Raw genomic sequence first — 144,179 nt, 5'->3', positions numbered from 1 at the left:
ACATATAACCTTGCACCGCTCGCAGAGCCACTAGACGAATGGAGGAGAAAATGAAGACATAACTCGCTGCATTTCTACGATAATTTAGAAATTCATGATGACGCTTGACAATTCACCATGGCACAGCCTAGTTTTTAATCTATTTATGCAGGAGAATGCTGATAGTCTGTGTAATCCCAGCTGAACTCTTGCGGTGAAAGAAGATGCGGGCCTTACAGCAGCTTAATGCCATGATGATGTGTTCCGCTGCTGATGAGAGAAGGCTAAGCAGTTTCTGTATGGATGGTGGAAATGTTGGGGTTCCCTGCTTGGAGGGATGGGGAGGGGTCACAGGATGACATGTGCTGCAGAATTCATACTGTTCTTAATGTTCTCACCATAGAAAATAAAGGATGTGAAAAAAGAAAAGACAAAGTAATTCAGGTCTCTTTTGTATAAAATCCTCCCAAGAGCTACTCAGTCCATGATTTCATTATCAGTCCGACTTACACTAATCCTCTCAGAGTGGAGTTGTCCCTTGTTAGATGTCTATACGTGGGTATCAAAAAAACTCTGGGTGTCAATGGGTAAAAGGGACAGGAGCATCCAATATCCCCAAAGTTTACTTGTGTATGCATGTGTCTGTGAGGCTGTGCAACTGTGCATGTTGACAAATGAGCGTAGACGTGTTCGCTTGCGTTTGTGTGTGTGTGTGCGTGCATGCGGGGGAATGCTGAATGCTTTAGATCACCCCCAGACGCTCAAGACGTGTTTTGATTTCCCACTTCATGGAGGACGTGAGAGTAATCCCCTCAGGATTCCCCCTCTAGAGGTCTTTAGCTGCCATAAGCCACTATTCAACAGGCAAAACCCAACATGGGCTCTATACAGCCTGCTGGCGTTACTGGATGGTTGGGGAGGGGAAAAGGCTTAATCTGCCCTTGTGGCTAACCTGTTGCTGAAAAGAAACCTGCGGGGAAGGCAGCCATGAGACTGGATTTGCAGACAAAGAATATTGTTCATCTTCTGGCTGAATTGAAGGAAATCTAGGAAGGATTTGTAAGCCGGGGACTGAAGGATAGATGTTAAAGTTGATATCTTATCAATCACCCCAATTGCTTTTGAAATGTTTTTATTCATATGTTAAGCTTCTCACAAAAAATGATGCACCTGCAAGAAGGCAGTCATGGTGATTCCCAGCTTTAAATCCCAGTAAACAATTAACATACTTTGCATTCTTTTCATTTTACATGCTAAAGGACACAGCCAGTATGACTGTATTTATTTGTCTTGGGCAAACACTGCATGCTTTAGCAGATCTTTTCTCACATGTTACTTAAAGCTATTAGCATTACATAATACATTATTTTAACCTTCTCTAGCATGTAAGAAGTATTGAAAAATGTAATAATTATATTAATGTAAAATTAGCCGAATCATCTGTGACAATACACAGTTTTCCTTAACTTTCCAAATAAAGCAATTTCATGCTTATGTGGCAGTAGGATAGCAACCAGTAGTTTGCAACCAAAGAAAGAATATAAGTAAAAATAATGTAATCGCAATACCTTTAACGATATACTCAGTTTCCCGAAAGGTCTTTGATGACATTTTGCCACATCTTCAATCTTTGTGATACACGGCTCTTGAATTCTACAATTTATTCATATTCATATCTTGCATGTCTTCCTCCCACCTCCCGAAGACATGCAGTTAGTGGGGATAGATTAACTGTAACTCTAAATTGCCCATAGGTGTGAATGTGAATGGTTGTCTGTCTCTATGTGTTAGCCCTGGAAACCTGTCAGGGACCAAGGTGTACCGTGCCTCTTGCCTTAAGACAGCTGGGATAGCCTCCAGCCCCCCTGCATCCCTGACAAGGATAAGTGGAGGAGAATGGATATCTGGATAATATTCATATAAGTATTGGTGACCGATCAGATCTTCCTGTGTTCTCTCCGTAAACATTTTGGATACCTGACAGATACATAATCTTGCATACTGTTGGATCATTCCAGATAGGACCTTGTTGTCCAAAGACAACTTTTGAAAATGTCACTATTTAAGAAAACGTAAAATTAGATTACAGTAAATAGTCATCATTAAATATTCATATATTAGTTATAAATGATAAACATGGGGGCTGAAGTTAACGTTGATTGCATTATTCAAATTACTTTTTGTTAAAAGTTGGGTGTTGAATCACCAACAACCCACTTTTCTTTCAAGGCTTTGTCTACATTCTTCTGGTTGTTCATTTACATGGATCACAAACTATATAAAAGATGGACACGGCCATTGTGATGGCATTCACTGGTTTGTATGGTGCTTCAACATTAGCAGTTTTTGTGCAAAAAACCTCCCAAAACAACAACAACAACAACAAAAAACTGCAAACAAAGCCCATTCTTCTTGGTCTGTTCTTACAGGTAACTGCACGGTGAGACAAAATTCTTGTCAAATGACTTCTTTCAACAAAAGAAAACAAAAGAAAACCCTCCAAGGTCAAGAAATCCAGTTTGATGACTCGAAGCTGCTCGTGTTGGCATGTGGCTGTTGGTCAAAGTGTACACACCCTTCACTTTAAGCCCTAAAAGGGTGTGTTAAAAAAAATATCATCCCATGTCCACGTGAGTCTGTGGGGATTGGCTCGTGTTTGGGCCTCACCTCAAGTGACCTCACAAGAAACTGCAGATATTTTCAATCCTGCACTGATTTAATTTTTAAGCCCCAAATTTTCTTTTCTTTTTTGCTTTACAGGGGGGGGGGATCTAAACTATGGTCCTATGTGGGATTTAAACTCCAGTCTCTTGGGTGAAAGTCTATGGTGGCCCTGAAAGGTGAAATGGTCTGCAACTTAAGAGGACACCAACAAATAGAAAAATGCTGCAAAAGCTAAAAAAGACAAACAACCAAAAAACACTTTCATTTTCTTTGATTTGTTTCTTTAACTTTTTGTGGCATTTTTTTTTTCTATTTCTGATGTGTTTTGTCTGATTTTGTGGCATTTTTCTGTTTGTTCATGTTTTTCTTTTTAAGTTTCAGTCCATTTGACCCTTCAACGCCACTATAAAGTTCATCCTAAGGTGGACTATACCTTGAAAGAATAAACAGTCATAAAGAGGTGCTGTTCTTGCATAAGTCTTTTTGTCACCAAGGACTTGGTTATATAGTATCCGCATATTTCCTGTTCACAATCCTCTAAGATGCCATGCTTAGCTGTGGATAAAGTCTGTTCCCTGCATAAGTGCATTTAGGTATAAGTGAGTCACACAGAGCCGAAGTGATTATGGATCAACTTGCTTTTTATCGGAGCATATATGATGTAACGGACGCCAAAATTAAGAGAAAGACTTTAAGATAAAATGATTTCTTCAGTTGTATCTGGCGCGTTTGCCAAATTCTCCTGCCATTCAAGTAAATCCAGATGATACACTAATGCCCTTTTAAGTGCTTGATCTGAAGGCAAGTATTGTTAAGAATAATAACATGGATGTGGGATGGATAACACTGACAAGGAATTAGGTGACCTGAATGTGATGCAGTAGCATGCCCTCCTTTCCAGCCAAAAGATTCATGTCACATTGCACATATTGGCGGATTACTGGCTAGTTTAAAGAGCTTAAGATGAGTTCCTCTGGTGTGTGATCACGTCTGAGCAGTGTGCCCTATAATGCTCCACCGAGACAAAAAAAAGGTCCTGTTGCACTGGCTCTCTGGCCGTCTTACTCTTAAGGCCTCTCCTCAATTGGCTGTCTAAATGGCTTTGTGTGACAGCTACGCAGCGCTGATTGCAGCCAAGTCACATGATGTTACCATGGAAATGGCAATCAGGTTACACCATTTGTGCTACACTTATACCTGCAATAAATGCATGCATTCATAGCTGCAGGTTTAATAGAAAATGGCCATGCTATTCAAAGGAAAAGGTCAGTGCACTCAGATTACAAAAATGCACATTTTTTTTACTTACTCTTAGCTAGTTCTAATGATGTGGACGGTTTGGGCTTAATTTATTCAGGATTTGAGAAAAGCAGTGGTGATACTGTGATTATTACAGTTAAAGTGTTCAAATTAACATTTTTTTTCTACCTTGTAGCCATGTTGTCTGGGTTAAACCACAAAATACACCTTCTTCATGGGGCAACTAGTTATTTTTCACAGTTTAAAAACATCCATCTATTCATCCATTTTCTTTTGTTTATCCAGTTCAGGGATGCGGTGAGGTTGGAGCCCAGAGTATACCTGCTGACAGGTCTCACCAGTCTGTCACTGGGCTGAAAAAACTCCAATACATGTTTTTAAGGAGACCTTTTCCTTTACTTTCCAATATCCAGCTGATTCAGTTCCAAAATGGTCTTTATTTATCCTAAAGTGGGCCTGGTGTAGTCCCTTGGTTCATCCACTATCTGTAACAAACTACTGCTACAGTTGTTACTGTGGGCTGTATGCCTAACATGACCTATCAATCTCCATACTCAGTGACATCATGCAGATCCAAGAGGACATCTCAGGCTATTCGTCGTCTGTTTTCTAAAAGGACAGGAACCTCTACAGATTGTACTTCTTTGCAATAAAAGCCAGGTAGGAAAAAAAAGAAGGTGTTTTTCAGTAGGCTCATATGCAGCATTTTGTTGGTGTGAATCAGTTGCAATCATACTGCGCTGTATGAGGCCAATGAACTAAAATAAGTGTAACTGTGCAGATTTTCCCTTTAGGGGTCGCCACAGCAGATCTTCTTCCTCCATCTCACCCTATCCCTTGCATCCTCCTCTGTCACACCAACCCTCTGCAAGTGTCCTCTGGCAGCTCTCTTCTTCAACATCCTTTGTCCAACACATCCTCTGCACATTGCAAATCACCTCAACCTCTCAGCAAGCCTCTCTAACTTCAAACTGCTGAACCTGCGCTGTCCCTCTGATATACTACACTATGATGCTATGATATGCTATGTGCAGATATTGCGTGGAATACAAATGAGATGCACTTTAAAGACGAATGCTCTGCAGACACATTCTGGATTAATTTATCATATTTAGCAGATGTGCTTTTAAAATATTACCTTATGATGTTATTAAAATAGGTGTTACCTGATGAGAGCCTGGTTCATTTTATACATGTTCAAAAATCTTGTTCTACATCCCATTTAATCTTATTGTTTGGACGGCCTAAAACACAATTCCCTAGTAAGCCACTGACATATTGGAGTATGTATAATTCTTTATGTATTTGCTTTGGTGTCCCAGCTCAAAGAAAAACACTGTGCACGCATACTCACCTTGTTACGGCACATTTAAGGCATGAGTATAATCATTTGCTTGACTTTTTATCCAGAGGGAACCAACTTTAATAACTTATTGACTTCAATCTGTCAAATGACGAGTTAAGGTTACGGCATCATTGAATATTTGCATTCCAGACCATGTGAATATTTATTTCAGTGCATCATCAGGACTCAGCAAAGCCTCGCCAATCTTCTGAGAAGTCATCACTGCTGTGCTCAAGACAGGCTGGAATTGGCAGCGGTTTATTTGAGGTTGTCTGTGGGAGAAGGACAATTATCTTGTATGTCCTCAAGAGGTCTGGTATTGTAGAGAAAGGCTGAGTAAAAGAGATCAGAGAAGTACACACAGAAGTACATCTGAGGGCTTTGTAGATCCCAGGTATTACCAACTGTCTGAATTAACAGGATACACATACTTCACTAGACAGTCAACATGTCACGTCTTAACAGCGTTTGGCTTCACCTATGAGCCAAAATTCTTACATGAAGCCCCATGAGCTCCTCGCTGTTTCACAAGCTTAGATGAGGTCTTAAGCCTCAACAGAAGATGAATGCAGAGTGCTAAATTAATTTGAGGCATTTTCTTTTGTGCACTGACAAAAGCGACCAAGTTGATGCTGGTTTCCATAGCTGATGACAGATCACTGGGCTGCAGTGTTTGCCCAGGTGTCAGGCCTCCCGCTGCAGACAGCAGAGGGTTTGTCCAGGTCTCCGAACTTTGCATTGCTGAAGCTTCTGTGCCTTAATTGTACAAATCGCCTCATTCAGCATAGTCATGAAAGAAACTCCTAAAATAATTGTGACAAAATACCAGTGTGACTCGTTGAAAGGTTGAAACATGCCCTGCATTCAAGACGTTTCAGGCTGCGAAAAAACAGGAAAAGACTTTTTCAAAACACTTTTCAAAGTAGTGTTTTAAAAAGTGTTTACACAAAAACTTCCAACCTTTAAAGTCTCACGAACTAACATTTGTTTAATATCCAGCTTTGTGTTGTGTATGCAGTTCTTTTAAGAACTGTACTTACACTCTTTCCAAACAACATTAATCAAGACTGTATTATAATTACTGTGCATTGTATAATACTGCAATAATATGTTTTAATTGCTCAGCTGTGTATAAATAGTCATGCCCGGAAGCATTTGGCAGATCACCAAATGCACGAATTGCTTGATGTATAAATACATACACACATATATATATATGTGTGTATATAAAAATATGGGCAAGTATTAATAAGATTTGATCTCTGTGTCAATGGAGTTTGAAGTGTTTGGTTAAGGGTAAAGTTTTGGATGCCAGTTCAAACTTTGCCTCCTGTCATTCAGAGATGTCTGGATTTAGTGGGCTGGGCGGAGTAAGCACTGCACAGCTGGGAGGTACAGTGTCTGGATCTATAAATTTTCCTTGGCAGCCATGCATGACATCCCTCACCTTTACCCAACCCCATCCTGTTAGATCTTCAACAGGTAACAATCCTAAATACATATTTTGTAATCACAGGAAAATGCCTTTTGCTAATCCGCTGCTTGACACCATTAAAATACTGATATATGTTGCACATGTGTAGCTGTTTTCATTTTCAACCTGTTACAGGCTTTCGAAGCACAGCGTGCTCACTTTTCTTGCCCGTTTGGAGGGAGTGTCATTTGCACTTTTCCTGCAGTCAGGTTTCTTGTGTGATGTGTTCAACCTTTTGAAAACACTCACCCTGGACGTGATCGTGTGCTCACACGCTCCTCCTGCAAGTTTATATTTGTCCCTCTTTTCACTTTTAGCAGTTGATATAAGAGGAAAAAAACCCAGCAAGAATTTCATGACAAACTTTTAAAAAAAAAGAGCACGAGTTCCTCTACATTGCTACGGCTTACTGGACAAAAGAGCAAGGGGATTCATTTTTCCGCGGGGTGAGCAGAGAAGAATTAGAAGCCTCTGCCACTTAATTTGGCGGCTGAGACTTACCCTGCAAAGTTTTGTTTTTTTAAGCCTTCAACATAACAGAGTGTGCCTTGCCGTCAGCACCTTAAGCAAGTAAAAGCGCTTCTTTTATGAACTAAACCTGCCAGATATTTGCTTTGCGAAGCCCGGTGAGAAGAAAAGAGGTGGGTTTGCAGTGAATAACTTTTAAAACACTGTGTACGAAATGAAAAAAGCAGCAGGAGACATGAAAGAGCAGGAGAAATGAATTGAATGTTTTTTTACCTATGAAAAAGGAGGGCGATGGGATCTGAAGGCCTCTTTTCCAAAAGCCTTAGCCAGGTGATTCATCACAGCGCTCTGTCAAAAGAGCTTTCCACAACATGACATGAACAATGACACTGTGATTGCAAAGACAGGAGAGCGCTTGATTGAAAGATATCAGCTATAGGTTCAGCAGAGAGAAGGGGGCCAAATGCAATAGCTGGGTGGAGGGGCAGGACGGAGGGAACGCGACTGGCTGATGAAAATCAAAAATCGTAACCCTTCGACATGGGTGTCAAGAGAGCTTTTTAGGGAGAGCTGCGTAACGAGAGCCTTCAGATATAAATTAACCAAAACAATTTAACAGCTGCTTAACTGTGAACAGAGGAGCTGCCAGGCAGATTGATTGGAAATGTAGCAAAGGAGAGCATCTTTCAGAATGCCTTTTGCTTTTCTGTAACGGTAAGTCCTCAGCTGTGGAGCGATGCTGAACAGATTGTGGACCACTGCCAGATCTTTAGATCAGCTGAAGCGTATTCAGCAGAAATGCTGCACACTTAATTTGTAATGATTTAGTTTCCCTGGAGTCTTAGAAACTACTTGTTGTATTTTGTGTTTATATTATTCTTTATAAATGTTATATATTTGAATGTTTTTAGTTGTCACAGACTTCTTCAGACCTGGACTTGGCTCTCTCAGTACTAGGTGTATCTGTGGAATTCATATGAATCAACGTAATATGTGTCTTTTGTGCACGTAAAGCACTTTGGTCTACATTTATAGTGTTTTCCAAGGTATTATCCTTAAACTGCATGTATAATAATAATGGAAACAATCATAAAATATTTAACAAAAACATCATATATAAGACACACAACTAATATGTCAATTTCAACAACACAAATACTGACAAAAATTCAGTTACTTTACATGGCCTGACACATAGACAGTGGAGACATGTGGTGTAAATACAATACACAATACAAGTGAAGCACCTAAAAATAATCTAAGCTTATTTCGGATTAAACGTAAACTCATCATACTACAAGAATTATTTTTAAAAATCTGCCGATTTGACATGGCTATTTTTTTTAAGTAATTGCCATATAAGTTTTAAAATACATCGCTAAATACAAAGTTTTACATATAAAACTTACAATGTTCTCTGGAAGCTTACAGTCATACCATAGTCACATTTCCCATACTTTGGGGAGCATCTGTGAGTCACTGCAGCCATTGCTGTTGTTATGGTACTTATATGTTCTTTATTCACACACAAGTCAACCAATCTTGACCTTTACATACTGTGAGTGTCAGCATCTACATGGTTTATAGAAATATTTATATAAATCCCACAATATACCCCCAAACGGCTGCCCTTTCCTGAGCCTCAGGTTTCTTCCTGTTAAAATGGAGTTTTTCCTTCCCACTGTCACTAGGTGCTTCCACAGGGTGTTGTTTGGTTGTTGGGGCTTTCTCTCTATTATTGTAAGATCATTACCTCACAGTACAAAATAATTTGAGGCAACTGCTGTTGTGATTTGGTGCTATATCAGTTGGTGGAATATGAATTTAATAATCAGTAATATTTTAAATTTCATAGTTCAGTTGAGCACCAAACTGCGACAGCATTTACGTACGCACAGTTGTTGACATTTAGTGTTTGTTTTTTTTACGTTTGTCACAACACGTATTTTAACGGTTAGCACAAATTTTTTAATCTTTCCGGTGCAGGTGTGAAGATTACTGATCAAGTTATCGACATAAATCTCCATAAAAATGCTTAAATTTTAGAAAACAGAGCAACAGAGCAAAATGGTGATAAATGATGAAGTTTTGGTGCGCATCATCATGATATTGCATTGTGAAGCAATCCATTGAGTATTAAATTTGCTATATATATATTGCTATATTGCTATGTAGATTATGATTTTCCCAACAGTAATTGTTTACTTACCTAACAACAAAGCAAACACACGGGGGAATTTGCAAGTATCATAAAATCTGGTCACCAGGTCATGTTTCCCACTGTGTTGCATTAGCTCTTCTTTTAACATCATTTATTAATATGTGTAAGGTCTGGATTGCAGGCAGCCCACTTCGTTGTAATGCACTGAGAATGTGCTTTGACATCTGCGTGGCAGCATATGTTGCTCCAAAACCTGCATTTACAGTACATCGTCCAGCATTAAGGGTAGCTTCCTAACCTTCCCGGATTTGCAGTTTGCTTCTGTCCATGTTAAATGAGCAAAGATCAAGAGAAGGTAACTGCGTCTCTGGATGTTGTTTGTATACAGTATATTAACAAAACTATTGGGCCACACATCTGAATCTCTGCGTTTTCAGGGTCATCAGGTGTATGTATTGTGAAAGAATGGGTTGATCTAAGGAGCTCAGTGAATATAATGCATCAAGTCTCCATAATTTTGTCTCTCCTTTATATTCCATGATTGTACTGCTAGCATTGCAGGGTTGTAGAACGCTGCACATAGTACAAAATTCGCCCACAGTCTGCTGACTGAGTAACTATGGAGGTATACATCTCCTCTGGCATTAACATCGGCACAAAAACTGTGCACCGGGAGCTTCGCTGCATGGCTCTCCATGGCCAAACAACTAATGTGGCCTAGTAATTTTATCCACAGTGTACATTTTCTTTTTTGCATAATAGTTTACAGTTGTTTTCATAGACAGGGCTTTGAAGACATGTTCCTAACCCCAGTCAGTTTGAACTTTGATGCCGTGCTGATGGCCCGAAGATCACAGACAATATTTTAATTTAAACAAAAGCTTAGTGTCTCCCTTGTGTACTGTGATTTATCCAGAGTCTGTTACTCTTTTAATGACATCACGCACCATACATGAAGAAATCCTTAAATTCTTAGTTATTTGGTTAATCGACATTGTTGAGCTGTTTGCTCACGAGGTTTTTCACAGGTGCCTTTTTTTAAACTAGTCGTGTTACTAATTAACATGTGACTAGTTTTTATTGAAACATCACAGAACTTTTCCTGTTTTCTTTTTTTGTCTTTGTGCTATTTTAAATAAATATGTTCAATGATGCACAAATGGATGCATTACTTACATTTTAGACAGCATCCCAACTTTTACAACTAAATTTATATTTAGGCGTACTTACACAGGAATACATTTTCCCAACTTAGGCTCTAGTCTACCTTGATTAGGTGTATTTATGCTTAATGGTAGGTATAGTAAGCATCCTTACAATAATAATGATTTTTATTTTACCTAATTTTTCTAAAGAAATGAGCAATATTAACTATTGTCAGTATTAAAGCAGTGATTTTCAATTGTAGACCATCTCCGTCAACTAAAACATGTAAACATTACAATGTAACTACACCAGTGCTCAGTTTCTCAGACTGTGGCTCTCTCTGTTATGTGCCATGTCTCACATCTTTCCCCCTCCACCTTTTTTTTTTCCACACGTGATAAAAGAGTAATCACCTTAGATACTATTTACACTCAGGGCCGAGGACTACCATTACCCTTCCATCAATATCAGCACTTAAAGTTCATAAAACTGTGAGGCAGCCCTCCAGCCTGTAATTTTCGTAGTCCCTAATTCACAGTGAGAAGAAATAGTATTACAGGGTATTCAGCTAAGTAGTGATGACACTCACACGTAATTGTGAGAGACAACAAGGACTCTCACTGCTTACAAAAGCTGTAATACATTTACGCCTATGTTATATAAGGAAGTATATGCGTCACAGCAATACAGTTATGAAATTTGCTCCATGGGAAAATACTGGGTGGATGAAAGATACTCCCTGTCTATATACATTGTGGACACTTCATTGGGGACATCTTCCTGTTTGCACACACAGCTTGATCCTGCAGACAGTGAGTCAGCATTTAGTTTCTTTTCTACTAAATGTTAGAATGGGCAAAACATGTGATTTAGGCAACTTTGAACATGATATGATTGCTGATATGAGATGCGTCAGCTTCAGCAGCCGTAAGATTTTTAAGTACAGAGATTCCACTTGGCCAATTTTGGCTCAATAAACATCCAGTTAGTGGCACATCCCTGGATTACACTCACTGATGATGAGTCTGAAGACAATAGCAGCTTAGGGGAACGGTGATGTGCAGAAGGCTATGTCTGGACACACTTAGGAGTTGCAGACGTGCCGCACAGGTTACACTGTTCTCATACTTCAACACAATGAAGCCTTTCTCGAGCAACTTTGCTTTTATTCTGCAGCCCTTCGCTGTACCCACACCTCAAAAGATTATGTGGAATAAGATGCTGAGGAGCTGGTTAAGCACAGGCAATAGAAGCACCTTCTAAGAGCCATGATGAAATGGCTAAAGTTGATACGGTGTATTAAAAATGATGTTATCCAGAAACTTTGACCTCTTAACATCTGCATGGTTAGGGTTAGATTTTGTTGTAGTCACATGCTAAATAGGGAGCTTTTATTTTTCCAATTAAGTCACTTTCCACTTCTGTGAAAACAAGTGGACAGGTGTCAACTAAAGAATAACCTCACCTGCACTGACTGGTCTAAAGTAACATTCACAAACTGATATGAGCAGTACTGTCTTTTTTATCAGAGAAGCAAATAGCTGAGGGCTGATCATAACACTACCAGGCCCCACAATTAATCCAAAAGGATATTTTGAATTTGCAGCAAATAAATTACACACTTTTCTTTACTTTCCGAGGCCTAAAGGGAAAAAAATGCATGTTTTTCTTTGTTTGTATTAACCAAAAGTATCTCCCTTTTGGAGATAATACAGGTGCTATGAAAGCAGTTATGACAAATTTGTGATGTCTGATTATTTATTTACTTTATAATAAAAATTCAAGACAAGTATCCTAATTTTTTACATTGAATAGTAGCAGGTTTTTCATACCGTCTCTTTATAAAAACATACACAGTCAGTGGTGTGTTTGGAGGCCCTGATGGGCATATTCTGTCTTACAGGTTCAATGAGCTGGGATAAAAACTCTAAATGTTGCAGGCCCCAACAAATCTGACAGGAATGCTTCACTGATCGTGAATCCTGATGTGCTAATTAAAAACATCTCAGCCTACAATGAAGACACTTTATGTAATATGTTGTGTATTTATGTAGGCCTACTCTGTTTTAACAGTTAAGTGGAGGGGAAACAACTTGGCCCAGAGAGTGCGACCTGAGGCATTTCTAAGTCTGCTCACTCACTAAAGGGACGGATGATACTACACCTTACTGTGCACAGTTAAAATGACTTTATTGTTCAGCTGAAAAAGATTTCAGCCCCTATTTCTATGAGGACAATTTAACCTGTGATGTCATGTTGGAGTTTTTTCAATTTTCCTTTTAAATGCAAAAATATTAGCAGTTCTAAATAAATATATAACGGCCTGATAAGAAAATATTAACCTATTAATAACTCTAAGCAAAAGAAAATGTTATGGTTTGTTTGCATATGAATTGAGGAATTTGGTTTTGATTTCAATCTCATCTTCTTGGGAGCGTCATTAGATGGTGTTAGGAGCATGTTATGGGGAGTAATTGCACTTTGGCAAGCAGGTTAGCAGGGAGAAGTAAAGCAGGTTAGCAGGGAGAAGTAAATATTTGCTGTCCTAGACTGCAATATCTGGAAATTCATCCTTATCACCTGTGTAACTAAACTACATATGGCCAGGCTGAGGTGCCTCATTTCCTTCTTCAGCCCTGGAAAAGTAAAGATAAGCACAAAGGTAACTTAGAGCTGCGTGTAAGGAGAAAACATGCTCAACTTTATTTGTCATATTTGAAACAAGATGAAGATAAAATGTGAAATAAAAATAAGAAACAAGGCTGTTGGTTCTTTTTTTGCAGCACTCTCACAAATACCACCAACTTCATCGTTTTCCTTTGTTTTCCTTTGATATCAAGATTTTTTTAAATGTTTTTTTATTAGTTTTTCTGTTTTCACAAATAGTACATAATTACATAACATAATAAAGTGTACAATTCAGAAACAAAAATAAATAAATAAAAAACAAAAACAAACAAAAAACAAACAAACAAACAGACTGATAACTAAGCACAAAACACCAGCTCAGGTCCATCTAAAAAAATAAATAAATAAAGAGAGAATACAATACAGTACAATACCTGTGGTCCCAGTACTACGTTGCAGTTTGAACACTCAAGAGAATCCTTGTAACATAATATTAGAGACGTCAGGTTCCACATAATTCAAGTATGGTTCCCACACCTTAAAGAATTGGTCTGTTTTTGAGTGCAGTACACATGTAAGATATTCCAATGGCACTAGATCCAACGCTACTCTGTGCCAACCTTTAATAGTTGGTGCTTTTTCGGCTGGGGAGGCCCAGTATGAGAGACAGAGGGTCCATCTCCAATTCACAACCGAAAATCTTCTCCATTTCAGATAACACATTGGACCAATATTCTTGCAATTTCAAACATGAAGCTGTGAGTTAGGGTACCAATTTCTATCTTACATTTGAGGCACATGGGTGAAAGGGTAGGATTATACTGATGTCTGCGAAATATAGATATATGCATTCTGTGTATGATTTTTAACTGCATTGCTTTGGTAAGATTACAAACTGAGATTGATTTGGCATAACTCCAGAGATCTTTCCACTCTTCATCATCAATTGCTATACCTAACTCCTTTTCCCATGTGCCTTTAAGCCTCTGTGACATCACTGAAGGTACAGAATATAAAGCCTTATAAAATATCTTCACAGGTACCTCTTTATCTGTTAGAAATAATAATTGTTCAACAGGAGAAACTTCATGACTCTCGCTAAAGTTAGTACCATGCAAGATATAATGCCTTATCTGTAAGTAACGGAAAAAATTCTTATTATTAAATTATTAAAATGACAACTGACAACTAAAATAATTGTAAAATAATTTAAAACTAAACTATGCAGTTTCTGGGGCAATTGTGGTGGGATTGTTGTTATTTCTTGGTCTGCAGCCTGCTGCTAAAAAGTTTAGGGTAAAAAAACAAGCAGCTATAGCATCAAATATCTCCTGACAGAGAGCGAACCACTCAAATCAGCCAATCAGATTGTCAGTTGCTTTCACCTGTGATGTGGCAGCAAGTTACCAACTAGCAAAATGACTCGTAGACATTGGTTTATAAAATCCAAACCATAACTCATATCCACCTGGTTTAAAAACCTTGAGTGCCCTAACAGGGCGCTCTCCAGAGCTGCGGTCGTTATTTGTGTTTGTTTCTACTTTTAAAAATGTGATTAAAGGAGGAGGAGAGAGGTAGATTTTGTGTTTCTCCAAAAATCCTTGATCAAAGTGCAGCTGATGCCTGTGAGGCTGTTAAATGGCACTCAGATGCCCACAGATCAATAAGTGCAAGTCTGTCAGCTTTGGCGGTTAGCACTGTTGCCTCACAGCAAAGAGGTCCTGAGTTCGACTCCACCATCTGCGTGGAGTTTGCATGTTCGCTATACAGTGGTGCTTTTGCTTTGCAACAATCCCATAAGTAATTCTCCGAGCTCACGTTAAGAACATTTAATATGTTTTGGCCTTTAATGATCCTTGAGGTTGATACGTTCTTTAGACCAGTGTGAAAACAATGGCCCAACATCTCCATCCAGCTTATTCAGTGATTTTCTGAAGCATAACATTAATTATTGAGATGTGTTTTCGAGAAACTAATAGCACTCTATTTCTCAGACAGATGTCGATATGGAGGATAGAGAAAATAGATGTTGCACTATAAAACTGTCAAACAACTCTTCAGGGGATGTAATTGCTTCTTCCTGCACCCTGGTCTTGTCATTCCCGCCCTGAGTGTAGACACATTGAAAGCTTCCTCATTTCCCCCCAAAATCCACCAACTTACCGAACTCCTCTAGACTATCCTGAGACACTCATTTTCCCTCACAGCATTACACATGATTGAAAAGCATCTGCTAAATGATAAAAGGCACCGTCATTGCCAAATTAGCACCACATTCAAAACTTCTGAAAGGCTGCTGAATGTCAACAATGGAGGCTGAGCAGCAAAAGCTTAATTATCCTAAATGTGTGTGTGGGTGTGCAGTTGCATACAGCATACACGTGTGTGTGTGTGTGTGTGTGTGTGTGTGTGTGTGTGTGTGTGTGTGTGTGTGTGTGTGTGTGTGTGTGTGTGTGTGTGTGTACTCTCTACCCAGGTTTAGTACCGATGATGTAATATCACATATCTGTGTCTCTGGATGAGCATTACATCACTGATGCTGCTGGCTGGCAGAAATAGAGAGGTGCTCAGGCTGCACTGGCTCTGGAGGCATCACTGTAGATGAAACAGTGAGGGCAGCCACTGAGTCAGCCAGTCTGCTGCTTGCACAGAGAGCAGCGGATGCCAACATGAGGTTCAGGATCCTTCGGTGGCCCTACACAGATGGTTTTAGAGGGCCAAAAATCATTTGCTTAATGTCTTATGTCACTTAAATGTAAATAGTCAACTTCTTGTGTAGCAGAGTGTGGTGCTCATATTTATGTAAGTTTAACTTGATTTTGATCTTGATAATATTCATCACCTCTAACATGTAAAAGTGTTCTTTTTTTACCTGCGATGTTTGCTTTGTATATTGCTTTTATATGTTTTCTGTCTTCTGTGGAGGCACGGAGCTTGTGGGAAATATTATTTATTCCACTGACAGAGCTTAGAACTCTGCTCGCTATTTTTCTAATGCTTTTTATGACTGTTGTAATTTTTTGGTGTATACATGGTGGTTGCTTTAACTGAATAATTGATTTTGATTGTTGTGATCTTGTCCAACTATATTAGTAAATGCTAGGATTTAACTTACTTATATACAATGTGACTATAACAGTATTCATCCATGCTTACCCAGTTCAGGCTCACAGTTGGGCTGAAGACTATCCCAGCGGTTAGAGGCAGGGTACACGCTGGAAAGTAAACCAGTCTATCGCAGGGCTAACTCACAGAGACAGACAACCATTTGCACTCACATCCACACCAAGTCTAGAATCACCACGTAATCGAATATACTTGGACTGTGAGAGGAAGTTTGAGTACTCAGAGAGAATCCACACAGACACTGGCAGAACTTGCAAACTCCACACAGTGGATTCAAACCCAGGAACCTGCCTGCTGAGAGGCGGTGATGCAAACCACCACACCGTATAACTCGTAAAAGAAGAAAAAAACAGTTTGGATGCCACAGTTTAGTTTTCTCATTTAACTCTGAATTGAAACTATCAAACAACTTGCCCTTTAGGGGTTTGTAGGAAGAGATGCATGTGGACTGTATTCATAAAGTGCTTCTAGTGTTTGCCGTGAAAGACATCGAATGCAACCAGACAGAAACGTCCTATGGACAATAACATAACTCCACTCTTCTGTTAGTCATCTTGCATGAAATGAAAAAAGCAGCGGGCAAGAAATATGTCTATACGTCAGACGAAAACTGTATTTTTTTAAAAAAAGAACAAATGCCCAGTCTCACTGAGAGGCTCAGTATCCTGCAAAAACTGCTTTGTCATTTCTTCCTTCTGCAGTTTATAATCTTCTGTATGCTATCCACTTTGGAAATGCAGAGCAATGGGTTCAACCAAGGCACTTCTAAATTACCAGATGAGCAGAAACTGTTTTAGAAGTTGGCTCGGATTAAGTTTGCTTTGATTACCTCATTACACAATTTAAGTAATTTACAATAGTGCAGCCAGGAGTATAATAATTGTATTGATTTTTCATTTTTGCGGGTCGGTAGGTTTCTATTGAGTCATTTGACAGACTGCGGATGAAAATGGCTGTGCCCTGATTTAATTACTTGCATTGGAAACACATCCTGTGTTCAAAGGTAGAAGCAGAGAACATTTTAAAAAAGAAAAGAAATCATACATAATTATTTATGTAAAACTTCACAGTAGCCCTTCATCTTCGACAACAGCCAGCTCTACTTAGTAGGCCACAAGAAAGTGTGGCTGAGAGTTTGTAGGTACCTGTCTGTAATTCTTACTGATACCTGTGCATTAACCTGCCTCACCTTCATGGAAGAAAACATCAAAAGCAAATGAGAATTTAAACTAAAATCAAGGTGATCCAATGCACAGTTACCTCTCCAGATGATAAAGCTCTATCCGGAAATTTGAAACAAAAGTGAGACCTGAAAATTACTGTAATGGAAATGTATGAAACCATACTGCATAATGGTTTTTCCCAGAGTTCTGCAGCTGCCATGACTGATGCAATGTGGACAACCACAAAATATCGAGTGACCGTATTATCACAATGTAGATAACACCGCTAATATAGGATTCAGCGATGGCGTGTGTCTGCAGTGCAGTGCAAGTCACCCAAACCAAAAAAGATCAGAGAGAAAGAGGCGGGGCGGTCAGCAATAAACATGTTTGTGTGGTGGAGTAAATTGATCACAGTGTGGATGTCAAATAGCTTGTGTTATCCCCTTTTTGGAGCCACAGAGGGTCATTGTTTTATTTTGAATACATGAATGCAAATGTATGGCTTTCTTCAGGATTCACTTTAGACCCTGAATACATCAGTGCAGACCGTAAGCATGCCCAGTCCCGCATCTGAGCTCAAACACAGACGAACTATGAAGGGCAAAACTTAAAATGTGGTACCCCCAGACACCACTCAACCACACAGCCATAATTAATACTTTATTCCCCAGCAGTTGCCTTCATGAGGCGCAGATGCAGGGAAGATGACCTGAGATTGGGAAACCACATGTGAGGAGGCAGCATGGAAGCCAGGTATCGTGTTTACTTTCATAAATATGGCAACCCCCCCCCCTCCCCCCTCCAATCCCCCCACCCTCCCTATAGCCATTCTGTACCTAGCAATTAAATCCAGTTAGAGATTACGCTCTGCTGCATCCCTGTCTTCACAGGAGTCTCAGCCTCCAGCCTGGACTGATAATAACTATGGTCGGCACTGTTTCAGCCATTCATTTGATAAAGTGCTTTTTCACCTTGCAGCTTTCATTACCCACACACCAGAAAGTGTGTGCATGTGCGTTCAAGTTTATTTGCTTGGCTCAGAGTGAGCTGATTAAACAAGTGTCATGTGATTATTCTGTAATCAATTTTTCAATTACGATTCAGGCCCTATAACGCTGTAATGGAAGGTGAACTCGGATCTATACCAGAGCAGCAAGGTGATTAGACTCTGCTGGAAGCAATCCAGAGAAGACGAAGAAGAGAGAAAAAAGAGAAAAAAACAGGGCGATGGGTTTTTTTCCCATTTTTTTTTTTCCTGAGTTAGATCGATCCTGTTGACTGAAATGGTCTTGGTTCATAACAGACCGTGTCTGCTAGCAACAGCTTAGCTGGTCCACTGAAGTGTCTGTCTGCACATCTTTTGGAAGGTTCTTTAAAGAGGGTGAGTAAAGAAGTCTCTCTGAGAAAAAAGGAGAAAAGATGTTTATTGTGATGACCCACCTTGACACTGCGAGGCTGCTTCCATAGCACAAAAAACATGCTACTCCAGGGCTAGGCTTTCAGGCAGTCTGCAAGCAAAGATCTTTAAAGCACGGAGCCGACTCAAACAGAAAAAAGGGTTCACTTTAGGTTTTCCAGGCAGATTCTTCCTTCCATTTCCACTCAAAGAAAGAATTTTAAAACGCCTTCTCATATGATTCTGATTCAATTACAAATTAATCAAAATCAATAAGGTGCTTTTTAAGGTCTCAGCTAACCTTTTTGTTTGTATTTGAATGATGAGTTTGACTCATCAAAATAAACTACAGTATGTTGGTATGTCTTTAACAGTTTTTTTTTTTTTTTTAAATCTTGTTTTTATAATGCAAATGGACAGAGACGACATTTATAGATTTCATAGCTAAAAGCGCAGTTGTGGTTATATAAAAGAAACATGCTAGTTTCAGCAAACAAACATGCAACATAAATGTAAGATTTAAAACATTAGATTTTGTTTTAGAGATCAGATCATTTTTTAACATATGCATGTTTGAAAAATAAAGTTAGAGTGAGTACTCAGTTGCCTAAACACCAGAACAGGTTAGCATCAGTGGTTTTCCTCTCGCTACACTTACTGATGTTACAGTCACAAGTTTGCTAGCTAGCTCTGTCTTCATCATGCAAATACATCTTGTCTTCTTTGAATGATGAGCTGAATATACAAGAAGAGCCATACTGACCATCTGTGCAGCACCAGGAAGTCTCATAAGGACTTGGAGTAAGCTAGGACAACCCACTGTTGTCTGCTAATAGCATGTATCATTGGTAGCTAAGTCTACAGCAGCTCTTTGTTGTGTGCATCAGTTTAGCTTTGGCAAGCGATTATTATATGTAAACTGTGATTTTAAGTTAAAATTAGCACCCACCTTTTTGTGTGTGTTTTGGTGTGTAACATTATAATTAGCAAACCTTACAGCCACTATGTTGGGTAGTTTTTTAAAAAATCTTTTAAAGAATTACATGCAAAGTCTTAAAATAATTTTAGTTTCTCTTGTAATATCTAATTATGTTCATCTCAAGTTGGTTTAAAAGAAAAAAAAAATAATTCACCCTATTTGGTAGAGTGTTAATAATATGTTGCTCAGCAGGGTTTCTGCTTTACACTGACTTTAAAGAAAGGTTTTATTGCAAATGTTTCAACCACCTAGCAGAGTTTTATGAAAACGGCACAATTTTATATAATTCTTTTGTTTAAATTGTATTAGCACTTAAAAATTACACATGATGAGAATTTCTGCTCATTAGCCATAAGGCTAATACAGAGGTCTGGGTACAAATCAGTCCACAGGCCATTTACCCTGGTCTTCCTCCAAGCTTTACTGTCTTCTGTACACTGTCCTAGTGAATAAAGGCTCGAAAACGAAATATATATTTAATATAATTAAGATGGGTACTGTTTAGTCTTATTGAGTATTGGCTCTATATTTTCTCCCCTTTCCCCTTTAAGTAGAAAATGTCCAGATATCATAACAGTCAGTAAAAACTAGAGGTCATAAACCAGTGGGTTACATCACAGTTTTCATAAGTTCTATAGTATTCACACTAATTAGTGTGATAAACATCCAAAGGCACTTTTAAATGAGTTGAACATGGCATTACTAAAAATAAGAGTATAAATGGCCTACAAACGTGCTTTAAAATGATTACTCTAATAACCACGGCTTCATGGTTAAACATTTACTTTCCATTCTTCTTAAACTCATGACCTGCACATTTACACGGGCGCACATCTGTACACAGCTGTCCAGCGCGAACGCATAAAAAAGTCACGTAAAGATCTGAGCGATTGATTTACAATTTACAGCCAAATGGAGACAAACTACCAAAACATACTGAAAAAACAAGACAGCAAAGATGGATTTTTTCCAATACTGTAATTTGAGGTTTTAAAGTAATCTCAATTATTATTTATGACCAGGAAGTAGACAGCAGCAAGCAGATGTCAGCAGAGTCAAATAACTAACTGCACATCATTTATAACGCTATTATCCCCCCCTACACCCTCCACAGAAACACATATTCACCTCACACGTAACATGCTCCTCCTGAGGAATATTGCTCACTGTACTGGCATGAGTTAGCAAATAATTGCTAGTCAGGGGAGGAGGTGGCTTATAATATGCATTGGGAATTTTAATCTTGACTTTTAATAAGCTTTTGACCTTCTTGCGTCTGCAGCCTATAATTAGAAATTCTGGCTGGGCCGGATTGACAGAATGCTGTGTCTTAGGGGAGGTAAAACCTTGAGTGACTGCGGTCAGCAGACCTTCTAAATCATTTGGCTGCATGGGAAATATTTAATCTAACAAATTGGTTTCTGTTTCCTCTCTCTTTTTTTTCATTCTTTCATGCAGTAGGTATTCTGAATATGAGGGTGATGTCATCGTCTCATCCTCTTAAGAGTGACTGTGGACCATATATTCTGTGGGGGAGACAGAGAATCAGGACCTAATGGTCTCTCCTCCTCCAGCCAAATCTAATTGTGCCCTTATCTTCTCCATGTTTAACTGCCCCATTGAGCTGTGTGGACTTTTAACTGTTGACTTGCCCGTGTGTGTTTTTGCATATGTGAGGTGATATTTCAAACTGAGCTGCAGCAAATCTTGCCGTTTCTTACGCTGACGGCGTGCCGGTAACCTGGTTTTAACCTCATCACACCAAAAAAAAAGAACAGTTGGGGTTTTCTTGTATCTGAGTAAAAAGAGATGAACTCTCTTCTTGTTTTGGGCCTGTGCATCTATCAGGTGGCACTAAATTTAGTGGCTGGCATTTATTTACCTTATGTCCTTGCTGGTGTGTCCTTGCTAAATGAAGGCGAACGGGACTGTCACCGTGCAGAGGACACCAATGCCCAGCCCCTTGGGAGTTGATGGATAACACGGTGTGCGTGAATACAAACAAGAATACACGTGTATGCATGCAGACACGCTTGCACGCGGACCAAAAACAAAAACCTACAGACTGTAATCCACTCAGATCTCAGGGTACAGGAAGCTGGGCGCATGATCAGCCATCACAACGGGCCTCTGTGCCTCCAGTCATACAGGTATTTGAGTTTGCACCCTGTGAAGGTATTCCGTGTGGCATAGTGGTATTTGCACCTCTGCTGTTTCAGTGTGTTAGTGTTGAGCGTTACACAGTCGTATGGATCAGTGCCTCTGTATGGATCCCCTGGAGCAGCCTCTTGTTCCTTTAACATTCCAGGTACATCCACACCAGCTCCTTCCTGTCGCTCCCCTTGTGTGGCGCTGATTGACAAGCGTCCGCTTCTCTCAGGCGCATAATCAATCTGCTAATTGGTGTCGGAGGGTCGGTTGCTGTTGAAGCGTCCCCTGCTCTTTCTTTAGCTAATTTATCTTTGTCACCACCAGACTAGCAAGGTACATTAGTTGGGGAAGTTCAGTCTCTGCAGAGCCTCGTCTCCCTCTCTCTCTTGCACGCAGTATTCTCCTGCACCTTTTCTCTCTCTCTCTCTCTCTTTTTTTTTTACTGCAATACATCACACAAAAGAGTGAGGGTAAATGTTAGCCTTGTACTGTTTCCATTGGTAACCACGGCTCAGGCGGTAGAAAGGGAGAGCAGGTCAGTCTCTCTATCCAAGGTAATTGCCGAAAACAATGTACTTTATCATAATTCGCTACAGCAAATAAATCACTGAGGTGGAAAGAGTTGGAAAGAGTTGTAATTAGCGAAGGTGCTTTTCAAAGATTCTGAATACAGCCTGATCATCTTCTTTAAGAAAAAAAAATGCTACAACTGCATATTGGGTGGGGGGATGAGCAGCATTAAACGCATGCGATTACTGATAGGAGCACAACAGAAGCTTGTATACTTGCAGAGAGCTGACTGAGCCCTTGAAGCAGCACTTCACAGCTGATTGATTTACAGGCCGTCTCTACCCAGGGTGCCAATCAAGCCCTGATTAGACACCAGTGACTCGTTGATGACAGTTCAGACGGCTGCAGCCGTGTCCGTGGTCTCACCGAGCACGAAAGATTGATTGCACGAGGCCGCCTTAACCCACATTAATGTCTGCAAATGAGATAACGCACATTAAGTTTGATTCTTTTCTTGCTTTACCAGTTTAAAGTCACTGCAGCGTGACAGTGGGGAGAGCAAAATGAAAGGCATATCCTCACTCCCAAAGTTGTGGATTAGGCCCCCAGTGCCCCCTATTGGCCCCCAAATCATCTGTTGATCCTCTCCCGCACTGATCCTCCAAAAGACTTTATTTTGAAAAAATCTGAATTAAATGCAAAAAAACCCTAAAATACACACATACTTACACATATATGTATCACTCTATCTATATAGATATGTGTAGAGATAGATGTATGGCAAAATGAAACAGTCTAAGTGTATTCTTAGTTTCTTTCCCTCCTTTAGTGTCTCTTTTGCTTGCTTCCTCTTCTTTGTCCTTTTTTTCTGACGTGGTGATTTATAGGAACAGAAGTGAAGTAAGGTGCTCTGATGGGAGGAAATTATGGCGAGCAGCAGGGGAGAAGTCTATATTCTAGCCCTGCCAGCTACCTTCCTTGCTCTCAATACAAGAGCAGCGGCTGCACACTGATCATACCCTCATTAAAGTTGTTCACTTTCTCCTTTTTCACTCTTTTATTTTTTCTTTGATGCACTCACTGCTCTTTAAGTGCTTTGAACGCTGCGGCTGTCGCCTCAGTAAAAGTCTGTTAACTACCACCTTTTCAATAATGGCAGGACTATCAGAAGATGATTTTATGCAAACTTCTCCAGAGATCGATCCACCTCCATTACCTCCACTTTTATTCACTTGCTACTGTTATATTAGCACCTTAAGTGTCTTTTCAATGCAAAATAAGGCTCTTAACACAGCTCAGGGATCAGAACAGAGCTGATCTTGACATTATTATTATTCACAGCAGCGAAAGTCTTTGGACTACACTTTTTTGTCCATTTGTGGTTTAATTTAGTCATTTTTTTGACTTTCGTTACTCAAGTCAAATGAATTTTAAACTTTTGAAAAAATAAAATCGCTCCCAATCATCCAGTCATTAACACTAAATTCTTGGACTCCACGTGACTGTGATTATATACATTGATGCAATAAGATGCTATTTTTTGATTTATGGTTTTTACAGCCAAAGCTTAAGGTGGAGGACGATCTGGTGCGTCTTGTTTCACGTGAGCTGACATATACTCGAGGTTGCTGTCAGTGTTGTGGGGCCGAATAACTTCAAGACACCTCTGCTCTACCTATCTGCAGCCTGGCTGCCGTGCGTCACACTAAACATTGTTTCAAGCCTGACCCAGACAGAGCCAGACAAACAGACTGACAGGGATCCGTGGACACAGATCTGCTTTTCTTGAGGTTTCTGGATATTCTCGACCCTCTGCAGAATCAAATATAGATTGTGACCTAAAAAATTGCTTTAACGTCGCTCTGAGCGCCTACTGCCGGCCCGTTTGGACTAAAGCGTTCCTCTCCGTCTTTCTGTATTTAAAGAAAAAGCATTTAGGCTGTGAATTCAACACATTTTTGAGTGCTGAGCCCAGTCTGGTTGGCAACTTACTTGACAATGTAGCAAGTGGGTGAGTTTTTGCACAGTGTCCTGTCAGTTTTCAGGGAACTACGCAAGCAGGGGAAGTGGTGAAGTCTCACACTGTCCCCGACCTTCCCGAAAACTCCAGCGGTGGAATCCGGCCTCTGATAGTTTGGTGAGATTATAGTGGAACAGAAGAGGGTCTAGCCTTAACAGAAACATTTGGAAAGTGTCATAACAGCAATGAATCCATGTAGCTACTGAGACACACAAAAATCCTGTAATATTGTAGTAATGTGGAATTTCCTTATAAGAAATGGTGTGAGCTGGGGTTATTTGAGTAACAAAAGGTGGGAAAACACCTTTCCTGCAAGAACAAAGCATAAACATTCATTTGAGCAGCGCTAAACAATAATCAATTTGTGCTACTATTAACTAATAAGAGCCTTGAGCAAGATAATCTCTGTGAGATTGGCTGTACTGCATAGTGCAGCCGTCACCTCCAGTGCGAGCAAGTCCGTTTCCTGTTCTTTTGATCTGCAGGGAGAACACGTCTTCACAAAGCTGAAAGACGGCGTACGATATGATATTATGTTCATATGTACACGGCACTACAGCAGCCTTCAGTACACCCCTCAAACACCTGCGCTGTCTGCTCTGTGATCCTCTCACCTGTGATCTAAGCCTTTTATAAACCTCTCCACCCTGCAGAAGCTGAAAGAACCATCAACCAGTAAACTCCTCCCTCTGCTCCTGACGGGGCAGCCATTCTCTGAGGCAATAAAGATAAAGGATGAGGAGTTTCCCACCTGCAGATAGGAAGTGGGGATAGCTTCGCTAACTGCCAAATATAAATATTTCTCGCACCTTGTTTCTCCCAGTTTGGAGTATAAACCAACATCCAGGGCAACTCCTGGCCTACAAACATGATCTGACCCCATGTGATAGCACAAAGAAATATGGTGTTTGAGTCTTGTTCAGACATGCCCATGCAGCCCCTTCTTCTGCATATAAGCCACCTGAAGTAATGTCGTTTGTCATTTGTACTTTTGAAATATGTTTAGTCCTTAGAGTTTTATTTGTTTTGGGAGGACATTATTAGGCCAAGCCTTTATACTAAGCTTAGCGCAAAAAGTAAGGAATTGTACTGAAGGGTAAAGAACCTACAATAATACAGAGAAAACAAAGACACCCCCAAGAATCATATCACCCCCTATGAACAAGCACTTTGGCGACAGTGGGAAGGAAAAAATCCCTTTTGACAGGAAAAAACCTCTGGCAGAAAGAGGTTAAGAAATGTGGGGGCATCTGCCACAACCGGTGAGGGGAAGAAGACAGGACAAAGACACACTAGAAACGTTGTTTATAAACACATAGTGAGCGAAAAAGGTGACTGAAGAAGAAGCAATGCATCATGGGACGCTGGCAGCAGCCTAGACCTATCTCAACATTACTAAGGGTTCAGGGTCACCTGATTCACCCCTAACTATATGCTTTGATTTCTAATTAGCGTGTACAAGTTTACACACTTTTGGACCTTGCCCCAAGTGGCCATTCTATGAACTGCACTTCATTTTTTGGCCTGATTTTACAGCCCCAGAGGTCGCCTCTTACTAAAAAGGGGAATATCACTTTAGAGCCTATTCATCTGTGATTTATGTGTTTTATTTTATTGTCAGTCAGTTAAATCTGTCTGTTACTGATCAGACATCAAAGGAGATTTAATGCAGGGCATGCCCCACATTTTCCCTCGGAGGACACAAACAGAAGCTTCTGCCTTCAAAGACAATTAACCCAGAGCTCCGACAAACACACCGGCTAAACAAATCATAAACATAGGTATGAGAGCTCAGTGACTGGTTGTTTGGCAGCATTTTATAAACGAGCCATAAAGGGATTTGGTCTTTCCTTCATTTATTGTACGTTTCTTGTAGATTTTCTGCTTGTAAAAAAAAACAGTGAATATGTCTGAAGGTGGAATTTGTTATTCAAGGGGTGAAAACGTGAGTGGCAGAGGTCATCGCCAAGGTGTAAGCAAGCGGCGCAGCGCAGTCCGTATGCTAATCAGACTCCGCAGTCATTTTCCCATCAACGCTGATGCCCTGCTTGCTCTCTCTACTCACCTGAGTTCCCTTAGACCTTAAACTCCCAACCTGCCTCTCTTCCATACTGCGTTGACACAGGCGGGCTGCTCCGTCACTCACTCGCCTCATTAACTCCTGCAGGGATGTTATTCCCGCTGCTACAGCCGTGCATGCATGTGCCCATATGCACTCTTGCATACATTCACTGAGGCAAACTATCCCATTTGGAGGCAGTCGACTGTTTGCCGGTGTGCACATTTTGACATGTTTTGGTATTTTGCTGCTTGTCTAAATTACAACAGCTGCAGGAGTTACCGTTACCCTCTGATCAGATCTATTGATTCTGGAGTGTGGTGACAGGATAGGTGCGTACATTCATCATTGACTGTTTGTATTAGAGCTTGATAGAAACATCAGATTATTTTAAAAAACAAAAAACAAAAGCAGTATTCTGTGCAGTCGTGTGAATCAATCCACTCCATGACTCAATAGCTTATAGAACCACCAAATACCTGTTTTTGCTATGACTTCATTAGTCACTCAGGACTAAGGACTTGCCACAGCATTTCAGTCAGTTTAAGGTCTGGTCTTTGGCTGGACCATTGCAACACCTGTATTTATTCATTTACTTATTTTCAGCCATTCTGGTGTAGATTAGCTGTTGTGCTTGAGATGACTGTCCACGTGAATGACACAGTATTGGCCAAGCATTAGCTGTTGGCCACATGGCCTCAGATTTGACTCTAGATTACTTTGGTATGCACATGAGGTCCTGTGGCTGCAAAACAAGCCCAATCATAACCTCTACGCCACTGTGCTTAATATCTGTTATGAGGTGTTCGTGCTGTTTGTCCCGGCAACCCTTCCAAACAAGCCATACTTGTTCATTTCTTTTTTTCTAATCATACGTTCATGAGCTTTAACATGCTAACTGGGGCCTATAGAGTCTGACATGTAGGCTCTTTTGCACTTTCTTCGAGGGTTGCACAGGGGGTTGAACCTTGGGGTGAATTTCCTGGGACCTCCACTCCAGGGAAGACTGTTGCACACAATGTTAACACACACCTGAATGCGCCAGACCAACAAAATGCCCCAAACTTCTGCTTTTATAGAGCTGTTCACAGTTGCTGATGATCAGTTAAGCACTTACGTTTGATTATCTGGCTGCTACTAATCCTCTTAATTCCCATGAAAGCAGTAATAGTATACTAGGTTTTTCCACAGTGCTGCACAGAGTCTTATAAATACTTAGTCCTTCACATGACTTGAGGTACTGAAATATTTTGGTTTGATAAAAAATAATATTTAAATATTGATCACAATCTTAACAGTGAGTACCATGCCACTTAGCTACAGCTACGCCTACCAACCCTTGAGATTAGTTTAGCTAATACTAGCTTAACCAAAATTGTTAGCATAAATTGTATACGGCAAATCGAAAATACCCACGGTGACATCGGCCGTGGGATTGTAGAATTTAGGCCATTGCCTTCTTGGTTTTGTGGACCCAGAAGTGACCATATTGAGATGAGAGGAGTGCTAAATTAGCAGGGTCCATTCACAGACTGAGATTGTTAAGTTAGCTTACAAATACAAAATAAGAATTTCAGACACCCAAACTGGCACAGACAAGAAGACAACAAGAAAAAATGGGGGAAAGTACAAAAGCAAAAGCAAAATGAGAACGAACCGTGGACAAGCACTGTCCACAGTAAACAGTTGTTTTAAAATGGAAAGTGATCAGGCCTTTGTAAAAGTAGTCGCCTGCATCGACTTTCAGAGTCCGTCAGGTTTCTAGGAGCAAAGCACTTAAGTGGCAGAACACTTCTTAAGTATAAATTGCTTTTGTATTTGATATTAATTAGCCAAATCAACCATATTTGAGCGGTAAATCAATAGACACAATATGTATGCCACAGAAAAAAAGAGGGTTTTCATTGCATCACTTCTGCCACCCACAAAAAAGCATTGATCATTACAGGAACTGCTGTAACTGACTCAGAATTTATTGCCCTTTTCACTTTGAATTCCCATCAGATATCCACCTGACAGAGATCTGCATCCATCCAAAGACACAATCCATAATAAGCTATGAGGCAATGTCACTTAAGTTCAGCTTCCTTGTTCCTTCCAGGCAATAACTTTGATGAGTGGCAGCAATTTCCTGGATTAGTAAAGTCTGAACGAACACACAAAGCGGGAAGGATATGGGCTACTTTAGGACGGATTTTGAGAAATCAAACTGGAACGCAAACTGTGTGCGGGCCAGCACCATTTCTATTTTAACAAAGCTACATATATTTGCAGCAAATGAACTTTAAAATGATTTAAAGGTAAAACTAAAATTGCAAGAATGCAGAAAGTGATGTTTAGAATTGAAAAAAATAAATACGGATTTCATATTTAACCAGGCAACAGAACAAATAAACATCGGGGCATGAGCGCGATGACACATTGTTTTGCAGATATCATCAAGGCAAATGAGAAAGAGCTGATTGAGGAGCAGCATATTTGCATAAGCAACTATCAGACGCAGGTGGTTAATGTGGTTGGCATGGGTAGTGTAGTAGCCTGCTAACTGGGCGTGACCGAAGCTTTGCTGCTGTTTGTTGTGCTCTTATTCTTTATTTTAGGCAGTGGAGAGTTATTAACACTTCTTTCTGGGGGGGTTTATTAGCCCGAGGTGTGATGGCACACACTTGAAGCGTTTAGGACTCATTAGAGAGATAAAATCAGTGTCCTCTCTTTAATGAAAGCAAATCCTGAAGCGTTCGTGTTGAAGCAGATTGCTCATCTCTAAGAAGTATATCTGTACCGCTGATACTCTCACATCAGTGTGATTAACTCTGGTGTTTCAGATGGTTACACGCAGTTTCACAACTTTATGTCCCCTGAGTCATTGAGTTTGTTTCGATTGAACTCGTTTCCTGCAGTCTTGTGGATGAACATATTGTGACTGATGTAAAATATTAACGCCGTGTATGAACTCACATGTTGCCGCTGATTCTTCCAGATTTGCGTTATAATTTAGTTGCTTTCACAGGTTTTGCAGAATGTAATTAATGTTTTTGTTTTTTTTAACATCTTAAAACTGAAAAAGATTTTAAAAAAATGACCCTACTGGCATCATTTTTTCCAGCTTCTTTTAAAAAGGCACCTATAAATTTCAGTTCACTTGTCATCAAACTGCTACCTAATCTATGACGACAGTAACGTTTTTGACTTTCTACAGTAAAAGAAGAAAGGCCATCGGCGTTATCACTTGGTTTAGGGTTTGTTTGTTTTTTAAACTTTGAACCTAAACACTGACTAAAAAGCAGGCAGACAGGCAAGCGGTGAGAACACAAGATGCTACAGAGTTGCAGTATGGGAAGGTCTGTATGCAGTGTGTTTTTGGAGTGTGACTCATGCTAAGAAAGATCACAATATTTCAACTTCTGCAGAAAAAAGGTTGCCGGTTCCAACTTAATGTGCAGATACCAGTGTTTTCAGCCTCAGCTTGTTGATGTGTACCTTTTATTTCTGCTCATTTTTATTGAAACATTTATTACAAAGAAGTTAAATCAACTATTCACTCTGAAGAAGATAAATCTTTATTGTGTATTTTCTATATCTAAATTTCTCTATAATAACAACAAATCCAGCATTCTCAGAAATTCTGCATCTCTCAATCTGTAGGTGGTACACAAAGGTTTGGCTGCTCCCATGTCACAAGGAATCACCACATGATTAATTTGGTAAAGCTTTACAGCGGATGTCCTTAATGATGCAGTACCAAAGGGGAATTTGTGTCTCAGAATATGAACCCAGAGGTGGTTAGCTTAGCTTAGCCTAACTGGAACCGCTTTGTCTATGACAAATAAATAAAATATATTTAACTTTGCAGTTTTATTCATGTCATTTCTTCTGCAGCTGAGAGTTTTCCTCTGAATCAATACTAAGCAGACTCAGAGGCTGAGATGGAGGAACAAAGCAGTGACACATTCATCCAGACTGCTGAAGTTCCTGTATGAGGTGATCAACTCTGAAATTCCAGGGAAAAAGGTTTGGCTTATTTTCACAAAAGCCCAAATATAATCTGACTGAACATGCAGACTGGAGGCTGCAGTCAGGATTTTCTCACACTGGTACATAGAGAGAGGTATCAAGAACACACCCGCGCATACAGCCTCTCACTTCATCCAACTTCTTGTATCATGCAGTATTCTCGTCTTTTTATTGTCTAATTTGCTGTGATTTAGGGTCTGTGTCCGCAGGCAGAGGTTTTTGCACAGGAAGTGACCAGCCTCACATCTATTTGTCACAAAATAGCCCAAACCTTTCTCCCCTGAGGAGAAACGCTGTCATCCCTGAGCTTCGCTGAGGTTTTTTATAAAACATAGATACAAAAACCCCACAGACTCTTATTCACTTAGATAATGTTTGAAATTTTAAAAGTCTTTTTCAGAACAAAACTGGAGTTTTGCACATTGTTTGCTCCTCATCGTCTTTTGAAAAGCAAGTAGATGCTCTTTCATCTATGCGTTTGCCACATCCCATTAAATGCTGCTGGTGTCTCAGTTGTGCACAAGGTGTCCTTTGGTGTCAGTACCTTGGCATACAGCCTGAGTGAAACTGGACATAATACAGATGTAACACAGACACATAAGTACTCTTTGAAAGCAAATATTTATCTTTAGATCTATTGAATTTTATTTATATAGCCCCAGTTATTGGTCAATAACATTTGTCTCGAGGCACTTTATATAAGAGGTAGCGACCTTACAATATTAATGTAGGACACAGGTTCATTGGACTCACTGGTGAAGTGAACGCAGGTCAGTTTCTGGAAACACACTGAGCCACTTGAATGTTTGTATATGAACTCATTTAAGTGAGGAAGAACTGATTTCAGGAAAATAGAGATGTTCAGATCGTAAACATTGTGAGGCTTTTGTTCATGTATTAGCTGTTTAGATGTTTTATCACACAAAAAACATTTACATTAGTCTAGAGATGAATGTCGTCATTATATTTTAGTAAATATATTCAGAGGTGAAGAAAATAAACTGCAGTGGTTAGCACATTTGCATTAGCCGGTTCGATTCCAATCAGAGACACAAATCTCCTTCGGAGGTTGCTGCAGCTGAAACTAGCTTTCCATGAGTCTGCTTGGTTTGCCCTCTTTTATTCTTTTTACAACATTTGTACCCCTTAAAGTGTAAACTCAGATATTTTCTGTAGAATGGAAGAAATCGGCCGCCTGTGCCGTCATGACATTGAAACCGGTTTGGAGAAGAAGTGAAGTAATATCGGCCGTGTATCACTTTTCTTTAGGACGTTAAAGACACGGCTAAGATTCCACAAAAACAGCAGCTTGTTTCGATGTAAATTCTTCACAACGCCTCATCAGAAACTCTCAGTACGGTTATGCATTAAAGTAAACAGACACATGTCAGTCCCTCTGAGCCGTTCCCTCTGTTATCACCGTTGCTTAAGACCGAGATGGTGTTGCAGCGCACGGTGGCCAGCGCTGACTCACCTGGTGGAATAACACACAAACACCAGCCCCCCGTTCTCCACTCACTCAACTCCTTCCCCTCCCACTGAGTTCACCCTGCCCTGCAGTTCAAAGAGGTTCTGCCTGTCTAGCCTTGGCGTTTAATGTTTAAGTATTGGGAGCGGCAGGAGAGTGCAAATAAAATGCCTTTACAGACTCCGGGGCACGCTGAGGGTTGTGATTCTAGATACTGTATTGTGAAATTTCCATTGTACTTGACAGATTAGCTCCAAGTCACCTGATTCTGTTCAGCCGAATTCTGACTCTTTACCTCTGCTTAATGCTTGATGCGTGCGGCTTAGATAAACCATTTAGAGGAAGATTATTCAAACTTTGTGGCTCTAACAAAAGAGTACACATGCTCATAGGATAGATGGCAACGTGTCCGTGCTATAAACTGTTTGCCAAAAGTTCAAAACAGGATAAAGGGTTGAATGCGGACTCCACCTGCGAGGAGAAACCACAAAGAGTTGCGGTGGGGCTGTCTTTCTGTTGGCCTGGGAGAAAGGAAACCCTATTTGCAGCAACGGAAAACAAGACAGAAAGCCTGACACTGCTTATATGTTTGTGCGTGATTATTCTCTAGTCCTAATCCGTCTAACAATGTTACAAAACATTCAGACAGGAGGAGGCTTTAAAGCAGTAATTGGGGGGACTTACACTGGTTAAACTCCACTCAACCACTTCTAGTTGCATCTCGCTTGTGCTTGATCGAGACGGTGGCAGATGAAATCAAATGTGGGTGTGGATTTAGTCTGATTCTAAGCACATCTTTTTGATTCCTTTGAATGTCAGACACAAGAGGGAGCCTTCTAAAGAAAGGCAGCGCAACGCAGCAGATGAGGACGATGCGATGGACCAGGTAGAGGGTTCCATAAGTGCGTTTGCACATTTTGGACGGTAAAGTGTTAGATGGGACACACAACGAACCAGAAACTGATGACTCATCGGCCGTTTTTCACGCCTCATACTGGATTAGCCATCACATGCAACAGGCTTCTTAATAATTGTGTAATGCCCTCAATCCCTCCAGAATTATTTCAGAGAGCTGGCCTTTGCTTTTCTGCACCACCCTCATATGCAAATCCACTGTAAATAAAAGAGTAACATAATGTGACATAATGGCACAAATCTGGGATCTTAGAAGGTGTTTGTTTTAAGACGTCTGATCAAGGCAAATGCTCAAATAAAAGTTCACACGCCAAATAGATGCAGATACTTTAATTGTCTAAACTGTGTGCAGTGATTTACTTTGCCTTTAGTTGCAAACTCCACCCATCTGGCACCGAATTAGGCCAAAACCAAACAATGAAGTGTAATGTTTGCAAATACTATTTGCCCCAGGTCTGACTGAGAGATGCTTGGTTTCCTCTGCGGTAGAAACTCAAGTTCAATCCCAACAGCAAACCTTGGTTTTTAGAAAGCACAATTCATTTTCATTCAACATCTTTTTTTTCTTTTGTTAGTTTATAGGTTGTTGCTTTAATAATTGTGTTAGTGTGAGCATTAATATAAGTATTATTACTCTTTTTCAGGAGGACTGAGACCTCTGAGGACTCTTTCTACCTCTGCTTCACCTCCCTGTGGGTTTGAGGCGTTTGTGTGGCATGCCAGGTTTTATCCCAGAGCTGTGACACCTGACCTGGGGCTAAACAGTGCCTCTGGTGTCCCTCAGGGCACCACAAGTGCTGTCAGCTTTGTGTTTGAATACATCTGCAGACGTCGGTGCTGAAATGTGACTAAGGAAGACATCTTAAGAATCTCAATCTATGCAGCAAAAACTGAGTGGTGGTAGTGATTTGCAGACTGAAAGCTGGTAGTGGAGTATCTTACTCTGGGTTATACAGCAGTGTGTCAACCATCTTTTGGCTAAGAGCTGATGATCGTGGTCTCAGTGACCAGCAGTTGGTCTCACCTGCCCAAGCTGCTTTGCCACAAGCCTGGCACTGACTAAACAACACCAGACTGGAGGTCAGCCAGAGCGACGTCTAATGAGAGAGAAGCCACACCAAAGACTGGCATATCTGTCCTCACTTCAGAGCACCTGTGCCACAGTGTCTGTGTGATGAGAGCCAAAGTTGCCTCAGAACAGCCCGTCTTCCTCTAATTACTCGTTGTTATCACACAAATAATTGTCCTTCCTGAATTATTTTAGATGTCTGTTTTGTCTGGACCTTGAATTTGAATACAGTGGTGTCTCATGGTACAATACAGCCTTAATCAACAACAGTAAAATATTTCTTCATTGGCCTTTAATTATAGGAATGAGACTATGAGAATGTTGAGTTGGTGATTGAAATAAAATCTATTTTAATACTCGAGAAAAGTCATAATTTCTTTCCTTTCGGAAAGTTAGTTTTTCAAAACTATGAATCTGTGAGTAAAGTAGGTTTTGACTGTGTAGGAGAGAATATTGTTGCTACCCACTATCAGTATATTTTACGCACTAAATAGGTTCTTCCCCATAAAAAGTGGCTTTTTAAAACTTTTTTAACGCTTTCTAAAGCCTCGTCTACTATTGTGCTGTAAGTCTGTCCCGCTCCCATCCTCATTTTTAAGGACTCTGCTTCATTTTCTGAATCTGAGTTCCAGAAACCTGCGTGAAAATAAGATGAATGTGTTGAAAAATAGTCACATGGAATGATATTTTGGAGAATAAAATGCATTTTTACGCATAAACTAAAGTAGGAAACAAGAGCGCGCAGAGGGCACTGATGTTTCTCCAACTTTTGCTTTTTAGATCTGATGAAATCTCCATAATATTAGTCCAAAAAGTACATTACAGCACCATGTTTTGTCAGATTTATTGTGCCTTTGAACCATCAATAAGTTAAGAAGTGACCTTAGAGCAAATTTCGTGCGTACATTCGCGTTGGCACGCTGTTGTTGTTGAAAGGGACGCGAAGTTAGAGGCAAATTTCAATCTAATCTAATCTAATGAAATCTCTTATCTCACTGCACTGTAAGCAAACTATTCCATACTATTCGTGCGTTTATTCTGGTGGATATGGGGTGTCACAGCCAACTCATGCAGCCTTTGCGCACTGCACGTCCATGAGCAGTTTTATTCTCCTGGGAAACGCATTCTGCGCTCAAAGTTGTCCCACACAAATCAATTCACCAAACTACACTGCTTCAGATTTGAGAACCACTGTTCAAGTTCCCCTGTCTGTGCTTCACTTACTGTGAAACACTGGAAAACGGGAGGGTGGAAAAAAAAGACAGTTTATAATTGATGTTTTCCCATGGAGCAGCCCCTCCTCCTCGAAACAGAGGCTAACCCTCAGGTGGAAGAAATCTTTTAAGATTTTTGTGGGATAACATCAGGAGGGGTAGTCGACGCCAATGAAGTCCCTCCCCTATAGATCGGTGCTATAATACAAAGCAGTAAAAGCGGTAGGCACACACACAAGCGGCAGCAGCTCGACTAGAGATCCCGTGGCTTTTAATTCCCTCACTACTTTTTTTTAAACCCTCCTTCGATTTGCCCCGTTATTACCATTTATCCGAGGCGTTCATTTCCGCACCTGCCACACAGAGACCAAGCTAAGGCGAAGTAGAAGAGGAGACAAGGACACTGCGAGAGCCGGGAGAGGCAGACTGTAGAGATAGCAGCGGTGACCCGTTTGAGATCTTAAAGGACAAAAAAAAAAAAAAAAAAAAAAAAAAAATGCTGCTCTGGACCAAAATCGCGTTGGTCGGTCTCATCTGCTTGTCCTTGGTATCCTCTGGGATGGGATGCGGACCGGGCAGGGGCTACGGCAGGAGAAGACATCCGAAGAAGCTGACACCTCTTGCGTACAAGCAGTTCATCCCCAACGTCGCGGAGAAGACCCTCGGGGCAAGCGGTAAATACGAAGGCAAGATCACAAGAAACTCCGAGCGATTTAAAGAACTGACTCCCAATTATAACACAGACATCATATTCAAGGATGAGGAGAACACCGGTGCTGACAGGCTAATGACTCAGGTAAGGAGACGGAATAACCTTTTATTTTAATTTTATTGTGATTTTTATTTTTTTGCCCCCACTGTCCATTTCCTAACGCACCATCACTGCGTACTGCAACAACTCCCTTGTCAGACTGATTGCGCACCTTAAGTGAAGTCTGTTTTACCCGCTGCTGAACTCTTCACACTGAGCCTTTTAACTTCACTGCAAAGGCAGATGCGCTTTATACACCAGCATGGGAGTTTCCAAAGGCTGCAGGCTTGAAGCGAATATAGAAATCCAGCTGGATAAGTGATGTGCAGGCGGACAGTCAGGACACTCGGCTTTCATGATTGTGACAGTGTATTTAAAATATTAATGTGCCCCTCTCCTCATATCTATATTTGTATCTATGGGAGGCTCGTTTTGTTGCCTTACAGGGGCACGTCCATGTTAGATTTCATGCAGACTTTCTGTGTTTGCTGCCTATTTCGGCTTTACGTTGCAGCTTGTTTAAGCGCCTTTTCTTTACCCCAGCCCTGGGGATGCGCATCGCTTTAACAGTCGGGCTTACTGAGGCATGGCGTAGCTCATTCAGACGTTTCCTTGCACAGCCTTCTGTAATTTAGCCTTTCGCGTGGCGTGCATCTGTGCATGAAAACTGACATTTCTTTGAGAGTGTCCAGGCCTTGGTAAATGGGTGGGACTCGGCCAATTACACGAGCAAGGCGCACAGGAGTGCTGGTGTGTTTTACAATACACCTGCACGAAGGATGGCGTCTGTTTTAAATATCTCATCCTCTTGCAGCCAGTCAATTTAAAACCTTATACCCGGTTCAGTGCAGCTAAGAAGAGGCTCACATACATCGGAGACATGCCTTGATTTCTCTCCAGGCTGCAGGATGTCGCGTCTCTTCGGCATGACTTTTAGCACTTAGATGCTGGTGAATTATTAAAAAGCTCTTGGGTGATATTGGCTCAGTAATAATAAAATGAAGGTGGTGATGGTGGTGCTGCTGGTGGTGATGAAGCAAGGCGCGCGCCGGTGTCCCTGAACCCGTGCCTAGCACCACGCATGAGGGCGAGCTCCAATAAAATATTCACAGTGCGTGCGTCGCTCAGCCCTCCCCACATCTCCTCTGCTATACACCTATAGGTTCTCATACGCAGGGATCGTGAAATTACAGTAGTGTGAGGATGTGATTACCAAGGCGAGGGGTTAGAGACCTAAACGGATTCTCCGTGGGGGTTTCCAGGTCTCTAGCAGGAACATAGTTTAATTTAACCATTATTTCGAGAATCTTTGAACTAAAGAAGCACCTGTCTTAATCCAAGCTTTTACTCTGAGTAAAAAGACCCGCATGCCTATAAGGATTTGCTTTTGCAGGTCAGCATCAAAACGAACAACGGTGGGAGGTGGAAGAGCTGATAAATTGTGATTACATGTGGCACCATACGCTTGTGCAGCGTGGCCTGTTGGGGGTTTCTTTTTGTTTGTTGGATTTATTTGGGTTTGTTCGTGATCCATTTCCCACTTGACTGTTTACAGAAAACACGGCGACCGACTCTAAGTGTGAAAATGTACACGAAAGAACTTTTAGGCGCCCCTCGCCGGGGCTTGAAACACAGTTTGAACTTAGAACCTTTGGTCAGCGGGAGGCCACAGTAAGTTAAAACAGGTGTGATTATCCTTTTTATATATGACACTGTAAAGCCACCAGATTGAAGCATGTGCACCCAAAGGAGAGTAAGTGTAGCTGCAAGCAACATAAGCATTATCACATGAGGATTTACGCCGTGCCAAGGCTTTATGCATGAATCCAGAGGGTTTTTACGCACGGAGTTTTACGCATGAATGCCTTGAACTTCTTTCGTTATCTCGCGGTTTAGAAAATAGGTGTTGTATTCATAAATGAAACAAGGCACGTGTCTAGAGTAGCCCCGTTAGATATGTGCAATAAATGAATTAATCAGTCAATCAGTTTAGTGAGGTCTTGCCAAGATTATACACTCGAAGAAGCGCTTGAACAAGCACTCCTAACTAGTTTGACACAGCGCACTCCCAGAGAGCTGCCAACAAATACGCTTTAGAGACATTTACGAATAGATACACGAAGTGACGGGTCCTGACTTGATTAGGACCATCACCCGTTATTCCACGGCTTTTAGACTTATGCTCACCTGTCGCTGACCCTCGTGAATTCAACTTGTGTTAAGTGACATTCTACGCAGAAAAGTGGGACAAAATAAGACTCCAAAGGGATTTTTAAGGCAATAAAATGACTTAAAATTAAACAACAACAACTTTGATTTGCCCTCTTTAAACAAGTAAAACTGTAAGCCACATGTCAGGGGTTACTTTTTTTTACATTAGACCCAGTGCCAGACTTTTCATCTATTCTTCTCCCCCTCCAAGCGTAACAGTGTTAAGAGCCTGCAGTGCAAACGAGTTGGAAACGAGATGAGCTGGCGGCTTGTTTGCACTGACAGGTAGCTGATAAGTGTTTCCTCTAACCAAATCATTTGTGAAAAGATTAAGAGGCAGGCTGTTGAACAACTTTACCCCGAGCACAAAGCGCCGGTCCAAGGCGCCCTGCTGGGCTTCATGGTGGTTGAGCAGAATTTGGCTTGATTTGCGGCACACGACCTAATGAATTAATAAATAGGTTAAGCTTTACGGCTCTTGACTCCGACAGTCTCTCTCAGTATGCAGAAGGGTTTTTTAAGGAGGTTTTTTTTTTTTTAAATTCAACACATTCTACAAGTGTGATATGCTCATAAAACAGCGACTGATATATATGACTTTGTTTTCTGTTATGCGAGCGGGTAGATTTGTGTGAACAATCCCCGATTGAAGACCTCAGACTGTCCCAACCGTGGCGTGGGGGTGGGAGGGCAGTGGGCTCTTCTTTGCCCCCAGTGCAATCCTGGGATATTTCACAAGTCTGTTAGTCAGCAGCCAAAACACCTCGACTTAAGAAGGCATGTCACGTTTCCAAGACTTTGCAGGAGAAGAGTAATGAAAGTTTCCCTCCGCCGCTGGACTGAAAAGACTCTTTGTGATGTTTTATTTGACATATTGGTTCGGCGTCCAGAATAGTTGTCTTGGAGAAGGCCAGGCATCTTCATTTAGAGCGCGGAGAGCTTAGGGTTCAACCAACTCCAGATATTTTAAGGAGGCAGCTGCTCTTGAAGATCATCTTCATATCATCTGGACATCAATTATTAATTTAAAGAAAACAAGCAACTGACAAACGACTCCCTCATTCATCGCCTAATGCAGACTCGTGAATTCATACTGTATTAATGTTGTCTTTAATGCAACACTTCTGGATAGAAAAGGGTCACTGCTCGCACCTCTCCAAGACCAAAGACCCATATGTTATAGGCCAGTGAAGCGAATGCAGTGCCTTATCAATATTTCATCAGCAGCTTTCTTACCCGAGATGTGCCCTCTGACGCTGCTGCTAACACTGAGAAATGCAAGCTCAGGATCAGAGACGCAGTTCAGCTCCAGTGTTTCACCTCAGCTGGGAGGAAACAGGGGAGTCAGGTGGGTGGGGGGATGGAGTTGTGCGAGAGGCCTCAGTTGGTCCAGTTTTAATCTTTAATTGATATTAACCCTTGTGTGGTGTTCATGCTTTTGTTACTCGGGCAACATTGGCGGATCTGGTTTAACAGATGTTTACTTTTCTCTGTTCTAAGCAATAAAATCCACACATATGGTCAATATGTGGAATTTGCCTCCGTCAGAGCGTGTTTATGAACTAAAGCGCTGCTCGTTTTTGTGAGAAAATATAATAAATATCTAAATATAAAAAAGTTGTTAATCATATGAGCCTATGTAACTCAACCTCGTTAAACAAACAGCCTGTTTGCATCAGCTTCTACACAACACATGGGGGGCACTTTTGCTGTGTGTGCACATGTGTTTCTTGCCCACAAACATTTCACCTCTTCTTTTTGTTGCTACTGGATCTAGAATAGATCGGGGAATGTCTCCTGATCGGTAATGAAAAGTCCAGCCAGTGTGTTGGTCCTGGCTGGACCACGTTGCCACATTGCCACGTGGGATGCTTCATTCCTTGGACTAGAAGGCCATTTAGTTTCACTTTTTCTCCACCTTGCTGTCTGCTGATGAGCTTCTCTTCACCCTCCTGTCTGCACTGTCCTCCCAATAAAGGCAAAAGTCCTCATGTACTAAAATCTCATCGTGTTCCAAATCCTCTCTTTCTCGACTAAAATCATAGATATAGATCGATAAGGAGCCTCCCTAGCAAAGCTGCTTATTAGTTGTGCTCCTCTGCGATTTGTAGTTGGGACAAAGGGTATAATGTGCGGGGATGAGGGAGCAGACAGGTGCAGGTTTAACAAAGTTGGAACTTTGTGCGGAAATAGCAAGAGCAGACAGAAAGAAAGAAAGAAAAAACAAGCGCGCACAGCAACAGCAGGTCATGCAGGACGAGGAGGAGAGAGTGAAGTGACACCAGCACGACCCCACTTCTATGACCACATGAGTGTGGGGGCTACAGTGTGATGCTTTATATGTTCTTCGCAGAAAATGAACCGGAATCTGAGGTGGAAATGATGATAAAGCACACAGTTCTTCTGGCACAAAGGGTAATTGCTGAAATGTAATAAATCTGTCGGAAGGCTGATTAGGTGATCTAATATTTTATTTCTCTGACCGCTTATCAGCCCTTATTTCTCTCGTCAGCTAAGCTGTGTCAGTGCAACGCGTGATTTGAGTGATTTTCACTTCATAAAAGCTGATATTTGCGCACTGTGGTGGTGTTTCGGGCAGTTCCGGTGATGCATGGATTCATTTCTTGTTCCCACAGAGATGTAAAGACAAACTGAACTCGCTAGCCATCTCCGTGATGAACCAGTGGCCCGGAGTGAAGCTGCGGGTCACCGAGGGCTGGGACGAGGACGGACACCATTTAGAAGACTCTCTTCACTACGAGGGCAGAGCCGTGGACATCACCACTTCAGACAGAGACAAGAGCAAATACGGCACTCTGTCCAGGCTGGCGGTGGAAGCTGGATTTGACTGGGTCTACTATGAATCTAAGGCCCACATCCACTGCTCCGTGAAAGCAGGTATGGCTCCAAAGTAAAAAGAAAAACAGAACTGCGCTGATAATCTGCCATGCGCACCACTGGCTGTAGGACAACGGCGCGCATTTCCCATCAGGCGTGATTGCAATCGTTTGTAACAACAGGTGCAGCTCAGGGAAGCAGCAGTCCTGTTTTATCTTCTGGAAAAGTTTCACCCAAGACTAGATTGTATCAGCTGATTGTGATGGGAAAGTAAAATAGAGTCACAATAACACTTATCATGGGCTTACTGATCTGATGGTTATTGTAGACAAGTGTGACCACTGATCAATTCAATGATTTCAGTGATTAATCACAGAATCCTAGTGTTTGAGGGGTCATTTAAGTGCAGAGGTCAGATGTTTCAGATCTTTTCATTTGTTTTAACTGGATAGTTTTTATGAAACTGTAAATAGTCATTTCTCTGAGTGATGTATAGGCATTTCCCGGTTAAAGGCGTTATAAGCGTTTCTCGTTGCAGCTTATTTCTTGATCTTACACCGCCCCACACTGTCTCCTGGTGGGAACCGCTACCATAGTCTAACGAGGGTGCTCGGCGTGACCTAGAAATAGCACATTTTTCTCGCTCTCTGATAAAAATAAGTGCTGCAAGGTGAATTTGGTAATCGTTTTTAATTATATGTGAGAAAATCATAAAAATTTTCATTTCCGTTTGTTTGTTTGGTTTTTTGGGGTTTATCGAGGCTCATAATCGACCTAGGTCGTCACTACTGGACACCTATGACGCCCAGAAAATATTTCCTCACTTTGACTGATGAACCATGGTGCTTTTTCCTTCTTTTTTTTTTTAAATTGATAAATCCCTTACTTATCATTCAGCACACACGTTTTGAGATCACAGTATGAGCTAGGCCGACGTGTCATTGGAGGTCATGCGACTTTACCAAAAGGATTTGGCTGAACAATGTTGAATTGGTTTGGGGTAAATCTGGTTTTCAGTTGTCACCTTATTTCATGCTCGGGAATCTTAAAAGAAGATTAAAAGCCCCAAATTCTGAGTAGGAAACCCTTTTTTCTCCCTCTGTGCAGGACAGTGTGATCCTAGAGACTGGTATGTGAAGAGTTCCACCAAGGCCAAAATTATTGTCATCAAGACTGACAACAAAGCAGGGAGAGGTGGTAGACAGGGAGAGGGGGGACATTGATGTTGCACAACAGAAAGCATTTAAGAGTCCGGGCCCTCATTTAAATTCAAATCTACAACTCGAGAGGCTTGGAAAAGTGGCTCCACTGGGTAAATAGTAGTTGTGAGTCGCCTATTTGTGTGAATTGTCACATAGAGGTTTCTGCACCTGAGTAAATATGGGAAGAGTAGCTGGGAAAGGCGTAAGTGTTCTTTACGGAGAGTAGCTCGATCCACAAGTTGATTTAGAATAACAATGCCTGCTCTTCATTGGGGTTTTTAATTAAGAATAGATGAGCCAGGGCTTTCAGTTTTCCCGTCTCAGACAACGTGGGCTAAGCTAATACGCATCTGGCATCAAGGAGCCGACATCATTATGCAAAATGCATATGGCCCACCGTGTTGTGTAGAGGCAGAAAAAATACAGATAAAGGTGGATTTTTCAGTCAATTTGAATTATTATGAATGGGCCTTTGAATGAGTTCTGGGCTGGAAATGTTCAAAGCGCATGTGATGTTTGTTTGCACGCGTTAAAAATTATTAATAAAAGTCTCGCAGTGAGAAAAACGACTTAATGTTTTTCTTGTTTCTTCTAACAGAAAATTCAGTGGCAGCAAAGTCAGGCGGCTGCTTCCCCGGATCCTCCACGGTCACTCTTCAGGATGGCACCAAGAAAGCAGTCAAAGATCTCAAAAGCGGCGACAGGGTCATGACAGCAGATGACGACGGAAATGTAATTTACACCGACTTCGTCATGTTTATAGACCGAGATTCGATGCTGAGGAGGATCTTCTATGTGATCGAAACCGACTCAGGCCAGAAAATAACCCTCACCGCCGCGCATCTCGTCTTCGTCAGCCGCAACAGCTCCAGCGAGGCGGAGAAGCGGATGTCTGCGATTTTCGCCAGTCAAGTCCAGCCTGGACAGAAAGTGTTCGTCTTTGACGCAGAGCGAAGTCGACTCGAGTCTGTGACCGTCAAACGGATTTACACGCAAAGTCACGAGGGTTCCTTTGCGCCCGTGACCTCACAGGGGACCATCGTGGTGGACCAGGTCCTTGCGTCCTGTTACGCAGTGATCGAAGACCACGACTTGGCACACTGGGCCCTGGCACCCGTCAGGCTCGCCCACTGGGTGTCCTCGTTCCTATTTAGCTCCCAGCCTCCAAGCAGTGTACAAAACGAAGGAGTGCACTGGTACTCCAAAATCCTTTATCAATTAGGGACATGGCTCTTGGACAGCCACTCGATCCATCCACTTGGAATGTCGGTATACCCAAGTTGAAACAGCTGCGACAGGAGCAGAACGAGACTTTAAATGTAGGACACACGAACTATACAGTAGATTAAAAATAATAATAATAATAATAATTAAAAAAGAGAAAGAGAGAAAGAAAAAAAGCGAACTGACAGACAGACGTGACATGACAAGGGCCCCAGCGGAGTTGGGATATTTATTTCAGTGACTTTTCCATGATGTGTCCCCCTTTCAAAGAATGAATGGAGCCTTAAAAAGTTTCTCTTTGAATAATTTATTCTCATGTGAACTCTGCTGCTGTCACATAAATGGATTCTGAAACTGTGTGAGCAGCAAATTGTGCATAATCTATTTTTGTAAATATCAAATGCAAAAAAAAAGAAAAATGAAGAAAAAAATTGAAAAATGGGAAAAAAAAAATCGGAAACAGAAAGAAGATCATGTAAAACGGAGCTGACTTTGACAGGCTGTAAGTTTCATATATATGTATATATGTATGTATGTATGTATGTATGTATGTATGTATGTATGTATGTATGTATGTATGTATGTATGTATATATATATATATATATATATATATATATATATATATATATATATATATATATATATATATGTGTGTGTGTGTGTGTGTGTGTGTATATATACATACATACATATATACATATATATGAAACTTACAGCCTGTCAAAGTATAATAATCAGCTGTATAACAATCAGCTGACTGTTATATTTTGGGGAGAGAGGAAAAAAAAACCCTCGCGGGGTTCCATAAATTATATTTTTATACACAGAATTGTAAATTAGATTTTGACAGATCGCTACCGAATCACATTTCGTTATTTGAAATAGTGTAAGATATGAAAATATATTTTAATTTAAATACAGTAGCTGGGAAAGTGTTGGAAAATCTTGTACTGCTTGGTTTATTAAGAATTTTATTATTTTGTAAACTGTTCGTTTCAGTTGTTGGAGAGGGACAGATATTCTGCCCCATGTCTGCATTCTCTGCTTTTTTATGTGTATGTGTTTCTTTTCTGTTTTCTTTTGAGAAAAAATAATATCAAATGCAGATTCTGACAATTCAGTAACAGTTAAAGTAGTACTGAAACCGTTTCGTTAAATAAATTAATAAGTAACTCCTGTAAATGTACTAAAATCTTATTTTTCTTTTCATATTTTGTAATAGGGAAATAGTTTTATAGAAATGAACTGCAGGCTGATGCACAGTTTGAATAGACTATATATAGGCAGACCTACCAGTTAACTTTCATAACAGGGCGATGTGTCAAAAAATGTCTAGAATTTATTATTTATATGTTTATTATAAAATGAGATAAAGAACATTTTCAAACTTGGAGTTGTTATATGTCTTTTTCAAAAAACAGTGCCAGAGGAACCACACAGTAGTGGGAAGGACGGGGGCTTTTTGGCCATATTATTTGGACATTTACAACCAAATTATAATCTGGACTCAGTCAAGAGATATATCAATTGGCTTGGTTCACGCCCGCCCCTCGCCAAAAGAATCCCCACAGCCTATTGGATGTCTTACGCACAAAAAACCGGGGAGAATATTGCGCTTTGATCTACCTTTTGCATGCTTGCGAAATGTTGAAAGCCTATGTCAAATTTAACGAGGTCTGCCCTCCGCAAATAACTTCCAACGCGCAGACAAATTAAACAGAAGCGTCTTTGTTGGCCACAGGTCTGCCTCTCGGCGTCTGCTGGTTCAGGTCAGATCGCTCCATCCGACAGTAACTGACAGTCGGGGCTCATTATAAAGAAACGCTGCAGTCCCACTAGTCCACATTACAGCTTTGTTAGTCTTAACAAATCACTATAATCCTGCAGTATTTTCATAGACTTATAGTGCGCATGCAGCACTTAATAGTGAGCTCTCAGAGATGCGTTTTTGTCCTCTAGTGGAGCGCTTTGGCATCGGGCGGCACATCTTCTCAAATCGATTACAGCATTAGCTTTTTTGGAGATATCATCTTCAGTGATAGGGCGACACCTTGTGGTTAAATTAGACAATTGGACGTAATATTCTGCAGCTGGGTGTAAATACTTAACGTAAAACCTGAATGAAGTTCTGGAAAAGGGATTTTTATATAACCAACTCTAGTCAAAGTGTTTGTAAAGCTGGAAGCAAAATCATACAGTCAAGCAGAAGAACAAAAGCAGTTCTGAAAATGTGAGACTATAAATTCAAATTTAAAAAAAAGAAGAAAAGCCCATGCACACAAAAAAAGATAAATGTTGGTGAATCACTCAGACCCATCAAAGGTAAAAGGGGCCTCTGAACCTGGGTTTCTGAACACTGTTGCAACATGAGCAGGAATTCCATTTTCGTCTCCCGCATTGTGTTGTGCTGTTGATATTGTGAGGTGGAAACTTCAGGGAGGGACAAAGCGGCCCATCTCTCCCGGCACTGTGACCTTGGGTCCCTGTCAGATACAAAAGCGTCGGTGCAGGGCAGCATTCCTCAGAGCAGGTAAACAGAGCCTCCTCTAATCCCTCTGGGGGCCCTCAGTCTGCTGGAGCTCAACGACGGCTTTTACAAATGTTGACATTTGCAAACATGAACAGTCTGGCATTCTGCAAAAACAAAACTCCCCCGTTTCTAAGAGAGTTCTGCAAACGACAGAGCTCGTCCTCTCTGCAGGCAGCTTTTGCTTCGCGGCAGCAGCCTGCAGAGTGCTCAATGTGGAAGTGGCAAGTTAGAGGGAAGCAGAAATCCACAAGGCCTTAATTGAGAGATGTCCCTTTATTCCTACTAACGTAGTATTAATAGAGCAAAGAAGAAAGCAGAACTTTTTGTGACAGGCCAGCATGGATAGATGGATGGATACAGGCCTGCAGAGATGGGAGAGTATGCACCCATTACTTTGGTTAAAAATGGCAATTGTGGTTTTCCAACTAAACTATTTAATTTGAATAAACTGATACTGGTTTATGGTTTAAGGTGAACACACCACAACAAGTTTTCCACTTCAGAATCACAGCTACATAGTTACACCTTTTGGCCCCTTTTTCTACACTCTGTACTCTGATATTTGGCCGAGCTGAGCAGCATCAAGTTTCTGATTGTTCGAGGAACACAAAATCCACCCAGAGTGATGCTGCCTGTATTAAAACCCTGAACTTTGCTGCAAGGTAACAGTGCTAAGCATTCGTCCCTCATACTTATAGAAAGCATACCCTACCAGTAACAAGGGTTTACAAATGAGCACTACTTAACTTTAAGACAAGTAAGAGTACAAAATAGTTCTTTAGCTGGGACTCATTCTGCTTCATCTATTTCTACTCAAAGTTACACAAGGCTAAATGACAGAAAGGTCACCAAGAAGTTTATTTCACACCTGTTTCTGGTATCAAATGTGACATTTTCAATTTACATAAAATACTGAATATCTTGAATCATTTTCAAAATATAAGACATAAAGAACAGACCAAATGCAGTTGTTGTTGTGGTTTTTTTAATAATCCAGCAGACAACACGATCCCTTCTTCTGACTCGTGTGATCGGGATGAAAACACACCAATCAATCATTATTTGTAGCGTCATTATTTGTAGCGTCAAACCATCCGAGATGATGGCACCAGGTTAAAAAATAAATAAATAAAATATATAACAGCGATGAAGCTGGAAGGAGCTTCTGGTGAAGTGAAAGCCGTGAAGCAACTTGCTTTAGAGTTATGTGTCTCCTCAGTGAACCCGGCTGTCGTCAGATGGAAACCTCCATCCACTGGACTAGCAAACAGTGGTAATCCAGGCAGGCCCCCCTGCTCCTGCTTGGTACAGAAGTCTTAAGTTCAGAGAACAGATGAGATATGTTCGAATGCACGTACAGCAAGTTGGAACAACAGCAATGACTGGAAAAGCAGAATATTCTCTGGAAGAGAAGGCTGTGGCTCAGGAGGTAGAGCGGGTCGTCCACCAATCAAAAGGTCGGCTAATAGATTCTTCTGCTACTCCAGTCTGCACTCTGTCCCCTAGATGGCTCTTAAAGCATAAATAGCTCTGTGACTTCTTCAAATGTAATAAAACACAGATATTACATGCATTACGTGAGAAGCCTTTAAACCAAGATTATCAACCTCATTTTACGTTGTGGGCCACATGCAACCCACTTTGATCTTAAGTGGGCCGGACAGGTGAAACCCCCTTTTTGTCAGTGTAAAGTTTTCCTACACATCTCAAAATGCAGAGATAGCTTAATTTTTTTTTTAAAATTAGTGTAGTATGTCCCAGTTTTTCTACATGATCAAAAAATTCAGTTAAAATAAAGTTAAAAGTCCAAACTCTACTCCCTACTTCATCTTTTCTAAAAACCATCCGGTCGGCCGGATTGGTCGTCCTGGCTGATTTTGGACACTGGGCCTTATGTTTGACACCCCTGATTTCTACGTGTTTAAACTTGTGGTTGTAAAGTCAAAGTATGACAAGTTAGTGGCTCTCAGAGTGACTGGAACTGTCTTAGACTATAACTGAAAAGAAAATCAGTCAAGTTGTCAGACAAGAGAGGTTAGAAATCTTTGAAACAAACCGGAACAATCAGAGGTCAAAGCAGACTCACAAATGCTGCACGGACTGTTAGATAGGTTAACTGTATGTCCGACGAGGGAAGAGGGAATCTAGAGTCAAAGGGCGGGACCAGATGGTTTTCCTGTTGATCTGCATTAAAACATCTTTGATATTTAAATTATCAAATGAAATAAATTGTTTCTAAATGCTTTTTAAAATGAGAGCCTTCCATATTTCATGAGTGTTGCCCTGTTTTTAACCAGGCAAAAATCTGAGGCCATCTTTGTATTTTAGCTCTAATTAAGAAAATTTGTTCTGTTAAAGTAAAAATTACAAAAAAAAAAAGAAGCTGAACTGGAAATAAAACATGTAATTGCTTATATAGAAACTTTTTGCAGCAAACATTTCAATGTTTTACGTCACCAGGTAAGGTTGAGGAAAGCTTCAGATGATTACATCAGCTACTTTTAGTACATAAACTTCCCAACTTGCATTTGTTTGACATATGACGAACAATGAGTCAAATTAATAAAAATAATGTAATAATTAAAAAAAAAACAAAAAAAAACAATGGTGCCTATAAATAACATTTATTATGAAGTTGAATGACTCTCCAATCTTCAAAGTTCAGAAGAATAAAGAAAAGATATATAATATTGAAAACATTAAAATTTATTTTGTCTTGATTAGCTTCGATTCACTTCTAGCTACAGAAACCTTTATTCATTTTGATTGAAGTTTTGAGCAAAAAAAAAGCCAAAACAATAAAAACACAGAAATATTAAAGTGCATCAAAAACTTTTATTTTTCATGAGTTTGAGGTATAAAGAATAGAAACTTAAATGTACTTAAAAAATGAAGTATCTTTAAAAGTCTTCATGTCATAGTAGAAAAATCCAGTTTTTACAGCATCAGAACAAATTGCACAATCATTTCAGAATAATTCAAACACAACATGATTCCTTCTTATGACACAAGTGTGAAAAACACAGAGATGTCTTCAAAGTTTGCTTTTTGTTTTGGTCAGAACCCAACGGGCTGGGTTTACAGTCATTTGGTGCACCATACAGTTCGAGATGACGAAACCAGTGCAGTGTCTTTGTGTTAAAACTCCAACCAAACAGTGAGTGTCAAGAAGCTGGAATGACCTTTGGTGCAGTGAAAGCCATGAAGCAGCTTGCTTTAGAGGTTTATGTGTCTGCTCAGTGAACCCGGCTGTCGTCACACAGATGGAAACCTCCATCCACTGGGCTAACAAACAATGGTAATCCGGGCAGGCCACCCTGCTTGATACAGAAGTTTTAAGTTCATTGAAGAACAGCAGCGGGAAGGAAAAGACAAGATATGGTCAAGTTGAAAGAACAGTGACAGCAGGAAAAGCGGTTAGGAAAAAGGCGACAGGCCCGATAACCTGAACGCACCAACAACTGTCGAGTGAGGGAAATGAAATCTTCATCTCGGGGCCGGAGATGGCGAGGCTGTGAAAGAACGTGAAGTGTTAAGCGAATGAGTTAAGGCAGTATCATGGTTTAAGCTGGTCAATGGCTCCTCTTACTGGCACGCTGTTAAAATAAAGTAAAAGTATGCGTTAGTTACAGATGTCTCTCTGTTGTACTCGCACCTGAGATGGCTAGCGGTCACGTCAGGTGAATCAAATCTCAACTGCACCATCGTGCCACCAGGTGTGATCAAACAAAGAGCACCACAAGAGCAAGTGTGGGACCACACCAGAGGTGTTTCATGCTTTTACTCAACCTCTTAGTTAACGACTGAATCAGTCACAGGTCATTTAACACTTTTTTAGTTTTCCTGTTAAAAGGCAGTTTTTGCCCTCCACTGTCACCAAGTGCTCGCTCATAGGGGGTCGTCTGATTGTTGGGCTTTTCTCTGCATCGCTGTAGGGTCTTTACCTTAGAATATAAAGCGCCTTAAGCAAACTGTTGTAGTGAATTGGAAGTCTACAAATAAAACTGAACTGAAATTAACTGTAAAAAATAAAAAAGATCCTTGAAGAATTCCCTGCTCAGAAAACAGGTTGATTATTTTTCTAGCAGAACAACAAAGGCTTTGAGAAACTGGGTGAGGTTATATGATGTTAAATGACCTGATAGGTTTCTGGGAAAAGGCCTCAGATGATTACATTAGCAATATAAACAGGGGATACTTTTAGCAGATTAATATAAACAGCCTGCTTAATTTCAGGTCACTCGCAAATGCACTTTGTTGATTGACTAAAACATGTTAAACCTTTGGTATGGCCTCTTAAATGTGCTTTTAAAAAATGGATTTGTCACTCTGCTCCATGGTAGAGGATTTGATCTGAAGAAAAAGACAGAATTCAGTGAGTAATTCAGCGACTCTGCACCTTAAATGTACCTGTTAAAAAAAAGTTACAAGTTAGTGCTGTGCAAAACTCAACCTTTAACCCAAATATGCGAAATATTCTCACTATAATCATCAGCAGCCTTTATGGAGGTTTCTTATGCAAGCATAAGAAAGCTGCATTCACAACTGACAGGAAAGCCCTTCTATGTTAAATACCTACTACAACCATATGAGGTGGCATGTTTGGAAAAACATGCTGTAACTTAAATAAGCCTTTTTTTCCCCCCAATTAAAATTAATCACTTTTAAAAATTCACAGTACACGTCTGTATGAAATTCTTCACATTAAGGTACAGATAAGATTCAATATGAATCTGTTCTGGTATTAAAAGACCTGACGTCTTATAACAATATCACTACGACCTGGCATTGCCGTTACTCTTTCAAATCCACAGGATTTAGCGTCGCACTAAAACTCGAGCGAGTAACCCACAACATGAAAGACAATAAATACATAACTGTCAATACACAGAAAAAGCTAAAAAATGTCAAACAAAAAAAGAATAAAACATAAATAAACCAGATTTCTGCAACATACAAAAAAATAAATAAAACAATAAATAATTTTTAAAAAAACGCCACAACTTCACTGTTTATATGAAGAAGAGGAAATTTGTGGGATCGAATACTTTGGGTACTTGCTGAGAATGTACTGGTGGCTTATTTTAAACCTTTATGGATTATTAGTAACTTCAAGTAACATAAGGGAAATACCACTAAATTTGTGATGTGATTCAACACATGCAGACAGGACAGAGAAGCCAATTAGTACACATTTCTCAAACCACAAAATCAGGGAGGTTAATCTGTAGCGCCACCTAGAGGCACAGCTGGGAACAGACTTTCAGACAGATTAAAAGAATAAAATAAAAGTGGTGACCTTTTTTTTTTGGCATAAAACTCGTACCTTTTCCCTACCAGCCGAGTAGCAATGCTTCTCATTTTATGGAGCTGCACATTCAGATGACCTCAATGCTAAATTTTCAGGCCAAAATTTCTCATTTAAGGAAATAAATTCAGTGATATTCCCCTTCAACTTTGAGGTAGTATCTCTTGCCATAATATTGCTCATTTTTTGTTTTGTTTTTTTTGCGTCTATAAACCTACAAAATCAAAAATTACTTAAAAAAGTGGTTCATCCCAAGAAAATACGCAAGTTTCCAAACGCATTTACGTCATATGTTGCATAGTTAAAACCCCCAAACTTACAGAATACGTTAAAAAGTACAAACGAGTAGAAAGTGTGGCACAGAAGATGAAAACTACGTTATCATAAAGGCACATAACACATGGACATCACACACAACCACACGTCTTTGGGCTAAAGTTCAAGTGGCTTCACATACCTGCATGCTCACGGTATATTGGCCATATTTTTATTTACACTTTTGTTTTTGGTTATTTGTTCGTTTTTTTCTTTTCACCTTAAACTTTTTGTCAAATGTATTGTTTAACACAAATGTGGTCCAGTCATTCCTCGTTTGAAAATACAAACAAAATACTTGTAAAAATGACATATCTGGACACGTCAGCATATCCTTTACATATAAAAGTTGTTTTTCCTGATACAACGTGAGTGAACTCAAAAAAATTTAACGAGTTAAATATCGAGTGAAAGCCTGACTTATGCACATGATCACTACGCGGGTAATGGTTGCCCCCTCTCGTTGTTCTGTCTCGTCCCTTTGAATAATGTATATAAAACAATTTCAGTCTTCGATGTGAAAAAACGTCTGCATTTAAACTTTTAACACATTTTTACAACTACAATACACAAACAGTTTTGTGATGAGGAGAAAAAAATCTGAATAACAAAAAAAATTTAAAATGTGACGAGCTAGTAAGTGATGCCTTGGAAAAAAATGTGTAAAACTGACAAAAGAGAAATTAGTGTATTTAGAAAATGTATCTCTCTACAGTCTCCAGGGCAAATTATTAAGGTGAATTTTGTTTATATTTCCTCCTCTTTTATCCAATCTGACCGCTCTGCGTGAAGGAAAAACAGTCTGCTGTGCAGCTTACTGATCAATAAGCTGATAGTCACTCAAATTTGGGTAAATATTTCCAAACTTATTCCAATTCCAGAGGAGAGTAAGGAATGTATCCTCGAGGAACTTCACAGAAATGTCTGTTTATCCTGCAGAGAACTGGAAACAGTTCTTTTCCATCTACCAACAATGTCAAATACCCTGCCAAGCTCATTAAAAAGAAAGAAAGAAAACTCAAAAAACATGTCTACATACTCACAGCCCCAAAGCACACTCGGCACAACCTAAATCTAACTACTACATAATCAGACATCCAACTAAAATGCAGGTCAAACAAGGCATGAAAGGTTCATCCACAATGTTTTCTAGTTAACAGTTAAAAGCTGAGTAATAACCAACTAACTTAAACGAGAGAGAGAGATAGAAAGGACTTAGTAAGCAACAATAAAACTGAAAAACAGGAGAAATCAACTCATCAGTGCCCACATTTACAATTCTTTAAACCACAGGGAATTTAGCAAAAAAATAATCACAGCCTATCCCAGCTGGGTTTTGGTCACTGCTATGACATCTTGAATCATCACAACCAGGACACCTCTCCGCCTATATGCAGGAACCCCACTAGGTAGTGCCATAGACCAAAAAACAGACTTCACAGCTACCCGAATGCAGGGCTACGAGAGAAAGACTGAAACACCAATAGTGATAAAATACTGCCATCTACAGACAGGGGAGACCCACTACATGAACAGGCTGACCGCATCCCACCACAACAAGTCCCCCTATATGAGCACCACACCACTAATAACATAAAAAAATTCTATTAAGTGGTCACGTTAGAATCACAGCGTTCAAGTGTCATTTGTCACGAAGGATTTCACTAAAGAGGGGAGCAACCATTATCCCATGATGAGCTCTACTTATAGTGTCCATGTCAGATGCAAAATAAACATTAATCACAAACTACATTGAAATAGCAGAAGGTTTCCAGTATCTCTCCAGTGCCATTTTCACAACTGCAGACACTTGGTAGAAAAAGTCAAACACAGGCATGCTCTCAGCTAAATGTCTTTGTGTTCACTGTCCCAGCTCGATGGGAGACGACTTGATGAATGATGTGCAGAGGCGTTGAATGTTAGTGACCCCCAAAAGAAATGGAGAAGTATCTGTAGACCAGGTTGGAGCTGTGCAGGAGACCCTCCGGCGTTGGGAGAGAGCGACTTCTTGCAAAAGGACCCGCTGGCTTTATAACGCTCCTCATCCGTCAATCAGCGACACATCAATGTGGGACAAATCAATCATGTGCCTGTGTGATAATTGTGATAACAATGTTTGAGCCACTGTGGATGGAGATACCTATGACACTGTACAGCAGCTAAACTGGAAAATATAAAAAGGTCTACTGGAGTATGTCTGACATGTTTACAAAGATAAAAGGAAGGAGCTGTGTTCAGTACCTGTGGAAGCTCATTTGGAAACTTGCTGCATGTTGGGGACTGGAAAATGTAGCAAATGCTTTCCTCTGCTGGGGCACCATTTTGAAAGTCTGCAAGTGGATAAAAATGGGGGGGAAAGGCCCAACTAAATAGAAGTGCATACTCCTTTCCTCCGCAAGGGGGAGCGGGGGTGGTAACAAGAAAGGGAATAATCAATTGGATCTTCAAAGCTAACCTACTGAATCGCTACAACAGAGGGCGCTGTGGGGTTGCAGATAAGAAACGCCATTGCTGTCACTGGTGGGTGCCACTAAATATGTGGTTTCTAAGTTTTCAGTGTGAAGTAGGGCGTCAAGATGACCAAAGTGATCGGCAATATCTCGCCAATTCTTACCTAATTTGATAATTTAATCTTTTAAATAAATAACATAACAGATTATTCAAAACGGAATCTACCTCGCTACAGTTTCATGTCACATCACATATAAGCAACACTTGCAAACGCAGATGTGTCTGGGTGTGCACGGAGATGTGCACGCAAACACACGCTCAGACTTCTGCACACTTTAAAATTAATGTGTGTATGCAGCATCGTCATACGAGGGGGGATTTTTCAATTTGGAGAATAATCTGACTAAACGTGCAGAGATACTCATTGAGCTCATTTCTTTTATTAATCTTTGGGGGGGGGGGGGAAGACCCCCAAGATTCATAACTTAGTGTATCTATACACATGTATACTCTAAAAGGGTCCACTTTAACCTTCTCTGCCAACCTACCTTAGTAGCAATGCTATCAATGACTGGCAATCCCTAAAGGGTTACAACAGGACAATCTGACCATTAAAGCAGATCACCTAATAGTGTGATGTATGAGGCTTTAATGTAAAAACAATGCATAAATTCAGCTTTAGCCAAGCCATGTCAACGAGGTATGGAAACACAATATAAATACACCATATTCTCCAGGGTGATGTATTTGGTACCCACCTCTATTGGGCCGATGGACCTCAGAAGGTTCTTAAGCTGCAAATCGGTTGTAGATGAGGAGAGGCCTTCAATGGACACAGTGCAGCGCTCACTCTCAGCAGTCTTTTGGCTCTGTCTGGTGGGCATCGGACGACCTCGACCCATCTGGCTACCCCCTCTACCTCGGCCCCGGCCTGACACAACAACCTAAAATCGATGGAAGGAGTCATTTTAAAAACAGAGAGAGAGACCACAGATGTACAGAGTGAACCTTCTCCTCCTAAAAACGGGCACGCAGGTGCATTCAGCCGTGTGGAGAGTTTTCTGAGCACAAAGGCAAATTTTTAAAATTCTACACGTTTCCCTCTCACACCTCTCAGCCTTGTCACGCTTTCACATGATTGACTCGTCATATTTCTGCATTGAACATCAACATCAGAACACGATGCAAGCGGCGTGGCATATCTTCATATGAGCTTGTGAGTGAGAGATATGTTGCTTCAGCAGCAGAGGGGGAGGAAGAAGAGGAGGAGGGGAGGAGGAAGAGAGGAGAGGAGCTAGTGGGAATATGTCTGTATGTGTTGGGGGGCGGGGGAGCATAAAGGGAGAGGAGCCATGCAAGCGTTATGGTGGCTGCCTTACCCTGTCAGCGCCAGTGAGTACGGTAACAGTGACAGGAGCCTGGCGGTGACAGGCGTGCAGAGAGGCCAGGGGACCTTGTGTAGTCCCCCTGTGTTACACCATTTTCAGCCTGTCAATACTCCCGCACCTGGCATACTGTCCTGTCTTATTACAACTCCTCGATTGGTACGTCTACTGAATGCCACAGGAGTGCCACTGGCACAGGACAACTTTACAGGAGTCATTTCAGCTTCTTTTATAGCAGAACTGCCATCGCATGTGCACTGACCTCCATTAATAATCACATTTCAGGCGAAATTCTCTCTAGTGTCTACACCACAAAAGAAACAGAGCTCATTTTGAGCATACCCTGTTTTGTTGTGGGTTGCCCATGCCCCCGCGGCTAGCCTGTGACGGTCCACCTGGTCCCTGTTGCTGTTGTCCTGTCATGGTAACTTTCCTTTGGATGCCCTGGTTGAGCGTAGCTGCTGGCCAGGCGCCTTGTTCCTGTACTGGGCTGCTTGTGGCCTCAGGCCCCTTTCCACTCTGGATGGGAATGATGGAGGGCAAAACTAATTTAGCATCTCAAAAAACAAGAACAATTAATTATAAACTTCCCACTTTTTAAAATCACCTTATGCACATTAAGCATTTAGGGGAAAGTGGTTTATGGGCAACTGGGAGAAATGCAAGGACATATCTACAACGTTAAAATCCGTCAGGACTGGACGCTGGATTCGTATCCGCCAGGCTGTGGAGAATAAAGATCAGCTCAACAAGGTGATGGTCTCATTATCAAATAAAGTCACAGCTCAACTGTGTTGACATGCAGGGAGGAATTGAAGGTCGTCTCCTCCCCGAGTCTGCAGAAAGATGTGACAGATCAATACGAGGGAAGAAAAGAGGCGATATCTCTGACCTGTCCCCAGCTGAGAATAAATGGATTAATCCCTCCTATAGAAATCACAGCTCCTGATTGCGCCCATCAAATGCTAAGCTGCATTACACTGAAACGACAGCAGCTCGATGTGTACCCCATCTCCCTTGCGCGCTCCCCTCCTCCCCAGCTTTTGTGTTTTGCACTGCTTTGTATTATCCCTGATGAAAATATAATTTGCCTCTTATCTGTGTGCCTAAGCCATACAAATCCAAATCCTCAAAAGTGGCAACTTTCTTACACAGGTATTATGTTTCTCCCCCCACCGCCACCACCTTCAACCAAAAAAGATTAATTACAAGAGTCTTGGATTGGCATCTTTTGTTGCTTCGCACCTGAGAGATGGGCTGAGGGAAAAAAGCAACTGAGGGATGACAAGAAAGGGAGAGAGAGAGTGTGAGGAAAAATAAGGAAAGGAGATAACATTGTCAAGCTCCCGTTGATGACAGCAGAACAATGTGGAAGAGAGAGCACCTGGAGAATGTTCTTTTCACTGCTGCTATAGGGCCCTAGCCATTTCTTTCCCTTTCCATCTCTCTCTCCCCACTTCACATCCCACTCCTCTTTTTTTCTCCAAGATGCGCTACATCAGATAGCTCTGCGCAGGTTTCCATTAACGCGCTGACACCCAGTTATCTTCATCTGCAGCCAGCCTGTGATTTTGGCTCGGCGGCTTGATCCTCTGGGATGAAGTCGAAAAGCAGCTTATTTCAAATACTATCATATCCCACCAACACATCTCATCAGTGACAAGTATGAATGTTTAACATGCACGCTTTTGTGGTTTTTCAATAAAGATTAATGTGCAATTAAGGCCACAGCAGTAACTTATCAAGCAAGTACAAAAACAGACAGCAGTGGTAATTCTGGACTTTACCGCCGTTACCGTCATTCTTATTTTACCCCCTCCGAGGCCTTTATCATTAAAAGAATACTCTTCTGTCCTGAAAAGAGGATATCAACCTTTAGGAGCAGTGATGAGGTGTCCCCAACTCCACAGATAAATGTCATATTGCTCTCTTTTAATGCCTCCAGGCTTTCTGTGTTCTCTAGGTAAAATGTATGTAAAGACACTGTGGCTTAAATACCAGATCCCAAAGCTTAAGAGAGGAAACTCTTAACAGATCAATTTTTCCAAAATGACACAGACATCACTATGTCATTCCCATAGGTTAGATATCATCTGGACTGCAACACAGACAGTGAGGGCAATCAGTGGCATTTCCTTTCAAAACTGTGTAGTTTCCCATGTGGGTAAAATCTGCTGAAGAGGATCAAATAAATGTCAAACCAAAACAGGCAAAGAGGTGTAGGATAAAAATGAAATCATATGCTCACCGCTCCTGAAAGTTTGACGACTCTGACTTTTTGCGGCACCTGCTGGCGCTCGAAGCTAGTACTCCTTGCCCGCTGCATCACAGTTCTTTTAGCGCCAAGTTTAGGTCCTTGAGCCTGAGCCATGGCTGGACTCGCTGAAGGAGTATCAGGTACGTTCCTTTGAGGAACTTGAATGGTTTGGATCGGAGCACCAGGTCGGTTTACGTTCTGCAAAGCGCTGCTTCTTCGCTGCTGCACTGGCTGCAGCTGATTTTGTTGGGGTTGCTTAACAGGCCGGGCAGGCTGTTGCTGCTGAATGCTGCCTTTTACCATCTGCAGCCGTGTCCTGACATTGGGACGGGGCGCGGGGGTCTGAGCAGCACTGCTGGGAGGGATGGTGTTACCTATATTGCCAGTCTTTAATGTGGGATTTACTGATTGTTGTGTTCTCTGAGGAAACTGTCTTTGCTGTTGTGGTTGCAGTTGCAGTTGCTGTTGTGGTTGCAGTTGCTGTTGTGGTTGCAGTTGCTGTTGTGGTTGCAGTTGCTGTTGTGGTTTGTGTTCTGGTGGTGGTTGCTGCTGCCGCTGCTGCTGCTGTTGTTGTGCTGGAGGTACAGGGTGTGGTATTTGCTTATTTGGTTGCTCGGGCTGAGCTTGTGTAGTAGTGGTGCCTTGGCTTGGTGCCTGGGCATTAAGTCTTTCAAGCAGCTCCTTCTTCCTGACACCAGCCTGCATCTGCCGTCGCATCTCCTTCCTCTTTAGAATCTCCTCTCTCAGACGCTTCTGCTCCTCAATCTTCAGACGATACTGCCGTGTCTCCTCATCCTCATCAGGATCCTGTAGCACAAAACACAAGCTGGAAATATGCCTGCCACACTTCACTTCCTGGATGTAGCACTGTGTCTTATTTTAATCATTAGTGCTTGGGTTGGGCATTAAGTCTAAAGCATGTGAAAATGTCATCAGCAAATATATGATTTGGTTTTTGGTGAATTTTTAGCAAGTAAAAATCCAAAGACTTTAGTATACAGCAAGTAATTTTTTGTACTTATTACACACATCAATGTTTTTAGATTACATTACTTTAAAGAATAATGTATAGTATTATTATTATATATTAATATTCCCCTGTTTTTACTGGCATCTAGTAGCATGTAATGCAACAGTACTACCAGAAGGTGGCAGCAATGAAATTATAAGTTGTCTGCCAGTCTCCTCCAAGCCTATTATAAATTCTAACTAAAACAGAAGAATACCGCCTTCACTAACAATTACTAGACACACATTAGATGCTCTGATACAAACAAAAAAAAGAAAAAAAACAAAACATCTATGGCCATTAAAAAGTTCTAAAGAATGAATGACAACAACCACTCCATAGTTTTCCAGGTATATAGAGCATATATATCCACAGTCATATGAGAGTGGGTGCCGAGGGGTAATCTTTGAATAGTCAAATAGCTTCCTATGACTACTTTAGAGTATTTTAGCTTGAAATGTTCATCTCTAACACCGATTTCCTTCTTTTACTTTTGGGACACGAGCTTACGATGGTTTGAATTTCATGATGCAGGAAAAACAATGCTGCAAATAACATTTTTGACACTGTGTTGTATACCAGAGGATTTATAAAAAAGTGTATTTGGAAAAAAAAATCAGCACATTACTATAAACACATTATGTATTATCCAAACATGCTCATTTTTTAAAATTTACTTCTTTTGTCCTTGTCTCTGACAAAAAAAAACCAACAAAAATTTGATCTTCGAGTCCTGACCTGTTGTGTCACGCCGGACGGCGTGCGTGGAATTTCCTTGCGAACAACTGTCCTGCCTGCTCCCTCAGGCTGTGATTCAGTCTTCGCAACAGCTTGGCCTCTTCCTTTGCCACCGTCAGGCATCGGCTGAGTGTTCTGCCCAGGACGCATCCCCTGTGTTGTCCTGGCAACAGGCTTGATGTTGGCAGCGGGGGAGGTGGGGGTGGTGGCAGGGCGGGCGCTGTTCGTGTTTGTGTTGCCAGGTGCTACAGGGAGCTCACGTAGGTTGCTGTTGCGCTGCTGCATTTGCTTGGAGACAGGTGTGTTCTGAAGAAAAGGCCAAATTTTGTGTTTTCAAACCATTTAGCTCAGTTTTTATTTACTGATTAAAAATAGACGCGATACATATAACAACGATGGCAACATTTTATTCTTTCATTCTTAAACTGCGACCAGTTTAAGAATAAAATTAATGAGATAATATGTTAATCACTCACCATTCTCTGCCTGTTAGACATGTGGCGCTGTTGGGGGTTCAGAGGGCGGGGATTCATCTGTCTTGGGCTGCCATGCCCCTGCTGTTGATGGAAAGGATTCTGGCCATGGTGCATCATGGGGCGAGGCTCACCGAGATTTAGCTGCGGCTGCTGATGGTGGGGTAAGTCCTGCCTATGGTGTTGCTGCTGCTGGTGCATGGGCTGATGGGGTGACAGCGGATCATGATGTGGAAGCTGGGAAACAGGAGGGCCGTGCATTAAGCCCTGAAAAATCAGGAGGAAAGGAAGAAAAGCTTAATGAACACATCTTTTTCTGAAACAACAGGAACAGGACTAGTTTTTCTGAAAGTTGTTCCCAACATTGGAACGAGAAATCTCTACATAATTGAGCTCTAACTTGTGTCCTCATGCATCCAACTAAATAGTACTAAAATAATGCTTTAATCACTAGAGGGCGCTCTTGTCTATGTCTCCAGTCAAAATGCAGCAGTGCCAAACACAAGAGCCTCAACACTTTAGCAGCAATGAATATGATTACTAGTCAGACCAAATTATTGAATTTAGAAAGCACGTCTAACTGTGGTAGAAGAGGAGAAAAAGGGTTAAATAAACAAACATTCACTAAACAAACAGACACAAATACACACAGACATCTAGTGGTTATAGAAATCACTTACTCTTAGTCGTACCTGCATCCCAAACGGAACTTGTGTAGGAGGGAAAAGGTTCCCCTGTTGGCCAAAAGCTTGACGAGGGCCCATGAAAGGCCTGGGCTGGTTGGGGGGTCCACCTTGTTGATTTAAGTTCACCATTCCCGGGTGATTTTGGTGGGGAGGGATGTTGTGTCTTGGGGGTTCTCTCCCAAACAGTCCAAGCGGGCCCTGGCCCGGGTGGTTGAAGGCTGGTCCTGGTGGGCCGAAGCCCATGTGGCCCTGGCTGGGCAGCTGCTGCTGGTGGAGGTTGTTGCTGCTGTTCATCAGAGGGCCGGGGCCCTGGTGATCAAACATGTGCTGCCCTGGAAACCGTGTTGAATCTGTGCGCTCTGTTTCCACATGAGGAATAACAACAACATAAGGGAGATGTCAGCTTTCTTTCCTTGAGACTACACCAGTAACTAAGACTCTGGATGTATACTGTTATAGCATGAAAAACGGATACAGCCAGCTCTCTCAAGGTGAACAGAAAAAACAAACATGTTGGTTATTAACTCTGCAAATGAAATATGTATAATGCCATTTCCAGGTTTCATTCTGACGTATATAAATATATACACACATGAATTCTACATGAGTTCTGCTAACCAGAAAGCTAGCAGCATACCCTGTAGGTATAGCGCCAGAGGTGATGATGAACAGGGTTAAATATGCTAAGAGAGCTTTGTTATCCTCATCAAGGCTGGATGTGAGACTCACCTCCCATAAAGAGGGGTTCTCTGTCCTGGGGGCCTTGAGGTGGCTGGTTCCTAAAAGGCTCCATGTGATGAGGGGGCCGCTGGGGCTGACCGAAATTACCAGGCATGTGCTGCTGAAAGTCTCCCGGTCCCTGGGAAAACACAAAACTCATGAATTATAGGCCATTCTGGGAACTCAATAATCACAAACAAATTAAACTAATGAAAAATGGGAATTTGTGAGGTATTGCATTGGGCAGAAAGCGCTTGTAATTGAGGTGCTAGGGTCATTAAAAAGATGCAGAATCTTGAGTTGTAAACATCAATATGCATGCCAATATTAAAGAAACCCTTCAGCATGAATTGGTGAGCAAACCTGCATTAATGCTACTCGGGGCTTCTAAAAGGCTTTTTTTCTAACAAGGAAAGGGTATTTCACGAGGGGATAAGTGCCCTCATCTTTGTTTCAACCACTTTGTATGTTAGACAGCTTTCCACTCATCGCATGCACACCACTCCCAATCTATCTTCCAAGGAAAACTAGATAACCATTTAATCCCTCCTTGGAATTCGAATCCCCCTCATAACTGTCTCCTTTATTCTTTTAAACATCCATCTCTGTTGAAAAATTAACCTGCTATTCAACACGTGCCACTTCCACAAATGGGCTGCTTGCCTCCTCCAAGCCTATTGTAAATTACTTAAGATGCTATCAAGGCTTAATCCATCTTTATTCCACTGCTGTGTGGAGGTATTTAGAGAGAAGAGGTGTTAGAAAGCTAGAAGGCCAGAGTCCCAAAAACTTGCTTAACATAAAGTTAATCAAAGAGGCTTACAAAGACTGAGGATCACAATGGGGGCACAATCATGCCATTCTGAAAGGTCAGGCAGGCAGGTTTGCACAATGAGGACTCCAGTGTCCATATAATACCTCTCGAATAACACGGCTCATCCTCTCACGTCTAATCCTTGATAAACAGTCGACTCGGTATGTAACTGATGCAAGGACAGTGCTTAGTTGTGATGGGATAACCGTGACAAATATAACAGAGATGGGCCAAATGTCAAACTATATAACAAAGAATGGAAACTTGAGTTTTTGTTTCTGGGTTTAACATAAGACTGATATCATTTACTACTTGTGCTATTTTCAAAGTAGTGAACACTGCTGTAAATTAATAATAGCTAAGGAGAAAAGATTCCTACAAAGTGTCTGCAGAGCAGGCGTCTCTTTCTCAGACACGACTCATCATCGGATAATTTTTTAAAACGCATTTGTTGTTTAGGTTTAAAACAACACAAGCTTTCTGACTTTAACAGTTAGCTTTGAGCAGATAGAAAGCGCATGCTTGGCTATTTCCTGGTTTTTCCATTAACATTAATCAATATTTAACTGAGAACGGGCACCAAATCAAAATAATTGTCAAAATAATCCTTAGTTGCAGCTCTTTTGTGGTGAAACTAAATGTGTGAAGAGTAAAAATATTCGTAATAATGACTTTAATTGGTGTTGAGATTAATATTTCAAAACCTGTCTCCACCAGCAAAAATTTAATGCAGTAATACTAGAGGCTATGACCCCCAATTCGCCTGGCCTATTAACAATTAAATTTGATGGGATGATAATGTATGATAATCATGAGTAATCAGGTGCCCGCCGATAAATGGGATGTTGCCGGCTGGTATGTCACCTGCATTTCAAATTGTGTCCTTGGCAACACCAGCCTAAATGCAATTGACAGCTGGGGAATCCAACACTATGCTGTTCATCAGTCCAGTTGTCTGGATACCTTTCCAACCCACCCTTGTACTGCCAAAATAGCTCTTTGCTACGGTGCCATCAATAACCAGCACAATCACAGACCTCAAGAAACCGGAATGCTGTGATACTGACACTAAAGGCCAGAAATTTGTGTAAATAAAAATACATTTTTGACAAAGACCGACTACTGTGCAGAGGTCTGGCATCTGGCAGCAGAGTTGTAAATTCACATGAGCGCAATTGGATGCAGCCATTTCCAATGGCTCATTTGCATAAATCCATATAAAAGGCGCTCTCCAGAAAGATGTCAGTCAGTACCAGCACCACCTGATGCCTGAGCATCATTAAGTAGAAGGATGGAGTAACTTAAGGCACCCTGGGTGACTTTCTAGCGAGTGATTTCCTTCAATACAGTAATTACTTTAAAGGCATTTCTGTCATGTCTTGGATGGGCTCTTTGTGAGTGAAATAAAGGACCTTTTCTTTCAGGAAATCACCGACTTAAGATCAGCCCGTCTGACGTGAAATTCTGCCTTTGCAATATGTGGTACACCCGAGCCCCATCAAACCACCACCCCGTTTCACTAATTTAGATACTGTTCGAAAAAGGTCTCTGTGCCTTTGGGATACAAACTTGTGGAAAGTGAATTTTAACTGGCAGTATATCCTGGTTTCACAATTCCATTATATGCCAAGCTGACTAGTCTGAGCCCCAGCCCATCCATAAAGAGCTACTAAGTAAGTCCCGCCACTGCAGCCCCAACCTCTAAAAGTCGACCGCCTAAAGCCCCTATCACGCATTTCCAGTTGTGCAGCCAGGCTCCTATCAGTGTTTACAGATTTTCTTTAACAGTATTTGGCCTGGGCAGACAGGCTAATTGAAGTAATGATATTGCCCTCACTAAAAGGGGCGCTAACCGTGTGAAGGAGGAGAGAAAGTGAGGCGAAAGAGAGGTAGAGGAGCAGCTGCTACTCACAGGGAACCTCTGAGGACCCACAGCAGGTCTGGGCTGGCTCTGAGCAGGAGGCATCAAGGGCACTGCAATGAGAGGTAGAAAGAGAGCAAGAGGAGGAGGAGGAGGGGGAGGGGGAGAAAATGAAAATGAGAGGCAGTAGGCAGAGAGAGAGAGGGTGGTGATTGTAGAAAGGAAGGAGACCATTAGACATATCCATGCTAAAGGCTCTTAGTCAGGGGTACATGTTAAATTTTAGCTCAGTGTTGCTGCACAAATCTGCCCCCTCCCCAGTTAGGTACAGACCAGGGAGCTCAAGGAAATAGTAAATACTTGCTTGAATCAACAAATATAAAAGAAGAAATTTCTTATTGTTTGAAATGTTATTTTTTTTTAATGGCATTTTCTTAATAAGCATTGGTGAAACCATATGCCAACATCCAGCACTGGTAAAGAAAATTAAAGTGGAACATATAAACTACACAACACAGATGTACAAAAGTAAATAAATAAAATGCACTTGCACACATATGCGCACACAATCCTAACCTCAGGCACCCCCAGATCTTCCAGCAAATGCCTTTCTCTTGGGAGCACAGCCCACACTGCACACGCTTTCCTAACACAATTTCAATCTCGGCCTGGACAGACAGGCCGGATAACCCATCTCAGTGAATGAATGCATACTTGAGTTATTGTAACACTGTTCATCTTCACTGCCCATACTAACAAATTTAAGACATCTCATCGGGTCATATATGGCATAATTTTGTGAATCTACTCTAAAAAGTGTTTAAATACATTTCCAGCCACCATAAAGAAACATGGCTTAATTTGGGTTTTAGCTTGGTTTTCGCAGCATATGAAAGCCAGGCCAAAGCCCAGATTTTCAACTTCTAGATTAACTTTTATCTTTGTCCTTAATCTGTGTTCATTTCCTGTTTTTTGTTTTGTTTTTAAATTAAAGATGTCTCCATTGCCAGTTACTGTGGTTTAATAAACAGGCAAATAGATAAACAGTCTCTTGTAACTTCACTGAGTTTATAAGAAACCATCAGTTACAATTACTACCACGGCCCAAAGATGAAGAACTGACCATCATCACTAATGGGATGGCAGACTGGCTCGGTCGCAGCCTCAGGCGTGTGTGGCTACACTGAGTGGGGGTTCCCTCCCCACCTCACAGCCGAGAGGTTTGCCGGACAAGGACCCGGGGCAAAACGCTGTGTTGCTTACTTGAAGTTTATGCATCGAAAACTGTTCAATAAACTAATTTTTTCCACTTACAGATTATTTGCAGACACTGAAGCTACAATAACAAACACTGGAAATACTAATGAAGTCACCGTTTGACTGACTTTGTGCGCAGGTGGGATTCTCAGTTTCCTGTCAATTTCTCGATTTTTTGTGTGTTATATCTTTGACTCCAAAAAGTTGCACACAACAAATACGACTCTCTAAAGCAATGTGGTTTCTTATGCATTAAAACCTGTAAATGTGTATATAATTATGAGAGATTGGCTTGATCCCCTTGTTAATGGACAGAACTGTTGAATATATAAGTTCTCCAGCAATTTTAGTTTTAACACTAATCCAAAGAAAAACTGAATAAGAGGGATATATTAGGTTAAATAACAAAAGTCACCCAGAAAGCACTGGGTTGACGCTGGAGAAAGGTACCTTGAACGGGTGACGTTGCAGGCCCTCTGAAGTGGGGGTTAATGTGGATGTTCTTAGGTTGTGGAGCCTGTTGCTGGTGATGTGGAGGGAAGTTGGGTGGCGGGGAATTCATCAGTCGTGGTGGCGGCTCCATCTGAGGTCGCAGCGGCGGGGAGCGATGAGACATGTGCGGAGGGATGAGGGGCTGAAGGGGCTGCTGAGGAAGCGGACGCCCGTGATCTTGGAAGTGAGGCGGTCCGCTTGGACGTGAGGGGTGGTGCTGCGGGGAATGCAGCTGCTGCTGATGAGACTGATGAGGAGGAAGCATTCGCGAGGACTGCTGTTAATTGGAAAGAGAAAGGAAAGCAGAGAGGAGGGAAAACCAAAACAACCCGTCAAAACACCTTCCGATCTTTTGGATTCTGCTATGATGCGAGGACACACCAACAAGTCAATTCAACAGCAAGAGCAAAGACAGTATGGTAGAAATAGGATGTACGTCTGTTTTCTTTATGCTGGGTTCAGACTCTGTGATTACAGCCTGATTGTGGCCTCATACAGATGATGTAGGCTTCACTGTTAATCGAAACTGGAGCAACTGTCCTGACAATGTGCTATGTCAGAATATTTTGTGAGGTTGACCATTATGAGCAAAGTAAAACAGGAATGATGCTGCCAGTGTAGCTCAATAGATATCATGTGCAATCATGATTAATAAAGGAGAAACAGCAAGTACTCCGTCATGTCTCTCAGTTACAAAAAGGCAGGTTTTTAATGACTATGATCGCTAACTCTGCCACAGTGACCATCATTAGAGGTAGACAATTTTTGCACCGTGAACCCAGCGTTAGATTTCATCAACCTTCATTCAATAAAAATATAAAATCTTTGAAATATGCTACAAAAATTAAGAAAAACAAACAAAGCCAACATTTAAAAGTCATGCCACCTGCTACCACTGGAATATCCCTGCCATCGATGCATCAAAAAAATAATTATATAGTTAGGTGATGTTTCAAATGGGTCCTTGATAATTGGTCAATATGTTTACCGAGCAAACAAACAAACATGCCAGTGACCAAATTAGTCAAATAGTTAAGCCTGACAACTAGAGTGCCTTGTAAAAAGCACACACTCATTAACGGCAGCCAGCAGGATGTTTGTGGTGTTGGCATGTCATCCCTGTGCCATTAAATTTTCATTTCCAGTGTTTACGTTTGGTTTTGAATTTTAAAGCCTATTAACACTAATTAATACAACCTAAAATAATGCAGTGCTGGAGTTGGATTTCATCTAGCCTTGAAAAAGAATCACTTTAATCAGTCTCAAGCTGTGAACAACGGGGGAAACACCCAACTCATACTTTTATTTGTTACCTGAAGCCTTGATCTAAAAACGTAAAGAAACCCAACACACCTACACAGTTTGTTTTATTTAAAAAAAAAAAAAAAAAAAGAATAACATTTTTATTTGATAAAATTAATTTACATTGTAACTATTTATATCATATACCAGTGTATAAAAAGGCCCAGGATGTGCTGAAAAAGTATTAGTTACTTGCACATACACATGCACATTATGGTACATGCTCAATGTGACTTTTTCACCAATAATAAATGTATATCAAAAGATTAAATGGTTGGAGCTCAGTTCTGTGTAAAGAGCAAACAATTTTTTATAATGCTGTCTAAATGAACAACTGCTAAATCATTTTCTATAATCCATATATCACTGACTACAGGAGAGCAGAGAGTGCTTTGACTTTCTTTCCATGTGTAATCAACCATTGCTGTGGTGCTTTTAGATAGGAAGGAGAGCAGCAGCAAAATAAATACATGTCAAGTACTTAGACACGCTGCCTTGTAACTGTGACGAATACAAGGAGGTAAAAAGTTGAGCCATTTCAAATCATCTTATTCAGTGAAGCCCTCATGCTCCCTTACAGTGAAGTGACACAGTACTGAGTGATGCAATGCTCTGTGCAGCCAAATAGGAGAACGCTTTAAAAACATTCAGGTGGATGACTTGACAGTGCTTTACCTGCATGCCCATGTTTCCCATCGGGGGGAATCTCTGGTCGTTCATTCTTCCTCGGTTTCCTCCTCTATAATCTCCCATTTCAAACCCTGGGAAGCCTCCTCTTCCTCTGCCTCCTCGTCCCCCACCTCGGCCTCTGCCTCCGTGACGATTTTGTTTCTTCTGCCGTTCTTGCTCCTCGAATTCCATCAAATCTCGCTTGGCCTTCTCTGACAGTTCTGTTTATACGTGGAACAGGAAAAGGAGGCACTCATACATTAAACTTAAATCAACGGAAGTTTAAGTAATGTAAATGAAGCCTATAAGAGTTTAGAGAGATTCAATATTTCAGCATCTTTAAGCATTCAGGCTGTCAGTGGATACAGAATAAATTATTCCCAGCAGGAATAATTTGTACCTAGTGTTTCAGGGATGTTCCGCCTTTTGGAGCCTGCATCTGCCAGGCGCACAACAACGCCCTCCTTTCTTTCAGATTTGAACCTTATGCGGCCAGACTCTTCATCTTCCTCGTCTTCTTCATCCGATTCCTCCTTTGTTTCTTCTTCTTCTTCTCGCACAGCCTCATTTTCACCCTGAAGGACATGCTCCGATGTTAGAAACAGAAGACGTCTCCTATCCTAACATTTGCTTCACCATTTTTACTCTGTGGCTTGCTGTGTTTAATTTCATCATTGGCTTTATTGCATGAAAGGACATCCTAAAATTCATGCTGGTGTTTATTGAATATACACCAACAGTTGGGGGCCAGTAGCCAGAAGGTTAAAGCATATACTCCCATTGCTACCAATCAAGCTCTATGCATTCCTAGCTAACAAAGCCAGCCCTCAAGCTTGATTGTACCATGTGAAGTTGTAGCACCACTTGTTCATCCCATTTCAACACTGAAATAAAAACAATGAATCTAAAGAAGCTGGCTTCAGAATACCTCCTCCATGTCATAGACTCTATTCCCTTCAGCAGTGTCTTCATTCTGCTGATTTCCCTCCACCTCCTCTGTGTCCTCCCCTGCGCCCTCCTCCTGCTGGGCTCCATCTTCATCAAGAGGCTCATCACCATAGGGGGTTTCGTATTCTTCATCCTTTAAAGATGAAACGGTTAATATGCATCAATAAATTGACAACAGATTTCTGATTAGGACCGGCAATGAGCAAATAATTTTTTATTTTTCCTGTTTCTGTTGAAAATAAAAAAACATTCTGTTTAATAAAAATGCTGTTATAGATTATCTTTTTTCCCATCACTAAGAGCTGAAATGAACGCAAGAGGTGACATGATGACATACTTTGCAGTGCAGATTGATAAAATTTCAACTTTTCTCATTAAAAAAGGACAAAAAAATAAATAAAATAAAAATGCTATGGTGAGGTTTTTGGGGAGGCACCAGACAACCCCACCCCTTCCAAACCCAAATTATCATAACAGTAGGAGCAAGGCTTCATTACTATTCCTGACAGCATTTGAAATTCAATGAGATGTAAATGTTTGACATGATATACAGAAATGGAGGCGCAGATAAAAACACTCCTCCCCGCTTCAATGATGGTGAAAATATCATTGACTGACTCCTCACAAATCACTCCGTTACTGTCCACGCTGATTTCACTTCAACCCATGATGCAAACACTGAGCTGTGATCCAAATACACAACTCAGTCAAAAAAAAAAAAAAAAAATCAACACACAAAAGGTGCAACATAGCTGGAATATGAGCTGCCAGCGATTCCAGCATCCGAACTGCACAATACCCTCTAACAAATACCAATGGCTGAATAAGGTCAGATTGTATGTCTTGCAGTGATGTTAGGTGATGTTAGGTGTTGTGCTCCATTAACCTGCCAGCAGCAGCTCCACGTAAAAAGGCAGAAATTGGGGGGGGATATTCCAACCAAACCAGGCGGATGGACAGTAAGCCCCAAGGGAGGCACAAGAACAGCTTAATCCTTTAAACTGTTCCACAAAATGCTCAATGAATACCACAGTGAGCAAAATGTCAAGGCCATGCAGTCTAGTGACCTTGTAAACAGGCATTGCAGATAGCTGAAATACACCTCCACACCTGCAGACATCTCCAAAATATCCAATCCAAAATAGGCAGCCACTTGTGCTAAGAAGGTCAACATCTTATCGTTGTTTGGAGAAAGACGGTAGGCTAATATATCTCTGTCAGGTGACACACACAATCACACCATGGTAAATGGAGCATAACAGACATTTGCACATGGATCTGGTCTTATCTTTGATCCTCTTAGCCCAGGCTAAGAGGAAAGGAAAACGAATAAAAGGGAAACTCACATCAATCATTAGAAAACTGTATGGAGTGTCCTCGGGAAGGTCAATAATCTTTTCACCTGCATGAGACTTTATCAGATCCAGTCTAAAGGCAGAGATAAAAGCCCCCCACATTAACCTCTGCCGATTGGCAGCACATCTCCCTGACACAAAGCAGCTTCTTACTCCCCCAAAGATACAAGGCCCAAGGTCACAATGGCACAGGGATTTGGAGGCGACAGCAGAGCATTACCTCACGCCAAACAAGCTGTCAACAAAACTTTGTCAGCAAGATGGAGAAATTAACTGGCAGGAAGTGATAATGAATCTAATCCTCCCCTGCCAAAAAACACCGACCAACATCTCCTTCTCCTGAATAGATTTTCAATCCTGACTGACCCTGTACTGAGACAAGAAAATTGACATTATCTCTTGGACACAATAGAGCTGGGCAGAAAAGGGGGAGAGAAATGTGTGTGTGTTTAGGCATAGATTTGAACAACTGAGGAAATGTGAGAACTCACTTGAAATTCACCATCAATAGGCTCATTGATTTGGATGTTTAGCACACCATCCTGATAGTCGTCGTCAGCCTCTGCTGGCTCTCCAGCGTAGCCCATTTGGTCTTCGGAAATCTCTGCGCCATCTTCTTGGCCATATTCCTCTGTATATGCCTCATCCTCTTGCTGGTACTCTTCCGCCTCCTCCACATCCCCTTCTTCGCAGCCCTCTGCACCGAGGTTCACAACGTCATCGGTATAGTCTGCTTCCTGTGAGTTGTCCTGCTGGTCATAGGATGTGCCCAGGGTATATGTGGTATTGAGGCTGATATCCTGACCACTGAGAGGAAGTGAAAACATTTTTAACATCCCATAAAACAGAAATGAGGGATGATGGAAGTCTAAGCAAAGATGAGGACACAGATATAAGTGGATTACCTTTGATCTACGTCTTCATCATCACTTCTGAGAAGATCATCATTCAGCTCTTCATCTGACATTTCTGATGGATTCTGAAACATACAAACAAACAAACAAACAAACAAACAAACAAACAAACAGGGCCATTATGGTGTTAAACATACTGTTCTTTAGATGTGTGCGTGTGTTGGTGTGTCTGTTTAAGGTGTGGGGGCAGGGGACCACCTCCAACCCCAAAGGATGCTCTATTCCCATGTGGTGAAGGCAATCTGGACAGGTCAACAGAGTGCTTTTTTGTCCACTGTACTTCCTCCTGGTTCACATCAACAATTCCCCCTGTGGAGGAGCCACCTGCTACAAATCCACTGATCGCATCACTTTCTAAATGTTCCACAAACACCATCAACTAATGTTTAGGATGTTGTTTTCCGGTTTTTAAGCAGAGAAACCATACCAACAGCTTGGCACAAAGCGCACACACAGCAAAAAAATGTGACTTTTAAAAGCTTTTAGCTTATTCTTACCTTTTTACCTGACAGCCAGTCCTCTTCCAACAAATCCTCTTCCAAATCACTTTTGTAGCAAAAAGACAAACAATGACAGGTGAGTAGAGTTAGACATCAGCATGTTACTTAATACTGCCTTACATAATACTGTCAACTCTCTATTCAACTAGCAAGTTAAACCTGTTTAGGTAAACTCTTCTTAAAAAAAAAAAAAAAATATATATATATATATATATATATATATATAATTCTCAACTTTTAACAATAATAATATTATTGCAATAAAAGATAAGTAATTTCAGCAGCATCTTGACCAATACGAGGGATGTAAAAGTTCTAAAACACAGGCCAAAATCCATTACACACATTTCAATGATAACAGCAGGTTGTGCCATTTAATATAATAAAGAGATGGATGCAATAGTTTACCTCTCAAGATCATGATCTTCACCTCTCCTTCTGCGTGATCGCTCAGCACCGGGTTTGTCATATTCATCAAAGTCAAAATCTGCAAAAAGGACAGTTGTGCTTCAACATTAGCTCTAACAAGAGCAACGTAAAATACTAACAGAAGGCTCCCACATGGATTTAGAGGTGGGTGGTAGGCGGCAAGCAGGATAGTGGCTCGAGCCACTTTTTTATCATTTATGCAGATCTGTTAAGACCAAATCACATGCGGCGTTAGTAAGATTTAACAATGAACAATCACTTCGTTACACATAAAGCAGGATAAAAATCACTCCATGAAAATAAATATGTCTGCATTTTCAACATGATTTGGGAAATCTGGCAACGGCTTAAAATAACTACAAAATATATAAAAATTAGTTTTAAGGTGAGACATAGCCCACATTTTCTTCATATGCCATAGGCCTATTATTCTCACTATGATGCTTGTTTTAGTGGGACCGTGTATCCATTAAAAATGGAGGAGGCTCCTTGCCTGTACAATTAAACTTTTACATTTACTTTGCAAATGTTGGTCAAAAACACTGAAGACTAGTGTCTCTTTTCTACCGGCCATGATGCAACACTTGAGCTGAACGTCAAGCCACACATGAATTTATGTCTTGGCAGGACTAACGCAGATGGGCATGTTTCTCCACCATCATGTTAAAGCTGAGTTGTAGTAAATCAAAATATATTAAAATATTTAAATTTTGGGTTGGAAACTAGCGCTTTTACAAATATATATTTTATGTATCTTAAAGCTAAGAAATTCCTTTAATATGTAAAGCATTAGACTAACATTATGGAATCGGGCTGCACAATTAATTGAATTTTAATCTCGATCACCATTTTGGCTTCCCACAATTAATTGAAATTGATCAAGCGACACTGAAAACGCGTGCTTCCCCAATGGAACACAAAGCAGAGGCAAATCAAGCGCTTCCTAAATCAGCACCTGACCACGTGCCTGCATGTGCCAATCACAGCTGTTCCCTGTGCAACAAAGCTTCAATTTTCCTGGACTACTCTGGACAAGTAACATAATGTTAAAAGACAGAAATACAACAAACTTCAAATGTCTAATACAGCAGGTGGTGAAGAGAACATCATTTGTTCTTTGGAAATACTTTGTATTTAAGGCAAATTTTGTCAACCAACCAGCAACACAATGAACTTATTCAACTCCCTGAAAACACACCACAAACTGCTCTGCAATAAAGGCTGAGGGAAAAAGCAATGGGTGCTCAGACATCCATGAAAGTGAGCCTGTGCAGTGCATCAGTTTCCATCCAGCTCACAAAAATACACTGAAAAACCAATGCAATCACATTTAGCCAAAATAAGCACCCAATAAACACTTTGCATAATGAAAGCTTCAGAAAAATGATACATTTACTGGACTAAAGATGGGCTACCTCTCAGCGCAATCATTTTTCCAAAGTAGCAAAACCTGCACTATATGCAAACAATCAAAGGGTAAATAAAGAGGAATCTCTTTTCAAGTACTTTGCTACAAGTTTTAGTCATATCCATCGCCCAGGTTTGATTAATGGAATGAAATACTTTATATTTTCCTTCTAGGAGATGCACTTGAGTCAAGTGAATAAACACCTTGTCTGAAAAGTAGAGCAGGGCGATATGGCCAAAAATATTTATCACGATATATATTTGAAAATTTGCGATAACGATATAACCGACGATATAATTGATGCGAGACAAAATACAACTCCACAACATTACTAGCGCAAAAAGACAACCTTCCATTTATTTTCACTTAAACAAGAAGCTGGTTTTTATGTACATTAAAGCTTTATAAAAATGTAACAGTGCAAATGCAAATTCCTTGCTGAAAGTTTAACCAAAAGGCATTTCCAGTAGAAATGGGCTGACATATCCTGAGCATAACCATGTATAATATCCACTGAAGTTAAAAAGAGGTGCTTTGCAACATTAAACTGCAGTGTGCAGTACGCATTTTTCGGACCATAAGGTGCACAGGATTATAAGGCACATTAAGCGAAACAAAGCAGTCAGATAAATCAAACTTTATTAAACTCATTCTTCTTGCTTCCTCCACTTCTGTACCATTGATTCATTAATGTTGAATTCTCTGGTAGCTGCTCTATTCCCATGTTGTTGCAGTATATTAATGACTAACCTCGTATTGTGGATGGATTATCTCAGTTGTTCTCCTGACTGAAGTTTGGTCCGTTTACAGCATCCTGCCATGCGATTGCATTTGTCTCTAACCATGAAGAACCTTCACGTTAACTTTTATAAGTGGAAAAGTGTTAGTGTTGGTCCTCCAGCTTCACTGTTTATGTTATGCTAACATAGCTGTGTCGCTAGCGATCACGTAGCACATCATTATATACCAGCTAGCCAAACTTCAGTAACCCTACAAACGTCACTGCTGTTTAGTTTCCTGTCTTCATTTATGTTGGAAGTGATAGCAGAGCTGTACGTTTGAATTTTTTCAGAAATCTCTCAGTCAGAACATGCAATATCATGCTTAGGTAACTAGCGAAACTAGCGAGCTAACTTCCGCTAGCTTCCTGCTAACTTCTAACTCCGTTAAATGTAATAACTTTTGTTTTCATGGATGCCTGGAAGTTGAACTTTATAGTTACACCTGGTAAAGCAGCAATGCTGATCGTTTTATTAAAGATGAAAGAATTTAGACAGTTTTTAACTCTAAGTGATGCTGCAGTGTTGTTTGACCTGAAGCATACGGAGTTTAGGACCCAGATTACTCCCAGATTTAAGAGCATCTTAGTCCGACAAATATGACAATAACAACGGCCGCTTGCATGTTCTGCAAAAAAATGTGCTTTGTTGTGTATCTGACGGACAAACACCAAACCAGTTCCACATCACGGAAGTTGCACCATTTTTACAAACCAATTCTGGTTCATCTGTTTCACTCAACAATCGGCCATGTGCGTATGAAAACAAAGGCACTGCGCATGCGCGTTTTACTCCCATTCTATCGCGATATTTCATTTTCCTATCGTTGCCTAACATTATACCGGTATTACCGTGAACGGTATAATATGGCCCAGCCCTACTGAAAAGCTTCTTTAGTTACCTGAAATGTAGCACAGTGTATTTTTCCTCAATAAAAGCAATCAATAATCAAATGATTGTCCATCTTTTTATTATTATTTTTTTATTATTTTGGCCATAATTTTGCAGCCCTGCAACAGACCATGTGCTTTTCACAATCTGAAATGCCCCTAAACTGCAAACACCCTGCTGCACATGCTCCTTACCCCAACAAACTGCCGTTATTGTTGCAATGACATGTGTATCAAGAGCCTATTACGCAAACTGATCAAACTCTTTGAAACCTTTCAGAGAAAGAACACAGATCGTCTATCATGGACGATCTTAATTTGTCACAGTAGCCAATTCAGGCAAACCAACTTTATTTATATAGGAATAGGTTAAAAAATACACATAATACAAAGGAGTGCAGTGTACAATGATGTGTACTCAATAAGCGATGGGCCTCGTGTCAATAAAAAGGCACATCTGATAAGTTTAAAGGCAGTGATCAATAACCCGATTTTAGGTTTTGTTTGAAAATGGCTAGCACTGACGCAGATTTGGCCTCCATTAAATCAATAAATGTTCCGTTCAAATGTTATAGACCTTGATGCAACTGGGGTAAAACTCACTGCAGCAACATGATCAATGAATGTCAAAGCAGCTGAGATATTAACCACTCTGATCAGAACTTTCAGAATTAAATCAGAGAGATAAAAGAACACAGATCAAATTATGTGGGCTCACCTAAATCTGAAGAACTCAATTTTAGCAGGTTTTCCAAACAGCCTTGAATAGAATCTGTCAGGCTCATTCTATTCAAGATAGCATCCCTACACTTAGAACACAGCAAATGCGCAAAATGCAACCTCTGATTCTCTGAAAGCCAGACATCATATGAGCAAAAAAAGGGACGGATGCTCAAAATACTGACAAATTGAAATTGTTTAAATTAGGGACGCACTGACTGATCAGCCAGGGATTGGAATCAGTGCATTTTCAGCATTGTAAGCCCTCTATATCCAATTACCAGCCAGTGTGTTTCATACAGGCCACATACTAAAATTCCTATTAACATGCAAGCGCTTCAGTGTGAGTGAAAACAAAAAGTTAATCAAAGTAAGGCATGAAACTAGCACGAAAACATTTGTAACAACAAACTTAATAAGACACTTAAAACACCCTCACATAAACATTTTAAAGAAGCTACCAAACGCAACTAAAGCTAAAGCTATCCAAAACCATCCAGCTATCCATCAATCTAAAGACATCAGAGCCAGTCACAAAGCAGAAGCCTTGGTATGAGAGAAAAATGTCAGCATCCTGTTAGCAAAAGTTGATTTTTCTTTGTGCACGCTATCAATTATACCCCTTAGAAAGAAAATCAGGATTGGCAAAAGCTGATAATGAAAGGTCACACAAAATAAATAAATAAAAATCAGACTCAACCAAGAAAATTGCGATCTCTACTTTGATTCTAAGACGGGTGGATATAACAATGTGCTCTGCTCTGCTGACTTCGACAAAGCTGGAAGAGGCTCAGGTAATTTAATTGTGATTTAAATATCAAGCTTAGCTCATGGGCGTCCTTCTACATCCATGAACCTTTCTCGCCTCTACCCATCTCGAGCAGACCATCCTTCATGACCCTCCCCAAAACTAAGGCTGGTGCTCCCTGACAGACAGTCGAGCATGAAACTTTTATCTGGTAAATTACACGATGTAATTCAGAATAATTTTCTGTTTTATCAGTAAAGTGTTAAAAGCTACACAGCATGGCGGGAGTCACTGCTGACGGTGGGAAGTCGGGTGTATCTGTAGTGAGAACGCTTTGCACCTTCAGAGTATTCAAACAGAATGAAGCAACACATCACGTCTTTCCCTCCAAAAATAATTCCAATAATTAATAAAGATAAAGCGAATGGAAGCATGTCGGCCAACAGCAGCACAGCCAACCATTAAAAACAAGTTTAACAATGAACTCCCACTGGTAGACATTTTCATCATTCACAGAGCCTACTACCTTGTCTACAGTCTATGGCAACGTCAACGAGAGAGCCACTTGTGCTATTAAGTACCAAACAACTGTTGCAGGAAGCATGTGTCACACATAAACACACACAAGGCATGACATGCAGGTTTCCACCGGCAGTGTGCTCAGAGGTTAATAACTGTGTGTCAGTGATGCAACAAGAACTATATTCAAGACCCTGAAAATAATGTAGCAAAATTTAATTAACCTATTATCAATTTTAATTTTTACATTTGCACATTTTCTGTTCTGGCAAAAGTTATTCTACTCAAAGGGCAAATTAGCAGCTTTAAAATGGGCTCTTGAATCTGGGTTGCCTAATAATTCAGTCTCTGCTCATCTAATTATTCTGTATCTGTGCTTTCAGCTCGAAAATCTACTCTGACAGTAGAGCCTGATAAAGCTGCCATTTTTAAATAACATCCTAGAAAAGCAGCCATGCACTGAGCATGGGATTTCAACAGAAAAACTGTTGTACAGTTGACCGCCATCAGTGTCAACAATAATTATGTATGAGTCAGTTGTTTAATGGACTGCTAAAGGCACGAATCACAAACTTACATTTGGCATTGAAGTTAGGCTAAAAAAGTTTCTGCATTCATGCAGTGCAGGAGAATAACTGGTTAATTTAACATATGAACTTGACAAAAAGAAAGGCCATAGCATTCCAGTATGCTCATGCTGTCAGAAACGGTAATCAAAATAAAATATCTAAGTGTGATTGCTTGCTAAATTACATACAGGCAAAAATACAGCCAGAGCTGGCCCATAAAGACAAATAAAATAACCCATAAGAAGAAGTAGATGGAAAAAACCAAACAAACAAGTAAAAAACAAAACATAAAATCTGTTTTTGGTAAGAAATCTCATGTCTAATGCCTGTAGTGGCTCTTTACTGCTATTTAACAAAGTCCCAATGCAGTGTGTTTCATCATGACTTGTTCAGTGGTGCATATCAGACAGCTAGCAAGATGTGGTCTTATTTAAACGCTATAATATTTCATTTAAATTGTATTTATACAGGGCCAAGTGACAACAACAGTCGAATCAAAGCAAGTTATATTGTATGGTAAAGGCCCTACAATAACAGAGAGAAACCCCAACAAACAAACAACCACCCTTTAAGCAAGCACTTGGCAACAGTGGGGAAAAAGAAAGCAGGAAGAAACCTCTGCAGGAGTAGGCTCAGGAAGGGGAAGCCATCTATTGCGAATGGTTGCAATATTTTTATTTTAGGTTGCCGCCAAGTCGCAATTCAGTCATCCAGTGTGAGGTCCTTCATCCAAGTCAGTATGGCCTCCTAAATGTAGTCTGCCAATGTAGTAGCAGAACTGATGTGTAGAAAATAGGATTGCAGCTGTTTGATGCATTATCATCCTCTTATTTATACTGAATAAAGTGACATTTTTAACTGCCCCCTCCAGCAATCTCTTAGAGATCCAATCTCTGTATGGGTTTTATTTGAGGTAAAAGCCATTGGTCAGTCCGGCCTTGGGGTCCCAACCAATTCCAAAATCCAAATGATCCCAATTTTGTTCAAGTGTTTAGAGTCTGGTGCCTGTATTTTACCGCTTGTAATCAAATGTATTAACTCTTACTGTAATTGTGATCGTAAGATGGCCTCTACAAAGCAATGCTATCTAAACACAATGTAGGAATCACTATGGGGACATACGGACCGCGTTAACTGCGTCATAGTGCCCTTATAGAAATGTGCAGTTGTGAGTATAGCTACGATACTGGCGAAAAAGCCATAGAATAACAGCCTGCACTGCAGGTAGTTAGGTGCATAATCAGTGTTAATCATCCATAAAAGAGTATGTTGTGGGGGGTGGCGACTACCTTGAGCTATCAAAATTAGCTATCGATAAAAGCGCTACTGCGATCAAAAAGGGGAAAATACCTGATTAGAGAACCATTATATCTACTTTAAAATTCAAGAGAAAGCAAATAGGACCCATGGCTTATTTTATATTATGCTTAGCTATTCAGGAATCAAGTGGTTTTTTTCAATCCCACCAGATACCAGACTAGCAGCGAGCGTATTTGCTAATAATGTTAGCAAACAGGCCAAAAAGGAAATTCAACGCTAATCAGCGCTTGACTTTGTCCTCAATGTATTAACAATAGCTTTGGGAATTATGCACAGCTGGAGCGTATTACAAATTTAAACTTGTTGAGTTAACGTTGTGTCCGGTATTTTCGTCTGCTTATATTCGTTTTCGTTTTACAAAGCTGGTTTAGCTAATGGCTAGCGTGCGGCCTTCTCTCATTGAAGCCGTCTGTTGACAGTACGAACGAGCTAAGTTAGCTTGACTTAGCTCTGAGGCTAACTTAACACTATCGACAAAATCAACTGATATTACTCACCCTGGTCGTTGGATGACATGATGCAAGGCCCGTCCCGCTTAAAGTGTGATTACTGTACTGCAGAGTGCATTTAATCTTCAGTACTTCACCATTTTCATGGTTTAAAATATGAGACTGGCAAGAGCTTCTATGCGGCAATGACTTCAGATCACGACCAGGATACAAGCATGCTAGAGATGGGTTTGCAGCGATGATGCATTGTGGGTGGGGAAAGTCCAGCTCCCTGGATCGGTTTGCTGCAGGAAATCGAGCTCTCTCCGTAGGCATATGTTCGCCCTCTACTACTAGGCTACATGCAAGATGAGGGAGGGATATTTACTTTACATCTGGATAAGGTATGAAGTTGACTTCGTATTAGTTCTACAAAAAGCATACATCATTAACACAATAATAAATCTGAATATTATGTGGCATATTGGTAAGTAAGTGTATTACCTATAAATTCAAAGTGACCTTTTCAGCCTTTTTTCAGGTTAGGGCAGCTGTGGCTCTGGAGGTAGAGCGGGTCTACCATCAGGCTGGTGGTTTGATTCCCAGCACTTTTAGTATGCATGATTTACTGGGGATACTGAACCCGCAGTTTCCCCCGAGCGTGAGCGTGTGAATTCTTAAAAGTCAGTAGGCATAGAAAAAAAATTGTGTATGTGTTTGATTGGATGAATAAGGAACTGCAGTAAGAAAGCACTTTAAATGCTCAAATAGAGTTCTGCACTACATAAGTACCAGCTCATTTACAAAATTCAGTACTATACAAAACTTTATTGAAAAGTATAAAATGAAGGGTACATTGCACTGCAATACCTTTAATCTATTCTCCTTTTTGTAGTTAAGCATCATCCACAGAGGAAAAAGAGATGCACATTTTAAGTTCCTATGCGCTCTCTGTTCTTTAAATGTTTTCTGCTTCTTTCCCCCACAGCTTTAAACATTCATGGTACTCATTCAATTTTTAATAATCATTTAAGAATGAACATGCTTTAGCTGGATTAATCCTGCCCTCAAACCTCTCCTTGTAATGTTTTTCCAAGGTATGAAAAATTAGGATTTCCACCTGTGTTGGGGAACTACTTGCACTAATGGAAGGATAATGTTATAGAAACATAATGGTTTTTGTCATGCATTATTTCGGCAAGGCTGATGAGGTTTTTATAACACTTACACCAGTGGTAATCCTGTTATAAATAAAGCCTTTTTTAAATTCTAGTTTTGCAGTTTTATTTTTCTAATTCCAAAAAATACATTTTAAAACCAAAACTTTTATCTTCCTTTTTGCTATAAAAAACACACCTGTACTCTTGCACAATATCAAGGCTTTAGTGGAGACTGTTCCCTAAAAGGGACAGTGGTGCTAGGTACTTCCTTATCCTTTTGCCAAGTCTCAATCAACTCTCTGATAACTTTGCTCCCTAAAGGAAGAGTAGACAGCTTCTGCACTAAGAAAAAACAATGACTAACAACAAAAATCAGGAGTCTTTTTTCTGATTGAATCCGAAACTTGGAAAAGGAAACTAATTCAGTCCCCTGCTCAGCTGAATATGCTATTTTGCACACATGAAATCATGAAGAACAGAAGAAATACGTGTTATCTTTAGAAAGGAAACAACCTCAGGCATTCAAAAGGTTGCATTTATTGTCTTGGCATGAGATTTTTTTTCAATACAGAGAAGAGATCACAAACTGGCTTAGAACACTTGAAACTCATGAATAATACAAAATATTCTGGTTGTTAATTGGATTCCATATGTTTCAGTGCCACATAAATACATTAACACTAGAACAGAGAACAAAGAGAAACTTCTTTCCATTGGTCAGCTTTATGCTAGTGGGTGAAGTTTGCCCTTAGGGTGTCTGCTAGAAAGCCTCAAGGCAGAAGACTTTATGAAGTCTATGGTAAGCTAGTATAAAAAGTGAAACGTGTTGGAATAGGGAGGAGGTAAGGGTGGATGAATGGGCAGAGCACAAGACTTTCTCCTGGGAGACACCTGGAGTTTGTGTCCCATGTGAAACCAAGAGTCAACTTTGGCCTTTGTTAGGCTTTGTTTTCAGTTGTATTTTAGTTTAAACACAGGCGTAACAACTCTGTAACGGGCCTGGGGCAGATATTTTTTGGGCCCTTACTGCCACCAGAGCAAAAACACCATCTCACATTCTCTCTATATTTCTCAATAATCAATACTATCAACAACATCATTCTAGCTTTTGAACAGCACTGTGGACAGAAGCTGCACTCAGAAGTCGGAGAATGGACACATTTAGTGCTCATTTAGTGCTACAAACTCGACTAGTTAAAGTGACATGAAGACAACTGTATTACTATAAACATGGAACAAAGGAGAGAAGCCCATTGACCACATTCAACAATCATTTCCAGTCGACCAGCTTCTAGATGTATTTTCACATGTAGGTGGTAATAATGTTTCAGTCATTTAGAAAAAGAACTTTATCTTAGCAACACATTGATAACACTGCTCAAATACAAAGTCTATCATCCTGCTCTCTTCTCTCCTTCCTCTTCTGAGCACCACATTTTTACTTTGGCTTGCTAAATATAATTTATAATGCTGCTATGCTGACAAAGTCCTCTATAGTACAGCCTACAGAAAACTTGATGTCAACAAGTTCGTGCACATCATCCATGGGCACCAAGGTCAAGAAGACAAGTAAAGTATTTCCCAGCATATTTGTCACCAAGACTTTTCAGAAATTCAATTCATAAGGAAAATGTATATTACATAAATCAAGTTAGCTAGAACCATGGCTTAAACATACGGTGAAACATTTATAATAGAACAAAGCAAAAGATCATGATATGAGCTGTGGAAGTTTGTGGGGTTCTCTTCCACGGTCTTCACGCTGTACAGGCTCCAGTGATTCTTTTAAAAAGCAGCTGAAGACATTTCTATACAGACAAGCTTTTAATTCATTTGTTGTTTTATTTTTTCATTTTATTGTCTTATATTTATTTCTGGTTTTATTGTAAAACACTTTGTGATTTCTATCTGTGAAAAGTGCTATTTATATACATTTTACTTACTTTTACTTACTTATGAGTTAAAACAAATCCTTTTACAGTCGGTAGCAAAAGTACCTTCATCAAATTAACTGTCTATATGTAGGAAAACTTAAAGGCAAGCAGCTTTACATTGTTTCATGGTTCAGCCAATAGAATTCATATTTGTCATATTCTATTTGAAAAACATAAAAAACTCAACAACTTATGGCAACGGATATTTAAGATTCTGCACAGTATCTATCCCAATGATCAAACAAAGAATGAGAACAAAAGCTCAGAGTTCCTCGAACTGTTTCCCTTCTATTGAAGCATTTAGATGACACTTAAGTGATCTATTTACTGATCACTTAAGTTAGAGATTAGCGTATCAGTATCATAAGTGTGTAAGACATGGTAGGAATAATTAAATCTGAGTGTATCTTTTCTCTGGAGTTGCACTGAGTTGTACTGACTTTCACCGAAGAGAAGTGGCTCATTCTTCAAACATGCGACAGCCTCTAGTTTGCATGTTTATGGAGAAGCAGGATTCACACCCTAAATACACCTAAAAGCTATGCAAGGACCTGAAGTAGGGCTGAATGCTCCTCCACAACCAACGGACCACCTGCCCCAAACAGTATTTAGTGTTAAAATTGTTATAGATATCATAATTTCTAAAAATGTGTTTAAAATTGACTAAATTTAGAAATAGAAGTACCTTCTTACAATATTAAGAGACTATAATTGAGAAGGTAGTTCATATGGATAAAAATATTATTTAAAAAAGTACTATTAAAGCAATGACATGGCCTAAATTCTTTGCGCATTCTTCACATCCATATTGGCAATTATATATATATATATATATATATATATATATATATATATATTTGGCATAATATGTAATAACAGCAACTTAACAATTTCTATTTAGCTAACAATTAGCTAAATTAATAAAATGGCCACATATTGATATTCATCTTCCAGCATGTCCTGACTGTGAATATTTTTAACATTAGCTAAGTCAATATATTGAAGGCATCGCTTATATCCCCCCCTTTTTTAACATTTAGTGTTGGGGTTTGGACATTTCTGTTGTTTGGCTGTTGATATGAATGAGAAAGGATGGGGAGGGGTAGTTTGAATGCTCTTCTTCCACATGGTCCTAGTGCATGCAGTGTCTCCCTGGTTGTTAAGTATTACATTTGTTTATAGACTGTAAGTAGTAGAGGGGTCCAATTCTGCATTTCCTCTTTGTACGTATACCCCACCGTCTACCACTTTTTAATAACAACCGTAAATTCGACTGTACAAAAGTCAGTCAGGGTCCATAGATGGTCATTGTTTCTGGAATTTCTTCAGTGGGGGTCTCTGATCTGCTTTGCAGTCAAATTTTATGTTTTGATATCTGGAGGTGGCATCTGAATGTGCAGAGCTTCTCTCACTCACATGAGTTGTAGCTTTACTTTCCCCTGCAGGCAGGTATCATGACTCATCAGATCTGTTATTTGCTGCAAAGCTGTCAAAGTTAAAAAACAAAAAAACAAGTGCTTGGTTTTCAGTTTTAATGTAACAGAGTACAGCTGTCATGTAAATGCTTGTCCTTTTCAAATGGTCACTTTGGCTGAAATTCAAAATCTGGCCTTATCTTTATTCATTTCACTCCTTTGATTTTTCTTCCCTGTAAGGTCACAGCCTGCTTATCTCAACGCTATTTTTTCCCCCTCTTTTGTGCTTAAGTCTGGGAGTCAAAGTTTCGTCTGAGTCTGGCCGTTAGACTACAGCAGAATTCTAACCCCCAAATTCCTCTTGGGCTGACAAACGTCAACAAAGACCCCGAGAGACACCAAAGAGAGGTGAGCAGTGAACTGAAGCCTCATTGTATTGGCTCATTATGGGGTCCCGCAGTGAGGAAGAAGCTATTTTGTAGCACCACAAGGTCAATATCTGAAAGCCAGGGTGATGGAGGGGATATGCTGTGAGATTTTTAATTTGAGAAAGTGTAACGGGACTTTGTTAGTGAAATATAGTCGGTGAATTCTAATAGACTGCAGCTACTGATAGACAAAATGCGGACTTTGCCTTTATTTTTTCTTTTAAACTAATATGAAAAGCTGTTTATCCAAAGCATTGCGAATTTGCAGACACACCCAATACTGTGCTGAAATTTAACAAGCCCATATTTATAATAGTTTCCAAGTTGGAACCAAAATTGTATCTGGCAAGACCCATTGCAGGTGCTTTTATAGCCCATAACATGCTTTCTGACATTATAAAGGTCTGGTGTTTCAGCCTCCCAACCTCTGCAGGTGCAGTCCATATCAATACATATATTCCACACCTCATTACATGTTCACTCACAACATCTGTTTTCAAAGCTGTATAAGATATTTCTATGCTCCATGGATCTACTTTCCCAGGAATTTTGATTTTACTTCCAAATAGATTTGAAAAGGGGACCTGTCACACTCTATTATGCTGACCTCAATGATTCTGTGCTCTGTCCAAATCCAGCGGTTTTCCATAACAATGCAAATTACAGGGTGCAAAGCCGAAGGAGACAAGACTTGTTATTCTCCACCCAAAGGACAGAGGTTCTTTACAACAAACTCGCCTGTATGCCTTGTGTAGACTTTGACAGAATATAAATGCCAACTTGGAAGTTGTTTTGTGCCAGACAATGAGTTTTAGATGTCAGTTCATAAGGATCAGCAGCTGTCTGGAGAAAGTGATGCTAAGGCTGTGGGATGGGGTGGGGTGGGCTGTAATGGTCTGTAGGAATATTTTTGTGAATGAATGAAACTTTGAAAGAAAGAAAAAAAAAATCAGCCGAGACCTTCTGATGCTGATTTGGAGATTCAAATTGGTTCAGTTTTCTCAATAAGGGGAAAGTCCTTGGCAACATGGAAACTATTAGGGTTAATGTATTCAACAACTTTCTTTTTCATCATTGTGCATAAAATCAATAACTCTAGCATTATGCAGACCGTATCTATCAAAGCTGTCTGGCCTTTATATGTATTTAAACATCTATCTATCCATCTTGAGGAACATGCTACATTTTTAAAAAAGGGTATGAATGAATATAACTGTCTTAACCCTAAAATGTTAACTGTTTTAGACTATATGCTTTTTCTTGAATACACAACACCATGCATCTGTGCCTTTTTCCCAGCGTGGATAGGCTGCAGTCAGTGACCCACATCTCAGCGCAATGAACTGCTTAACTCAGACTGTTGTTTTATTCAGTGCACTGTCAACAGACGGCTGAGGAGGAGGAGGGGCGGGGCTTACGCTTATGGCCCATTATTATTGGACACTAGATTCGACTCGTCTTGCCCATTGGCCGCTCGCGCTGTCGCTCTCGATCTGTTATCGCCGCTTCCCGCGCCATTCGGCGTGCACGCGCATGCAGGACCAGGCACGTAACCGTTTGGAGACTGTCTGGAGTCTGTCTGAAATAGATAAAATTGAAAATGGACTTTTAGATATCTGTGTTCATTTACAAGGAAGCCGCCTGTTGGAAAATGGGATCTTTGCTCTCCTCCTCGAGCGCCTTCGCCCACCAGTCGCCACGCTCTGGCAAAAATGTAGATTTTTTTTCTAGATAAACGTTGTGAAAGTTTTTTCTTCTGCAGTCTATCAGGAGACAGCTCTTTATGCACAGGTAGGTACGGCAAGCGTCAGAGTGAGAGTTGCCCAGTGTACTGCAGCATTACACAGCTGGTTTTTATTTTATTTTATTTTTTATTTATTTTTTAAATTCATTTTTAACCTGTTTATTTGTGAATGTTAGCTATGTGTTTTTGACTAAAAAATAAATAAAAAAAAAAAACAGAAAACAGTTAAATTGCAGACCTTAAAATCTAAGGCAGCTTGTTTTACGTAGCAGACTGTAAAAAATAATAAAATAACGCATATTGTGATATTTTTATTTACTTGTATAAATTCGACTAGCAGTAGCTTCTTTTGTTGTGGAGGCTTCACCTCATTCACTACTTCAGGAAGACGCGCAGGTGATGCACCTTTGCTGACGTGAGGTTGTTGATTAACCCCATGCGCGCTTTAGCTACCTGTTAGTCAGCAGACACCTGAAGGCAAATGCTGCCTTCGGTGGACTCTTCTATTCTCAGTTTAACCCTTTCAGCTACACTGACAAAAAAAAGACCACATTTTTGGTTACAATGCATTTCTTTTGCAAGTAGACGCACATTTACGGAATCTAAATTCGTATATGTGACTACAGGGTAGTGGAAAATGAACACTGTATGAATTCTTTTTCTTCTTTTCCTATCTTTGCTTGTGCTCTGCAGGGAATCACCCTTCAGCCCTGGAGTTCAAGAGGAGTGCACCATCCAGAAGGCAGCCTACAAGAGCACAGAAAGGTTGGTTGCTGTGCGCATTAGGCTAAGATAGAGATTTTTGAACTGACTTATAGTGTGGGTTGATGTTATGCAGGATGTTGTTAGCTGTGTAAATTAACTGAAAATTTTCCTCAAAACATGATATTTAATATTTGAATTCTAAAAGTTTTCAGAATTTGACCTGAACTTCTCCCTTTTGTAGCTTCAAAGTATAATAAAACACTTACTGTGGATAAAAAAAAATACATCTAGAAATCTATACTATATTCAAAATGCACACATATTTTAATAAATGTAATAAATATGGCTACAGTATTGCACCAAACTGAAATCCCTACGTGTGCTTTTAAACATCTTTTGTAGCCCAGCCTGGATGAATTTGGTTTGACCACCGAAAGATGTCTTTGTCAAACAGTTTCTTATCCTAAAACACAAGACTTTACAGAAAACAGAAATATTGGTAAGGCTTTAACAACACGATCAAAGTAATCTGTGTGCCACTGTGGCTGTGTGCCTGATGTGCTGCTGCCACAGACTAGTCTAGACACTTTTCCTCCTTCACTGCAGTTGTCTGCAGACAGTGCGGTCATATGACTTGGGGAGAATTCCTCCCTCCTTTCAGTGTCTGCTCTTTTAGGGCAAGATGGCTGCTAAAGTATTGTTGCAACCCATGACGTATATATGAATCAACGTAAAGGAGGAAAACGGTGGCAAAAATGGTCACACGTCTTGTTATAAATGACAACAAGGTAGAAGGGGTAGTGAATATCAGCTCTTTTCACAGATTTTTTTTCAAACCTACATTTATTGTAATCGTCAGCTCAGTTATTTCTTCGGTCGATTATTGATTGTTACTAGTTAGCATCCTTGGATCAGTGCAACCCAGTAAATGGAAAGTTGCAATGTTTTTGTGCAGTTCTTGACTATCTGAGAGCTTACCTCCCCACTTCTTTCTCTTCTGCTGCATGCCGGTCTTTTATAGGGGCGCTTGGTAGCCATTTTGTCTGATTCATCACTGCATAAGGCTTGCAGGGTATTCCAAAATTTGTCGTGCAACTACTCAGCATTTCTGAGCATTTGGCCCAGCACCTTCAGAAGGCTGTGGTCTCAACAGGAATACGCAGTACAAAATGCAGTCGTGTTCCAGTGTTGTTGAAAATGAAATTTGAGAGTGTGAATGTTTATATTTTTGTGTTCATAAAAAATCCAGCGAGTCTTAGACAAATAGTTTACTAAAAAGTAACCTAACATAGGAGAAAGCATTACTTGGAATAACGATGTAGTCTGTAAGATTATACTTTAGTTTTTATGATTTGTAATTTTTTATTTTAAAGCTTTTGTCGCTTTAGACTTGAATGAGTCTTGTATTAACAGCCAGTGTGTTCATACCACAGGTAGTGCTGTAAAGTGGGATGCACGATAACAGAAGAAAAAAAAAGTGTACAATGTCTTTGGGAGATGCATTGCTTCACCTGAAGTGGATATTGATTTATAACAGTGGTATTACGCTATTGAAAAATTATAGCTGCGGTAGTAATGCTTTACAGAATCCTCTTTAAAGAGAGGGAGGCAGGCAGTATTAACTTTGACTTGTAAAAGTGCTTCAAGCTTTCCTCTGACATTACGAGTTATTTCCACTGCTTAAGTCTGTGATGTTTATCTGTTTGCCATATCAGTGACCAGCCTGGACAGATCTCTTCATTAACACCTACTTAGTGCATACTCTTCTGATGTCTGACGGCTTCTTTAGTCTCATCCTTTTCAGGTGTTTTTGTGAGCTTGTTGATCATGTAGCCACATATAAAACATGCAGTATTTTTGCAGGCCTGTCCCTAACCTGAACCAGTGTCTGACAAAAAATGATTGGAAATGCAATTAGAAAGGTAAGAAATGCGCGCAAAGCAGTCTTATATTTCTTTTTGATACCTTTTAAAATAAATAAATAAATAAATAAATATGTGATTTACCTACAGTAGCACAATAGCACAGAATAGCGAGCCATTTTGGGGGTGTATGCCACACAGAATAATACGTTACTGATTCATTTTCAGATTTTTTTTGTTCTTTTTTTTTTGTAATGCAGTTTTAGTGAAATGTCTTACTTATTATTTGTAACTGTGACCACAATATTAATTAAATGAGTATTTATTTAATCACTACTACCTCCAATCAAACTGTAAATTAAAGCGATGCATCGCTTAAAGCTAACTTCAAATAAAATCATTCCTAAATTATGTATCTGTAATTGTGTCAGCTACCATAAAGTGAATAACGATTGCAGCTTAAGTGTTTCCGCACAATTACGATTTGTTTTTAAACTGTTTCAGCCACACTTACCGTCTAGCCAATATGGCATTTATGTGTGGGGACTTTTTAGCCGCAGACTTAGTTGGAATAGTTTGAAGAAAGCTGTGATAAACAAGAAAAAAACAAAGTGTTTAATTTAATCCTTGGCATTTCAGTTTTCTGCTATGTTCTGTGTGGTGCAAAAGAATGTGAGCGTTGACTAAGACACACAGTTGTCCTGTAATGCTTTTTTTTCCTTTCATTTTCACAGGAGAGCCCTGGTTTCTTGAAGTCTGTCATGCCTTCATATGTTTGACCCTGAAGTATACCCGCCCAAATGGTAAGATCTGTGTTGACCTGTTCATTAGAGCACATTTGGGCACGTTTAAAGTTGAGAAAAGCAATTCAAGGAATGCTTTAAGGTGCTGCAGTGAGTGAATGCGATTGCCTGAGGGAAATATCAGTCCGCTGCACACCAGCATTTCCAGAGCTTGAGCTCCTGCCTGCAATGCCAGTTCTGCATGATATGATGGTGAGACTTGGCTAATCAAATCCACTGCTGTCATTCACTATTTTTTCATTTTATTTTTTTACCAACACACATTTTTGATCTCTTCATAATATAATCATAGATATGGATCTTATAAGTTATACTTGAGGCGTTGACTGGAAAATGCTGATGCAAGAGGCGCTCTGAATCTTCATACTGTTTTTCTATTGGATGATTGTCTCCACCCACAAGTGCAGTCACGAGGTCTAGCATCATGATGATGTCTGGGAAAAACAGGCTTTTCGTGGGTTATTTCTGTGCACATACAAACTAAAATCTGAGCCTGTTTCAAAGCATTGCTCTGTACAGCAGCAGCACCTGCCATTGTCTCCTGTAAATGGTGGGATGTTTAGCTCACCAGGCTTTTGCTACGTAATGACGCAGTTTCCTTTGACAATGGTGTGTCATTTTTTTTTCTTTTCAAATCAAGGTTTTCTCTGTATTTAAGATGTCTCCTGGCAGTCTGCCAAAACATGGATCCATTTCCCTTTTCTGCTCTAACAGCTGCACAGCTGTGACCCTCAGCCGGTCTTAGCCATCGATATCGCAAAGCCATCAACGTCCATCTTAGGTTTAGGCACTGGCAAAAGAGAAGAACTGTAATGTAGCACGTAGAAAAGGAAATCTGAGCTCTCAGCATAAATCCTAACAGAAAACGGCACAACTTGTATGAACTAAAACTTTCCAGTCAAAGAGATTTATGGGTATATGTGAAACGTACTTTTAGCGTAGTGGTAGTAGTATTTTAGTTTGTCTTTTAAAGTTTTAATTTTTGTTCAGTGCAGTGTGTTTTTTCTTATTGCCGTAATGCTTTCTTTTTTCATTTTCAAATGTTTAAATTGACTTTCAAATGTTTTTGATGCCACGTTTAAGATGATTTACTGAAAATGCTCATCACCTCAGATTTAAATCAAAAGTATTAATTAAGCGCCAGCGTAATATATTCTAATAACGTACTATTAAAAGTTTAACATGGAATACATGCTTTAAAACGTGCAATACACATATTTTGTTATTTGTTATTTATTGAAGTCTATCAGACTTAAATGACGATCACTAAGTCACGCCATGTAAATGATCATTCGAGAGAAGATTCTGAAGCAATAAATGTTTGTTTGATTTTTGATTTTAAATTTTATTTGCTCTGTAAATTGTCGAAAAGTTATAGGCATTCGGCGATAATAAAAACGCGCATTAACATAATACATTTACACGATTAATAAAATGTTTTTTTTCCAGCGTGTTGTGCATCTTAAACCTTTTATATTTTTTGTAATAAAATTTTAGCGGCATTAACGGTTTGATAGCAAATTTATTTCTGATTTGTACGATTATTACGCATTGTTCGTATTTATTGAAGTTATTTTTAATCGTTTATTTAAACACAGTTCGTTTTTATTTTATTGAGCAGAGTGTATAAATCTCTAAAATGTAATGAGTGTAATAAAATATTGTTTGTATATTATAGAATAGTATAGAAAAGTTATGCTTATTGACGCTAAATTATATTAGAGCGATATAGTGTTGTATTTTTGTGTGTGTTAGATTTCAGTCAGGCTCTTATAAGTGATGCATCTTTTTAATGAAGTTGTATTAGCTAATGACTGCACTGGAAAGTAAAGTCCACCCATTGCAACGTTTATTTTAAATGTACTGTATAAAACGATGTAGAACTGCTAGTTTGTCTTACGAAACTATTTAGTTAACCTTTACCCACCCACTAAATACTTGTTTTCCTCCACTTATGTAAAGCCACACTGTATTCTGATGCCATGTAACACAGCAGTGGCTGTCAGTAACATTAAGCTGGGTCTGTGCTTTGTTGCCATTAAAATAGAGAGAGGAAAAGGGACTTTGGATTTATGCATGTGTTTAGGTGTTATGAGGCCAGGAGGCAGGTCAGAATTACCAAACCTATAGATTAATGTCAGACCTGTTAGATTTTGTTAAAAAAATAATTAAATGAATTTTAAAAATGAGCCATGCTAAACCATATTAAGTTCAGCTTATGCATGTAGGTGGTTTAGATAGTTTCCACTTGAAATTATGATTACTAAAACGAAATTATTTCAGCTGAAATCCTGATTGCGTTGAACACTTATTAATATTTATTATTAGTTCATTTGACTGCAGATGCTTTTGTTAATAAGCCTAAATTGTTTTCACCGTTTTGATCCAATGTTACTTTTCAAAATGTTTCTTTAAGTGGTTCCATTAAACCTTAATAACAGAATAATAAAAAGCTGTTTATCTGGTGAATTTTTCTGTCGCTTTGAGCCAAAATAACATTTTTGAAGTATTGAATTGATCTTAGGTCAACAGTAGGATCTTGGCTTGGAGATAACAGACCTTTTTTTTTTTTTTTTAAGTTTTCTTTTATTCTAAATCACTAAAGAATCACAGTCGGCACACACTCACTGAGGTTGGGAATGTAATCTGCAGCCACAACATCATATCACATGAATATTAGTTCTTCATTAGCAGAAGGCTGCCTGCCTGAAATTCCACATTGACTTCAATGTAAATGTCACGGTTATTTCTGAGAGTTGTGAAGGTAAGTAAATAACCTCTTTTCGTTGACTGGAGTGTGTTTGCTTGCATTTTTTACAACTAGCTGTGATCCAGCCAGTCTTAAGATGTGCACACGCAGCATGTCTGTTCCCACTCAGCTGCGTTGCATTGACAGCTTCAGCAGTACTTCCTGGTTTCATTTGATTGCAAAACCACCTCTGACTTTTAAATGGAGTGTGCTCATTTACAACACCCTCATAAACGATACAAACAAGGTCATAGGGTGATCACTGTTTGACTGCACTGCAAGGCTGTGTGCTTGCTTATAGTGAGCAACAGCCTCAATAAGTACTTACCTTCTGGGAGGAAACTTTTGGGTTGAGGTGAACTTCTGCTTGTGTAACTCTTTCTCTGAGATGTCAACACATAAGATTTTACAGTGGACTACGGCTTTGAAAATGACCTTAGTTATACAGTTTGTTTGTGTCAAAAGACATGTATGCTTTTACAGTAGTGTTTAACATGTTGCACAATGCTTTTTGGAGATTTTATTGTTCGTAACAGTATTCGGCTTTCTAATGAAGGTTTGAACGTGCAGTAAATAGTATACCAGTGCAATAGTCACTATATAAAGCTTGACTCGTATCATTATTAAAGGACAGAATTTTGTAATTAGGAAGACAAAACACATTCTTATTGTGACGAGTTATTAGATATTGTTTTGTGCATATTTTAATCAAGACATCTTCTAAAATTGATAGCTGCTTGGTTGATCAGCTACTATCACCATGAGTGAGTATAAACATCTGGTAAGATGATAATATGGCAGTTCGAGAGTCCTCCTTGCCTCCGTGTAATATAGTACACATCGCCATCGTCTACAAATTTTGGTTATTTTAACAAAAGACATACTTGGGGTAAAGTGTAACTTGTTGCATTAACTTTATATTCACAAAAATGAAGATGTAAGAATAAATCTGCAAAATACTTTTATAGGGAAAAGTCAGAAACGTCATTTGTGGAGTAGCCAGTAGTTTGGTGCAAATAGTATGTAGAGCAGATCGGTGTGTATGTTACTGCTTTATATTTTTGTCATTTGTTTCATATCTTACAAAAACTGCTTCGTTAACATACAAAAGCATTAAAATTTCACCACTGCGGTGGCTTTGGTAAAAGTTTCCCTCAAAGCTGGATTTCTGAGACTTGAGGGTGCACTTGCATTTTTCCCTAATTGGGTCTTATTTGAACACACCTGGAATACCTGCTTTCATTCTGCCATTTGACCTTTTGTGAATTAAGACGGCAAGACAGAGTTAGAGCTCATCAACCCTGCGGTACATCATACTGAGGGAAGGCTGCACCATGACTAATTAGTAAATCTCACTTCTCTCTAAGGTGAAAAACTGATTTCCTTTGCAGAGTGTGGGGGTTGATGAGTAAATACCCACCTGCACTAAGTTGCAGTAACCTAATAAGTCTCCCTGGACTTTGAAAGTGAATATTTCATATTTCACTTATCTCCAACAGCTTTTCTGCATGTCTCATATCTGACTCCCAAACCTTAAAAGATGGGTAAGACTGCACCCACAGACTGCAGGATCTCTCTGTCACACAATGGCGTGGAAAGGTCAGGCCTAATGAAGTCGGGGGTTTGACCCCTAGTATTCAGTGACTTTGCATGGGCTCCCATCCCACTGCTGCAACCATGCCGGTTAATCCCTTTTTGATCCTAATTGATAGGCATTAACATGATCCTTATCCAGGAGCTGTGTTTTGTCTTCCACAGCCCTTCTCTCTGGGTGTCAGTGACACAAAGTGTGAAAGCGTTAAACCAAATGTGAAATTGATATTTTTCATGTTTGTGTGCTTAAACTCAGGCTGGGTTTTATGAACACTCACGCAGAAGTCCTCAGTGTTCAATGTTTTGCCCTTTGAGACTCTTAACAGGACTTAGCATATAACCTCTGGAATCCGACTGTGATGTGAATGGTACCAGCCCATTTCCAGTTTGTTTTCCTTTGAGTCCTTTTATCTTCATTGCTAGGTGATTGCTTCCTTTAACTATTTACTAATTACCCTCTTTAAAATGTTTGCACAGTCTTTAAGTCAGGGTACATGTCACTTTTATGAAAGCACAGATGCTGCAAGACTTCAGAAATGCAGGCGGCATCAGTTCTTCAGGGTTTCTTTTGACTTTGATTTTATTAGTCTAGTATTATATAAGATTCGTTTTTTTAAATTCCAGCTGTCAATTTCCAACTCTAAAAATACTTAACTTTAAATATTAGAACTCTCGCTACACACTAATCATTTACATTACTTATTGTAGTTTGACTTTATTCACAATAGCAATCAGAAGTCATCGCACACATTTGTAAATTAGAAAAACGCCTTTACTAAACACTTGATGTACATTTGAGTAATTGCTCATTACATTACATATTTTCCAAAGGTGTGTCCTTTTAATTTCCTTGCATCTACAAACTAGCGGCACATAAATCTGTTGTGTTACACGATGTTTTACAAGCGACATTAAAGGGGTATTTTATTTGTATTTGTTTGTAAAACTACCGAGTAAAGCAAATAGCAAAGTTTTCTTTGGGCTCAGCAGTATTCCAGTTTTCTGCAAAAGTTTTGCTTATGTTAATGTTTAATGTGTATGAGAATTTTCTTCCAAATGCATTGAAACCTTGTGCTGTCATAAAAACACTGATTTAAAAAGTTAGGTTCTGACTGCTGTGCGCTTTGAATTAGTCACCTTTATATTAGATTTACACGTAGATGTTTTACATTTAATGTATTGGTGAACATTTTCCCACAGCTCCAACGTCACAATTGTTCCCCTAAAAACTGCATTATGCTTTTAATCTATGGTCTCTAATGTGAAAAACTTATTGTAGGAACCTTTTTCTCCCATTGTGCATTGCATGAACTTTACTTAAATGCACTTAAAAAAAAATTGTAGAGACATTTCATCCTTTAAAAACAAAAAAACCCCACCAGAAAACAAAAATCTGTTTTTAAATGTTCTATTTCTTTCCTAATATTAAGATTTAGTTCCTTCTTTAAGCTTAGTAAACCTCATCTGTCTGCAAAACCAAAAGAAGGCTTCAGGTTTTTTGGACAACCATATGTTAAATATTTATTTATTTTGAACACTACACTCAAATCTGCACAATTAAGAAGCATGTCTCGCCATTTCGCTACTGTGCTCAGCAGTGTGCATCAACCCACTTTAGCTGTAAAATGCCAGGTGTCATGTTGGTTCTTGTTGGTTTCACACAGCGACTCAAGTCCCTCCCTGGAATGCATTTCTCATGTCTCCATAGGATTGAGTGCTATTTCAGCTTGTTTGTTGCAGTCAATAATGAGTACTCTGTAAGGCCTGATGACATAATTTTAGGGATTGCTAAAGGAAAAAACTCATTATGGAGCTAAGACGGTACAGACTGGGACGGCGCACATGTACTCCACATGACTGGCACCACCTGCCCTCTATATGTTACACTCGCTTCTCTTATCCCACTGAGCTAGTGTCTGCCAGTTATGTGCAACCCCCAGCAGACACCCATGCAGTGACTCAGTGGTGGGTTGGGCTTTACTGTGTTGCTGTTATTTAGATTTGCTTTAGCCACAGGTAAACAAGTTTGTAGATGATTTGGTGGATTGAAAGGTCAGTCAACGACAGCAACAGGAAGTGTACTCTCCTTAGTGAGATAGAAAGATTAGAGAGTCAGTGCACTGTAGAGAGTTTTTCTCATGTTTGTTGTCTAAAGAAGCTTTGTTTTCTTGCATTTTGTCTGACACGTTTTTTTCTGAGATGGTAGCAATTTTCAGCAAGTGTGTGACTATTTGCTGTGCAGTATGAAGAGTTTGCTTAGTTCTGGTTGTAGCTGTTTTCTTTCTACTTATTTTTTTCTCCTAGTTGGAAAAATAATGGGGAGGTAGTTCATGTACAGTAAAATGAACAGTGCAGTAACCAGCTCTAACATTTATGACAGTGTTGCACTGGCTCAGGACATGCAAATAATAATTATCTGTAATTGTCATGCTGTGTGGATGGTAATTGGCTAACAGCTATATCGTGCATGCGATTGGTGCACATTTAATGCAAATTTTAACGTTTCCTTGATTGAGAGGTATTTACGGTATAGCAGTAATTGCCATCCTGGAGCATGCAAACCTTAAAAAAACCTGACAGATTCCACATTTTGACTGTAGCTGTCCTGTAATTTGATATTCTTGTCTATAACTGCCTTTATTAATAATTGCAAAGCCAAAAAGTACTTCTTGAGAAAACAAAAAGCAAAGAAAATCAACCACGAATTTGTGCATGTGCATTTGTGTTTGCCTGTGTTATAGAGGTTTGACTTTCAGCTTGAAGAAAGCGACATCATTACACTTTTACAGCATTGGCAATTGAGTGACTGAGCCATATTTATACATGTCAAATTCTGGTCTAAATGCACATCAATGCAGTCTGTCTTTAGCATTTTAGAGCAGTTATACCTGTATGTATCAGAGTGACATGTCTGAAGTTTAAAACTTTGGAGTGTTTATTAAAAATAAAACAAACTCTTATTTTGATATCTTATTTTACTCTGGAGCTTTACACATCACAGTGCCTCACCACCTTCGTTTATTCTCTTCATATTGTTTCGATATGAACAGCTTTTTCTAGAAATGACACAGATGAAAATATCATCTTGCAGGATGTTGCTGCATCACAGCAGGGATAAGAGGAGCTTGTTGTCATGTGTGGAGTTGGTCTTTTAAGACATTGAAGTCGACGGTAATTTCCACTCCTCTCTGGATTTAGCTGTCAGAATTCCTACCAGCAGACTTCCATTTGCATTCAGTTCATTTTTATGAATTAGCTGGTGTATTTATAGCCTCTGACCATTTTCGACAGCTTAGATGTGGATCACTTAGTGTGCAGCCATATTTTTTAATTATTTGGTTGTGTTCACGCACATTTTACTTATTTGTATGATGTTTAAAACATAAAACTAGAGTGGGATTTAGGTTGAGTTCCTAAAAGAAAACAAGAAGAGTGAAGCATATGAAGAAAAGATGGAAAAGGTTGGAAAACAATCTTTGTATAAAACTTGCACTATGTAAGACCAGCCATATATTTGCAGAATGGCTCTAAAATTAAAAGAAAACTGAAAAAGAAACTTTATTTAAAACTTTTCTTCAGGTTCATTGGATATTAAATCATCATTTTCTCCCGGCACTAGCATTATTTCATATTTCCTACATCCCTTTTATTCATATTTAAACTTTTGGTGATTAAACCTTAAATAAAAGCATTAAATTAAAACACAATGCTAAGCTCTTGATCTGTGAAGATGGAGTTTAAAGAGGCAGCAATGCTAAATAATCAAAGTGCGGATTGATGGACAGTATTTGATTGGAGAGCCTTTTAGCAGCTTTGGGCCTAAACAAGTTATCTAATGTAATGACTAATGTTTGAAGTTGGGTTTCATGCTGTGCTTTTTCCACATTGCAGTTGCATTTTTATTTTAAAAAATAAATCAGTTTTCTTAACATAGCTGTTAGTCCCAAGTGGGGAGACTGCTCAATCTAACTTTACTTCTCAATGCTGCACATTGTCCTTTCTCCTGACAGAAGCATTCAAGATCAAGGGCACCATCACCTTTGCCACTAATGAGGTTGTTTATTCCCCCAAATTTCCTTGTGGACTTAAACTGAGAGGAAAAACGGGCCATGCATAGCAGAGCACATAATTAGCATTAGCAAAACAGAGCTCCAAAAGTCCCATTTTATAGAATAGGTGACAGCAGGATCCCATGTTTCTTACCTAAATTGCCTGTATGTTTACACTTTGGACAAAAGTGTATTTAATTGTAATAGGTCATAATCTTTGAAAAAAAAAATAGTTTCAGAACTTCCCGTTGCTTTATTTTAGAGTCAACATTTTTAGGACTTTAATTAGAGAAATTAATTTCAGATTTTCCCAAATTTACAAAGATTTCTCAGTAATAAACAATATTTTTTCAATGGTGACTATCCATATAAGATATTACTGTGCTCTTTACTTGGACTCTGTAATAAATGACACTATAACAATGTGCTAACTGCTAGTCAGTAGCATTTTTTCTTCTCTTTCAAGGCAACTTGAGCTGCAAATAGGCCAAATCATCTTTGACATCAGCTGCATCAATGTTTTTTTGCTTTGTTTGAATCGTGGGCATTCAAAAGTCACGACATGCAAAATAGAAACTCATCTGATGAAGACGACTAAGTACTAAAAACGAACTACTAGGGATACGACAGACAGAGTACACAGTGTCTGTGGTTGCAAATCAATTAGCAATCAACCTAATGTGTTGAAAATCCTTTTGAATTCCCAATACATTGGCTTTTTTCGTGCAGTGGTGCCTGACGTACTCTGCCCTGGATTATTTATCTTAATTTCTATTGACTAGATTGTATTACCAGTTCAGAACTGTCATATATTTTAATGTTTTTAATCTAATTTCCATTACGAATGAGTTTAACCTGATCAAGGGCCTTTGGCGTTGTATATCTTCCAATAATAGTGATGATGATATATGTGTGGCACTTTTCTCTAGCTGGTGCACAGGCAGAATACCATTTCCAGGCCTCTACTCAGAGCCCATGTACACTGCTTTATTTGCTGATGTAGATTGGGTTCCAATCTCTGCGTAAATGTGAGGCTTTACTGTATGTTTGCTTATCTGTCCAGCCATCCCATCTATTCAAACAGCTTTCCTTTTATTTAAAGCTGTGTGCTGGCTGGGCTTTTTATCCCTAGGACTTTTTCTGTTATTTTGGGACCAGATGGCGAGGGGCACGGAAGCGCCTCTTTTGTCTGGGTGCTTCTTTTGAAAAGAGGTTGTCGTTCCCTAATGTAATCAGCAGCACCGGAAGGGTCCATTTTGGGCCGTGAAAGAAGACAATTGGGTCTGGACACCTCTAGCTTACAGAAATGTAGAGTTCATCTCTCGACCCTGCCCCCTTTGACCAAGGCCCTGGCATGAAGGATGCTGATCTTTGATCAGTGGAGGGTGGAGGTGCTGATCCGACCTCATGAGGGCCAAAGGGCACCCCCCTCCACCCCGTTGCCCTGTTTACCCTGTACTTGGCTACTGCTGACACCTCCTTCCGGAAGAAGCCAGGGGGTAGTGGGTTGGGTTGGGCATGGTGCGGGGGTGTACCATGACCTGTCTAGACACAGTTGTTGTTTGTTGCCCTGGTGTTGCCAAGGGGGACACGGTGAACTTTGACCTCAACTGTAGTTGGTTAGGAGCTACTTTGGTCATCCAAGGAAGACATTTTTTTTTCTTTTTAATTTCAGGGTTGGAGGTGGGGAAATGAGGCGGGGTATGGATGTGACCTACATAATGCGCAATCTGCTTTCAGAAACCACAGGCATGAATTTGTTGGCAAAACTGGTTTTATTTTTTTATTCATTTAATTATTTGCTAGTTATATTATATGATAATTTCAGTTGGGTCACAAAATGGAAGACTTGTATTGTGATTTTGCTGTTTACTGGATGCACTTTTGGATGTTTTCTTCATCATACACAGTAAGTAATCTTAAAATTTCATTTACAAATGTGATATTCAGTCAATAAATTGGAGGTAAAACCAATAGAAATATTAATTAAACTCTTACTTACAAAAACTGACTACTAACATAAGCTGTTTTTGTGTGAAGCATCAGTCTTTAGGCCCTTTATTTATTTTAATTTATTGGAAAGCACTTTGGTTTTAAATGTGTTATATAAATTCAATTTAGTTACTTGCTTAGTTTTAACAAATGCTGAGTAGCACTTGTCTGTCCGAGCGGCTTTAATGCCTTCTTGTTGAGCGAGAGACAGATTTTCTGTGTGGTTACACATTGTTATGCTCGTATGTTGCTCGACCTTTTTCACATTTTTAATTTTATATTTCAGTTGCTCAAATTAATATCCGGCACAGTGTTTCTCTTTATCTCTGCTTACTCAGAGCTTATACATAGATAATTCCTTGGAAAAGATTTAAACGTAATCTGGAAACCAAAGAAGACAAACACTGAAAAGTAGTAATGAAGAGTTTGAATTTTAAAAACGCAAATCAGATCTTGTCTAGAATTTTTATGCCAATATGCACAAATGTCTAGATTTTTTTTTCTTTGTTCCTTTTTAAAAACAAACAAACCCCAAAACAAACTATTTTAATAGGCTTAGAAGAAAATAATTAGCACCATTATTCCTTAATGGGAATGTTTCGCCACAGACACAGTGAAATGTTTCTTTTATTATTTACCACATGTCGCTCTTTATCCTATGCCTACAGTCGCTGATTTTGGCCTGAACCAGAACATAGCCTAATGTGTGAACTGGCTTTGATGTTGAGGCCGTTTCTCAGGAGTGGGTGTAGCGATTCCACCATCATGGCCGCCACTTCCAACCCCGCCCTCTCGCCTGCCACTCAGGAACAGTTAAAATGGCAGCACACAGCAAAATGAGTGAGAGGGAGAAAGAGGGAAACGCCCACTACTGTGAGCTAAGGCACAGTCGACTGAGCTGTAGCTCGCCTCGTATGCCAGCTCAAAGCGAGATCATTATTTTTTGGTGTTTTCAGTCGTCTGAGTACAATGTGAATCCGAAAATGTCTAGACTGGAACACGCTGCTGAAATCACTGAATAGTTAGCAAATTTTGTCACAGATTCATCCGCCATCTGTATTTTACTGTAACGCTCTGTTTTGAGCAACAGTTTGTGAGAAATTTTACTCAAAACAATCATATATTCTTCTTTATGAGCTGATTTCAAAACTTGTAATAGGGCTAATATGATTAGCGAACCCTTCGTATGCAGTATTTTATTAGGCGTTACACTTACTACACTGTAATTGAACATGAACATGCTCTTTGGCGTGCTGCCATTCTTCATGTTTTTGGCTACAGGTTTATACAACTGCTTATGGGCTCTGTGTGATTAACACAGGATTTTCTGCTGTGTACTATCTAAAGATGTTAAAAAAACAAAACAAAAAACCCTAAAATATTCATATTTTACTCATAATATGTATTTGTTTGTACTGCACGCATTGGCCACTGCATCATTTGTATTCTGAAGTGATACAGTACAGTATTTCAGCGAGCATATTCATTTTTAATGTTGACAGAACAAAGTAGTGCGATCAGTGATTTTTGAAACCCTTTGCTCTTAAACAGCTCTGTGAATGTGCTTATTATGTCATCTAACTAATACCAATTAAAGGCTGTACGCTACACCAACCCAGTGCTGTTTCAATGAGCTTGAGACCCTTTTAAAATGGCTCACAGAGCATAGATGGATATAACCAATCTCAGTAAACTGGCTGAAATTAAGCATTATACCCAATCATTTTAAACCTTTGCAGGACTGGCAGCTTCTTCTTAACAGCTCTATTGCAAGGCACTCTACATCCAAACTGCAGTGTGGAAAATTTAAAGGTAAATGTCCAAATTTTTATTTTTAGCTCTTCCTACTTTCGCTGAATGACAGTTTATTATGATCCTCTTGGTGTGAATGTGTTTATTTCCTTTCCACAGTGCAGGGAGCTAGCTGGTGTACTAGGAGGAAGATGTCATGCTAAGGATGGGTTTTGGTGATGATGTTGCTACTGTTGATGCAGCATCGAGCTCTCACTTTGTGCCTCTGTCAGCTATGATCCGTAACCACAAAGTGAGTGACAGGCCAGTCCCTGGGGAAAGCAAGGGGGCCTGAGGTGAGTCAGATGTATCCTTGACCCTGTCTGGCTGTGTGTCAGCGAGCAACACAAACTCTGTATAAAAAAAAAAGAAAAAGAAAAAAAAAAAGGCCAAAACTGGCATGACTGTACATTGTACATCTTTATTTAGTATGTAGAAGAAGAATGTAGGAGAAACAGAACCAACCTGAGTTTTTCTGTTAAGTGGATCCGTTTTTTTGTTGTTGCTAGACTCATTTTGAAATTATAATGAAGCGCACATTACAAATTGATACCTTTGATACCTTTGTGTGCATTTCTCTTCCACCAGAGTGCTGATGTTTTAATCTTGGCTTTGTGATGTTGTCACAGACCTGTTTTAGACAAACTCAGCACAAATTTTGTATACACTGTTTACTCCAGTGCATTACATATGGCTTAAATAACACATTCATGCAAGGAAACATAAATCTGTTCATTACTGAGGGTAAATTTTACTCAGGTTTGAAGTTGCAAAGTGGCATATTCACTCAAATTAGCATTTTGATTTTTTTCACTTAAAATAACTGAAGCTGATGATTGAGAAAATCTTTATTAATATAGCTGTTGTACAGGATATGTGGTCAAATGGTAGAAAAATGTTCCACTGTTAATCAGCTGCAGCACTAGGTGTTGCAATACTTAAAGATGGTGTAACGTTTGTACACGATGGACTCAAAATGAGGGGCCTGGAAAATGTTATCCACATCTCAGGATTTCTTATTAGAGCAAATACCTGATCAGTTTGAGAAGGTGTCCAATTGAGAAGAAATTTTTGAATTTATTGAATTGCGATAAAATATCTGTTTTATTTCTGGCCTTTTTTTGTTATATTCATGTACTGACAAATTTAAAAATATATAGATTTTAGACTTTTAATCAGATAAAACTGTTAATCTGATGATAATGTTTAAGCATTTTGTGTTTGGGGATTTTGTGTATCTAATGTCTGAACAATAAATGATCAATGCAAAATTTAAAGAATATAATGATGATTAGTGAAAATAATTTTTGTAGTTGCTGCTTTTAGGTGTAAATGTACATTCAGAAATTGATATCTGCAGATGTTCCAAAAGAAAACATTGTGTTTTGTGCCATGCAAGATATTTGCTTCCACTTGCCAAAAAAGATGACCCATAAGACATATTAGGAAATTATTTTAAAAGTTGGTGTTTTTTTTTTTTAGTTCTAAAGTGCTTATTGTAATATTTTGTAGCAGCAATCAAAGACAAGAGTTCATCCAAAGCCGTAGTCAGTGTTACACCAGACGCATTCTGCAAAAGACATGATTCAACTTAAGGTGCAACTGCAAGAAATGATGTATTTATGTTAAATTAAATGTAAGATAACTATGACCGTAATATTAAATAACTTTTTATTAATAAACATTTCCTATTCTGTAATTGCTTCTCTTATTTTGTTCCTATATTTCTTTTACCATCTTTTTGTTAAAAATATATGACACATCCATAAATCCACCAGTATAGAGAACAAGCTGTGCAACTCATGCTGTGTTAAAAACAACTTTGTGAAATTTGAACGCAGCATAAAATTTGGTCTCGCTGAGCAGAAAACATTACTTTAGGAAACAAATATGGTAGCTACATGGGAAAAGGTGCATTGATGTTTTTTCTTTTTCCTGAATTTCTTCAAGTGAACAAAAAGAATCTTTGCTTAAAAGTCTTGCATCTTCTTTCTTTTTTTTCAAGGGTCACTCAAACACGGTGTGTGAAATGAGAGTTGCCTGGGTGTGACTTCTCCAGAAAGCATCCGCTTGCTATTGTCTGCCTAGTCAACTTCTGCAGGCCCCAGCACCCTGACTTCCATACATGAGAGATCAAGGGTTACCAAGGTGCTTTTGAGAAAGAAGGGCTCAGTGTGAGAGGGGACAAACCAGTCCACAAAATACTCATTTCCTTTGCATGTTAGGTGCCCTAGTGGGGATTCAGCCGGGGTCACTGACACAGTTTTTCTTTTTTCCATCGTTGTTCTTAATGAAAACTGTTGCTTGCCTTTTCACTGCCTTTTCACTGCTATCTGCTGCCCTGTACAGTATGTGGCTCGATAATACGGTGAGTTTGTCCAAAAGAAAGTTTGTTCAGACTCTGACTGTTTATCCGGTGCCAGACAGAGGCACCTCATGTAGAAAAGGTAAAAGTAGTTCTGTCCACCTCTCATTCTTGCCAAAAAAGTTCAGCCACTGAGCCACAGCATTAACTTGTATTCTAACAAGATTAAAATATATTCGTCCTGGGGATTAGCATAGTTAGGTGTCCTTTTGCCTCTTTTTTTTCCTGCACTGGTGCGGTGACAGTGGGCTTTGATCTGTGTTGCGAGGCAAGAGTCCTGGCTTGGACCTAGCCATTCGAGTGCCAAGTGTGAAATTGGCCTGATGTCATCCCCATTCTTCACCTTTTACATCTTTCACCACTTTAATTATGTTTCCGCCACAAAGCCCAGGCAGCTCTGAGCAGATTCCACTCTGGCCGTAGGAAGCATTTAGAAACTGTGGGTAAATGACACAGTAGGGGAGGGGGAGGATGGTGGGAGAGGTCATAGCAGGATGGGGCCCTTTTGTGTGTAAAGGTAGACATTGATACTTTCCTGATGTATCCTGCACCCACTTCCATTTTTTACAACATGAGAACTCTCTAAAATTGTCTGCAGTACTGAATAAAATTGCTTTTATCCCAGGCATTTTTAAGAGTTTCTGCAGAGATTTTTATCTCTGTGTTACCTCCCCAGCTTTACACGGTCATATATGGTATTTTGGCAGCAATGCAAGACTTTTCTGAACCATGAGGAGCCTCAAAAAAGGACCGCTGGTGGTCATTTGACCACCTGAATCTCTACTTCCCAATACGAGACAAATTATTCTCAGATAAAACCTTTTGTTCCAGGAAAGAAGTGCCCATGCAGCCTAACAGCTTTAGCTTTTGTTCATGCGCTGGTGTCCCTATCTGAACTTCAGGGGAGCTTCTCTGCCTGTGAATATTTTGATGAAGCTTCCTATTGATGCGCTGAATGAAGGATCAAAACAACAGGGCTGCGTGCGCATGTGAGGAGGAACACAATTGAATGGAGTATTTGGATGTGTGTGTGTGTGTGTGTGCCATGCAAGAATAAAATAAACCAAGTGATACTGAGATGTGTGTGTGTGTGTGTGTGTGTGTGTGTGAGAGACAGAGTATGAGTTGGCGAGTGAAAAAGCTGTGTGTGGAGAATGGGTTACTGAGGGGAGGGAGGGGGAAACCAGCCACCTGCAGCCATGACGGGCTTTGACCTTCATTGCTCTCTCTCTCACTCTCTCTCTCCCCCTCTTGCACTCACCCCTCCCTCCCCTACCCTCTCTCGCTCTCTCCCTTCGACTCCAATTTCTTCCTTGTGATAGAAGCACAGGCTCTTTTCAGAAGCAACGAGGAACACTGACCGTCTCAAAGACAGTGCTGGGTGCAGCCCTATTTGCTCTAATGCTAGTCACTGGCCGTTAGACATGGCGTTCAAAGACTAGTGGTGCAAGTATGGAAATGCAGATAAGGCATTGTTGAGGAAACATGCCTGGGAATTGTTCAAGGCTTTCCCTTGCATAATATTTGAAGCTTTTGCAAATGTTTTAATCTCAAAACCCATGATTCTGATTTTCAGCGACGATTCTGAACATAAACAAGTGTGTGTTTGCATGGAAAGGACTGCTGTGCTGTGCAAATGAATAATGTCTGTAATTTTCTTTAAAAAGAGCAAATGCCATGTTTTAGCTTGTAATGTATTTGTTTTTTCTTCAAGTTATGATGTGTGCACACTATCAGGAGAGACCGAAGGTCCCGTTTGCTGTTCTATCCAGGCCTCGGCTAATGCTTATGGGTTTTAGAGCACCATACAGAGTTCAGAAACACGTTTGTGTATAATCTTCAAGGTTTATTTACTCTTCTTCTGCAGTTTTCAGGTGGCAGTTAATTACACAATTAATACATGATACAAATTATGTACATTTATACCAAAGAATACTTCCAACATAAAATAAAAAATAGCATTGTATTCTACAACTCTGTGTTGTAATTTTATTTAAACATGTTCATATATAGATAGATATACGCTGATGAGTAAATTCATAATGTCGTACCAGCAGTTTTTCATAAAGGCATTAAACTTGAGTAGTCTGCATTTGAAGTAATACTGCTTCTCTGATTCGGCACAGTTCTGTTTCATAAAAAGTTCACACTTGAACTTTAAGGCAAAGTGTGTTTTCTGTTTGGTGGATTTTAATTCACACACACTTTTTGCAGATACACAACAAAAAGACTTTGAAAGGCAAATAATCCACAATTTGGTATGGATACAGTCTGAAACTTAGCTCGATCATACTTTCGTTGATAAAGACCAAAGTTTTATAAACACAGTTATTTGCCCAAGTACAACAAATTGCAGCTTTCATGCAAAAGGCCCCATAAACAATTTTTCATTCACAAAAAAAAGAACCCAAAAGAAAACAAAAGAAAACAAAAAGAAGTTATTGCAAGATAAACAAGCAGTGTAAACACCTCAGATATCTACTCTAAAGCAACACTGGTCATTGGATAGATTTTTTTTGTCAATATAATCTATATAAATACACATATGAAGTCCTTTCAACAACGATAAGAGATTTCCAACATTTGTAATACAGTCACTGACGGATTTGCCTTCTTTTTATGATATATGGATATGCAATAAAAATGTATATAGAGAAAGATTTAACAAGAACATCCAATAACCTGCATTTCTAGAAGATACTCGTGAGAGTGCGCAAAAATCGGCGTCATCATTGTCTTTATGCTACGGAGTTGTTTCTGTGACGTAATAGGCAGCATTATAGCCTTCGCTTAGCTACAAAAAATGATTCGTATTGCTATTTAAAACTATAATAGCTGCACTGATGCATTGGTATAACGAATGGAATACGCACATAATATTTGTTTAAAGGCTATGAGATGACCACAAGCATAAGCAAGGCCTAAATTAGCATTTTAGTTAAGTGGTGTGTTAGAGAGAGAAAAATCCCTACCTCTCCCGGTCACTTGTAAGAAACTGTGAATTTAAAAAAAAAGTATCAAAATTCAGAGTCTGCCCGATTAGTTTTGCAGCTGACACGCAACACCTTCTTCTGCCTATTTTACATCAAACACAATCAACCCTCCCTCCCCCAAAAAACCCAACAAGCATGGAAGATAAAAACCGCGTTAGCATTTATTTAAATTCACAGTAGCCTGGATGCAGCAGAAAAATATTCTTTGGACTTAAAGTTTGCTTACTTCACTGACAAATCCAAACGTCAGGTGCCAGTTAGTAAAATGTGAAACGATGACAATCATGGGTAGCAGTAATCCTATACGGTATATAAAAATGAAGGGAGTAAGCGTTTGTACCTCAGGGGGGGTTGTTGGGGTTGAGCTTGGGCTGGGCTGGGTTGGGGGACAACAAACAATGAAAACATACCTTTATACAACATCTTTTATAGACGTGATATTGCAGAAATATCTCTCTTTTTTTCAAACAATTTATGCTGGTATACTCTATACACTGGCCCTTTATTCGGTGAAATTATTGCATTGTAGGCTTGTCTAAACCTCCCATATAACGAAAAAGCACTATAATATTCCCATAGGAACATACAGAGACCTATGGTAGCATTAGAATTCCTGTAGGGACTCGAAGTAGTAGCGATCTTATTCTTACTTTTTTTTTTTGTAGTATTGTATTTTTAACGGTGCCCTGGACGCGATGTACATCTGTAGGCTACTGAGTTAGCGTTGAGTAATAGTAATAGTACTTTGTAGTATTTTTATCTGCTGTGGCATCATTAAATATTCCTGTAAGTAGAGTTTTTTTTCTCTGTGATATCTCTATAAAAATCTATAATAGGATTACTATAGGTTCTTTTTCGTCAGGAGGCTGCTTTTACTTCTCTGGAAATCAATCGCTGTCTGATTTTTCGTCTTTCGACGTGACGGTGGAGTGATTGTACAGTCCCTGTGCCATCAGGTGCAAGGCCAGAGAGTTTTTAGCGCCGCTAGCCTTCTTGATTTTGGCCCTCTTGTTCTGAAACCAGATCTTGATCTGGGATTCGTTCAGGCCCAGTTCCTGCGCCAGGTTCTGTCGCCTCTGCTCCGTCAGATACCGATTTGTCTGAAACTCCGATTTGAGTCTTTGCAGCTGTTCTGCTGTGAAGGCCGTCCGTGGTCGCTTGTCCTCTTTGCTGGTCGTTTTCTTCTTTGGTTTCCGAGATCTTGGCCCTGTAGTGTGGGGAGGTGGGAGGTGGGGTTCACAGATACACATGTATGGGTTTGTCAGCATCCGAACACGAGAAGAATAAAAGAGAATAAAATCATAATAAAAGATACACTGCCCATTATCAGAGCTGTTTTATAAAGTTCAGAAACTATTTTGATTCATTTTTTTCTTATTTATGTATTCAAATCCTCAATCAACATATGATCTCTACACTGTTGTGCTAATTTGTATTCACAGCAGTGCCTACAAACCCGTGCGTAAAGCGTATTTTATAATAATCTAGATTTTATAAAGCTTATTTAACACCCCCCCCCCCCCCCCCCCATGCAATAAGTATGAAAACAAATGGCTCTGTGTCTTACTGCTCTGGTCACCGTGCCTTTTAAAAAAATCGCAAAATAAGTGTGAATTAACTGACAAAACATTTTTAGAAACTTGTAAAATCTGAACAGGGATGCTTGTTAAATGTTGACAAAGCAGAAACAAAACCTTCCCTTCCCCCCTCTGTTTTTATCCCTCTTCCCGGCTTACACATACTACGTATGGATACACACACACACACACACACACACACACGAACACACACAAACTCTGGAGCAATGTGAAATTATTAGCATAAAGCATCTCTGACACAACTCAGCCACTGTTTAGCAGGTTGGCTGAAAAAAAAAAAAAACAGGATCAATTTCAGTGAAGCTACTTTGCATTTTAGTTTTTGTGGGCCACTTGAAAAGCTCCTCAGTGGACAAACGTGAACAGAATGTGAGCAGCACACATTAGATACACATTAATTTTCCGTCTGGATGGAGGCCTGTTTTGTGGAGCCGCTGGCTGTCTGTGTTCGGTCGCCTCCTCCAAACAGCGCGGAAAACATTAATGAAACTACTTAATACGAGTCGAACCTCCATGAATCAACGTGCATGATGTGTGTGCCCATAACCCCCCCCCCCCCCAATAAAAACCTGCAGCTCTACAACTCGGTAGTAGTCGCCTACGCCACTCTATATGGCGTTACATAATGCATGAGAACAAGTTGTACTCCACTTTTTTTGACAGACACTTAGAAAAATACACGAGCTGTTAACCTTGCTTGCTAGATGAGAAGCGACTTTCCACGCGTTCTTGTAACTGAAGATTAGAGAAAAAATACCACCAAGCTCTCTACTGGCCAGCGTGTAGCCTACAAGTCCTACTGCAGCCATCATTTGAAAGCATATGCATATTTAATTCACCTCAAACAACTTCTGCAACGCGTTTAAAGAGCAACACGTCCACGCAAAGTGCACTAAATATTCATTTGGAGCAAATTCTTTGGAAGACACGCAGCTGTTTATTTTTAATGGAAGTAGGACTCCGATATTATCATATTCATAACAACGTGAAACTGATGACTGCTTGAATGTGAGATTTTCAGACAAAAATTTAAATTTCTGTGCAATACAGAAATTGAATATATACATTCAATTTCTGTATTTTTAGTATTTAAAATATTTATATCTTTTTTTAAGGAAAAAAAGACATGATCTCCGCTCTGCCATTTGCATTAAAATTGCCCCTCGCCAAAAGCTTTTCATGTTGTGTTTTTCCGCTCTGTAAATTCACACCTTGTTATTGTCTTCCTGTGGATATTATTCCTGCGTTAAATAATTTTTGATGGTTTTCTTTTGTGTGTGTGCAAATTCTCAGCCTGCTCTGCACAGCACGGTTCGCTTCTCTACTCTCGAGAAGTCGGTCAAGGCATTCGGGGTCAGTGTTACGGGGTATTTCAGGTTACTGAGAACGCGGTATAGAAAATTTAAAAAAACGCACACCAACCTGAAGAAGGCCTATCCGAGTATCTGGTGCAGTAGACCCAGGCTGGCCACAGCATGGGCTGAGACATGGATGGGTTTGAGCTGGCTTGGGAACTGTCTGAGTCTGAGCTTAGGCACTGGTCTCCATTCTCCCCGCGGGGTTTCAGGGGCTCCTCGGCGGCTATAGCAGGCTTCTTGGTCCCGGTAACCGTGTGTGGAGTGGAGGTCCCTTCTGCTGGCACAGTGCTCCCCACCGGTTCGGTCTGAGGGGCGGTTGGGCTGTTGTGGCTCTCCCGCGACGCAAGGCTACTCTCTTCGCGGTTTGCGCCACCGTCCTTTTTCCGTCCGAAATCCGGCCGCAGGATGTTGTCGATGAAAAAATTGGTGACCCGGTGAGGGATCTGCAGGTTCTCCGGCGCCTGTAAGAGGGGAAGGATGGCTCTGTTTGATTCGTCCGCCGACTCCTGCCGCTCCACCACATCTCTGTTGCCGTGATCATTTTCTTCCATACTGATTCACTTTCCCCCGCTTTACTCTCTTTAACCCCTTTATCGCTCTCCCCGTTGCAATAAAATTCGCGAACAACTTTAGGGGAATTAGACTGCAAAAACTGCACGAGTAAAATAAATAAAAAAGAAAACTCAAATACTAGTGAGTGCCTCGGACACCATGCAAAGCCTTGCGACTGTGTCCTCTGAGAAAAGCATACTTTTTGACATATATCCCCCCAATCTCGGGTTACAACTGATCTCGCACAGCTAAAACATTTGCCATTTGCGCACCATCCAATTTAGTGTCATCCAATATCAGCGTGCTCGGTAATGCCTACACCTAAACTAAACTAAGGGTAAATAAAGAGGCTCCTAAACTGATGCTCTAATACTCTCACTCTGGAGTTTTGTTCTTATTTTCAATACGAGCCCCCCGAGTGACGTTTTCCCACCGTCCTCCCAGACACGTGCCTTGGACCAATGGGACGGCAGAAACCAGGCCACGTGACGCAGGCTCCAGAGCAGTCTACAAACGCCCATCCTCTCCTTAGTAAAAGAGAAAGAGTGCTGGACTAAAAGAGAAGAGACCTAATTTAAATCCAAGGCATGCACCCACATACTCACAATATTTCATCAGTGTTTATGAACCTGTGACTTATTTTATTCTATTTTGGGGCGCTTTGGGGTTTTCAATTTAAAAACGCCATGCATGTCGGTTTTTGTCGTGTATATTAAAACAATAGGACACTGGAGCATCGGTTGTCAAATTGAGCTGCGGGGACCCCCGGGGTTCCTTGCTTGCAGGGCAAGCAGGGATTCCCAATAACACAAGTAGCAAATTTTTACTATATAGGCCATTTATACACGTGTATATATATATGTATATTTTTTATTCAATAGCATTTTTATAACTATAAAGTTTAATTTTCGACACTTTTACGCACGTCCGCAATTAAATACAGTTTCATTCTAACATAATAAGAAGTGATGATTTACTCATATGAAGGCAAATGAGACGGAATTTTAACAAAATGGCTAACTGGTCCAATGCAGACATGCGTGGGGATGCGTGATATGAAGATCTTTGAGGCGAGTTTTAAAATGCCATCTGAAAACACTACAACAATAAAATAACTACTTGTTGAGTTTATACATTACAATTTAGCTTTATTGAATGTAGTTAGAGCACTGGTAAGGTCAACTAAGGCTTGAGAACACTCCGTCCTGGCCAAGGTTAAATGCGGATAGCCTTTTTTCTGGGTGTCTACGTGCTCATATTTTCACCTAAAAGTAATGTATGTGTGTTTACTTTAAAAATGAAACTTAATCTCCGAGCATTTATGCCCTTTATCCCCCAAATAAACAGCAGATTTTCTGTTTACTCGTCACTGATGTGCAGGGTGGTCGGATGTGTCATGTTGCTTTCAGTCGCCTCATAACTGGCAACAAATTGCATCAAAACTAAAACGTGACAGCCAAAAGAGTCTTCCCTGTCTGCTTTCAAACGCACGGGGAAGTGCGCTGAGTATTTTTGATGTTCTCATGTTCGCCTGTCGTGACGCTGCGGTCGACCAAGAACTGGGTCCATATCCCTTTAAAAGAAATCAGTGATGCAAACAAACTGTTTTGTGCGCGGTGCTCGGGATACAGAGTCGCGCCAAAGACAAAACTTTGAGTAACTTTGCTGACCAGCACCAAGTTTGCGCTTCACTTCCCAGGACGCCACCGGCTCGCGAGGACGGCTCTTCTCTGGCGTTTGAACCGGAGAAGTGCATTTAAAAAAAAGAAAGAGAGCCAGAGTGGATCGGGGATGACCCGAGGAGCAGCAAGACTGAGACTGAGTGAGGAGTTTTTCGGCTGGCTTATTTTTATTATTAGAAAAACGCTTTGTCTTAGTCACTAGGTTTTCTGGCTGGCGCCTCTTAGATTCTTCAAATTAATTCAGGACACATAACCTGTTTCCTCGTGTTAGCTAATTATTTGGGCACCACAAGCCGGCAGTTTGCTCTGATGTGATGTATTTGTTTGATTTGATTTGTGCACATGCTTTGGGTTTGGGAAAACTGTGAAGGTTGGCTGAGAAGTGGAGTCCAAAGCTGTTTTCATTTCTATTTGTGCAACACAAAAAATCTGTAATTTAAGCTGGTTTAGTCTATGCCCGTTTTTTCCCCCGTGGGAGACATAATTTTCTTGATTATTTTTTTCTCACTTGTTAAATACAGGCTTTATGAATTTATTTTTTGCAAAGCAATAGCGGTGAAGCAGCACAGCAAAATATTTTCTTGGAATTCACACAGTGCGCGTTTCCACGGCTATGTCCAGCTCCTAGTTGCAGAGATTTGCAAAGTGCACCATCACATGCTTCTAGCTGATTTGATTTAAAATAAAATTCTTGCTTTGTGATAATGCTGCTTCTGTTTAGTATTTTTACACCATACCTGAGCAGCACCTTCTGCTCCCGTCTAACATCTCCCCAGTCACAAAAGGGCCCAATCCAAACAGTGAAAGTTGGGAGTGAAAGATGTAATTAGACAGGCCACTCTCACGCTGCGATTGTTTCTCACTTGTGAGGGGAAGCGCAGATTAATGTTGAGCGCTAAATAAGCAGCACACAATGGATTCACAGACAGGCCGCTACCGCCTGGGCTTGGCCTCTAACCTCATAGCAAAACAGGGATGTCTGGAGGAAATGACACCATTTCAGACTCTGAATTATAATAGGGGCCTTTGTGCACTAAAAAAATATGCACATCTAAACCAATCTAAGCCTGAAATATTATTTGTCTTTAGAGTGAAAGAGCGTCCACTAATATCACTCCATTGGCTCATATTGTTAAAGCGTTTTTAAATAAAGGACGAGATTTGTTTGAAAGTCGGATTTGGAAATAATGACTCTTTGAGCTATTTCTCAGTGCTGCTTCTGTGCGGTGTAAGGAAGTCATCTCAGCCTGGTGCAGTTTTTAGACGAAAACAAGGTTTTGACTCAAATCTGGAACACACATGCTTATTTCTTTATGCTGTACAAATCCATAATCCCGGTCATTGTGGGGGTTCCGATTCACTATTGTCTGCCCACTTTGGACTGGCTTGTTTTGAGTATGACTGATGAAAAGACAAAAGGATCGTGCTCTGTTTTTAGCTCCTAATAATCAGTTATTGCTTTGCCTGCTGAACATTTCTGTGGTGCTGGATGCTAACGAGACTTTCTGGTCGACCTTTTTCGGGTTTTTGTCAAATTATATTTTCCAGGACGGTCTGATCTGGTTTATTAAGGGTTTAAATAGTACCATACGATTCAGTTATCGACATATTCTCATTATTACTTTAAATATAGGCAGGCGTTAACTGACATCTATAAAGCTGTGTTTTATTGGCATGGTCTTTTATTCATGTTTGCCTGTTTTGGCACGCTTATATGCCAGAACAGCCAACGAGAGCTGCTATATTACTTTCTCTGTTTCGGCTCTTGTGGTGATTTGGTGGCGCCACTGCATTTTCTTCAGAATGCGCTTTGTTTCCCTTATTTACTGATTTGTAAAACGTGATTTTTAAATCACAAGCCTTAACGACGGTAACTTATCAGTCCCCCTTGCCTCACCAAGCCTGGGCCCAGACTTTCCACACGCAAGAAAATGATCAAATTACTGAACAATTACAATTACTTTATTTTTGCTTGTGCTATTTTCCCAGTCAATCAACTTATAATCTTATAGTTACTGTTATAACCTAACCATTGTAGTGCAGCGGTTATACCTTAACCCTAGCTGTAGTTTTTGTTCAAGATGACTTTTTATATTTTGACAAGAACAACAACAACAACAACAAAAGTCCACTGGTCAAAGAGTAGCAGCCATAGAGCCAGAGACAGCTGTTTTTTGGGGGGGATAATAATTTTCTGGCGAGTCAGAAACATCCCCTGCAACCATTTAACATTTTGAACACAACATGTGAAATATTTTCATTTCCTGGACCCTGTTTGCCATCATTTGCTCTTTAACACGCTGCCAGGTAACCTCCAAAATAGCCTCCAGCAGGCCCGTCAAAGCTCTAATCAAAGATATAAAGATTTAAAAATTCTTGATCCCGCTATAAGGATTTTTTCCTCTCACATATAGGCTCAACATTATTCATTTAGCTGGTTAGCTTTTCTTGAATTCTGCATCCCGGGTGCCGCCTTATGGTTAAAACATAGCCTATAAAATGGGCATTTCTTATGATTATATTCTGTTCTTGTTCACGGAAGCAGGAAACATTGATTATTGTACTTGTCATATCTGTCAGGTTCTACTAAATAAGTGAATGCTTCCGTTTTTTTCTGTCTTTTTGTTTGTCTGCAAAAAAATAAAAAATAAAAAGCATTGGGGCATCTCTTCTTTTGCCCTGAAAGGGTTAATATTCCCTGTCTTTGAATGCATATTTTGCGTGCAGCGTATATACACACTAACCAGGTGTGTTTCATAATCACTTATAGCTCTATACCCCTCCCCTCTACCTCACACGCGCACATACACACACGCATATATACAGACATATACTCCTCCTACTATTATAATGTATCGCATGCATTGTGCGCATGTGCCCTGTCCTTGAGTTCCTATAACCTATTTTTTTTCCTCTGTATTTTTCTGGGTAGGATTGTCTTATACGTCACCAGCGCTCAGTACTATGGAGTACTACAAAAGGTGACGCGCAGAAGGAGGATTTGTGAATGGACGCCGTGATGTGTGCCAGCTCACAGATCAGAGGGCGGTGGGCCCTCTGCAGATGCACCCCCTCCATCACACCACCCCTCCCTCCAGATGAATGGGGGTCTCTAATATCAGCCCTGTCACCATTGCAGGGGTCTAACCAAATCCTCCAGCTTCCTGTGCCTTTCAAAACCTAAAAGCACCTCTCTTCTATTTGATGATCCTGTATGATTTTTTTCTTTCTTTTTTCTCTTTTCTTTTTTATTGTCGTGGTTTTGTGGGCCTAGAAGCTCGCTGCCCACTCTTTTATTATGGGCCAAGAGCATGGCAGCCGAATTAGACTAGATTAGAAAGCTGGCCGAGCTGCATTTAGTGGGCAATACAAAAAGTCAATCAGTTTTAGAAGTGTGGTTCATCGGAATATAAAATAGGTTAAATGGAGGGACTTTACACCAGTATCTATTTTTTCATTGTTTCCCCGGGATTTTCCAGAATCGGTCTTCGCAGTGTTTCATAGATAACCATAACAGGATAAATCCCAAAGAAAAGAAACACATGGATAAGAAACAAAAGCAGTTTTTTTGGTATCTGACATCGATACATGGATACAATTGTAGTAACAGTCTTTACAAAACTGCCTTCTTGGGCTGAAATACTGTAGGTGTTCATCCAAGTTTACATTGTTAGATTTTTAAAGCAAAATCATGCTCAGGTGGTGTTTCTCTAAATCCGTTTGATTAATTTTATGCTCCCCTTTTCCAGTGGAAAAAGCGCAGTATATAATTTCCACAGCTGCTTATTCATCACAGGCTCTATGTAGATGATGTCTATATAATTTTTTTTTCCCCGTGGTTTGATTGTGTTTACAGAGAAATCCTCTAGAGTCGCCACGTAGCGGACTTTGGGGCTGCTGAATCTTCTGCTTTCAGCCCTTTATAGGTTTTAATAACTCTTAATCCGTCTGATCAGTCTGGCGTAGATAAGTCTCATTTGAATTTGGATTGTTCTTAAGAGGCGGGTCGTATTTCTCCACAGAAGTCTACAGAGCTTAGCACAAACAACCGCACCACCCTGAGCGCAATTAAGGCTTCAGCTAAATTAGATGAAGGGTAATTGAATGCAGCTGACTTCCCATCAGCAAACTCTTGAATTAATACAATGAATAATACCAGTTGATGGTCACTGATTATTATTATTATTATTATTTTATCTGTATTTTTAGGGTCAAAAAGTCAAAAAGTGCATTTTCTTTTAGACACGAAGCAGCAACACTCCAATCTTTATTCGCATCATTTTAGAGAGGAAAAATAGGCAAAACTTTTCTTCTTTTCAAGTTTTCTCTTTGCGCATAAGAGACACAGATTTGGAGAACCTCGCTGTGGTGCATACCGTGTGGGTTGCAGACATAGAAAGCTTATATCTTTGACAAATCAAATTTCTGTTCTTGCCAATCAGTGCCACCCTGGATTGTTTTGCAACTATTTAACTGTTTTCTGAGCGGAGGGGGAAAAGAAAACTGCATATGCTTACTGTGATCCAAAGTTGTTGTTTTTTTCTTTCTTCTTTACAAGAGAGAAAAATAACATAATTCTGATCCGGAGATTAAGGTTTAAAGGAGAAAATTTGATTTTAAAATATAAATTTAAGGACGACCAAAATCTATAGCGAACAGAACAACCATCTCTAAGAATGAAACTCTAAAAAATAATGCAACAGATATATAAAGTGCACCAACAGCAATAAAAGTTTGAACAGAAAAACCTTTCCTTACAGCGGCTGCAAGAAAAAAAAAATCTCATGCATTAAAAAAAAGCATTGTCCACCTTCTTTCTTATATTTTGAAATAACTCAGAGACACTCTTAATGACCCATAGTGCCTCATTAACAGCCATAAAAGTTTTTTTAAAAAAGGTTTTAAAGTGGAAAAAAAACTTCACTATGCACGCAACTCTCGCTTTGTATCCCGTTAAAGATCAGAATTTCCTTTTTCTAGCGTGCTTTTGTACTTATATACACATCAGAAAATAACACTGTAAAGATCCTCATATCTTTAATAATAACTGGCTATTTTTCACAGAGTGTAAAAGCCTCTAAGGGTCCGCTCTGTAATCCTGTAGGTACATAAAGCGCACAGTTATCTGCGTGACGCTCAACTGGTGTCAGGCCCACAGAGCTCTTCTCCTACTGTAGTTTTGTGGCTGGTCTGCGGGACTTTTCACGTGTCGGGACGTCTTACTTCGGACAGCAAAGAATGAACTGCTGGCTATTTCTGTAAGGTTAATGGGTTTACATTCTCAGTCATACAGAACAAATAGGCTATGGTGTGGGTGGGGGTGGACAGGTTCAGTTTGAGAGGGACCAGAGGGGGGGGGGGGGGGGGGGGGGGGGATGAAAATGTGCCGCCAAACAGACCTCAAAGCAAAGCCAGTGTAATGTAAAAAAAGAAGAAGAAGAAGGAAGTAGTGTGTACCTTATGTTCAATCAGCTCAGCTCGCTGGCCCCTAAAGTTTTTTGGGGTCCTTGATTCCCCTGTGTGGGTCATCCGGGAAGCTTTGCGGTTTTTGGATTGTCCGCATGCCTCGTGCACCTGTCTGTCGCGGGGAAGCAAGGAACAAGTGGGACAAAGACAGGTGGAAATCCCTTGCTGAAACTCATATTTGTTCTTTGTCGTTGTATGAGCTAATTAGATTTTATTAGAAGAACCTCACGTCCGCAGGAAGTGCAGTTAAACGTGTGATCGTTTAACTGCATAACCAAATCTGTTAGTTTTATTTCCTTTAAAACGACGAAGAGGAGAAATTCCTCTTAAATTATGGCAAAATCTATACATATATATTTAAAAAATAATAATAGTACAAATCTTATTCGCGTTTATGTTAAGCTGAAAGTAGATTTACCCCAGCCAGTTCGGATTTTGCGTCCGGGCAGTTACAAACGCCAAACCCACAAGTTAGATGTAATCATATCGCATCACAGAGATTTTAAAGTTACACATTTAGTGCGAGTAGTAAATGCTAAGGGATTAAATCAAGCATCGGCATCAGTGCTTCTTCATTTGTTCATACCGAGGCTCTTTCTAATTGCGAGATACAATTTAAGTTATGTCCCCGCGTCCAGCAACTTTAATTATAGTGGAAGGAGGTCAGTCATAAGCGGATATTTGACCCGGCTCCTTGTGTGGCATCGCGCCCTTTACCGTTAAAGTCGCCAAAATAGTTCTGGACTCCGCTGGATTTACCATGTGCACCCAGTCCCACCCAGTGCACCTGAGTTGTTTTTACCCCCCAGTAACTTATATGTTGTGAATTTGTCACCTACCAGGAGAGGGGCTCGTCAAAGGACATTTTAGACGCAAGAACTTTCCCAGATGGGTTTAGCCTGCCAACTTTGTGCATTTCTCCGGAACTGCAATCCTGTTGCTTGAATTATGCTTACGTGTACTAATGAAGACTAATTAAAACATGACAAACATCGACCTTTAGTGCATTCTAAGTAGGGCTGCAAGCATGTCTTAGATTACTGGTATATGGAAATGAAGTCTGTTAGCCTATTTGACAATATACATACGGGCGACATACAGTAAGACATAAGCAGACTGTCCACATTAGTTGTAAAATCACGCAAACGTAAGGGCTTATATATATGTATATATGTTTTAATATTGTAATATTTTAAACGTGCTTCATTGATACAGCTAATGGCCACAACCAGCTAATCTTCTTGAATCTCAAATCCACATTTCATTTTTAAATGAATCTCCTACTATTTAATTCTTTTTTCTTTCTTTTTCTTTCAGAAAACTAAAGAATACACACGGATATTGACCTGTGGTGTAAATTTTAGCCTTCTCTCTGTTTGTGAGATGTTGTTGTCTGCCTCCCAGGATAGATCTCGCAATGGAAATGCTCACCTTGATTTATTCCATCACCTTTTATTCAGCTGTTATTATTATTATTATTATTATTATTACCCTGGTCGATTTACAGAGTCTGATCTGGGCGCTAGGATGCACTGGGTGTGTTTAATTTACACTGGGAAGGATTTGTTTGGATGGCATGCATAATGTGCCATCACCTGAGGTTTATGCTGTCATTTTATTATTGTCCTGCGGTGGAAGAAAAGGAATCAACTGGAATGGCACACAAGGCTGAGCATGTTGACTGAACTGATAAATCTCACACGACACAAACACTTCTAATGATGATTCTGTATCAGTCTGTTTAATGTTTTTAAGCGTTCATACTTTTATTTGTTTGGGTTTTTTCCCCCCGTGATTTCACCCACTGGAGGAACTGCGACCAAAAAGAGAATCACAGCCTCTTAAAGGGAGAAAAGGTGTGAATGGATCATTTCACCCTCAGACAGGAATACGCAGAGAAGGCAGAGAGCAGCCCGAGACTGCCATTTGAATGGATCTGAGAGGTAATTTGAGCTAAAATGGAGTCCACTTCTGAGCCACTCACTCAGCCCCCCCATGGCATCCACTGTAATTCATTATTCCTGGCCGGCACTGGGAGAGGCAATGAGCGAGGGCAGAGGACAGGAGTGGACCCAGCTCTGGTGTAATGAAGACTCAGTAGACCTAAACCAGTCTCGCACACACTCGCACACGCACTTGCACACACAAAATCTTTCATTATATTTCAGAGAGAGCAGGACATTAATGCCACTGAAGACCTTTTGGCAGAGAAAAAAAGTGCAATGATTTTCTCCACACTCAATCCATTTCATTGACCTTTTCTATCATGCATGTGACTCTGCCCGCTCACTGCACTGTGAGATAAATATTCCAAGGATAATATTCCTCTGCTGTTTTAATAAATTATCTTTCTGAATCCAAAGTTTTAAGAGGCTTTAAGGAGAATATGAGCGTATTTGTAATTACTTTTACTTTTAATTGCCTTCATTTTTCTTCATGTGCTGTGTTTTCTTGCTTTCTCAGATTCCAACACTCCGGTTGTTCTTTGTTCGACGCCTCTAAAGACTTGTTTTTTCTACATTTCCATACAAGTAGTTAGGTGAAAACCTCTACATAGATGAGGCCCTTGCAGACCTTCCTTTTCCTTGTCCTTCCACTAGGGGTCTATAGATGTCCTGTCCAGACAAGCTGGGAGGATAAATACTGTCATCTGGTGGTAACAAAAGCCATCACTACTGGGTAATCTGGTACTATACTGCATGTTTTCTTTCCCCAGAATATATGCATCTTAATATCTTTATCCACTACCACACCACAACGCGGTACTTTACAATACATTTAGTTTTTTTAAACAACAAAACGAATAAAGTAGTCAAAATTTCATTTTTCTTTGTCCTGGATGAAACAAACAGAAGTTTAGTGCCACAGGTGGAGCATGAAATAAAGCAAACAGTGCCTGTGTAACAGCAGCTCACAGATTTTAAATGTGTGTGACAGCCAGGTGAGATGACAGGCGCTCCCCCAGATGGGTTTACCACAGAGACGCGTGTTCAAAGCGAGGCAGGCCACCAGCGTTCAGTGAAGACAAAGTCAGAAGTTATAGAGGAGAGGAGAAGTTCAGCATTCAAATGTTTCGATAGGAAAAGAAAGAATAAACGTGAAAGTAGCTGATGGTTTCAATACATTTTTTCAGATTGTAGATGCAGATGCATTAGTGTGAGACTAGTTTTTCTACTAAGACAAATCTGAATGCTTGCAAGACTGGGGTAAGAAAGTGATGAAAATAAAGTTTTACTATAAATTATGCACCGAGTTATGAACATTTTGTTTCTTGTTAAGTTTGAACAGCTGTTTAAGTGAAAAGATTTCTAAAGGAAATGTTTATTTTGATGGGCGGATCTGCTGAAAATGGTCACAACCCCATAAGATTAGTACCTGTTGGTTTAATGGTTTTTAATGTATTTTATAATTATGCCTTACGTGCACCATTGTGATATGTAAAGTCTTCAGCTGTTGCATACATTTAGAAGTTCCAGCAATTCACTAATACACATATTTAAAATAATAATTTGGCCAAATTTAGTCTATTCAGATACAAATAGAAAGAAGAGCTGTAAAAATTGTAAACATCTTCTAGTGACATTGTAAATGCAATCCTGTTTGCAAACTGTTCAATGGTGTATTCCTGAAATGCAATACAGTGACAGGAACAAAACCAAATCTGAAATATAATCCAGATGAAGTGTAAAGTAGCACAAAATAGTAATACTCGCTGCCTTCTACACTGTTGAGGGACGGTAAACGCAAGAGCAAATCTAAAGAAGCAGTTTAGTATAGGATTGCATCTTCTTTCTCAGTACACCTCTGAACACCACCTTTTTTTTTCCTTGAAAAATTTAGTTTTTGAAATATTGCCTCATCACAAAAAAACTCTCAAAGGCAAATATATTCAAAAGTGCCAACACCACTAGAGTTGCTCTGAATTGCTGAAGCCTTTTTCTTCGAGTTCGAGCTGCTTTTTTAAAAAAAATTTTTTATTTTTATCTCCTAAGAACTCAGAACCCATAAAAGTGAGAAACTAAGAAATACTATAAAATTACAGAACCACACAGTGCAGCAAAGAACTATTATTATTATTACATTACATACATATTGGCCTTAAACTCTGCTGTATCATACTGTTATATTTTAATAGCAATACCACCGGTGTGTTTTATGAGCAAAACTCGTACTCATACTTCTTCCATCGTGCCAACTTATTCTGGAAAGCTGCACTAATCATTTTCCACTTTATTTTGGAGTCTCTCTCATTTCCTTTGGCTAGTTTAAAACAAATATATATCTGTACAGTGTAATTTTTATATGAATATACCTTCTTGTCTTGTTCTTTCTGCTGCTGTTTTCCTCCTCGGACCAATAAAATTTGATTTTATCTATCTTGTATACCGTGATCTGTACTAAACAGACGCAGTAAGTGAGACTCTCATTTCAAGAGACAAAAAAATTGCAAAGAGAATGAAGTTAAATACAAAGTAAACAAGTTAAATTTGCTATACTCCAGTGTAGAGTTGTAAATCTTTGTCTTCATGTTTGCTGGCAGTCGACTCGCTGCACAAAATGCGAGGCCAAGTAACACAAATTTCAAAGTCAAAAAAGTGCTGCAAAGAGATGATAGCAGTCTGCCGGAGCAAACCTATAGGTGCCGTGAATCAATATATCTGATGTGCCCTCGCTTGTCTTCTTGCCTGGAAGGAAGGATAGAGAGACGGAGAGACGGAGGGGAGGGGGCGCTTTTGGCAGTGAGGGGGGTTCTCTAATGGAGTCTTTCAGTTTGCTGTGGCTGGAAATGAAAGGAGGTTGAAGCCTGGCCAATTATTCTGCCTGAGAAGAGTAGGAGACTGAAAGAGGAGGGAGAGGAAAGAGATGGCGTGTGGCGCCGTTGCCCTGTTAGAGGATGGGTAGATGGATGGATGGATAGATGGGATAGAGGGATTGATGGAAAACAAAAACAGATGCATGCGAGTATAGAGGGACTTCCAGAACGAGGGATTGATTCAGAATAGCCCACAGCCATTGGCCCCGCTCCCAGAAATTTCCCCCCAGTGCAAAAGGTTAACTGTCAGTCCCCCGCTAGGTATAAATAGAAGTCTGCCCTCCAGAAAGGCGTGTTCAGAGAGGGGGTAGACAGAGGAGGGGAGGGAGGGCAGTTCCTCATGATCCCAGTGACACACAGCAGAGGGGGGTGGTTTCAGGGTTTTTTGGTGGGTTGCAGAGGGTCTTACAGAGAAGAGGAAGGAGAGGGAAGATGCAGCCAAAGACAGTACAAAGGAGGGGACAAAAGAGTGTCCTCATCTATTCAACAGGACCGTGACAGCAGACACAACAAATGCCATCATCAGCACCCCAGAAAGCTTCATTCCAATTAAGCTGCAGCTGCATTTGACAACCAAATAAAATCTGCGGGCTAGTGTCTTACTGGAGCTGCAGAGATGTGTAATTAGGCAAGTGTCTAGTAATCAGTTTAATTATGAATGATGGTATCAGGTTCATATCACCACAGGGGAAGCTACAGTGTCTGTTATTTTCAACCAGATAGCATCCGTATGTCACATCATAGCAGTCACAAAGTCCCTCCAGTCCCACACGCGAGTAACACAATAAAATAAAAGAAATCACAAAGACGTCTTTGTCAAGTGTTTTTATTTTTCACTTAAATCCAAAGTAGCAAAAATGATACACAGCTGAATTATCAGACGCACGCACACACACGGAAACTCTAAAACATTGAGACAGAAGGTGCTTCACCACCTCAAAACATAAAGCTTCCTCTTCAGTTTTAGCACACCTGAATGTACGCAGATTCGACCTGAAGTGATCTGCCACAAAAAAGGATTTAAAAAAATAAATCAGGTTTCCTTCAGTAACACTACTAAATGAGATTTTTTTTAAACAACAGTTTGACACAATATTTTTTTTTTATGCTGTCTCTCTGGTTAGAGTCATTGGTATTGACTCTGAAGGCATGTAATCTCTGACAAAAGCATTGTTGTTTACAAAAAAAACATAAGAAAGAGAGGATATTATTGCTGTTTTGAATGATCCACACTGCATATACTTTAAAGTTACAAATATGTTTTTTAGCCTTTGTCAGAAATAATAAATAAGGAAGAATAATCGGCTCATGTATGGTCTGATTGCACTTAATCCTCTGGACCCCCAGACACTAACGCACTGTAGGTCTAGTGTGGTAATAATACCTGTCTGATTACACAAGCAAGCCATTATACACACAAGCAGTAATGTCATTATGTTTTTTACAAGGATACAACTAAACTGTAATAGTGACAAAAGCACTACATTCTATAATACACAGGCAATCACAGATTGCAAATCTTACGTAATAACGTCCCGTCCTCTCCCATTTTAACTGGTGTCTGTTCCCAAACTATCATCTCTAGTTTGAGGATGCTGTTGAAGTCGAAAACATGTACGATCCCACAGTAAAGTGTTTTTCCAAATGGGAATGTAAGGTCCATTCTATAAAAATGCACTGGAAAGGTTTTTTTTAAACTGCTAGTATACCTGGTACATTCCTTCAAAGCATGCTTCACCTCTATGGTTCATCTCAACTCCCAGTCCCGACTAACGCTTCCTTTAAAACAGTCCTCTCTGTCGTTTTACAGCAAAGACAAGCTTGATAACTGATTAAAAATAATACTATTCGCTGGCAAAAACAACTAATTTCCATTCTAAAAAAAAAAAAATGAAGCAGCTTGAATTTTGTGCTTCAGTGATCTTCACTGTTTGTGAATATATAAAGTTAAATTGGTAGTCAACTCTTGGCGCCTTCTTTAATCATGTATTATAATCAAGTGTTAATAAATCAGAAAAATGATTTGCTTTCCTGCTGGGAATAAGATGAGAAAGCAGTTTCCCCAAATATTTCCCAAGACATTGAACTAGTCCTTCGAAAAATGTGAAACACCGTTCATTACCATACATACATTTAGTTTGGGGGCGGCGGTCACTGGATGCTTGGAAAATAAATACTTCAATTTGGTTTCATTGGGATTCTACATTGGAAAACAAAAGGATCTCTTTGTGCAAGCGAGCATCATTTTGCCCACTAGAGCAACACTTCCCTTTTATGATCATACAAAAATGAAAAGAAAGAAAGAAAAGAAAACATCATAGCACCCCCATCATTTCTTTTCTGCCATTTCCAGGATACAATCACGCCCAGGAGCACGCGTCCACTTCATGAAATTAAACCCCTCTCCTGTTCACTTCAAACAAGGACACACACACACACACACACACAAAAAAGGCAAGGGCTGTCCGCCTGTGTAGTGTGAAGGAAGCCTTAATGCTAATGGAGCACAACAGAGGCGGGAAGGGGCTGTTTGGCTGCAAAGAGATGCAGAGGACATGGCACGTTTGATGAGGGGCTTTTCTGACCTGCACTTTTGTCATCTGAGCAAAAGATGAGGTCGTGACAAAGAGTCTTTCCTCACATCATTCTTCTCGTTCCTCACAGAACGTATCCATTTTTTCTCGGATGCTCTCGCCCGGTCGTCCACCAATCAGTCCATGTGGGGTTTCTCAACACCACCCTGGAGAAGAAAAACAAGGCCTATGTTAGTTATATATCAATCAATTTGTAATGCAGCAACAGGTTAATACTTGTATTTGCTCACAGTATAAAGGTAGCATGTTTTGTTGATCTGACTGATATTAGAATCAGTTCCCTTTTTCTTTCTCCCCAATGGCAACCTAATATTTTGCAGAATCGGGGGAAGAAAGTACTTCCTTCTCAACATCGGCTTGTTTAGTTACATGCTTAATCACCTTATTTGCTCATGAGCTCCTGCAATAGTTACATTTATCAGCCATTCAGCTTAAAATCACAGCTAATGTGTAATAAAGGGTGTTTTTTTCCATGGTTAATCCAACTAAACAGACTCTATCACTGTCATTTCCAGAAAATAAAACAAAAAAAAAGGTCTCGTGTGCCTCCTGATTCTTCTCATAAATGACCCACTGAAGCGAGTGAGCGAAAAAACACAGAACAAAACCACGAGTTCAGACTTGTGCCAACATTCCTCAGGCCTCATCGCGAAAACAAAAACAACAAGTAGCAAATGACCCTCTGGTCAGCCGAGTCCAGACTGGCTCTGTGTCTCACCACGACTGTGAAAAACAACAGCTCTTAATCTGCTTTCACGCTTTCAGTGAGTCAAACTGAGGCAGTGATGGGGACTGGTACTTTACAGACAGAATGAGGTGAGGCTTCTGGGCAGAAGCTTAATGAAGACATCAAAGCTGACTTGCTGGGATAATTATGAAGGAAGGGGGGCGTCCAATGCTCTTTGCACAGTTTTAAACCATTTGACAATGTTATCTGCTGCCGCGCCTCAGCAGAATAATTGCAAATAAAGCATGTGTGGCGCACGGGAAGCTTTTGAAGTCAGCTCTTTAGACACAGAGCGGAGGCTGATAACGATAAATGCGGAGGGATATTTTGCGCAAATACGACATACCGAAAACTTTTCAAACCATCGATGCAGAATCGCCACTTTATCCTCCAAATTTTTACATGGCCAATTAGAAAAACCTTTTGGATCAAGAGAGTCATGTGACTGGTTTCCACTGAAACTTGAAATCTTGGTAGCTCTTGAAAGGAACAGTTCATCTCAAAAGTGAAAATTAACATGTCAGCATCCAACCTCATCCCTGCTTATGCTGTTTTACACATAAAAGACAATAAAACTCCAAATATGCAAATGCTCCTTTTTTTAAAAACCCTTAATTCTGAAATCTGCAAAATTTAGTAAATAAGCGAGAAAACCTAGCTATCTGACTCCAGAATAAATACAATGGATTCTACGGACTTAGCTATAGCCCCTAAATATGATGATCACAGGACAGTAAACAGTGGTTTCTTGCAGTGAGTATTGGCTTGTTTCAACTGGTAATATTCCAATAAAGCCAGGTAAGTGTTACCTCGTGAAATCAGCACTTCACACAAACATCAACATCAACATATCAGTCTGAACCTTCAGTTAAAGGATGACAGTGTGATCAAGACTTGCAGACTTTACCATGGCTAGTTGGCGTCCTATGTTACCCACAGTAACACCGCCGGAGAAGAATATGCACGGGAGCCAGGAGCGTACGTACAGGAAGTCTGGAGATGTGTACCTTAAGAGAAAAAGAGAAAAGAAGTCACACTTCAGAAAAAAATAAAAGTTAAGAAAGCCATCCCAAGCACAAGTATGAGTTGCAGTTATTACCAAATCATTACCTCCCCTCATCCCTTACTATTTTTCTATTTTGTAAAATCAGGATGATCTGCAGCTGTGTTTTTCTCTCTCTGCTGTACAGTTTTAGTTATTATTGTATTGGCTAACACGTCACTGACATCATTCCATATCCTCATACCAAAGCTGGGTTTACTCTCACAGCTGGATAACCAACTCCCACACCAAACACTGTCATTTTAGTTGTGGGTGTAATAAGAAATAAAAGAATAGTGATGACAAATCACTGCATTAGTTTTGTTTCCTCAGAAAAAGATACTCAAGAATGTTTTTGTTCCACTTTTAAAGGCTTTCCTTGAACACCCTGTTGTTGCTGATGGAGAACTTACTGGTAGACTCCATTGTAGACCAGCAGCTGTGTGATCACAGTAGCTAAAAAGGCAGTGGTGATGCCCAGTCCGAAGCCGCTCCTGGACCGGTCGAATGTCCACCACAGACCCAGGGACAAGGCCGCTAGCGTTAAGGAGAGCTGCACGTTGTTGTCGAAGTCTAGTTTCTGTGTTCCGGGAAGTTAAGGACAAACAAATCAAACAGCACGAGGATAACATCTGATTATTTCTTACACAAATATTTGGCCACCAACAAGTTGCACCACCTCTTTTTGCAAAAGGATAAAGCAGATTACTGAGCTGATGCAGACAGCAGCCAAAATTGAGTTAATTACTGGTGTACTTTTCCACTGTACTGTAACAAACAATCACAAAAGTAGCAAAAGTGCATTTGAGAGGTGTACAGGACATGGTGAAAGGATACAACACTGGCGTGGTTGATACCGACGAACACAGCGATACACCTCATGACGCTCGCCCACTCCCTCTTGAACTTGTGCGGCTCTCCCAAGTGGCTGTCGAGACAGGGATACAGCAGGCCGATAACAGCTGCAAAAAAAGCACAAAAAAAAGGGAACAAACAGTCTTGAATTGTGCCAGATAAGCAGAACTTCTCTGAAATAAAAATAGGGCAAACTGTGTCATAGAGACAGACTGCTGAAGGTGCATTTCCACAGTTAGCGACACACCTGCTGTACATGCACTTCAAAAATCCCCACATGACGAGTATGCATAAACATTAGCTTTCATTTTAAAGTTGTCTTTTACTTTTTAAGTTTGCGACTTTTTAATCTAACTCCCTACATACTGTCATTAAAAGTCCAAGAATTTGTGAAGGAAACTATATAACCACACTATTTGAATGTAAAAAGTGGACACAGTGGATATCTTACAAGAAGAGTTGGCGGAGTTACAGGAATTAGTACCTGGGTCACGAGAAAATGAATATGAAACCATTTTGACATTCGATTCGTCACTTAAAAAAACAAAACTGCTCACAGAAAGCACCAGATGCTCTTTAATACCAGCCTCTTAAGTCAGAGGATTTACTTTACCCCTCTAGCTTTTGTTAGTATATTTTTCACCTTATTCAGGCTCCAAGAAGCTTTTATCTGAGAAATACCTCCTTTGACTCGTCATTGACAATCTTTAGCTGCAATCCTACTAAGAATAGCATGCTTAGATGGGATCTGTGACAGTTGCTTGTTGTGGAACCTGAAATATCATCTGTTTCTTGGACTATTTATCAAGCATAAGAAGACATTTAATGACATCACCTTCAGGTGTGGGAAAGTAAAGAACCATAAGAGCCATAAGCCTACATCTCTTATTTCTCAGTTTGTTTCTGTCCTGCAGCATGCAATGACGAGAGGAGGGGGAGGAGCCCAGCATTTACGCGCTTCTTTCTTTCCCTCACTTCCCTGTTTCTGGCCTTAAAAGTACCTCCCCTCTCAGCTCACCCGTTATGACACCATCCAATGAGCTCGCAGCTCGCCTCGTGTCCGGCTGCCGCGACCAATCAGAGCGCAAGAAAAAGCAACATCCGTTCCAAGCCATTTTTTTTTCTTTTTGATAACAGCCAGACTTAATGATGCCTTCAAAACTGATAATTAATATGAAACAAAAACAAAACTGAAAGGTGATTCATTGTCAGCTGATCATACAAATGCTCCTGACAGTGGTGATGAGAAAAGGGATGTGCTTCTGCTGGTTTAAATTCCTGCTGCTTATTATGGCAAAATCCAGCTCACAAAGGGGGATTTCCTGACCATAAGAGCCCATTTTATATACACAAGCGGTAAAACACACCACATATTATTTAAAGTGTCATTTTCTCTTCATAAGGGAAGGCTGTTGTGCTCTAACTCCTCCCCTCTCTGCATTCCTTTGTCCCCAAATTAGCTGCAAACTACTGATCACCCGGGTAAAACTACCCTTGCAGGGTCGTTTATAAAGCACCAAGTAAGCTTGATAAAATCAGCCTTTTATTCACTCACCGGCTCCTGTACCGCAGCAAGGTGGGATCCACCATGCGGACGAAAACAAAGTTGTCATCACCTCCTCGGGGAAGAGGGTAACATTTCTTTGTATCTGGAGCAAGTTGAGCACCAAGGCCAAGAACACTCCGACCGTGAAGAGGACGACACCCCGGCGGATCAGGTTGGCCGTCTGGACGTCCTGCAAGGAGATGTAGGCACTGCTGAGCACCGATGTGATGATTGACATCATCTCTTCAGTTCTGGATGCCAACCAGTTTGCGCCAGAAGATGGGTGCTTAGTTTCGGTCTTTGATGAAGTGGAGCAGCTCCAACAATGCTCCTCCAGCCTGGGCATTTGGCACTTTAAAGCTAAAGAAGGAAACGAGACAGTCAACACACGAGTGCCACTGTTTTCATGTTGAAAGAAAAAAATCGAAGAAATTGTTTTAAAATTGTTCTGGCTGCTCACCTTGATCTCCAGACGTCTTCAGAGTCAGCTCCAAACAGAATCCTCTTCTCCTGTTCATTCGCGCCTCGACAAGCAGATTTAAGCCAGGATCCCTCCTCCTCGTTTTCCTGCTCTTTTACAACAAGTGAACTGCAGTCACGTTGTTTGTTCACATCATCGTCAGCAAACACACGCAGAGCGAGAGAGAAAAAACACACAGTGCTCCTCCATTCCACCGCACAGACCTCATACCACCGACGAGAGCTTCCTCTGCAGAAAACAATCACAGCTGTGTCGGGTGAGAATCGGCAGCCAATCAGAGCGCGGCGGCTGATATGACGTGACGCCACCCCACCGCCCACTTCGTCCGGGACAGACGCACAAACAGGGAGGCTGGAGAGCAGAAGTGAAAGTGGAAACGCCAAACAACGGCTCTTTAAAAAAAAGCCTTTATTCTCTCTATGATAGTTTACAAGAAAGTATAAAAGAAATCTAAGAGACAGAGGAGGCGGTTAAAAACATTTGGAATAAAAGCAGTAACTGTGACTAAACTACCACAGTACCACAGCTGTAGCTTTATATTCAACTAGAATATTACTCATTTTTTTAAAGGTAAATTTGCGTTTACCAGGCAGATCTCAAGCTCCACCTCGCTTACGTGTTGAATTATTCACTGATATTCTCTAAACAAACCCTGCTTTTCTTCGTCTGTAACTAAACAAACAGCAGTCCTCTGCACCCTTATATATAAAGCCTTTGGGAAATGGGGTCAGTGGCACAGTTCGTTTGTTTAAAAAAAAAAAAACCAAACCGGTAAACTTTGGGTCACTTTTGAGGAGGTGTGGCTTGGAAGGAGGCTCGGGAAGGCGTGTAGTGCCAGCGCACGTCGGTTAGAGATAACGTGTATTCTGAAAGGTTCAATACCCCGATCACAGACTTTTGGGGCTCGTTCGACAACAACGCGAAAACGTGTTTTGCAAGAATCTGCGTTGTCCAGTCGGTCGTGAGTAGGTCAGTGCAATAACAAACACCCTCCTGCTGGATACGTGCAGCAGGACACATGCAACTACCGGAGCACATTTTGCTTCTGCGCCCGAGGAAAACCTCACCTCGCACGTGGATGAAAATCTACTCCCGTGCAAGCTTCCTCACTTGTTGTGTTTCCAAAAAAGATAAATCAAACGTTTTCAGTTCTTTTCACTTTGTAAAAGCCCCACAAAAAACCTGAGTCACATTTACTTAATAATATCAGCTTCTGGCACTTACAAAGCAATACCATGGATGAATCATTTCTTTATGCAAATAAGACTTGGAAAAAGTGAGTTGATGCCTCATGACCTGGAGCAAATGTGGTAAACAAAAACAGAGACCGTATCAGTGTGACAGCATTTCATTTCAATTAGGTTTAATTAAATGTATTTTTTGGGGGGTGTAATTAACAGTGCTCTTGATATTTTGGGGGTATTATATTAATCGTGTGTGTGTTTTTGGCACATTTGTGGTGTTCAAATGTAGAGAGTTCGGCACTAAATCAGGGTGCAGTGTTGGTTTTCACCCAATGTTCAGCTTCAAAGCTTCCACCCAGCTGCCGAATTTATCTCTTCTTAGTTATGGCTGATTTGATGTGCAGTGTGGAGAAAATCAATGTACGATTTATCAGGAGTATTTGTGGAAATAACTGTATTTATAATAACAATAATAATAATAATGGACATTGTAACACTGTGGGCACACCAAGGACTTTTTAGTTTTGCTAGTGGTTTTGGCTCTAGGGTTTGGTTGCTTCACCACTTTGGCTGCATGGCCATGACTTTTGGTGAAGACAATCAGAGTCTTCAGGGGTCAAATCATAATGAGTCTGTTGATTCTCTGACTTTTATTCTAGCACCACAAACAGATTAAAGGCAGCAGTTATCCTGTTAAATATGTATCAAAATCTACTTGTTGGATTCACACTATTTTTCGTAGTTATGTTATTGGTCCCCCAGAATCTCAGTATTATTACTCAGTTAAATACACCGCCCAGTGAAAAAAACAAAAGGCACCGCTTGTATTTAACTAACCAGAATTTATGCAGGGATCAATATGATTCAGCTGGCTGTTTAACCGTAACTGAAGCAGTGAGAAGCTTATCATTAAGAACTGTCCAGGTTTTAACTGTATTGTTAAAACCTGGAAGGTTATTGATGAACCAGCACCTTTGAGGAAGAAATGGTATTGGATAAAAATCCTGAGTGATCGTGATTGGATTTCACTTAAACATCTGGTCAAATTAAATAAAAACAGCAACAATAAACCTCATGGCCATGTTAAAAGTGATAGTAAGAGCATTTTCTCACAAACACACACACAGTAAGAAAAGAACTGAAGGGATTGGGGTGTGTAGCTGTACAGCTGTGCAGCCTTAAGAAATCCACTGACGCTAATTGGAGAAATTGGTCTGATTAGTCCAGACTTTACCCTGTTCCAAAGTTATGGGGACATTAGGGTAAGAAGAGAGGCGGATTCAGTGGCATCACTGAATCTGTCATTTCTAGGCTCAGCAACAAAAATGAGGTCTGCTGACTACCGGGCAGGGATAGCTCAGTAGGTAAAGTGGTCGCCCCATGATCGGAAGGTCGGCGGTTCTACCCTGAGGTGCCCCTGAGCAAGGTACCGTCCCTACACACTGCTCCCCGGGCGCCTGCTTAGTGGGCTGCCCACTGCTTCACTGAGTAAATGGGTCAAATGCAGAGAAAAACAAGTAATTTCCCCATGGGGATCAATAAAGTATCCATTATTATTATTACCTGACAATGCTGAATGACCAGGTTTTCCCATCAATGGATTTTATTCTTCCCTGATATCAGAGTTCACTGGGTTCAAACTGAAAGAGTGGTTCAGGGAGAATGAGACATCATTTTCATTCATGGATTGGCCACCACAGAGTCCAGACCTTTACCCCACAGAATCTCTGGGATGTGCTGGAGAAAACGTTACCCAGCAATCTGATTTTCCTTACCAAAATAATCCCAGGTCCAATACATGCCTTCATTAAAAGCTAAAGGTAGTCCAACGAAATTATAGAGTGCCTGACTTTTTGTTGTCTAAGCAGTGTACTTTAGAACATCGTGGATGGAAAACCTCAGTGATTCACTTTGAGCAAGCACTTGGAAACTCCTTTAACCAGAGGAATCCTGTTGACTCCTGCACAGTCTGAGAAAAAAGAACATATAAAATCTTTTTCACCTTCCTTTTTTTCATTTAAGGAACGTTTTGAAATTGTGATCTACAGTCATGTATTTGTGTCATTGCACCGAGGTTATTGTAATACCCTGTTTACTGCTCATCTCTTCTCTTTTACACCTCCAAGCAATACAAAATGCTCCAGCGAGCAAGCTCACACTACTCCTATTTTCTTCTCTTTACATTGGTCCCGGTTGATTTTCAATCACGTTTTTAAAATTCTCACACTTGAAGCACTAAACAGACATGCTCCAGACTATATTATATATCAGCTTCTTGTTAAATGCACAGCTGTTTGCTATCTTCTCTCACAAGCTCAAAATCTATCAGTTTTCCCTCATACTGAAGACCATAGGAGAACAGAGCCTCTTCGTCTGTGCATCAAGGCAATGAAAGAATTTAATGCTTCACCCCTTGTTAGCAGATTTGGTAAAATCCTTTTAAAGAAAACAGTTGAAAACCTTTCTGCTTTATCACGCCTTCTGTTGAGATTCTTTTGGTATTTATATTTTTATCGATTTCTCCTAGGTATTTATTGCTTTGCACAGATAAAAAGCGCTATATAAATACATTTTGCTTGTTTTTTTATTCTATTTTAGCACGGTTCTCTATTGATATTAATTGTTGTATAGTAAGTGTGACTTTTTGTGAAAAGCACTTTGTAAATAAAGTTTAGTTTACTTTAAATTTATAGCGAGATAACAAACAGCACAGCCTATAGACTGCAGAATGTGTTGTGAGCAAAAGAGAAGAAAGGAGAGGTCTGCATTGTGTCACAGCGTGAGCCTATAGCTCATATATAACTAAAGGATGGCTCAGGGTCACATGATCCAGCTCCAAATAAAAGCATAATCAAAAAGAGGTTTTGAGATGAATCTTAAAGTAGTTGGATGCTTCTCTTCTGAACCCAAACTGGGAGTAGGGTCAAATATGCTCCCATTTTACTCTTGTGAACATAATCACGAAAAACAAGGAAACTACACTCTAAAGTGCTCTATTGGCATCATACAGTTCTATGAGGTCTTTAAAGGATGACTGAGTTTGATGATTTGAGGTTTGATGATTACGGGCTTTGAAGGATTTAAAAGTCTATCTGGGAGCAAATAACGAGGCGATCTTTGTTTGTAGTCCTTTACAGTACTTGCGGTGTTTTGGATTTTAATGAATCTCGTAGACCAGATTTCCATTACTTCTTTTACTGTTATAATTAATTGTAAACTAGATGGATTTCTGCAACTATATAGACATTCACGTGCCCATCAGGATAAATTATAATAACTCTGATGGTTCCCCTGCAGCAGCAAGTACAACTTCCTGAGGTTGATGAGTATGATTGTACGGCACATAAAGTGAAGGCAAATGTAGTGGAGAAATTTCTTACTCTGTGCCGTCACCATGTTATTGCACAATTTAAAAAATAAATCAGGCTTTTCATTCGATCTAGAACAGCCTGAGAATGAGTCTTTAAATAATACTATTAACTATGTATTATTAGATGTTAAAGTCCAGACTGCACATTCAAAGTGATTGGCTCTAAAAACGCCTTCACTGGGTAGAATGAGAAAAAAAATGGGTCTGATAACTGAATGGGTAAATATATATGTCACAGCTGCACTTTCTGAGAGTTGTTTATATTATAAAGCCATGCGTGAAAGTAAATTGAGGGTTAAAAAGTTTGTCTCCCTGGTTTTATTTCTGAGTATTTAGAGCAATGTCGATACATGCAGTAGGCTTGGACAAATACTGCATGTCATGATAAGAAGTGTCAAAGAAGAACTCTTTTCACCGCTTTCTTAAAAGACACTTAGACATCATTTCACAGATCCTCACTCATTCCTCTCCCTAAACACACTTTTGCTGTCCTAGAATGACATTCAGAGACTTTTCACTTTCCTGCTGTCCGTAGATAATGTCATCAGTCATATTTACCACACCCTAAATTCAGTGCTCCATGTGGTTAATGCAGATAAATCGCCCGAGCCTCACAGTTTCATAAAAGGGTGGGGGTGGGGAGGTCAAAAAGAGAAGGGTGCACCTACGGGGAGCTCCCCAAGGCCCCAAACTAACACCACCCCAGTAATCCAACAATAGTATTCTTCTCTGCCTCAGGACAAAAGGTTGTCTCAGGGAAGGAGTATGTGTATATTCCCCAAATGAATAAGTTTCTTTCTGTGTAATTCTTAGCTATCCAGGTGCCTGAGGATAAAAGCCTACAGCAGTGAGTGTGTGGGGGTGTGAGTGTGTAAATCAGTGCCTTTGCCTGAGCGTGCATGTGTTACATATGTGTTAATCTAGCAGAAATAAAACGTGTAGTGTCAGATACGTGCGACCTGAGATGACTGTGACACAAGGAAACACATTACATTTCTTAATGAAGACAGGAAGCTAATTTTTTTCAGTGAGTAATAGAGAGATGCTATGGGATTTTAGATAGCGCTTCATGCTTCCTCTGACAGTAACATGTGCATTAATTTGAAGGCTGGAATCACGAGTCCTATGTTAGCTAATGCAGGGCCATAACAACCGTGAAAATGACTCGGCATATAGCAAATAGCTCCTAGCAACCAACAGTGTTGGCGCTGGTGTAGAGGAGGTCTCCGCCACGTCAGGAGATAAAGCAGGATGCCACGACACTTCAAATGAATAGCAGATCAAGCGTGTCATAGATTATGCCGTTAGACTGGGAGGGATTTTATTATAGCTAAAGGAGAGGGCTGCTGGAACAGCTGGCAAATTGATCTATCAAACTCAAGCTTGACAATTTTTTACCTCAATCCTGTGTGAAATTATGAAAGGAAACATCATAATCCACCCTCTCAGATAGCGGATTAAGACGGAAACAGTTTCAGATTCATCCTATTTACCCCGTTTGCTCAGGTGTCAAAAATCATTGCGTTTCCCAAGTTCTCAGCTACACATTTGGGTTATTAATAAATCAATAGTAATAATAATAATAATGGTAAGTCAACTGTGGCATCCATCCATTTTTACTGGAAGATTAATCCGCAGTTTCTTTAATATTTCTCCAACTCTGCCTTCTTTTTTTTCTCCCCTAACACTGCTTCAGTGTGTTGTCAATACTCTTCTGGATACCCTTCACCTTCTCAGTGGTGAACCCTTTCTGTGTGCCACGGAAGATGAAAGGGGATTCTGGGTTATAGACTGTATAAACCAGCTTAAAAGGTTGCCATAAAGGCCCTGACTCTACAGCCCGAGGGCGTGGCACCAGGATTCTAACTCGCCCCTTTGTTCTTTAGTGCTCAGCTCTGAAATTGTTTCAGAGCAGCTCATAGCCAGATCCTACACACTTTCCGCTACACTGTGCTTATTTTCTGAGAGTATTCATGGCAAAACAGAAAGAATATGTTGGGCTTATACACAAATCCTGATTCAGAACTGCTGTCTCAAAAAAAGCAACCCCTGCTATTGAGAGTGTTTTTATTTCTGAGATGGTGACTCACATGTAATGGTTGTTTAAAGGAGTAGTTTGATATTTAGAGGAAGACGCTCATTCGCTTTTCTTGTCAAGAGTAAAAAAGGAAGATGGTTGCCACTCTCATGTCTCTATGATAAATATGCAGCTTGAGCCAGTATTCGCTTAGTTTAGCTAAGTTTACAAACTGGAATTAAAGAAATAACATTTAAAAAAGCTTAATAGTGAGCATAGCCTTCTAAAGATGCAAAACTGACATCGAGCCTCTCGTCTTACTCTCAAACTATTGTTTTTTATGTTGCTATAATAGTTTTAGGTACTTAAAATTGATCACCATTGCCCAAAATTTGATCTGCATCACGACCGCGACAAACATATAGCCACGGCTTTGAAGAGCTACAATAAGTCCTACAGCTAAACAAAATACCAACACAGAGCCCTGATAGAGTCAGTCTGGAACACTGAAGTTAAATTCCCAAAAGCTTTGACTTTCTCCAAAATTTCTGGAACAAGCTACCTGCCAAGTACCCTGAAACCTGTGCTCAAGAAAGAAGGGGCTGTCTAAAAGGAGAATATTGATTCTTTTGGCTTGTTTTTGCTGGTCATTGCAAGGAAAATGCATTAAAACAATGTTTGCAGTGCATTATATAGCTGTCCTTGTTTGTTCGTTTGTTTGCTAAGCTACACTTATGATTTCTGATCTTCTCAGTGCTAAGCTTATTCCTGCCTTTGACCCTCTAATAGATTTTCCACTTGAAAGCAGATGCTTCAGGTTCTTATCTTTCTTTTAAGGAAATTGCACAACAGTGGTAAGTACTCCATCTACAGGGGGGATGGTGGTTGTATTTTCAATTGCTTTATGAGTTTTCTGCAGTCTGGTAAACAGTTCACAACCACAGTGTTGAATCAATGGCTGTCTGATAGGAACTGAACAATATGAGCTTTTAAAAAGATATTGTTTTGTTGCAGAGCTGGTGCATTGGACTGCACAGGTGCTGCCCCAACCCTACCGGGCCCACAGCTGTATATGTGGCACGTTTACACAAAAGCTCCATTCAAGCCAGCTTACACTACAAGTGTCACAAACAGCACAGTTCCAGCAGCCAATGAGCACCCTAATTACTCCCGGCTGTCTAATCAGATGTCATTCTAGACCAATCATAGCCACTGCCTCAGTTGGCTGTTTTGTATGAGGGAGAAAGAGTAATATATGAGTAGTAAGTGCTACGAATCCTCTGGTTTCTTCATAGACAGTGAATAGGAGGATGACTCAGCATTAGAGCTGCTGTTAGAGGAATACGTGTGACATACAGCTGATAAATCTGGTTGTCCTCATTAGACAAGATGGGATTTTCTGCACCTGCTGCATGCATAGCAGAGATAAAGCTTCATTGTCAATAACATGTTTATGTTTCCAGGCAGGTCTTTTACTTTTTTCAGGTCTTTTCCAGTAAGTTCTTCCTTTTTCATGTTTGTTATGAGATCTCTGTTCCACAATTCATACATGATTTTCATTTAGATTTTGTGAATTAAATCTAACATATTATCACAATTATTATCCCTTTCTGTAAACCACAACAATTATCACTATCATAGTCAGTATTCACTCTGCTATTGGGACACATATATCTATGTACCATACTTGCCTATAATAAAACTCACTGACCTGTGGAATCACTTCTAATCACTAAAGAGAGAATCTTATTCATAACCTGCTTCCAAAAGAATCTCCTATTAGTGCCATTAAATTCAAATACATTCAAATACTGATGTTTCGTATACTTAACTTTACTATCTGGATGTGCAGACTACAAATGTGATGCTATCATCAATATGGACCAAATGTTTCTGGCACTTTGTTGAACTTATGTCATAAAGAATTCAGGCAGTTCTGAAGGAACAGAAGAGCCTAGCAAAGTGCACTTAGAAATGGCAACTATTTATTGTAAAACTTTAACATTGTTGAACTATCCCCTGATGTTTCTTCACCTTAGCTTTTGTGGTGAATAAACACAGGATTGTAATTTGGAGTGGGTTTTTCCATGGGTAAGCTACTTTTCAAATTCAGCCTGGCTACCTGCTTTCCATTCTGCTTTGTGCTAAGCTAATCCAAAAACCTTTGGCAGAACTTTCACATTTAAAGGTCTGTGTTTTACTGAGTGTGGGTCTAATTATTTTATACGGTGCCTTTCTTACAGCACCTGTTAAAGACTTACTTTCAATCATGCAACGTTTACCTGAAGCAACATTCCCTTGAGTTGTTTGTGGCTAAAGCTTAATGTTTAACGCGCTGTAGTGGGCTCATATCAGCGGAAGTACTGAACACTGTGCCAAAGAACATTAGTGTGGGAAAAAAAGGACAGCCAAAGTTAAAAAGTAAACTCAACTTGTTTACTGTTCTCAGATGATTTCCACATGTCCCCGTTTACAGGAAAACCCACGTCATTTTACTATCATGAGTTACGTTTGTACAAATGAGCAATACTATGTTAAAGTTTTCGTGAAAATATAACACATTTTAACTCAAACTCTAGCCAAATAAACTTGTCCAAGTCGTAAAAAAGCTGCAAGATAGTTAAACAAACAGCGATATTTTTTGCATTAGCATGTTTGTAAATCAACATAAATAAAATGTTGAGAGGGAAAGAAGAAAACATAGCTCAAACAGGGGCTCCTGATGTTTCATAGTTCAAAACCTTGATGTCACTGTGTGATTACACTACTCACGCCACTCACTCATGTGATTGTGAAAGTCATGGGATATGACAGAGATGTAAACAGTATGTCTCATACAGTCCTAAAAATGTCCTTGTTGGCATGCCCTGCACTTGTCAGAGCTGAGTCCTTTATTCCTCGTGAGCATTTGCTTTTCTTTCATTTGAAATGGTTTCCTTGGCCTTGAATCCCAGCGCTGCTTTTCATTTTTACACAGATTTTTTTAGGATGTCACACAAAGCCCTAAAAACATTCGCCAATAAAATCAAATGTGGTGAAAATAGTCTTTTACGTGAACACGAGCAGTTTTGTGGGTTTGCTTGTTTTTTGATGAGCAATTTGATCGTTGGATCATTGTTTAAATTATGCAAATGCATCACTCAGCCAATGAATAGATGAAAGATGATCAAAGATGTTTTAATATGATTCTTTTTATGGAGGATGATGGCAGTTCAGCCAAATGACACTTGACTGCAGCATCATGATGACTGCCTTCAAATACTGCTAAGGTTGATTTTATGTAGGGATCCATTTCTGTAATTTATGGCACGCTCTACCTATCAAGTGGAACACCTTTACTAATTATGTTATGACTTTTCAGCTTTCTTATCATTATGTGTGAGGGGTTATTGTACATTGCGTCTTTGATAAAGGCAGCAGTTATTGCTGGGCGTAATACAATACAGGGACAGGAAGCCTGTGACTGATCTATCATCTCTGATAACTTGTGATACTGTTAAGAGCATGAATGACTTTATCTGTAAGATAACATAAAAAAACAAGACTTAATCAGGAAAGTATGTTCAAAACACTGCAGGTTATTACAAGCTGTGTTTGAAGGAATATACAGTATGCAGTAGTGCAGTGTCCTCCTAGTGGTAGTTTAAGGCTTTCTCTTCAGTTTTTGCACATTAATAACCAGCAGATGGCGCCCACATGACAGTGAATGGAAGTATAAATAGATTTACCCCCAGTTTCTTTCTTATGTACAGTAAGAAAAAAAGTGGGGAGACGACAGAACCAAGCTTCAGGCTGAAAGATCCAATCTTTGCACCTGCGTCTGACTGAACCAGAATGATTGTATCGATAAAGTGCATCACCTACTTAGCATTTCAGTTAGATGGCTCACTGGAGAATTAAATCAGGAGCTTTCTTCTTATTGTTTCCGCAATACTTGCATGACTATGTTGCTATAGCACCCAGACAAAAGCACATGTCCTTCATCTTTAGTTTGTCTGACACATTTATGAAAAACAAACAAACAAACAACTCTGACAGTACTGAAAAGGAAAATGCATGACGTGACTTTGTCAAAATTCAAAAGCCTCTGATACACTTGCTAATTACATATTTGTGTGCTTTCTGCAGCTGTGAACAAATGGGGGGATTTTGATGAACGACTGCCACTTTGGAATTGCTGTTGTCAAAAACTTGCTTATTTTCAGGTGTAAACAGAGGCAGGAGTTATAAATCCTGAGCTAGCTTGCCCTTGGCTCGTTTTACAGATTCCAGCAGGGTCCACTGAGGTGACAGACATATTTGTCGATAACCGGTCTTCTGGTGGCCGGAGGGGTCAAAGAAAAGTGACTCTCCAGCGCTGAATCCAGAGTGTCTATTACCTGTGAATGAACTTCACTTTACAGGGATAACATGTTTTAAATGCACACTCAGTCTGCTGCTGCTGATAGTCTGAGTTTTTTCATGACAAACAGTTTTAATTGTTACAAAACTTTCTGTCACTCATAGTCGTGGCCAAACATTTTGGCAGTGGCACAAAGCTTGTGTTTCATGCACTTTCATCGCTGTGTCATTATTTATTTCACAAAAACTAAGCCAAAATGGAAAAGTAGACCTTATGATTTAGTAGCTTGGAGAACCGCTTTTAGCAGCAATAGCTTGGAGTAATGTTTTTCTGTATGACTTCATCAGTCTCTCCGTTGTTGTGGAGAAATTAGAGGCCCGCTCTTTATTACAGCATTGCTTTCTTTCTTTGAGGTTTGTCAAAAATCATTAACGCACAGCCCTCTTAACGTCTCACCACAGCATTTTTATCAGGTTGAGTTCTGGACTTTGAATCATTGCAAGATCTTTAATCTTTTTCAGTCATTCTGTTGTGGATTTGCTGTGGTGTTTGGGATAGCTGTGCTGTTTGACCCAATTTCAGCCAAGCTTTAGATGTCAGACAGATGTCCTCACATTTGACTCTGAATACTTTGGTATACAGAGGAGTTCATAGTCGGCATAGTGACTAAAAGATGCCCGGGTGCTCTAGCTCCAAAGCAAGCTCCCCTCGACCGCTGTGTAGTTGATATGAGGTGTTTGGTTTTCTCCAAACGTGATACTGTGCATTATGGCCAAACATCACCACTGTGGTCTCACCTTTCCAAAGGATAAGTCAGAGGTCTTGTGGTTTGTTCAGATAAAAAGTTAAATATTATATGTTGCTGTTGCTGAGGCTGTATGTTAATAAACATTAAACCTGTTGAGGACCAGATGATTTTATTTTGTTATGTCCTGATATATACAACCTTATCACTGTATTGCTGTCTATTGTTTTATATTATTTACTCTCTTTCTATTAAAAGCAAGATAGTCCCCCTTTGCTGTTAGATGAGCACGTTCATTGTTTTCTACTTAGAGTGTCATTATCATCCCTTTAAAAGTCATTGTTCCTCATAGAACTATTACACTTGACGGTTTACAGGGCAATTTAAATCATGAAACAAGCAAAATGCTAATAGCTTTGGCTATCCGGTAATTGCAGGCAATTACTACAAAAGTTCTCTTGTTATTTAATTGCAGATAATGAAATCACGAGATGATAATTTCAGTGAATATTCATATCAGAAACCCTACTTTGGCTGTCAAGTGGACGAGCTTGACGTCACTACAGTTTTAGTAGAAAAACCTTTCATCTCAGCCTGAACATATCAGTTTAATAATATTTTTTTTAATGTGCATTTTCTACATATCCATCAGCCACTTACGCTTGCAGCACATTTAGATCATCATACATTCAAATCTGCGAGTGAAAAACTGAAAGGATCACATTTTTCTTTATGTTCTGCTAATAAGTCAGTTCAACCGCACTGACATACTGCAGTGAGACTCCAAAAGGAGCACAATGTTCATCTTTGCCTGAGTACTTGTGTCTCTCTTGGCTGGTAAAAGCCCCTAAGGTGGCACTGAATCCAGAAAGTCAAACAGATACTTTAAGATCCTCTCCAAGCAAATGTACCAGCCTGTGTGTGTGTGTGTGTGTGTGTGTGTGTGTGTGTGTGTGTGTGTGTGTGTGTGTGTGTGTGTGTGTGTGTGTGTGTGTGTGTGTGTGTGTGTGTGTGTGTGTGTGTGTGTGTGTGTGTGTGTGTGCACAGTCTGTCATTATCATCCTGAGCAAACAGAAGGAAAAAAGCTAAACTGAGACATGTTATCCATGTCACGTACCAGAACACAAATTATCAAAGTCCTTGAGACAGAACAAAGTTTGAGGAAATGAATGATAGTACTTTAATAGATTAAAGAGGAATAAAGATGATTTTGCTCTTTAATCAACTTAGAGGTTATTAACAGATCGAGGAGATTACTTGTGTTAAGAACAGTCAATGGAAAATTGAAAATTATGTCTTGTGGGGACTCTCATTCTCTGCTAATTAAAAGTGGAGCCTTTTAGCCTAGGGTTTGAAATAATACGTTACAATTTGCCGGAATAATTCTTTTCATATGTCAATTGTCTTGACTAAAAGCAGGCCGAGGCATTGTTCTGAAAGGTGAGTACACATCAGTGCCAAGGAAGTCAGCTCCAACAAGAATCAGCAGTTTAATGAACATTTTTATTGGAACCTGCAGTTATATGTTTTTCACAGACTATCCAATTATATTATTGTGCGACCAGATCAGTTCATTCAGTCAGTTTATTATTTGGAAATCAAGTAAATTGCTGCCCTACTGAAATTCATATTACACCTTAGGCAAATATACACCTTTTAATTGATTTGGCAATGTTAGCCATTATGTATGAATTCCAGACTAAGGCAGATTTTTAGTGGCTGTTCATACACACTTTGGAAAATGTATACAGTCCTGTGAGAAACTAAGTATACCTTTGCTGCTTCTATAAAAGGTAAGGAGCAACCAGGTGCTGCTAATCAAATGCACTTGATTCATTGATCATCAAGCATCTCTAAAAGCAGACGTTTTGCCAATTTGCTTGTCTGGAACATTCAAGTGTTTGTTAACATAATGCCAAGCAATGATTGTAAAGAAGAAGCCATTGCCGCTCATTAGTCTGGGAAGGGTTATGGGGTCATTTCCAAACAGTCTATCATCAGTCTATCATCCTACAGTCAGAACGATTATTCAGAAGTGGGAAACAATCAACATTCATTATCTTGCCAGGAGTGGACATCTCAGCAAATTCATCCCAAGGTCAGTGAACTTGAAACAACCCAAGCCCTGTAGGCTTCAGTTAGCATGTTAAATATTAAAGTTCATGATAGTAAAATTTGGGAAAGTTTGAACAAGTTTGACTTGTTTGAAGAGAAAGCCTTTTTTCTCTAACAAGAACGTAGCTGCATAGCTTAGGTTTGCAGTGCCATTTGAAAAACCACAAGAATTCTGGAATAATGTCCTTTGAACAGATGAAACTTGAGCTGTTTGGCCATAATGCACAGCACCATATTTGGTGAAAACCAACCATGTCATTTCAGCACATATCACAGCACATAGCAAAACCTCACACCAGCTGCACAGTATCCTGGCACCTTGCAGTCATTAAGTTAACCGTGTACCCCTCTGTATACCAAAGCCATCTAGAGTCAAATGTGGAACCATGTGGATCATCTGGGTCATGCAATAGGATAATGACTCCAAACACAGCAGCAAGTCTACTACAGAATGTCTGAAAATAAAAAGAAACAAGGTGTTGCAATGGCACAGTCAAAGTCTAGACTTCAACTCTGACGAATGCAGTAGCGGGACCTTATGAGAGTTGTGGGTAACAATCTAGCTATTTAATAACCACACCTCATATGAATGCACATAAAATGTAAAGAGTTTTGCTTCATTACTGCAGGTAAGGAAAAGCAAAGATTTGATATATTGCGCTATAAAATTATATGTTCCCGCTCCATTTAAATATTTCAGTAAGGCATGATGGTGAACGAGCACAAGAGGGCCCTAAAGCTTCAACATCTGAAGGCCATATTAAAGCACCTATACATTCATAGTCACAGCACATGTGTTTTCACTTAATTAGTTCTCTTTTCATCTCCGTATGCATGTGTACAGCTCTTTCGCATTCCTTCTTCTTGCAGCAGTT

At 40.0% G+C, this 144,179-nt stretch overlaps 4 protein-coding genes and 1 long non-coding RNA gene across 11 annotated transcripts; 2 read left to right on the top strand and 3 right to left on the bottom strand.

Moving 5' to 3' along the window:
* The first annotated feature begins 35,591 nt into the window (after nucleotides 1–35,591).
* Nucleotides 35,592–43,933, top strand: shha (sonic hedgehog signaling molecule a). The gene is made up of 3 exons (XM_026180880.1): nucleotides 35,592–36,008; nucleotides 40,811–41,072; nucleotides 42,813–43,933. Exons 1-3 carry the CDS (start codon nucleotides 35,709–35,711, stop codon nucleotides 43,496–43,498), a joined length of 1,248 nt encoding a protein of 415 aa, XP_026036665.1. The 5' UTR covers nucleotides 35,592–35,708; the 3' UTR covers nucleotides 43,499–43,933.
* Nucleotides 43,934–52,443: 8,510 nt separating this feature from the next.
* Nucleotides 52,444–79,568, bottom strand: rbm33a (RNA binding motif protein 33a). 2 transcript variants are annotated; one of them, XM_026179782.1, is made up of 19 exons: nucleotides 79,304–79,568; nucleotides 71,833–71,911; nucleotides 71,422–71,470; nucleotides 70,916–70,989; nucleotides 70,502–70,817; nucleotides 68,636–68,788; nucleotides 68,108–68,282; nucleotides 67,714–67,928; nucleotides 65,695–66,013; nucleotides 64,039–64,100; nucleotides 61,322–61,451; nucleotides 60,587–60,951; nucleotides 59,910–60,173; nucleotides 59,434–59,739; nucleotides 57,678–58,493; nucleotides 55,772–55,948; nucleotides 54,803–54,988; nucleotides 53,835–53,923; nucleotides 52,444–53,683 (listed from the first exon to the last, which is right to left on the bottom strand). In XM_026179782.1, exons 1-19 carry the CDS (start codon nucleotides 79,320–79,322, stop codon nucleotides 53,635–53,637), a joined length of 3,843 nt encoding a protein of 1,280 aa, XP_026035567.1. In that variant the 5' UTR covers nucleotides 79,323–79,568; the 3' UTR covers nucleotides 52,444–53,634. The 2 variants fall into 2 exon arrangements, with proteins under 2 accessions (XP_026035567.1, XP_026035568.1); XM_026179783.1 differs by having other exon boundaries at nucleotides 60,599–60,951.
* Nucleotides 79,569–85,670: 6,102 nt separating this feature from the next.
* Nucleotides 85,671–104,882, top strand: LOC113029124 (uncharacterized). Of its 5 annotated transcripts, XR_003273351.1 has the most exons (7): nucleotides 85,671–85,962; nucleotides 86,609–86,680; nucleotides 88,484–88,542; nucleotides 89,217–89,477; nucleotides 101,408–101,480; nucleotides 101,580–101,755; nucleotides 103,465–104,882. It is a non-coding gene; the product is annotated as an uncharacterized LOC113029124 (long non-coding RNA). The 5 variants fall into 5 exon arrangements; XR_003273349.1 differs by lacking the exon at nucleotides 103,465–104,882 and having other exon boundaries at nucleotides 89,217–89,285; nucleotides 101,580–103,158; XR_003273348.1 differs by lacking the exon at nucleotides 103,465–104,882 and having other exon boundaries at nucleotides 101,580–103,158.
* Nucleotides 104,883–107,468: 2,586 nt separating this feature from the next.
* Nucleotides 107,469–110,938, bottom strand: en2a (engrailed homeobox 2a). Its single transcript, XM_026179780.1, has 2 exons — nucleotides 109,838–110,938; nucleotides 107,469–108,024 (listed from the first exon to the last, which is right to left on the bottom strand). Exons 1-2 carry the CDS (start codon nucleotides 110,322–110,324, stop codon nucleotides 107,705–107,707), a joined length of 807 nt encoding a protein of 268 aa, XP_026035565.1. The 5' UTR covers nucleotides 110,325–110,938; the 3' UTR covers nucleotides 107,469–107,704.
* Nucleotides 110,939–123,096: 12,158 nt separating this feature from the next.
* Nucleotides 123,097–129,991, bottom strand: insig1 (insulin induced gene 1). 2 transcript variants are annotated; one of them, XM_026179779.1, is made up of 6 exons: nucleotides 129,735–129,991; nucleotides 129,511–129,622; nucleotides 129,060–129,410; nucleotides 127,487–127,611; nucleotides 127,063–127,229; nucleotides 123,097–126,614 (listed from the first exon to the last, which is right to left on the bottom strand). In XM_026179779.1, exons 2-6 carry the CDS (start codon nucleotides 129,566–129,568, stop codon nucleotides 126,476–126,478), a joined length of 840 nt encoding a protein of 279 aa, XP_026035564.1. In that variant the 5' UTR covers nucleotides 129,569–129,622; nucleotides 129,735–129,991; the 3' UTR covers nucleotides 123,097–126,475. The 2 variants fall into 2 exon arrangements, with proteins under 2 accessions (XP_026035564.1, XP_026035563.1); XM_026179778.1 differs by having other exon boundaries at nucleotides 123,097–125,026; nucleotides 126,515–126,614; nucleotides 129,511–129,802.
* Between the last annotated feature and the right edge of the window lie 14,188 nt (nucleotides 129,992–144,179).

This window comes from Astatotilapia calliptera, chromosome 9 (assembly GCF_900246225.1).
Source record: "Astatotilapia calliptera chromosome 9, fAstCal1.2, whole genome shotgun sequence".
Taxonomy (NCBI): Eukaryota; Metazoa; Chordata; class Actinopteri; order Cichliformes; family Cichlidae; genus Astatotilapia; species Astatotilapia calliptera.
This window is presented reverse-complemented; position numbering and strand designations above follow the sequence as displayed.

What these genes read in the sequence shown, in the direction of transcription:
- shha (XM_026180880.1), top strand. Translation starts at nt 35,709, where the DNA reads ATGCTGCTCTGGACCAAAATCGCGTTGGTCGGTCTCATCTGCTTGTCC. An exon ending in CTGACAGGCTAATGACTCAG is followed by an intron (nt 36,009 to 40,810) that starts GTAAGGAGACGG and finishes TTGTTCCCACAG; the next exon opens with AGATGTAAAGACAAACTGAA. An exon ending in CCACTGCTCCGTGAAAGCAG is followed by an intron (nt 41,073 to 42,812) that starts GTATGGCTCCAA and finishes TTCTTCTAACAG; the next exon opens with AAAATTCAGTGGCAGCAAAG.
- rbm33a (XM_026179782.1), bottom strand. An exon ending in GATGAAGACGTAGATCAAAG is followed by an intron (nt 70,818 to 70,915) that starts GTAATCCACTTA and finishes ACTTCCTCTCAG; the next exon opens with TGGTCAGGATATCAGCCTCA. An exon ending in CGTCCGGCGTGACACAACAG is followed by an intron (nt 58,494 to 59,433) that starts GTCAGGACTCGA and finishes TTTGTGCTACAG; the next exon opens with GATCCTGATGAGGATGAGGA.
- en2a (XM_026179780.1), bottom strand. Translation starts at nt 110,324, where the DNA reads ATGGAAGAAAATGATCACGGCAACAGAGATGTGGTGGAGCGGCAGGAG. An exon ending in CTCGGATAGGCCTTCTTCAG is followed by an intron (nt 108,025 to 109,837) that starts GTTGGTGTGCGT and finishes CCCACACTACAG; the next exon opens with GGCCAAGATCTCGGAAACCA.
- insig1 (XM_026179779.1), bottom strand. Translation starts at nt 129,568, where the DNA reads ATGAACAGGAGAAGAGGATTCTGTTTGGAGCTGACTCTGAAGACGTCT. An exon ending in GTATCAACCACGCCAGTGTT is followed by an intron (nt 127,230 to 127,486) that starts GTATCCTTTCAC and finishes CCCGGAACACAG; the next exon opens with AAACTAGACTTCGACAACAA. An exon ending in GTCTACAATGGAGTCTACCA is followed by an intron (nt 126,615 to 127,062) that starts GTAAGTTCTCCA and finishes TTTTCTCTTAAG; the next exon opens with GTACACATCTCCAGACTTCC.